This window comes from Aphelocoma coerulescens, chromosome 19, assembly GCF_041296385.1.
Source record: "Aphelocoma coerulescens isolate FSJ_1873_10779 chromosome 19, UR_Acoe_1.0, whole genome shotgun sequence".
Lineage (NCBI taxonomy): Eukaryota > Metazoa > Chordata > Aves > Passeriformes > Corvidae > Aphelocoma > Aphelocoma coerulescens.
The window spans coordinates 3,317,670-3,449,368 of NC_091032.1; the positions used below are offsets into that span (position 1 = coordinate 3,317,670).

General features: G+C 47.5%; 3 protein-coding genes across 5 annotated transcripts in view; all 3 read right to left on the minus strand.

The window, feature by feature from the left end:
• Positions 1-12, minus strand: part of LOC138120587 (fibrinogen-like protein 1-like protein) — a 2,313-nt gene extending 2,301 nt beyond the window's left edge. Inside the window, exon 1 of the mRNA XM_069033374.1 lies at positions 1-12. This exon is cut by the window's left edge and continues 54 nt beyond it. The gene's annotated coding sequence lies outside the window, so the exon portion shown is untranslated.
• Positions 13-2,250: 2,238 nt separating this feature from the next.
• On the minus strand, positions 2,251-7,566 carry SPACA6 (sperm acrosome associated 6). Its single transcript, XM_069033189.1, has 9 exons — positions 7,317-7,566; positions 6,705-6,779; positions 6,314-6,382; positions 6,144-6,167; positions 5,980-6,057; positions 5,405-5,508; positions 3,341-3,494; positions 2,893-3,043; positions 2,251-2,344 (listed from the first exon to the last, which is right to left on the minus strand). The coding sequence occupies exons 1-9, from the start codon at positions 7,564-7,566 to the stop codon at positions 2,251-2,253; spliced, it is 999 nt and encodes a 332-aa protein (XP_068889290.1).
• A 25,768-nt stretch (positions 7,567-33,334) lies between these two features.
• On the minus strand, positions 33,335-113,247 carry CLIP2 (CAP-Gly domain containing linker protein 2). Of its 3 annotated transcripts, XM_069033339.1 has the most exons (17): positions 113,212-113,247; positions 112,935-113,082; positions 97,714-97,934; positions 77,092-77,630; positions 66,712-66,836; positions 62,069-62,282; positions 60,920-61,117; positions 59,077-59,180; positions 57,615-57,675; positions 50,704-51,648; positions 48,161-48,218; positions 46,708-46,791; positions 46,144-46,300; positions 45,488-45,647; positions 44,378-44,563; positions 37,874-37,936; positions 33,335-37,372 (listed from the first exon to the last, which is right to left on the minus strand). In XM_069033339.1, the coding sequence occupies exons 3-17, from the start codon at positions 97,823-97,825 to the stop codon at positions 37,361-37,363; spliced, it is 3,018 nt and encodes a 1,005-aa protein (XP_068889440.1). In that variant the 5' UTR covers positions 97,826-97,934; positions 112,935-113,082; positions 113,212-113,247; the 3' UTR covers positions 33,335-37,360. The 3 variants fall into 3 exon arrangements, with proteins under 3 accessions (XP_068889440.1, XP_068889439.1, XP_068889441.1); XM_069033338.1 differs by lacking the exons at positions 112,935-113,082; positions 113,212-113,247 and adding an exon at positions 112,533-112,878; XM_069033340.1 differs by lacking the exons at positions 112,935-113,082; positions 113,212-113,247 and adding an exon at positions 112,472-112,489.
• Positions 113,248-131,699: the final 18,452 nt, after the last annotated feature.

Consider the following 131,699-nt stretch of genomic DNA (forward strand, 5'->3'; position numbering starts at 1 on the left):
CACACAGAGGGATTTGTAGTGCCCTCTGCACTGGGCGGGCTGAGTGGGTCCTGCCCCCCTTTTCTGCTGGAAGAGGAGATCAGGTTGATTTCCTTTGTGCCTACAGAAAACAGCAGCTGAGGTGGAGGTGCCTGTGGTTCTGGATTGCAAAGAAAATAATCCCCATACCAGCAAGAATCATTGGAATGGTCTCTTCTGTGAATGCTTAGTGACTTGGAAGGAATTTCCTCTGGGAACAGTGTATTTGCTAACTTTGAAGAGTACTGCTCAGTAAACACTTGAATGCCACAGTCACCAGCCAGGTGGAGAGCAAACATGGGTCTGCCCCTGCCTCCTGCCACTACAGCTGGTGCTGCTAGGTCAAGGGGCTCTTGTTTAATCTGCTCCAGTCCAACTCAGCCTGGCTCTGGGTGGGGCAGCAGAGCAGCCCCAAGATCCTCAGGTAGGCAAACTGTTGTGGGACAGTGTTTGAAGCAGCTGATGCGTTCTGGGGCGCATGACACAGGCAGAGAGTCGTGGTGGAGGGATCTGTGTCTGGGAGAAGCAGAAGTCTCGACTCCCCAGTGGGACACAGTCCCAACCTGAAAGGAAGCAGCTGAAGGGCTTGATGAAAGGTTTCTGCAAGGCAGATGAAACAGTTGTGGCCTCTGGGCACTGGGTTTTGGAGAGTGGCCACGCAGGATGAGAGGACAGCAAGTGTCTGGCCAGGAATGAAGTGAAAACAGGTGGATGGAGGGCAGCAACAGTGATCTGAGCATGTACAGAGGGGATCTAAGCATGCATGGAGGAGAAATGGAGGGGACTGAGTGTGCACAGAGGGGGAGTGAGGGATATCATGGTGGAACCCATAGGAACTGAGCACCCACAGAAGGATGGCAGGATCTGAGCATCAGTGAAGGTCAGCAGAGGGAATCTGAGGGCACCTGTTGTGAAAAAGAGGGATGTGAGCTTGCCCAGGGGAGAGAAGTCAGCACCAAAGAGATGCCGAAATGATCAGAGGAGATCTGAGTACTCGAGGAGGGGAACAGATGAGATCTGGGTGCACACAGAGGGAAATGGAGGGCACATGAGTCTATAAGGGGGAGAATGGAGATGATCTGTTTGTGCAAGAACAACAGAGGGGTTCTAAGAGAGCACAACAAGGGGAATGAAGAGGATATGAAAGCAGCTGGATAGGAATGGAGTGCATCTGAGAGTAGCTGGAAGTGAAGAGAATGAGTAAGAGGGGTTCTAGAGAAGCACTCAGAGGGAATTTGGAAACAGGCAAAGGTAGAATAGTTTGGTTGTAAGGCACTCAGAAAGGATGGCAGGGACAGGCAATGCACAAAAGTAGAAGATCTGATACAATATCTGGCATGATAAGTCTGGCTGTGTTCAATGGGAACTTGTGAGGTCACAGATTCCCCATAGTGCAATTTACCAACATGGTCTGGCCCAGTTGAATAAGAACTTACACAATCCAGGTTCACAAATAGTGTAGTTTAGGGAAGGAACAGGAAAGCAGATTCAGGACTTTTGGTGATAAATGCACTAACTATGGAGTGTTATGACAGAAGGGATAGTAACCTAAATATTTTATATATATATATATATATATATATATATATATATATATATATATATATATATATATATATATATATATATTTATTCACTCAGTTACTATTCCCAGGTCTGCTCCAATGCAGTTGGAGGTGTGAAGTTCAACCAGAGACATCCCTTGAGGGGAGAAGGAAAGACACTGTCCATCTGCTGATCCCAAGCAAGCAGAGATGCTTTTCCCTCCTCTTTTTGCCCTGAAATCCCACTTTGATACCATAATTTTTGGTCAGCTTTGCTCCAGACATTGTTCCATTGTTGGCCCTTGCTGGAGTCAGGGGCAAGGTCAGCCAAGGGACTCATCCCTTGTATTTCTCAACCAGTCTCATCGATTCTTGACCAACTTAAGGCAGCTCTGAAGGAAGCCTGGCAAGTTACTACCCTTCTCCCCCACCCTGCACCATCACCATCACTGACAGCTCTGCAGCTCCAACTGTAGCTGGAATGTCCACCCAGGGAAAGGAAATGCTGCCCAGTACCTGGTTTTAATGTCTGCAAGCCCAAGAATCCAGTACTTCTATCACAAGCATAATCCAGGTTTTCAGAACTCTTTATTTCTGTTTTCAGACTATTCCCATTCAAACACCCAGAACAAGAAAAGCAGTTGCAGAAATTTTGGTCCTCTGGGGTGGATCCATATGCTAAAGTCCCCTACACTGAATCCAGGGATTTGGAATCCTCTGAGCTACCCTGATATCCACATCTGTGGGATGTCTGGCGGACACAGAGGCATTGCCAGATGGCCCTGGGAGACAGAAGGAGGAATGAAGAAAGAGGGGGAGCAGGGAGGAGACCCTATATTCCCATTAGGGTGTATGTGGGGGGAACAGGGACACATGGGGCGTTTGGAGGGCTCAAGGGACAACTGGGGGGTCTTCAGAGCAACTAATGGGCATAAGAGTGAAGCTACGGGATCCTGGGGGCAACTGGCGTAACTGGTGCCCTCAAAGGGACAGTGAGGGTTCTAGGGAAAACGGGAAAGTTGGAGGGTTTCAGGGGCAATTAGGGCATCTGAGGGAAATAAAGGCAGCCTGGAGTGCTACTGAGTGCAATAGGGAGATCCTGGAATGGGCCAGAGGACAAAGGGAATCCAAGGAGACATGGAGCGTCCTGTGAATTTAGGAGTCCTGGCAGTCTTTGGCCCACCCTTGGATACCTGGGTCCCCTTGTACTTGCAGGGAATCCCAAGGGACTGAAAATCCAGAGGGGACTGGGAGTCCCGTGCTGGTCTGTGAAGAGCCCTTGAAGCATGGGGATTTTCAGAGTACAGTTCACCAGGTCAGGAGTACTCACACCAGCAGCAGAACGAATGCCATGGAGCTGACAGCCAGAGCCAGCCCCATGGTTGGTATGTGGGGCAGGGGGGTCTCGTCATCGAGCCAGTGCAGCACAGTGCTGAACACAGCCTGGAGTCCTTTCTCTTCCTCCACACTTCCCTCTGACACTGTGGGGACCCAGCCCCTCAGGTCAGGGGGCCCTGCAGCCAGGAACCAGCTGGCCCTGCAGCTCTTGCTCAGCCACAGATCTTGCTGTTCCCAGCGACCCAGGCATCTGGGGGTCCCTGCTCCACCCCACATGCTCCCAGAGGAGTCAGGCACCAGGGAACACATGCTCTAATCCACCTGTCCACCATGAGGCCAGGCGTCCTGGCACCCTGCTCACCCTCTTCCTGTGGACCCAAGTGTCCCAGGTCCCACTCTGCCCCACGCTGCTCCCTGCCCCCAGGGCACTCTGGGCTCACCGTTGAGGTAGAAGAACTTGCGGATAACGGGCGTGGAAAGTTCCCCCACGTGACAGGCAATGGTTCCCAGAGCAGGTTCCTCAATGGTCAGGCTGAAGGGCTTCTCTGGATTCCCCTTCAGCTCCTTGAACAGTGTCATGTCCTGTGTGCGCAGCTGGGGTGTGGGGGGACACATCAGCACCGCCCCGACCAGCAGGCACACGGAACAGCACACGGGCATACAAAGGCACCTGTGTCCTGCACATGCTTGACATGTGTCCTTAATGCTTCTTGTACCCCTGGCTGGTGCAGGTGCACACACCTCCCATCCGACACGGGTGTGCACCCAGGGATGCACAACCAGAATGGACACAAAAGTCACTTCCTGCACATGCAGGAAGAACTTCTTCCCTGTGAGTGTGGTGAGGCCCTGTGCAGCAGAGCATCTCATCCCCTGTTGCTGCCTGCTCTGAGCTTCCCCTCCCAAAGACCCGTGCTCCTGCCCATGTGCTCTGAGCTCCTTTGCTCCAAGCACGGGCAACCCCAAATATAACTCAAACTCTTCAGCAGTGTCTGATTGGCCGCTCACCCCGGGTCCGCCCCAGTCCTCCCCTTTCCCCTCTCTGAATAAAAGAGATGGTCGAGGGAGGACCTGCCCTCTCTTGGCTCAGCTATCTTCCTGTGAACGTGTCTTGTTGTCTGTCTCATTTGAAAGCTTCTAACTGCAGGAAATTGGGCGGGCAGGGAGCTGTATTTCTCCCTCTTTGCTTCTGCTGATGGTATTTGCTCTGCAGCTGATACAGGTACCGATTTTAGAGCTACTAAAGTGCTGGATCGCCTGTGCTGCCTCTCTGGGTTGCTCGAGGCTTTTTAAGGCATTGAGATACAAGCGCTAGCCGGTATAAAGCTGAAAAGATACCTTCCACAATCCCCCACAAGAGCTTATCTGTTTTTTGCTAGCCAGTCAGATAACTCAAACAGGACAATATATCTTGTAATGAGTTATTTTTGCACCATGGGTTTAACACTGGTCTGGCATCTCCCAACTGCCAATAAACATCTTACTGTCGAAGTGAGATGGGGAAGATAAGCTGGATTTCTGACTGACAGTAAGTCACTTTACAACTATAAAAGCCACAGCAAACTTCTGCAAAGTAGAAAGCTTCTATACATTTTCCTGGAAATGTGTGGAGTTTCCCCCATGAATAGGGACACCTGTTTCCCAGTTAATCCCCCAGGGGTTAAGTGAAGGAATCTGTGTACATTATTGTCATTTTAGTGCTAAGTTACACTTGGCTCCTATTCAACACTATTTCTTTTGCTAGCTTTAATATAGATACCTTGATATAGTGCACTGTTCTATGTTATGCTGTAATGTACTAGTAGTTCTTTTAGTTTTATACTGTGTAGTAAGTAATTCTGATTAAGATATTTCATCTGTTATATTTTTCCTGTTCATTTTGTTATTAAATAATTCATTTTTATAAATAGATCTGATTTGCCATCATTAGGACTTGTGGGCCAAAATTATCCCTAAAATTTAAACTATTGCCAGAATCTGAGGCTAAAGAAGAATTTACCTTCATCTGAACCCATCTCTCTGAAAGAGTTTAAATACACAAAGGAATCTTTTCTGACCCTCAGACTCAGCAGCAGGGCTTCTTTAATAAATTTTGTCTGAAGCTTCCACTCTCCCCATGACACCCTGGCACAGGGTGCCCAGAGAAGCTGTGGCTGCCCCTGCATCCCTGGAAGTGTCCAAGGCCAGGTTGGCTGGGGCTTGGAGCAGCCTGGTCTAGTGGAAGGTGTCCCTGCACACCTTCCAGGGAATTGGAATTACATGAGCTTTAAGGTCCTTTTCAACCCAAACCATCCTGTGATGTTATGATTCTGTGCATGCACACATGGATCTGCAAATGCAGATCTGCCTGCTGCTCATGCACCCTTCACCTAAGGGAGCATCCTGTGGGTGCTTACACAGCTGCTACTTCTAGCACAGAAGCTGCTGTGGCAGCAGTCCCTGTACCTGCAACAGTCCCCCTCAGAATGTCTACTCACACCCTTGCAAGCCCACGTGCAACTCACATTTGGGGCAAACATCCAGGTGATGGGCAGGCCAGTGGGGATGGGGAAAGGCACGTTGCAGTGCAGCACGATGGTTTCATCTGTGTAGGTCCACAGGTCCTGCACTGGGAGCATTGACAGGCTCATGAGCTCACATCTGCACATGCACTGACAGAGGTGATGGTGCTCCTGTGCTGGCTGCAGGGACGGGCACGTGAACACTTGGGCAGGTGCACTCAGCATGGGACCATTGGTAAGAAATGCAGGGAGTCCCCAGAGATTTTTGTGGTGAAATTCCGTCTTTTGGATCAACTTTGCTCACTATAATTTCATTATAATACTGAGCACACCTCCATCCTAAAAGCTACCTGCCCGCAATGTATGACCACCCCTTGCTGAGCACGTAGTCTGCATCTTTCTAGCCTAGACCTTCAAAAGTAAAGTGAGACAATTTGGCCTCAATCAGTACAAAAAGTGTGACTGGAGTCACTCAAGTGCCACCGAAACATAAAAAATACTACAAAAATAATCTAAGAATGGGGGAAAGTTGAGGAAGAGTTCCTTACCCTTAACACAACGGTCTCATGGCCCCATACCTGGGCAGTCCAGGGCAAACTGACAGTCCACGAAGCGGCAGGTAGCACACTGGAAGACTCGGGCAGCTGGCTGGAATCCTGAGAAAGAGAGACTTGGTGGTCCCAGGGAACTGGCACATGTACTAAAAGGCAGCGGAGGACAAGACAGAGGGATGGGCACTCACCGCAGGGTGGGATGCAGGCTGGAACTGGTGGGGGAGGAAGCAGTGTTAGACTGGGCATCATTGGGGACCCACATCCTTGTCAATGAGCTGTCAGGATTCAGCCTTTGTCCAGTCTAGATGGGGTCTCTGGGAGTTTCTCTAGGACAGAGATTCCCAGGGTGGTCTCATACCTTTCCCCAGCAGGCTCAGCTTTGTCCAGATAGTGTTGACAGCTTCCTGCAGAGACTTGTTCAGGGGTTCTGGGGTGCCCCAAATGTCCAGGTAAGACAATGTGTCCTCCCCCTGGTCCCCATAAACCTTTCCCAGACCCCACAGCTCCCTTGTACAACTCACTTTGATTCCATATATCCCTCCTGAAGTCAGATATATCCCCAAATATCCCCTCAAATTCCCCAAGAAGCTGTATACCTTGAAACCCATATATCCTCAGGATTCCCCAAATATCCCTTTACAGCCCCCAGACCTTCATATATCCTGTATTTCACCTCCACCCCATCCTCCTTCAAGGCCTCCACATACTATCCCCCTTGCCCCATGTCTCATGTCCCTCACTCTGCTCACTCTTGTCCTTTTGGTCCTCTATAAAATACATAGCATCCATGATGATGTCCCGAAGTTCCTCACGCTGTCCTGACCCTGTAATCAGTACAGGGACATCAGAATCAGTACAGGGTTAGAGTTGGAGTTTCAGGGATGGGAAGGTCCAGTAAGTTCTGCGAATTTCTGCGGGTTCCTGGAGTCCTGATCAAGGTTTAAGGGATACTGGGAAAGGTCAGGTGTCCCTGTGGATTCCTAAGGTCCTAGGTAGGGTCAAGGGGTCGCCAGTGTGTCCTTGGTCACTGTTGGGTGATTCTCAGGGTTCCAGGCAGGTTTGGAATTCCCCAAGGTCTCCGGGGGCCAAATCAGGACTGAGAAGACCTTGGCATGGTTGTGAGTCCCAAGGATGCTTGTCTGGGGTGGGTCCCCAGGGTCCCCAACTTCCTGGGATCCTGCTCAGTGTCAGTGTGAGGGCCTTGGTTGAAACAGGAAACCCCAGAAGGCTCTGGGGTGCTGTTCAGGGTGGGGATCCCCTTTGGGATGGATGTCTCTGGTGGAAAGGAGGGACCACTCAGGACAGAGGTCCTTGGGTAGGATCTCTGTTGGGTTTGGTGTCCCTAGGGTCCCAAGACATACCTACAGTGATGGAGGCAAGCGGTTTAGCAGCCTCAACAAGGGCCTCATGGCATTTTTTATGTCTGGGGTCATTGACAGAGGCCCCAGTAATGTCACGGCAAAGCCGTGCCCGCTGAATGGGGGGCCCAAAGCAGAGCAGGCAGGGGTGCACCTCAGGAAGGCAGGACATCAGGACCCACAGCCACAAGCCATGGTTTCTAGGGTGCCAGGGGACTAACATCAGCATCAGGGCCACCAACCACCACTCCATGACCCCAAACATAGCACCCAAATGCCTGAGTTCCCTGGACAAAGGCAGGGTTCCGAGGTGGAAGCCGGGTGCCTGGGTTGCCAGGGAACCAGGTAAGGTGGGAGGCCACACTCTATCCAGCCACACTGACCTCACACCAGCCAAAGGTGTGGGGCAGAACCCAGCAAGGAATGTGCAAGCCCAGCGTTTGAGCAGGAAGAACTGAGGCAGCCCAAGGCTACAGCAGCACCGCTGCCAAACATGGCTGGGACTGCCTGGGACATGGCATTTGTGTGTGTGTCCCGAGGACACTCTTCTGCCTCTCTTCTATATTGTATTCTTGAGTAGAGGAACTTACTTTGCTATAATTTTCCCTAGATGTGCTGCTTATTACAAGCCTTGTTATATCACTGGAAATTAACATGATGGGTCACTACTGCAGACAGATGCCTTTGACACTGGTTTTCTTTCTCATACTCTATGCAACAAAAAGCTAGAGAAATTAAGCAGAAGAAAAAATCTTGAAAGGTGAAAAAAACAAACAGAGGCAATAGTGGTTAAACACATTAAAGCTAAGAAGATGTGCCACTGAGGAGTTGCAGGAGTCTTCTGTATTCACATGTCTGACAAAGAAACAGCAGAAGGTGGCTGACAAGGTCAGGATGCAGGAAATATATTCCCTTTCCATGTTTTCAGGTTTCCCAATCCTTGAAAGAAGATTTGAGAGTCCTCTATGGTTTATTTCCTCCTCTGGCTCACAAGTCAGCTCTGTATCCCTTCACCCAAACATCGCTTCCATAGAACTTTGAAGCAGGAAGGACTAGGGGTGAACAGAGTGTGGTTTTGGAAGGGGGCAGGTGGGGGGAGGACGAGGGGTGTTGAAGGGAAGAACTTTGTTTTTCTTCCCTCACCATCTTGGGGACATGGGCAGGAGAAATGTCACTGGCTTCTTTATGGGCTGTCAAGCTGACCTAAAACCTGGCTTGGAGGAAATCGTACAAAGGCTTCACCCACGGAGACTCTGCCCTGAACTCCAGAGCAGAAAGGAGTCTACAGCTCAACGACCCTCCAGCTCAGCGAGGTGCTCACAGGGGTCCCTCCTGCACCTCCGGCATCAGCAACAGCACCCTGCTGCTTCACTGGCAAAGGCTGATCCCTATGGATGCTCCAAACCAGGCCTTGGGTCTGCTGTGCCAAAAGCACCAAGTGGCCAATGTCTGAAACCCAGGTGAGAGCGGCAGGTTTGGCAAGCCTCTCACAGGGACTGAGCTCTGTGGGGCCGCTGGCCCTGCCCACGGCCTCTGCCCAGGTGCTGCTTTGGGGATCCCTCGCTTGGTGAGGAAACAAACATACACGTGCCCTTTGGACTTCATCCGCGGCTTGGTGGTTGTTCCTGTGCCCTGCCCGTGGCGACTGACGCTGACAGGTCACCTGCACAGCAAAGCCAGGCTTATTGCCCGCTCCACAACGCAAGAAGAAACTAAGAACGTGAGATGCCACAGAGCAGGCCACTGACACAGCAGACGAAGAACTGGCTTAGCTGTAACTCAAGTCTTAAACTGATTAAAGAAAAACAGTGAGGCCTCTCCTGTCCTGCGAGACTTTCAAGCACTTTCCAGTAACTAAAGGGGCTCCAAAAGGCCTGGAGAGGTACTTTGCACAAGGGCCTAGAATGACAGGACAAGGGGGGATGGCTTCACACTGAGAGACGGCTGGGTTAGATTGGGCATTGGGAAGAAATTCTTCCCCGCAAGGGTCGTGATGCCTTGGCACAGGTTGCCCAAAGAAACGGTGTCTGCCCCATTCCTGAAAGTGTCCAGGGCCAGGCTGGATGGGACTCGGAGCAGCCTGGTCCAGTGGAAGGTGTTCCTGCCTACGGCAAGGGATTGGAAAGAGAGGATCTTTGAGGTCCCTTCCAGCCCAGGCCATTCCATGACTCCGTGACTTCACTGGTCTATGACCCACTGGTTCCCAGGTGTGGAGTGGGGTGCGTTGCCTGACAACGAGAGTTGTGATGAAGAGGGCCATGAGCAGCACAGGCTCCAGTCCTTTGACGGACGAGGAAGGAGGAAGCAGCCTGCTGGCTACTCATCCTTTTTATCGTTGCTTTTGCTCACCCCCTTCATTATCTGTTTTGCTCATCCCTGACAAACCCAACTGGGCAGGAAGGCTTGTGTCCCACCAGGGACAGAGTGCGTGCAGACATGGCAACATCCCTGGACACACTCAGCCTCTCCCAGCTGCTGGATCTTGCCATTGGGATGCCCAACAATGGGGCCGTCCATTTTGCAGCCATGAGAAAACTGCTGCTGGCCATGCTGGGGCACCTGGACGTGCAGTACCTGACCACCCAGGAGCCGTGGCCAGGCCAGCTGAGTGGCCCCTCACTCGCTGATGTAGCAGCCGAAGTGAAAGAAATTAAGAAGGAGATGGAAGTCTATAAGAAAGACATGTCCAAGGTAGAGGCTCCTCCCAGCCCCCTGGGTGCTCCCCCACCAGACAGCCCCTCCCCACTTCCTCAGTCAGCAGTGCTTGGCCCTGCCCTCACTGCACAGGCAGAGGTTGAGCCACTGGCAGTGGCTCTTTGCTGTCTGGGTGGGCTTCAGTGCTCTGGCACTGTGCCGGGCTGGTGCAGGTGGCACTGGGACTCTCCCTGCTGTCCTGGCTGTGCCACGGGCTGCCTGCGGCAGGGTGGGGCTCTTTGGGGTGTTGCTGCCCAGGGCACAACCCCTGACATCCCTGTTTCTTGGACTGTTTCACAGGTTCTTCATGAGGAGATTGGTGGGATAAAGGGAGAACTTTCCCAACTCTCAGAGGATATTAGGAAGATCCAGAAAGCACAGGTCCGTGCAGGCCACTGCGGTGGTGCAGGTCGTGTTCCCCACAGGCACTCCCCAGGGACTCATCTCTCATACCACTTTCTCCTACAGTCCTGCATGGCAGAGGACATGAAGAAGTTCCAGGATGCACGGGACGAGGTGAACTGCGGCTGGGAGCAAGTCGTGGGTCTGAGACAGCAGCCAGTACCCTCGGCTCTGCCGGCTGGAGGCTCAGCACCTCTGGCCCTGCTGGATGCATGGAGAGTGCTGCCTGCAGGGCCCTGGCAGCCCAGCTGAGCTGGGCCCTGCACTGTCACCCCCATGCTGCACATAGGATGGAGGGGGGCAATGCCCTGCAGGTCCCCACGTACCAACCCCAGGGGCTGACCAACACCCCCTTTCCCTCCTAGGCCATGTCTCTCTCCAAGGATTTCCGTGAGGAGATTGGCATCCTAAAGATGACACAGTCCCGCATGGCACAGAAGATCAAGGAGTTGGCTGCCTCGGTGAGCTACAGGGTGATGTCACGTTTGGGCTCTCATGGGGAACTTCAGTGTGGCTCCGTGAGCTCAGGGTTTGGAGTGAGGGGCTGGGGAAAGGTTGGCAGCCCCAGGCTTTCCATGCAGCTGAAGGGCCCCCACACAACGACAACATGAGGTCTATACCCTGACTCTACCATCACTGGCCTTCCCAGATGAAGAAGCTGGAGGAGGACATTAAAAAGCTGAGGGAGGATGCAGCCAAGTGGAAAGAAGAGAGCAGCAAAGAGATCTCTCAGCAAATTGAGTAAGAGGACAAGAGTGGGTTTCATACCCTGTGGGGCTGCAAGGGAGCCCAGGGGGTCTGGGAGCATCCTGGTTTGTGGGCACAGGACAGTGCCCGAGCAGCCCTGCAGGGGCTAAGCCTGCCCCTGCCCCCATCTTGCTGCCCAGGGCTGTGCTGCAGGAGACGAAGCACGAGCTGCAAAAGATGGAAAAGCAGCAGGAGATGAGGAATAGCATGCTGGAGCAGCTGGTGACTGAGACAGCCAACCAGCTGAACGAGCAGGTGAGGTCCTGGGGGAGCACTCCCACCACCCGCTGCCTCGGTGCAGTAGTGCTGGTGGTGTTTCTGGCCATATTGCCTGACTGGCTGGTGCCACCCAGCACTGTTGCTTCCATTCACCCCATCCCTGAGCCGATTCCCTCTGCCCTTCCTGCAGCTGGCTGAGATAGGGGAGATAGTGGGGAGCATGCAGGAGGAACAGGAGAAGGCAAAGGCAGAGTGCTCCAACTGCACTTTTGACATCAGAGTGCTTTTGGGGGAGCTCCTCCAGCGCTGCGAGAAACTGCAGGAGCAGGTGGACTCCTTGGAGTCAAGGCAGATGGCTGTGGGCAAGCTGGAGAAGATGCCGAGGAAGTGGGGCCAGGTAGGCAGTTGGCAGCATGAGGTACTGGGGAAGAGGGTGATGGTGTCCCCCGGCTGGATGTGCTGTGCTTTTCTGTAATGTGGGGGAGACCCAAACTGCCCCAGATTGGCCTGGACCAGTCAGCAGCATGGACAGAAATTAGAGCCTTGATGTCCTGTTGACACTGAGATCCCGTGGCCACTAGATGAGTAACACAGGTCTGTCCTTGGAGAGCAGTCAGATCCCCGTTGGTCAGCACCACGTTTTTTCTCCATGGAGCAGGACACAGAGCTGAGGCAGCCCAAGGATGGCACAGTTGTGCAGATGCAAAGGGACTATGAGAAGCTCAGCTTCATCTCAGGGAGCCTCCAGAAGGACTCTCAACAAAAGCAGAAAGCAATCGAGGTGTGTGCCTGAAAGTCCTGTGGGGTCAGAGCATCCCCCAGGCAGACCCCAGGCAGGGGACCACAAGGAATCTGTCTCCCTGCCAACCCGCTCACAGCCCTGTGCCCGTTCCAAGTGCCTTTCCTTGAGGTTTTTGGGTAGGGGGAGTAGGGTGTGCTTCCTGCTCCTGGGGTGTGCCCCAGGAGGCAGCTCCAACCCTGCTGTGGTGTCATGCATTCCTTTCTGTGCTGAAAGATGCTGTTCCAGTCTCTGGAGAAGCTGCAGAAGGAGAAAGCAGACCAGCAGGACATGTTGGCAGCAATGGACATGGTACAGTTTCGAGGGGCCTCTGTGCCAGCCCAGCGGCTCCTGGGCAGGGTGACAAATGCCCCTTGTCCCTTGGGGGCTGGGTGGCAGAACTGGCCTGGGGGAGAGAGGATTTCCAAACTGCGTGGGGGTCCCTCACCCTTCAGATGGTGGGACCGACCTTGGCCATGTGATGGGGCAAACGGGTCCACAGCACCCTGGAAGGGGCATGATGGCCTGCAGGAAGCACTTCTCCCTCTGCCCCTCACACGCGCCGGCCCTGCCTGTCGTTCCTCAACCCTTTCTGCACCGCTCTCCTGCCTTTCCCCTCTGCTAGAAGGCAGACAAAGCTGCCTTGGGCAGCAAGGTCAATTGCAGCCAGTTTGAAGCGAATATGGAGCGGCTGAATGAGAGGATGCAAGAGCTGCAGAGCCAGATTTCAGGGCAGAAGCAACACTGGAACAAGGTGCAGCAGCAGTTCAGCGATGCAATGGAAGAAAAGGTGAGGGCTACCTGGTCCCCAGTGTGACAAACTGGCACCTTTGGGACTTGTCAGCCTGAGGCAGCATCCCTCTGAGGATCCCCCTCCAGGCTTTTCCCTGGAGACCTCCGTGTCCCATCCTGGGGCAGCTGGCTGATGCTGTGCCCCTGTTCACAGCTGGACCGCCTGGAGCTGAAGGCTTTCTGTAACCAGATGGAGGAGACCTGGAACAGGAATATCGAGGATCTTGAGAACAGGCTGATGCATGACAAAGCTGCTGGGATTAAGAAGTGAGTGTGATGGAGATGCTGATGGCTTTGGGGACAGCAGTGGTCCCATTTCCTCCAACTGTCCCAGCCAGTGCCTGTGAGGTCCCCTGCCATGGGACCAATTTAGCTGCTAAATGAACCATGGGGATGCTGATGAAGCAGCTGCACCTTCTCCTTCCACCAGCAGCAGGTTCCACAAAGGAAAGGAGGCACAAGGAGGGGGTACCTGCAGGATGAAGCCCACCCAAAGCAAAATGGGGGTGGGGGTGCAAAGGCTCCCAGAAGCCAGGGTGGGAGATGGCATCTCATCCCCCAAGGCAAGGGTGTGACACAGCATCCCAGAGCTGGGTCCTGCCCTGCCCTCCTGGCCAGGCACGGGGCAGGGGTGGCACTGGTGCCAGAGAGGGGCTGAAAGCGGTGCAATGGCTGGTTGGGATGGTGACGTGGGTGCCTGTGGCCTTCACCTGGCATCAGCCAGCAGGTTGGGGATGGGGTGAAACAAGCTCAACAGCCCACGGTTCACCCTGCAAACGCCGTGACTCCCTGCAGTGCCGTGCCCGGCGCCTGGCTGCTGCCAGTGAGCTGCTGCCTGTGTGCGGGCCGGGCTGTGGCCCCAGGAGCTCACCCAGCCCTCTTCTCTCGCCCTCCTCAGGCAGCTGCCAGTCCCTTTCACGTGCCTGTCCTGTGACCGCATGCTCACCATGCAGGTTCCTGGCCAGTGAGTAGCACCAGTGCATCAGGGGGTAGCGGGGCTGTGATGGGGGGAGATGGGTGCCAGCAGTGACCCGCTGTGCTGGGCACAGGGGTGACAGTGTCTGCTTGGGAGGGTCTGATGTGTGGAGCCCCCTCTGCAGCCCTGCCCATCAGCAGGGGGTGTGGGGACTCGTCCCAAGGGCTGCAGGCAGTGGGATGTCAGGGGCAACAATCCTGTGGCTTTTGGGCTGCTGCCTCGAGCAGGAACAGGTTGGTTGTCCCCTGTCACCCACATGTGACTCCTGCCCTCCCCAGGAACCCTGAGAGACTGCCATACTTGCAGCCGCTGCCCCCCAGCAAGGAGCCACAGCACAGCCAAAGGTAGGGGCCCTGAGGACACATGCCCAGCTCCCGGGATGCAGGGTAGCCCTGCAGCAGCAAGGAGGGCTCTTCCCTGGGTGTAGGTTGGACTTTGGTCTCCTGCAGCAGGTGGAGAGGAGACGGGAGCGACATGTCCCCACAGGCAGCACCCCCAGTCCCCTCCCTGGCACAGCAGGGTGAAGCCCAGGATGCCACAGGGCTGGGCACTGACTTTCCTCTGCCCCATCCCACAGGAGGCTGGTAGTCCATGGCAGGGTCCCCCATGTACCACACAGCTGCGGGGACCATCAGAGCAGCAGCTCCATGATGCAGCACATCAAGACTTCACCACGTAGAAGTGCACGGCTGCAGCATCTCCTGATACTCCCCAACAAGGTAGGGATGGTGGGGGCACAGAAGGGTGACTGAGGCTTGATGGCATTGCTGACTTATCCAGGGGGAATCTGTGCCTTCAGTCCCCTGGGAGAGCTGGGTTGGGAGGATTACTGGGGGATGCTGATTTGGACCCGCATTGCAGCCTGCTGCTCTCTCCTTCCCAGCCCACAGTGACCCAGCTGCTGGGCAGTAGTGGACACATCTCCAGGGGCCGTGATGACCATCTTCCTGTGGTGATCAGGACACAGGATGAGTCAGGTGTGGCCTGTCAGGGAACAGTGGTCAACGAGGAGAGGGGACTGATACTCTGCTGGGTTCAGGCTGGGGGGCAAGCAGGGCTCTGTGTGCAGAGCTGGGCAGTGTGGCATGGCTATCTGGCATCCTGGGTGGGATGGAAGGGGCAGAAGCAGGATGGAGCAGGAGAACAATGGGTACATGGGGCAACTGAGCTTGGAACTGGAGTAAGGTGGGGGAATGGCCACGGCCAGTGCGGGACAAGAGCTTGTGTGCTTGAGCGGGGGGGCAGCACCTGGTCCCTGGGGGTCTCTGGCCGGGCAGGTGACCCTGCTGCTGCTGCCCCATCCTGGGCTGGCAGAGCCAGGGGCTGCCCCTGCGAAGTGGGGGCTCACCCTTGCCCCTCACCCCAGGCCCTGCTGCCTCACGGGAGCACCGGCCAGGCACGGCCCCCCGACACATCTCCTGGGCGCCGGGGCTTGTCTAGCCACTCCAGCCCTGCCGGACATCAACAGCCCCCACGCAGATGGACAGGACTGTCAGCAGAGAGAAAAGTCTGTGACAGTGACCATCAGAAACATGACATTTTTGTTGTATTAAGTTAATAAACAAAAATTACAGGCAGAGCCTTGTCTCACCAGCCTCTCTCTTCCCCGAGCTCCCTGATGCTCCTCAAGCTCCTTCCCCCTGCTGTGGCTGTGCCACCAGGGTGAGCAGATCGTGCCCTGGGGCCAGGCCTTGAGGCTGGTGCTGGTCCCGTGGCGCCTGAGGGTCAGCTCTGAGGATCTGGGCCCTGCTGTGAAACCAGGAGCAGCTCCGGCTGCGCTCAGACCCCGAGCACTGCAGAGGCCGCGGCCCTGAGGGGCCGGGAAGCCATGGGCAGATGCCGATGGTGCCCGGCTGGCACTGCTGGTCTCGGGTGCGGGCTGCAATCCCTACGGGCAGCGCTGACGCCGACTCAGGAGCCGCTCCGAGCCGTGCCCGAGAGGTGGCCCCGACCCCCAGCCCCCAAGTGCACTTGTCCCTTAATGTCTGCACTGGGAGATTCCAAGCTCATTTGTCAGCTTCTTCCTCCTCTTCCTTTCTCGAGGGGCGGCATTAGGGGCTGGCCCAGTGGGTTTCCTCCTGCGGGGCTGGCAGCCCCTTGCCCACAGCTCCCTCTCAGGTCCCCTCTGCAGAGTTGCTTTCCAGCCGGGCACACCTGGCTTGTCCTGCAGCCTGGGGCTGATCCTACACAGTTCAAGACGGTATAAGCCTTTATTAGCCCGGGATATACGTATTCTTTAGGCCAGAGAGCCCCATAACTGCCCTGGGCCGCCTTTACTTGTTACCTCTCATGGTTCCACTGGCTGGTACATAATGTTCCATTAACTGCCACTTTCACATAATTTGCAACGCTTTCATTATTGCCAAACCACACAGTGAGGGGCATGCCTGTGAAAGTAATAAGATGAACATGTCTTTACAACAGACTGTGTGAATCTGCTTGCAGATAGGGCCAGCAACTTTTAGATAGGGAAGTAACAGAAGAAACTATCAGTTGTAGAAAATGTTACTTATTGACTGGGACTTTAACTCAGCCAAGGCTGTGTTAAATTCCTGAATTTAGAGAAAAAGAACAAAGATTTATTTAGGAATAGTGTTTTGTTATATAAAAGAAAAAAAAAACTGTGTGTGGGGGTGCATAGTAGAGAGGGACATAGAGTAGGCAGTTTGGGAAGTCTATACCTTCCAAGTACCTCAACAAATGAGGAAAGGAAGAGGGTGATGTGTGAGGGAAATTAGGATAAAAAGTGGCCTGCGTCCCCCAACAATTCGAGAGACCCAATGGAAAATGCCCCAGGCCCTCTCCCTTTATTTCAATAAAGTTACAGTACTCCTCAGTCTCCTTTTTGGGCATAAACTTCCGGCGTTGTGAATTTTTCCGCACACCTGCAGTGTCCTTTCTCCCTGCACAGTACAAACATTCCTCTATGCTTGGGTGCCCCGGGACACATCGTGGCTCTGCGGGAATGGGGACATGGGGAAGCGCTGCTCAACGTGTGTTCCACATGTCCCCCTAAGATAAACAGAGTGCCCAATCAAAATTTATAAAGAAATAACATTTATTATGCGACCGAAATATCGGTTTCAAAGGCCACGATCGAGAAAAGCAGCACTGAGCCCGGCGTCGGAGCTGGGTGAACACGCATAGATCTGATCTCTATCGCACCAGACCTCCCAAGTTCACGACTGGTGCTTCGGTTGGTCCCTTCTTATACAGTTTTTGGGTAGAGTCCGAATTAATTCTATTCTTCTCGTATTCATGAAGTTTTCCTGTCCCGGAGTTGGGCTGCACAAAGCCTTTCCTGGGTCTGATGAATCGTCCATCCTGGGTGATGAGTGGGTCATTTCTGCTAATGGATGGGCCATCTCTGGTTCCTGGAACAGTTATTTTTAGTTCCCGGAATGTCCGATTCCTTATCAGATGCGATGTAGATATCAGAGTGTGGTGATCACGTCGTCGTCATGGTGCAAAAGTCTCGGTGATAAGATCCAACCCCACCTAGGTGAAATCCTCACTTATTGTGAGAGAACTACTTTTGGTGTTGTGAAATTTTTCTCTCAGCCAGGACTTTGAAACTCGGTCTCTACATGGTCTGACTACATTCCAGTTTTATACATAATAGCACGAATTACATACTTTATTTATAACACCCTATGTTCTCTCACCTAGGGAGCTGCTCTTGCCTGGGATGGCCGGGCCCACCCGTAGGGTCCTGAGAGGGAGCTGTGGGCAAGGGGCTGCCATCCCCGCGGGAGGAAACCCACTGGGCCAGCCCCTAATGCCGCCCCTCAAGAAAGGAAGAGGAGGAAGAAGCTGACAAATGAGCTTGGAATCTCCCAGTGCAGACATTAAGGGACAAGTGCACTTGGGGGCTGGGGGTCGGGGCCAGCTCTCGGGCACGGCTCGGAGCGGCTCCTGAGTCGGCGTCAGCGCTGCCCGTAGGGATTGCAGCCCGCACCCGAGACCAGCAGTGCCAGCCGGGCACCATCGGCATCTGCCCATGGCTTCCCGGCCCCTCAGGGCCGCGGCCTCTGCAGTGCTCGGGGTCTGAGCGCAGCCGGAGCTGCTCCTGGTTCCACAGCAGGGCCCAGATCCTCAGAGCTGCCCCTCAGGCGCCACGGGACCAGCACCAGCCTCAAGGCCTGGCCCCAGGGCACGATCTGCTCACCCTGGTGGCACAGCCAAAGCAGGGGGAAGGAGCTTGAGGAGCATCAGGGAGCTCGGGGAAGAGAGAGGCTGGTGAGACAAGGCTCTGCCTGTAATTTTTGTTTATTAACTTAATACAACAAAACTGTCATGTTTCTGATGGTCACTGTCACAGACTTTTCTCTCTGCTGACAGTCCTGTCCATCTGCGTGGGGGCTGTTGATGTCCGGCGGGGCTGGAGTGGCTAGACAAGCCCCGGCGCCCAGGAGATGTGTCGGGGGGCCGTGCCTGGCCGGTGCTCCCGTGAGGCAGCAGGGCCTGGGGTGAGGGGCAAGGGTGAGCCCCCACTTCGCAGGGGCAGCCCCTGGCTCTGCCAGCCCAGGATGGGGCAGCAGCAGCAGGGTCACCTGCCCGGCCAGAGACCCCCAGGGACCAGGTGCTGCCCCCCCGCTCAAGCACACAAGCTCTTGTCCCGCACTGGCCTTGGCCATTCCCCCACCTTACTCCAGTTCCAAGCTCAGCTGCCCCATGTGCCCCATGTTCTCCTGCTCCATCCTGCTTCTGCCCCTTCCATCCCACCCAGGATGCCAGATAGCCATGCCACACTGCCCAGCTCTGCACACAGAGCCCTGCTTGCCCCCCAGCCTGAACCCAGCAGAGTATCAGTCCCCTCTCCTCGTTGACCACTGTTCCCTGACAGGCCACACCTGACTCATCCTGTGTCCTGATCACCACAGGAAGATGGTCATCACGGCCCCTGGAGATGTGTCCACTACTGCCCAGCAGCTGGGTCACTGTGGGCTGGGAAGGAGAGAGCAGCAGGCTGCAACGTGGGGCCCAAATCAGCATCCCCCAGTAATCCTCCCAGCCCAGTTCTCCCAGGGGACTGAAGGCACAGATTCCCCCTGGATAAGTCAGCAATGCCATCAAGCCTCAGTCACCCTTCTGTGCCCCCACCATCCCTACCTTGTTGGGGAGTATCAGGAGATGCTGCAGCCGTGCACTTCTACGTGGTGAAGGCTTGATGTGCTGCATCATGGAGCTGCTGCTCTGATGGTCCCCATAGCTCTGTGGCACACGGAGGACACTGCCATGGGCTACCAGCCTCCTGTGGGATGGGGCAGAGGATAGTCAGTGCCCAGCCCTGTGGCATCCTGGGCTTCACCCTGCTGTGCCAGGGAGGGGACTGGGGGTGCTGCCTGTGGGGGCATGTCCCTCCCGTCTCCTCTCCACCTGCTGCAGGAGACCAAAGTCCAACCTACACCCAGGGAAGAGCCCTCCTTGCTGCTGCAGGGCTACCCTGCATCCCGGGAGCTGGGCATGTGTCCTCAGGGCCCCTACCTTTGGCTGTGCTGTGGCTCCTTGCTGGGGGGCAGCGGCTGCAAGTATGGCAGTCTCTCAGGGTTCCTGGGGAGGGCAGGAGTCACATGTGGGTGACAGGGGACAACCAACCTGTTCCTGCTCGAGGCAGCAGCCCAAAAGTCACAGGATTGTTGCCCCTGACATCCCACTGCCTGCAGCCCTTGGGACGAGTCCCCACACCCCCTGCTGATGGGCAGGGCTGCAGAGGGGGCTCCACACATCAGACCCTCCCAAGCAGACACTGTCACCCCTGTGCCCAGCACAGCGGGTCACTGCTGGCACCCATCTCCCCCCATCACAGCCCCGCTACCCCCTGATGCACTGGTGCTACTCACTGGCCAGGAACCTGCATGGTGAGCATGCGGTCACAGGACAGGCACGTGAAAGGGACTGGCAGCTGCCTGAGGAGGGCGAGAGAAGAGGGCTGGGTGAGCTCCTGGGGCCACAGCCCGGCCCGCACACAGGCAGCAGCTCACTGGCAGCAGCCAGGCGCCGGGCACGGCACTGCAGGGAGTCACGGCGTTTGCAGGGTGAACCGTGGGCTGTCGAGCTTGTTTCTCCCCATCCCCAACCTGCTGGCTGATGCCAGGTGAAGGCCACAGGCACCCACGTCACCATCCCAACCAGCCATTGCACCGCTTTCAGCCCCTCTCTGGCACCAGTGCCACCCCTGCCCCGTGCCTGGCCAGGAGGGCAGGGCAGGACCCAGCTCTGGGATGCTGTGTCACACCCTTGCCTTGGGGGATGAGATGCCATCTCCCACCCTGGCTTCTGGGAGCCTTTGCACCCCCACCCCCATTTTGCTTTGGGTGGGCTTCATCCTGCAGGTGCCCCCTCCTTGTGCCTCCTTTCCTGTGTGGAACCTGCTGCTGGTGGAAGGAGAAGGTGCAGCTGCTTCATCAGCATCCCCATGGTTCATTTAGCAGCTAAATTGGTCCCATGGCAGGGGACCACACAGGCACTGGCTGGGACAGTTGGAGGAAATGGGACCACTGCTGTCCCCAAAGCCATCAGCATCTCCATCACACTCACTTCTTAATCCCAGCACCACTGTCACCCATCATCCTCTTCTCAAGATCCTCGATGTTCCTGTTCCAGGAGTCCTCCAGCCGCTTACGGAAAGCCTTCAGCTCCAGGCGGTCCAGCTGTGAACAGGGGCACAGCATCAGCCAGCTGCCCCAGGATGGGACACGGAGGTCTCCAGGGAAGAGCCTGGAGGAGGATCCTCAGAGGGATGCTGCCTCAGGCTGACAAGTCCCAAAGGTGCCAGTTTGTCACACTGGGGACCAGGTAGCCCTCACCTTTTCTTCCATTGCATCGCTGAACTGCTGCTGCACTTTGTTCCAGTGTTGCTTCTGCCCTGAAATCTGGCTCTGCAGCTCTTGCATCCTCTCATTCAGCCGCTCCCTGTTCTCTTCAAACTGGCTGCAATCGACCTTGCTGCCCAAGGCAGCTTTGTCTGCCTTCTAGCAGAGGGGAAAGGCAGGAGAGCGGTGCAGAAAGGGTTGAGGAACGACAGGCAGGGCCGGCGCGTGTGAGGGGCAGAGGGAGAAGTGCTTCCTGCATGCCCCTTCCAGGGTGCTGTGGACCCGTTTGCCCCATCACATGGCCAAGGTCGGTCCCACCATCTGAAGGGTGAGGGACCCCCACGCAGTTTGGAAATCCTCTCTCCCCCAGGCCAGTTCTGCCACCCAGCCCCCAAGGGACAAGGGGCATTTGTCACCCTGCCCAGGAGCCCCTGGGCTGGCACAGAGGCCCCTCGAGACTGTACCATGTCCATCGCTGCCAACATGTCCTGCTGGTCTGCTTTCTCCTTCTGCAGCTTCTCCAGAGACTGGAACATCATCTTTCAGCACAGAAAGGAATGCATGACACCACAGCAGGGTTGGAGCTGCCTCCTGGGGCACACCCCAGGAGCAGGAAGCACACCCTATTCCCCTACCCAAAAACCTCAAGGAAAGGCACTTGGAACGGGCACAGGGCTGTGAGCGGGTTGGCAGGGAGACAGATTCCTTGTGGTCCCCTGCCTGGGGTCTGCCTGGGGGATGCTCTGACCCCACAGGACTTTCAGGCACACACCTCGATTGCTTTCTGCTTTTGTTGAGAGTCCTTCTGGAGGCTCCCTGAGATGAAGCTGAGCTTCTCATAGTCCCTTTGCATCTGCAAAAACTTCGTTTCCATGTGCTGCCTCAGCTCCTGGTCCTGCTCCAGGGATGGAAGAACACGTGGTTCTGACCAAAGGGTCTGCTCCCCAGGACAGCCCTGGGTTACTCAGCCAGTGGCCACGGGATCTCAGTGTCAACAGGACATTTGCATCAAGGCTTTAATTTCTGTCCATGCTGATGACTGGTCCAGGCCAATCTGGGGCAGTTTGGGGCTCCCCCACTTTACAGAAAAGCACAGCACAGCATTAGGATGTGGTGTGGACCTTCAACAGGACCACGTCACCAAGGCAGCGGGTGGTGGGAGTGCTCCCCCAGGACCTCACCTGCTCGTTCAGCTGGTTGGCTGTCTCAGTCACCAGCTGCTCCAGCATGCTATTCCTCATCTCCTGCTGCTTTTCCATCTTTTGCAGCTCGTGCTTCGTCTCCTGCAGCACAGCCCTGGGCAGCAAGATGGGGGCAGGGGCAGGCTTAGCCCCTGCAGAGCTGCTCGGGCACTGTCCTGTGCCCACAAACCAGGATGCTCCCAGACCCCCTGGGCTCCCTTGCAGCCCCACAGGGTATGAAACCCACTCTTGTCCTCTTACTCAATTTGCTGAGAGATCTCCTTGCTGCTCTCTTCTTTCCACTTGGCTGCATCCTCCCTCAGCTTTTTAATGTCCTCCTCCAGCTTCTTCATCTGGGAAGGCCAGTGATGGTAGAGTCAGGGTATAGACCTCATGTTGTCGTTGTGTGGGGGCCCTTCAGCTGCATGGAAAGCCCCAGGGCCCCCCACCCAGTCCGGAGACCCTAACCCCACACCCCTGCTCATGGAGCCACACTGAAGTTCCCCATGAGAGCCCAAAGATGACACCACCCAGCAGCTCACTAAGGCAAGGGCCTCCTTTATCTTCTTTATGTCATCTTCCATGCGGGTCTGCGTTGCCTTTATCCTGTCAATCTCCTCACGTAGTTCCTGGATGACAGCCATGTCCTAGGAGACAGGAGTGGTGGCAGTGATCCTCTGGGGAGGCTCACTGGGGACCTGCAAGGCCTTGACCCCTGCCGTGGTTTGCAGAGCACTTGGGTACAGCGCAGGGCCCTGCAGGCAGCACTCTCCATGCATCCAGCAGGGCCAGGGGTGCTGAGCCTCCAGCCGGCAGAGCCGAGGGTACTGGCTGCTGTCTCACACCCATGACTTATTCCCAGCAGCAGTTCACCTCATCCCGATCCTTCTGGATCATCTTCATATCCTCTGCGATACGACACTGGGCAGCCTTTAACCTTTCAGTCTCCTGGAGCTGCTTGGAAACAGCCATGGCCTAGAAGAAAGGGTTGTCGGAGACAAGTCTCTGGCGAGTGTGTGTGGGGAACATGACCTTCAGAACCACCATGGTCTGCACAGACCTGTGCCTCCTGGGTCTTCTTGATGTCCTCTGACATGCGGGAATTTTCTGCTTTTATACTAGCAAACTCCTTGTGAAGGACCTGCGAAGCAGTCCGAGAAACAGGGATGTCAGGGGTGATGCCCAGGGCAGCAACACCCCAAAGAGCCCCACCCTGCCGCAGGCAGCCCGTGGCACAGCCAGGTCAGCAGGGAGAGTCCCAGTGCCACCTGCACCAGCCCGGCGCAGTGCCAGAGCACTGAAGCCCATCCAGACAGCAAAGAGCCACTGCCAGTGGCTCAACCTCTGCCTGTGCAGTGAGGGCAGGGCCAAGCACTGCTGACTGAGGAAGTGGGGAAGGGCTGTCTGGTGGGGGAGCACCCAGGGGGCTGGGAGGAGCCTCTACCTCAGATACGTGTTTTTTGTTGTTTTCAACCTCCTTCTTCATCTGTTCCATGTGAGTGGCCAAATCAGCGAGTGAGGGGCCACTCAGCTGGCCTGGCCATGGCTCCTGGGTGGTCAGGTACTGCATGTCCAGGTGCCCCAGCATGGCCAGCAGCAGTTTTCGCATGGCTGCAAAGTGAATGGCCCCCTTCTGGGGCATCCCAATGGCAAGATCCAGCAGCTGGGAGAGGCTGAGTGTGTCCAGGGATGTTGCCATGTCTGCACGCACTCTGTCCCTGGTGGGACACAAGCCTTCCTGCCCAGTTGGGTTTGTCAGGGATGAGCAAAACAGATAATGAAGGGGGTGAGCAAAAGCAACGATAAAAAGGATGAGTAGCCAGCAGGCTGCTTCCTCCTTCCTCGTCCGTCAAAGGACTGGAGCCTGTGCTGCTCATGGCCCTCTTCATCACAACTCTCGTTGTCAGGCAACGCACCCCACTCCACACCTGGGAACCAGTGGGTCATAGACCAGTGAAGTCACGGAGTCATGGAATGGCCTGGGCTGGAAGGGACCTCAAAGATCCTCTCTTTCCAATCCCTTGCCGTAGGCAGGAACACCTTCCACTGGACCAGGCTGCTCCGAGTCCCATCCAGCCTGGCCCTGGACACTTTCAGGAATGGGGCAGACACCGTTTCTTTGGGCAACCTGTGCCAAGGCATCACGACCTTTGCGGGGAAGAATTTCTTCCCAATGCCCAATCTAACCCAGCCGTCTCTCAGTGTGAAGCCATTCCCCCTTGTCCTGTCATTCTAGGCCCTTGTGCAAAGTACCTCTCCAGGCCTTTTGGAGCCCCTTTAGTTACTGGAAAGTGCTTGAAAGTCTCACTGTTTTTCTTTAATCAGTTTAAGACTTGAGTTACAGCTAAGCCAGTTCTTCATCTGCTGTGTCAGTGGCCTGCTCTGTGGCATCTCACGTTCTTAGTTTCTTCTTGCGTTGTGGAGTGGGCAATAAGCCTGGCTTTGCTGTGCAGGTGACCTGTCAGCGTCAGTCGCCACGGGCAGGGCACAGGAACAACCACCAAGCCGCGGATGAAGTCCAAAGGGCACGTGTATGTTTGTTTCCTCACCAAGCGAGGGATCCCCAAAGCAGCACCTGGGCAGAGGCCGTGGGCAGGGCCAGCGGCCCCACAGAGCTCAGTCCCTGTGAGAGGCTTGCCAAACCTGCCGCTCTCACCTGGGTTTCAGACATTGGCCACTTGGTGCTTTTGGCACAGCAGACCCAAGGCCTGGTTTGGAGCATCCATAGGGATCAGCCTTTGCCAGTGAAGCAGCAGGGTGCTGTTGCTGATGCCGGAGGTGCAGGAGGGACCCCCGTGAGCACCTCGCTGAGCTGGAGGGTCGTTGAGCTGTAGACTCCTTTCTGCTCTGGAGTGCAGGGCAGAGTCTCCGTGGGTGAAGCCTTTGTACGATTTCCTCCAAGTCAGGTTTTATGTCAGCTTGACAGCCCATAAAGAAGCCAGTGACATTTCTCCTGCCCATGTCCCCAAGATGGTGAGGGAAGAAAAACAAAGTTCTTCCCTTCAACACCCCTCGTCCTCCCCCCACCTGCCCCCTTCCAAAACCACACTCTGTTCACCCCTAGTCCTTCCTGCTTCAAAGTTCTATGGAAGCGATGTTTGGGTGAATGGATACAGAGCTGACTTGTGAGCCAGAGGAGGAAATAAACCATAGAGGACTCTCAAATCTTCTTTCAAGGATTGGGAAACCTGAAAACATGGAAAGGGAATATATTTCCTGCATCCTGACCTTGTCAGCCACCTTCTGCTGTTTCTTTGTCAGACATGTGAATACGGAAGACTCCTGCAACTCCTCAGTGGCACATCTTCTTAGCTTTAATGTGTTTAATCACTATTGCCTCTGTTTGTTTTTTTCACCTTTCAAGATTTTTTCTTCTCCTTAATTTCTCTAGCTTTTTGTTGCATAGAGTATGAGAAAGAAAACCAGTGTCAAAGGCATCTGTCTGCAGTAGTGACCATCAAGTTAATTTCCAGTGATATAACAAGGCTTGTAATAAGCAGCACATCTAGGGAAAATTATAGCAAAGTAAGTTCCTTTCAATGCTGTGTTGTTTATTGTCCAAATACGTTTTGCAAGAGATAGTAGGAAGATGAAATAAGAACAATAAAGAAGAATTAAGAATAATAAGGGAACATTTAATTATGGACACAAAATAAGAACAGTGAAAGAAGACGAGGAAGGTAGAACAAGAAAGAAGAACAAATAATTAGGAACATTAATAAAGAACATGAATGAAGAATGAAGAGCATGAATTAAACTGGCTTCTCTGCCTTCTTCACTTTTTTCATTGGAGGTTCCATTCCAGCTGGAGGCCTTTGCTGTGGACGTTGTCTTCTGTAGGGGGTGAAAGAAGAACATGATGAAGTTAATTCAAAACAGTCCCTCTCCCCACTTGTTGTCCTCCGAAATTTGGTTTGACTGTTTTCTTTCCTCTCCATATGCTCCCGTCAAAGCATCTCTCCTCTGCTGCCATAGCGCTGCTGCCCACAGAAGAACTTGGTACTGTGGAAAAGTTCCTGCTGCCAAGGCAGAAGAGCAGCTAGTGTGTGAGTGCAAAAGCATCCAGCAGGGTCCATCTCTCTCCACTCTCCTGTGCCCCATGAACTTCCAGAGCTATGGATGGATTTTGGACTCCTTGCACTGCTGCCTCAGGACAATGATTTGTTCTTTTCTTGTCCCGCAGTTGTTATTTTCTTGCTTACAGAATCTGGGATTTTTAGATGACCTCTGGGATAGATCAGCTACAGTGACAATGCTCCCTGCCCCGCAAGGACAGGTGGTGGCCAGTGTGGTGGCTTTGCCACTCAGATATTTCCACACAGCTTGTCTTGGTCACTTTTGGGTCAGTGCAATTAATTCCATACTTACAAATTAATAATTGGGATGACATATTTCCCTCTGGGCATAAGCATTGCTCCCTTTGTGTTGGGGTCCTTCACCTCCACCATAAAACTCATGGGGATTCCTGAGCTCCTTTTAAGCCTGGGAACAGGGCTGGGAGGTGATGATGGAGCAGGACCCAAGGGTGTCTCCAGGTCACTGCAAGTTTTTGAGGGTAAAAAAAGGAGGAAGGTAGCAATGTGTGTCTCTTGTTAAAACAAGAGATAAACGTGATTTTTCCATGTTCTTCCAGGAGCAGATTTGATCTTAGCAACACTTGAGGGGCTCATAGTAAGGGCAGGACTGGATCATCATGGCTTTGATCCTGTCCTTTTCTGCAGCATTGGCCTCAGCCAGATTGGGGGTCTGTGTGACAGGGAAGGGTTGGACACACATGTGAAGAACATGTCTGAGCCCACACAGCCAAAGACAACAGCCTCCACACAGCCCTGGAGAGATCAACCTCTTGAGGTTTTGCTTTCATAGATACTGCTTCACAAAAGCAACCGATCCAGAGATTAATAAATGGGTGTTTCATTGACACAGTGTTTTTCTGTACAGGAACATGATCCAGATCCACTGCTCTGGAAGCATTTCCAGCAACATTTACAGAGACATTTACAGACACTTGACCAATGTGTTTGAACCCAAATGGTTTACAAAACACAACAAAACCCCACCAAAACATGTCTAGGAGTAGACCCAAATTCAAATATGGCACTTTTTACAAAGTCATAACAATACCAAAACCACTTAGAACATCTGCAGTCAAACAAAGGAGATTGTGTTGTCCACTGTCCCCAGACCCCAATTTGTGACCAAGTGCAGCAACCAAGGAATGGATCTATAGCTGTCATGGCCAGAAATTCAAAATTCAAGCCTCGCAAGTGTCCTTGTTCCAGAAATGCTTGTTTTGGCTGCTGCAAACCTCCCTGAAATGTCCATAACTTACAGCCAGTCCAATTCCTCTGTACACATTAGTACAACACAAACTGTTAGTTTCCAGTGCAAAACTGATGATACAAAAAATGGGAAACTGGTGCTGAAGTGCTGCTGCTTTTGGTCTTGAAGAGGGGTAATGCTGCAACATTACATTTGGGATAAGGTGGCTCCCCTTCTCTCTTCCCAACCTGGGAACTTCTCTTTTCGGGATAGCATCACAACATACATGCATTTTAAACTTACAGTGAACACCTTAAATTACTAAAAAGACAGTTTTGATCACATTACCACAATTATCCAGATGTAGATCACAGTGTAAGATTTAAAAAGACTAAGTAAAGGATTTTTTTTTTTTTTTAAGTATTTGACAGAGAATATCTCTATACCTTGATGAGCTGGGCCAGAAAAAGAGGGGCAGAAAAGTCAGCAACCTGTTCATAAAAGAATTAAACCACATTCAAGTTCAATGTCCAGCTGGGTAACCCCCAGTGTGTCCCACACCCTGGGGCTGATCCACAGCAAGGCCAGGACTCTTCCTGTCCTTTGGTTGAACCTGAGGAGGTTCCATCTGCTCATTTCTCCAGGCTGCTGGGGTTCCTCTGACTGCAGCCTAATCCTACAATGTTTCAGCTGCTCCCCCCAGCTCTGTGTCCTTGTGTGAGTAGGTGGCAGGTGGTCATCTCAGGGGAAAAGGACACACAGACCCCCTGAGCCCCCCCTTGTTCTTCAGCCCCATTGGAAACAGCTCCAGGCTCAGCTACTCCCTTCCCTGGGATGGAGGTGAAGACTGTCCAGCAGCTCCCCATTCCTGCTCGCCCTCACTGTTCCTGGGGAGGGGCAGGCCTGGAGGCACCGTGCGCTGGTGTGCAGTGGCTTTTGAGAAGGAAATCAGCAATTTTGACAGGGAGTTTGGTTCAGTAGCAAAGAAGTGGGGAGGAAAGAGCCTTGCCAGGGAGGCAGCACAGTCTCAGCCCTGATTTCCATCCTGGGATGCCTGGCTGTGGTGCTTCAGCAAGCCAGGTCCCTGGAACTGGGGCTGCAGCAGGGAGGGGGAACACAGGCATCCCCTGCAGGTCAAATTGCACCTTTAGTGGCTCATGGGTCTCTCAGAACCAGCCAGAGACCTGGATCATGCTCCCCCCATGCCAACTCTCCACCCCAGGACTGGAAAAGGATCCCACCCTCGAGGGAGCAGCAGCTGCCTCTGAAAGCCAGCGGCAGGAATGTAACACTTTCATCAGCTCCTTGCCCCACATTGGTGCTGGGCTGAGCCCCATGGACTTTCTGTGGCAAGAAATTCCTCCCAGAGTTCCAATGAATTATTCTCCTTCCAGCTGCTGGAGTACAGCAAAGCTCACAACAGCAGCTGATGCCATCAACACCTGCTCCACATGGTGCATGGAACACATGGAGCACAAATAAGCCATGTGGTGACCCAGGCACCTGCTAATCTTGCCCTCCTACTTCAGGAGATCCCGAGACCCTGCACTACACAGGGTCAGGGAGTTGCTGAAGAGACAGAGTGTCTTACCCACCTTGAAAAAAGAAAATAAGGGTGTGTTGTGGCAACATGGGATAGGTCACACCATATAAGGAAATACAGTGCCTTAGAGAAGTGTATAAAACCAACTCACTCCTTTGAATAAACGATTCAGATTCCCTGCTGGTCTGAGTCTGTGCCTCAGTCACCGACAAATGGTGTCCCTGTGTGAGGAATTTATTAGACACCTAACTGCGTGTCCATTGGTGAGCCCTGTGGAGCTTGAAGTGCTGCTGAAAGAAGCAGGAAAGCTGGCCAGTGATTGATCCCTGCAAGTTGTAGGGGAGCCATGGGAGATGTAGGGGATGGAGTATCCCAGGAACAGAACATTGCAGAGACATTGGAACGGATTTTAAAGAAACATGGCAGGAAAGCTGAATCTACAGATTTGAACAGACTCTTGTTCTGGGCAAAGAACTGTAATTCAACTTTAGAGAGGACCAATATTTTTGATCCTCGGACAGGGGACGCTTCAGATACGTTGTGGAACCGAGTTGCGCAAGGCGATGCAGCGCTGACGGAGCTTTTGTGTCCGTGGAGGACAGTGTGTAAGGCGCTCATGGTGCACGCGGCACCCAGAGACCGGATAAAGAAAGACGCTTGTGCCACCGCAGCAGCTGTGCCGACCCCTTCTGTGCTGCCGGTGAACCGTAAGTCTGTTGGGGCTGTGGGAGGAGAACCAGAAGGGGCCCCTCATCCCCTGACCCGTTTGACCCTGGAGGGGAACCGGACAGTACCGTAAAGCTTGTGCCGCCCCGCGCCGTGCGGCATCAGCTGGAGATGGGTCGTGGCGAGTGGCTGGAGCTGGGAGGGAGCGTGTCCCTTCTCTGTTTGCCTTCTGTGAGAGTGCAGCAGCAGATGCGGCGTGGGTGAAAGTGAGCACATGACGCCAGGGAGCACACGCTGACAAGTGCATGGCAGGGCCACGCGGCATCGGCGAGCGCATGGTGGTGAGCCATGCCAGTGAGCACATGGCGGTGAGCACATGGTGGTGAGCCATGCCGACGAGCCATGCCGGTGAGCACATGGCGGTGAGCACATGGCGGTGAGCACATGGCAGTAGAGCACATGGCGGCGAGCCATGCCAGCGAGCACATGGCAGCAAGCCATGCTGGTGAGCACATGGTGAGCACATGGCGGTGAGCCATGCCGGTGAGCACATGGTGGTGAGCACATGGCGGTGAGCACATGGCGGCGAGCCATGCCGGTGAGCACATGGCGGTGAGCACATGGCGGTGAGCACATGGCGAAAAGCCATGCCGGTGAGCACATGGTGGTGAGCACATGGCGGTGAGCACATGGCGGCGAGCCATGCTGGTGAGCACATGGCGGTGAGCACATGGCGGTGAGCACATGGCGACAAGCCATGCCGGTGAGCACATGGCAGTGAGCACATGGCGGTGAGCACATGGTGGTGAGCACATGCCGGTGAGCACATGGCGGTGAGCACATGGCGGTGAGCACATGGCGACAAGCCATGCCGGTGAGCACATGGCGGTGAGCACATGGCGGTGAGCACATGGTGGTGAGCACATGCCGGTGAGCACATGGCGGTGAGCACATGGCGGTGAGCACATGGTGGTGAGCACATGGCGGTGAGCACATGGTGGTGAGCACATGGCGGCGAGCCATGCCGGTGAGCACATGGCGGTGAGCACATGGTGGTGAGCACATGGCGGTGAGCCATGCCGGTGAGCACATGGCGGTGAGCACATGGTGGTGAGCACATGGCAGTGAGCACATGGTGAGCACATGGCGGTGAGCACATGGCGGCGAGCACATGGCAGCGAGCCATGCCGGTGAGCCATGCCAGTGAGCACACGGCAGAGCTGCGCTGCGCCGGCGAGCACATGGCAGAGCCGCGCCACGGCCGCTCCCGGCAGCCACCCCCATGCCGCGGACGGGCAAGATCAGCGGTGCTGGAAGCTGGCGGGGCTGCGGCTCTGCTCAGTGCATGGCGGGGGCCGCAAGCGACTCTGTGCATGTGAGAGATGAAGAGACAGACTGGCGAGGCCCGTGCAGCCACGGGACCCGCACGGCCGGCCGGACTCGAGCCGCTACAGCCGGGCTCCCGTCTCCTGCCCCTTCCTCGGGGGTGGGGAGGCTGCAGCATACAGCATTTGCACCAGCTTGTGCAGAAGCAGCTGCAGGCTAAGCATATCCTTCCTGCAGCTGGTCCAACTCTTCTGTTTTCGTTATTTAAAATACTGCCATAATCCTAGACCCTATCTCAAAGACTGCTTTTTTACCACACCACCTTGTGACTCCCTGCATTGTTCTGATCGCTTTTTGGGATAGATAGTAATTATAATTTGTAAGCTATTTTTTTAAGCAGGAATTAACCTTTCAAAACCTTTTAAAACCACTTAGAGAGTTAATGTTATTATAGTTGTAATATCCAAGGCCTGGATTTACATATATTCATGAAATGATGAAGTATTTAAGCAGTTAATGATATTACCTTGCTTATTTTTACTTAGTGCACACTTGTTGTATTAGATGCATTATTTTACTGTTCATAGTAAGAAAACTGCATGTTATGTTACACATTTTCCTGAATTTATTAAGTTGAAAAATGTTTGTGTTACATATTGTTGGAACAGAAAAGGGGGGTGCAGGAATGGAATGTGCCCCCCACAAAAAACTGTAAAGAAGTTTACATGTTCTTAATTTTTCAACCGCATTCAGAATTATATTAATAAAGTTTTTAAGCAATTTTATAAGTATTTTAGAGAAACCCTCTCAGTCAAAGCTTAAGGCTCTGGCCAAGCCCTAGCCCTGGCTGACTGAGGATTATACCATCAGACCCAGGTGTCTCTGCCCTAAGTGTAATCAAGTCACTTTGATTTGCAAACTTGATCTTACAAAAGCTGGGCCCTCTTTCAAAGTAAACTTAAAAGTCTTGCCTAGGAAAGACTTTCTAAGTCCTCACTATGAAACAGGACCTTCCAGCAGCTGCAAACTCTGATGGTAAAAGTTTTAGACAACTTTACATTGTTTCTCAGAGTTCTATCTGTTCAATCACTGTCATAATTCTTATTTGTAGAAAACAGAAGAGGGGGAATTATGGGGAATTATAAGGTGGAATTGGGTTGTGAGCTGTAAAACCTGCCTGCAGAGGCACATGGCAGCACAAAGGAGCACATGGCAGCACAGAGAGGCTTGTCTCCACCAGACCCTGGGGCAGGAAGTGTCACAGGGCAGACCCCTATGGAGAGGAGCCTGCTGGGAGCTGATGGAGAGGTGAAACAGCGAGTGATCATCCCACAGAAGGAAGTGTGTTTTTGATGTGGCAACACGGGATAGGTCATGCCATATAAGGAAATACTGTGCCTTGGAAAAGTGGATAAAACCAGCTCATTCCTTTGAATAAACGATTCCGATTTCCTGCCAGTCTGGGTCCATGATTCAGTCACCAACAAAGGGGATATCAGGGATATCTGCACAGACTATGGGACAAGGCTGCATGGACAGTTTTCATGGTGTTGGCATCAGGCACCTGTAATTTCATTGGGGCCTTGCTCTGGAACAAAACCAGCACCTGCAAACCTCAGCTGCTCTTGGAAAGAATTTAAAATTTTCAGCTAATCTTGGTAGTGGGGAATTTTAAATCCAGGAAAAGGAGGGTCCAGGAAGCAAGGGAAAAATCATTCCAGTTTTTCCCCTCTATCTTACACAGCTGGCAATATTTTCCTATAAGGGATCTACAGCCCCTGGATGCAGGGAAACACAGCAGGAGGAGATGGGTGTTCCCTTGCTATACAGGCAGTGCTGAGCCAGGCCACAGGCAGTCAAAGAAATTCCCAACTGAGATGTTGTACCATGAAAAAAGCACCAAGCCCTGGAGTAAATCCCTCCAGTTCTGCCTCATGGGTGACAGCATAACCCTGTGATGCTCAGAGCATCCATGTGAACTTGTGGTGGGAACACAGGGAGAAGAGGGGCAGGGGCTAGGGGGTGGCAGCTCCTTCTGGACTGATCCACTGTGATCCCCATTTCCCTGTGCTCTGAAGGTCTGTGGTAGATGACCTGGAAGGAATGAGGATGACCCAATCAGAGTCTATGCAAAATGAAGGTGGCACTGCTCAAACAAGTATGGATCAGTACTGAGGTGAAGGGAGGGGGGTCTGGTGCAGCACCCTGCAACACTCCTCACTCACCTCAGGGCATTATGGATATGTCAGCAAGGGACTGGGGAGACAATTAGATGGAGAATAATCATGGAGTAATAGATAGCACAATCACTCTGAGGCCTGGGAGATAGTGTCAGGAGCTGCCCCAGGCAGGAGATGGTGCTGGGCCTGGCTGTCCCCACCTCTGGCATGGGGTGCAGAAGAGCAAATGCCACTGTACTCCAGCTCAGCTCATCCCAGGGCAGCTCTGCAGCCTCCCAGCCACTTGCAGAGCCCAAACACAGATGGCTCAAGGCCACTGCTGGGGCTCAGGGCAGGGGGAGTGGTGCCACAGCCCTGTGCCCCCAGCCCCTTCCAGCTCATGACAGTTTGTGCATGGCAGAACACCCTGAACATGACCCAGCAGCCCCAGGATGCCCAACTTCTCAGCCACAGAGTTTATTGTTTAGTAGGAGCTCACCACACCAGCAAGCCAGGACAGGGGGATGGTACATGAATACAGATGTGGAGGAGTTACACAGACAGATTTATACAGCTTTTGTACAGAGGAAGAAAATGAATCAAATAACAAAATAGACAGTAGCAGTCAAACCTTTTTTTTGGTCTTTTTTTTTTTTATATCATACTAACAAAATCTGATAGCCAAAAAATGACTAAGCTACAAAATTGTAATACATACTGTATGGGTAAAAGGTTATCATCCATTTATACATCTAGTATCATCTTTTTTCTGGTAACTTACAGGAGGCCTATAGGATCTTAGTGTATTAATAACTCCCTACAGATAGTGCTGAGCTGCTAAAGCTGCTGAATAACAGAGTACAGGAATTTTTGTTAAGACTTTTACAGTGTCCTTTGCATCATTTTGTTTAATGAAACCCTCATGCATCTCTACTGCAAGCCAGAGGAGCTGCTGGTGGCTGGGGGGAGGCAGGAGCTGTAAGGCCTTGGCTGGCAGCTTGGCACCTGTCATTTCAAGAGCTGTAACACCAGGGCACTTTGGTACCATCATTCCAAAGGGCACCAGCATGGTGCTGGCCCTTGCTCCAGCTCTCTGGATGCTGCAGGAGGGATAAAGCTGACATTCCCAAGCAAGACTGATTCTTTTCCCTTTGGTCTTGAGAGTTAGAGAAGAAATCACTCAGTACTGAGTAGTCTCCATTCCAAAGGCTTTTTCTTTCACTGGATAAGAGTTCAGCTCTCAGCAGAAAAGCATCACTAACTGTCAGGGTAATGCCACTGGCTGTGGGGGTTGCTCCCACAGCCAGCGTGCCGGTCCTTTCCTCGGAGCCCAGGGCTCCCGCAGCATGTCACCTCCTGCTCCCCACCCTGCACCGGTGCTCTGGGCACGATGCTCAGAACCCAGCTCCAGATGGAAAACCAGCATGGCATTTCCAGGCTGGGAGAAAGGCTGGGGAGAGCACAGCCCTCCCTTACCAGCTCTCAGGGATCGAGATAAGGGCAAGGCTGAAGCCAAAGGGGAAGTGAAGGCACAAACAGGCACCAGCCTGGATCAACAACAGGACAAGGGTGCATCAGTGCTCCTGCTACCATGTGCCCCTGGAAATCTCTCCCAAAGAACCAAGCCAGTAAGACCAAGTATCGTGAAGTACTTTATACACCACCACACAGGCAAAAATAGCACTTAAACTTACAAATAAATAGAGGGGCTGGGGAATCTCCTCCTTGTCATTTCCAAGTGTGTCCCTAGTGTGGTCTCACCACCTCAGAAGGGCAGCCAGAAGCTGGTGCCTGGGGGAAGCCTGTGCTAATTTTGGAGGGAGGAAGTGAGTGAGTCCAACCCCTCCTGGCCACAGGGTTGAGCTGAAGCCCTGATATCCTGTTGGCATTGTGGCTGGTCCTGTTTGGAAGCAGCTGCCAAGGACCTGCACCCCAATGGGTGGGGGGCTTCTACCCTCAGCCCTGCAACACAGTGACCACACAGCCTGCACAGAGAGCCAAGCAGTGCCATCAGCTCCTGGCTGATGCTCAGGGAGCAGCACAGCCATTTACAGCCAGAGAAGACCATCAACACTAACTTTGAACCTGCTCTGACACATCTGCTCCTGTTCTGCATTGTCTCCCAAGCTGAATGGGAAAAGCCACAGTTCTGAGCTGCTCTCAGGGGATGGTCCTTGGGAACAGGCAGGAGCCAGAGACTCTTGCAGCCTGACAACTTTGGATCTGATTAACAGAACTAAATACATGGTCCCCATAACCACTTTGTACAGAGCCAAAGGGAGGTGGAAAACACAGGTATCTTTGCTCTGTAGATGAAGGCAGCTGGTCACAAGTCACTGTAAGACTCAGAAGGGAAAATAAGTTACAAACCAGAATGGGGTCTCTCTCCTGCAGGTACCCAGGAAGCCCTGGGAAGCCCAGAGGATCTGCAGACATGACTTCAGAGATCATCCAGCCAACAGGAGCATTTTGGGAAACATCAACCCTAAATTCTTAAAAACAGCAGTGAGGTATTCACTGTTGAGGGCTGTAACAAAGACTCGCTCTGGGACTTTCCAAAAATCACTTAGAAGATGAATATTCAACCAGGAGGGTTTTGGAGACCGCTCCTACAATCCCTTGGGAAACTCCTAGAGCTAGGCAGAGATGTGGCAATCTTCCTGGTGATTAGATAGAACTGAAGAAACACTTCTACAAGGCAGGATGGAATCCTACGTGAATTATTTTCAGCCAGTTCGATCCCACCCTCTGCCTCCTGCTACCATGTGCCAGATTTCTGCTGTGGTTTCTGACCTGCTTTACCTCCCTGAAGTCCCCTTCCTCTTCCATCCTCCTCTGAAGGACAGGAAATCACCAATCCTGCATCAAATGAGAAGGTTGAATATTCAGCATCATACTCCTCATGGCAAAATTGCAGCCATGAAGCTCAAGTCTTTCCTAGGCTGCTTCTGGCTGCCCATCCTTCGAGAAGCAGGAGTCTGGCAACCCACTAAGAAAAAGTGACACAACTTTGTGGGAAATCAGAGCAAAAAGCAATGGAGCTGATACACCTGCCAGGGGTCTGGCTCAGATCTCCTCTCCCATCTTGTCCTTTCACAGATGCCCCATCATAGCACAAGACCTCATGAAGACTGGAGGAGTTGGGCACTAACTGGAAAAATATTGCTGTGACTGTTCCCTGTGGTACTGAACAGTGAACCTGAGCTGGGCTCTTTCACACCTTTAAGAACATATTGTTCCCTTCCTCTGTCCTAGTATCACTTGGGAGCTGTGGTGCAAAGTTAGAGTAAGCCTTGGGAAGAAGGAACAAGATCCTCTGCTGGTACAGTCACAAGAGCTGTGTGGGCTCCAGTCTTGGATTGCCTCTGCTCCAAATACTCACACTCAGGTCATGCAGAGGATTGCTGAAGCCATCAATGTCAGGCTCACAGCAGCACCTTCACCTCATCCACCCCTAGGTAGCAGGGGATGGGCATCACACTGAAGAGCCAAAGATGGTTCTGAAAAGCACCGGGCAATCTGCAGTTAGCTGTTAAATTAAACAGGCAAGGAGGGAACCATTTGCTCAAGGCATCTGTCCCACACTGACTGCCCCCAGCATGGAGCTCCAAGGCCAGCAGTGCTGAGATCCAGCATCTGTGGAGTCCTGAGTTCAAAACAGACCTGATGAACCCCCCAGGAGCGAGGGGGACCAAGCTGGACAGCTGGCTATGGCACAGGACACCAGCAGGCCTGCTCAGAGATCTCACTGCAAGAAGAAAGGCCAACTACACCCAAGCAAAGTGTGCCTGACCCCAAACTTGGAGCCACCACAGCTTCTTCCCCAAATGGCAGGGGAGAAGAAACAACGTAAATATCCCTCTGAAATGGGATTATTTCCCACAACATGCTATAATACAAGAACTAAGTGCAGCCTCTGCTCTAAAACAGTGATGTCTTCTGCAAAGAGAGGAGGGGAACATGTCCCCACACCTCTCATTATCAGCCCAGCAGGTTTCACTCACTTGTGCCGGTCCTCAGGACACCAGGGTGGGTGGGAGGGAAGGGACAGACCCCATGGGAAGGGTGCAGCCTATGGGCACATGCTTTGAACACAACAGGCAAATCCCTTTGCAGCTCCTGTGGGGTTACTGGGACCTGCTGACACTTCAGCCACAGGTCAGGGCAGCTGTCATCCAGACCACGTCAGCTGGTGGGACAAGGGCAGCTCAAACAATACAAATTCCACAGTCAAAACCAATACAAGTAAGAAACCAAACCCAGAGAGGTCTTTCTGCTCCCTTCTGGAACAATGGCCATCTTGGAAAACTGGACTCTGGGATTGTCCTGATTACATCAGTTAGTACATTATAAACATTGTCCTGCTTTAAAGTGAAAATACTGTGTGTGGTCTTTTGGAGGTCCTAAAGCCAGATGTGGTGTTGTTTTTCCTGACTGTGCAGAGGAACTGATACTGGCATGAAATGATCCTTTTCACCTCTTCTCTATCAGAGCTTCTCCTAGAAGAAAACAGATCTTGTTAGGCAAAATGAGGACAAGCACAGAGGCTTTTTTTGGAAGAGGCATGGAGTGGGATGCCCACTGCTTTGCCCAGTATTGGGTGGATGAAGTCTGCTGTGGGAGGCCAGGACAGCACGTCCCACAAATGCCACCCATATAAAGGGCACAGCAGAAATCTGAGACTGAGCAGGTTTTAGCAGGGGCTGCCAGGAGTAGAGTCACATAGCACTGACCCAGGAGACTATGGGGAAACTCCCTTTGCACTGCACCTCAGTGTGTCCCTCACCACCACCTTCCCCATGGCTTCAAGGAGTGTCTAGTGAGGTTCCCACCACACTTGGGAACTGGAGTTGTGCAAAGCCTCTTGCTTTTGCTGTGGGAATGATACAGTCAAGCTTTGCTGGCAGAACTACCCCCATCCAAGTGCTGTCCCCACCACAGCAGGCAAGAAACCACACAAAGCAGTTAGTGTTCTAAACAACATTCTACTCATAACTTACCTCTTGCTTGTGGGATTTATCCTGCTGGTGAATCCCGTTAGCAGACCCAGAATTTCCAACAGTCTGCAATGGAGAATAGACAACACTTACTGAAGAGGGACACAGATCCTGGTGGTTTTGCTTACAACCACTGAAATCTGGCAAGACTGCCATGTCCTTCCTTAGCTGCCCACTCCACACAAGGAACAGAGGATGCAAAAATCTCACCCCACTTCTGGCAAGAATCTTCCTGCCCTCTGCATCCTGACTCAGTCCCCACATGCCAGATTGCATCCCTCCCAGCTACCAAACATCCCCCAAGCTCCTTATGGTCACAGACCCACTATTCACCCCAACGCTCAAATACCAAAAAACAAACCCTCAGCCAAGGGCAGTGTTAGCTGCAAAGCACAGCACACTGAACATCCAGCACTGAAAAAGACATTTGCCATTCCCCATTTCCCATCTCTGGGGACAAGCCTGGCAACCAGGGGAGGGCTGGTTGTAACCTGCCTTCTCCCAGAGGATGTATTTCTAAATTTGGCCAAACCGGCACAAATTTAGTGGCGCCCAATGTGTGGCTCGAAGGAAAGTGAAAAGCCTGTGCTAATTATATTTTGGTTTGAATTTACTTATTCTGTGCAGGGGTAAAATAGTCACCATGTTGGTTGAGTTCATAATGTGTCTCTGGCTTGATATATTCAGGTATTTCTGGTCCCTAGGCCTATTTGCCTATCCACAACTTGCTCTGATCTTATCCTTGATAAGGAATTTTTGCAGAGCAGGGGTACGAATTTGGATTTCTATTTTGCTGTGCTCGGTGATAATGATTTATAAAAAGTTGACAGAGGTACAGGCAGCTGTTCGAAGTATGTATGATATGTGGTTTCTCTGTCCTAACCCCAGTCCTAGCTCCAGTAGCCTGTTTTGGGAATTTATTAGTAACTGCACTCAGATCGTTAGAGGAGGAGGAGACGTGGTTTCCCTTCCCTTTAAATTTGATAGGTTATCTTTTGAGAATGTTCAGTTTCCCCTGGATGTTAAAGACACCATCCTCTTGGTATTTAATCTGGTAACCTTCCTCTATATGATTCACAGCTTGTCTAGAATAAGAGCTCAGATTTCCAGGGTGACTGATGAGACACCTGACCCAGAGGTGGAACATCCTGAGTGCTGTGGGGAATGGGAGGATATGGGCCAAATCCTGAAGAAATTCTCTGACCCAATGGTTTGCAATTTCCCCCCTGAACAAGTTCAGAAACCAGCTGAGGTGGGGAAATATCTGAAAGAGAAATACAATGACAATTCCAATGCGAACAAGCTCCTTGCAATATGTTGGGCTTTGGCATATGCCTATTGCACACTGCAGCATGTAACGGTAGAGAGGCAGGAAGATCAATCAGCAAAGCCTGCAGCCACCCCAGTCACTCAGACTGCAGATAAACCAGAGAGCAAGCCCAAACCAGATGGAGAGTCTAAGCCACTGACAGTGGCTCCTGTCACGAGGAAAAAGCACACAACCAAAACTGATCGCCCAGTGAAAGATAAGGATGATGCAGGAGAAGGAACCTCAAAAGATGCAGGGGAAGGAACCTAAAAAGATGCAGGGGAAGGAACCTCAACGCCACCAACTGACTCAGGCACAGAAACCATTACTGAGTCCATGTCCGTAAAGGACCTTCACAGCCTAAGAAAGGATTACACCCGACGGTCCGATGAATCCATAATAAGTTGGATGGTCCGTATTTGGGATGCTGCAGGTGATGATGTGATGCTGGACGGTGCTGAAGAGAGGCATTTGGGATCCCTGTCACGTGATCCAGTTATCAACCAAGCGATGATAAGGGGGGCTGACTTTGTCAGTCTCTGGACACAGGTTTTGAATGGCACAAGGGATAGATATCTGTGCGGAGATGATCTCTACATGCAGCAAACCCTGTGGAAGACCATAGAACAAGGGATCCAGTGCCTGAGAGAACTAGGGGTGGGAGAGGTTGTCTTCACAGATGACCCAGGATTGAGGAGCCCAGACCAGGTCAGAGTTAATCCATTCATGTGGTGAAAACTCATACACCTTGGGCCACAAGAATACGCTTCTGCTTTAGCAATAATGAAACCGGACTACGCTGCGAATGAGACCGTGCAGGATATGGCAGTGAAGCTCCGAGCATATGCAGACTGTGCATGGCCCAACACATGCAAGAATCACAGCTGTGCAAACACGTGTGCAGAAAATGGAAGATAAGATGGAGAAGAATCTCTAGGAATTCAAGCAGGAGATTAAGAAGGAGATCAAAGAGGGCCTTCTCCAAATCTTGACAGTACAGATCAGAGATTCTGATACCAAATGCGGATGTTCCCAAGAGAGAAAGTACATTCCACGAAGTGAGCTGTGGGATTTCCTGTGTGACAGTGGGGAAAACATGAGGAAGTGGGGTGGCCAATCTACTTCTGCTCTGGCAGCACGAGTGCATGAATTGAAGGAGCGCAAGTCTCAGAAAGGAAGTTCCACCAAAAAGGAAGTAGCTCCAGTTGCCTGGAGCCAAACTGCTGGAAATGATGGAAAAGACGATGACATGTCCAATTCCCATGAAGGAACCTCTAAGATGCAGGCCCAGGGAAAGAAGGATAACCAGGCATAGAGGGGCCCTGCCTCTAGCCAGGTAGAGGTCAGGGAAAACCATGTTTTTTGGACTGTGTGGATTCGTTGGCCTGGTACATCAGAACCACAAAAATATGATGCCTTGGTTGACACTGGTGCACAGTGTACAATAATCCCATGGCAACATGTGGGGGTAGAATCTGTTTCTATTGCTGGTGTAACAGGTGGATCACAAGATTTGACCCTGGTGGAAGCTGAGGTGAGTGGAAATGACTGGAAATGAGTATGGAGTCCCACATGACGGGTTGCAGAAGCTACTGAAGGAGAAGGTGGATCAAGCCAACTCACTGAACTCAAAGCTGTTCAACTAGCCCTGGACATTGCTGAAAGAGAGAAGTGGCCAAAGCTCTACCTCTACACTGATTCATGGATGGTAGCCAATGCTCTGTGGGGATGGCTGGAAAAGTGGGAAAGAGCTAATTGGCAGTGTAGGGGAAAACCAAACTGGGCTGCTGAAGAGTGGAAAGACATCACTGCCCAAGGAAGAAAGCTGGTTGTGAAAGTCCGCCATGTAGATGCCCATGTCCCCAAGAGTAGGGCTAACGAGGAACACCAAAACAATGAGCAGGTAGATCAAGCTGCAAAGATAGAAGTGTCACAGGTAGACTTGGACTGGAAACATAAAGGAGAGCTGTTCCTAGCTTGATGGGCCCATGATGCCTCAGGCCATCAGGGCAGAGATGCCACCTGTAAGTGGGCACGAGACCGAGGGGTGGATCTGACCATGGACAGTATCTCCCAGGTGATCCATGACTGTGAGACATGCGCTGCGATCAAGCAGGCCAAGCGGGTGAAGCCCCTGTGGTATGGTGGGCGGTGGTCCAAATACAAGTATGGGGAGGCCTGGCAGATTGATTACATCACACTGCCTCAAACCCGCCAAGGCAAGCGCCATGTGCTCACAATGGTAGAAGCCACCACAGGATGGCTGGAGACCTACCCTGTGCCTCACGCTACTGCCCGGAACACCATCCTGGGCCTTGAAAAGCAAGTCCTTTGGAGGCATGGTACCCCTGAGAGAATCGAGTCTGACAATGGGACTCATTTTAAGAACGGCCTTATTAACACCTGGGTTAGAGAACATGGCATTGAGTGGGTGTACCACATCCCTTACCATGCACCAGCTGCAGGCAAAGTGGAACAGTGCAATGGATTGTTGAAAACCACCCTAAAGGCACTGGGTGGGGGAACTTTCAAAAATTGGGAACAGCATCTAGCAAAGGCCACCTGGTTAGTTAACACCCGAGGTTCCACCAATAGAGCTGGTCCAGCCCAATCTGAATCCCTGCATACAACAGATGGAGATAAGGTCCCAGTAGTGCATGTCAGAGGTCTGTTAGGAAAGCCTGTGTGGATAAATTCTGCCTCGAGTACAGACAAACCCATCCGTGGGGTTGTCTTTGCTCAGGGACCTGGTGGCACGTGGTGGGTGATGCAGAAAGATGGAACAACATGTCGTGTACCACAGGGAGATCTGATTGTTGGGTGAAAACCACCTGGAATGTGGAATGCCTGTGTACCACTGCTTGCTGAGTGTCACTGTCTGTACGTAGCTGTATATATGTATATGTATGTATTGATGTGTGTGTGTAGAATTAGAATACATTAGTTTGCGCATTGAGCCAACAATATGGGATAAGGGGTGGAATGTCTTGGGGTGACTTTATGACGTTGTATGCCCTATCACTGCCCCGTGCCCAGAAATTAATTTTGTGCCTTTCTATGCCTTTAAACTGAGCCTGAGAGGGGAGAGAGAAAAGTGTACTTTTTAAAAGGAGTTTGTTTTCATGTTCTGAGGACACAGAGATAAAACCTGTCTGCTTCTGCAGAGCGAGGGTGGGGAAGCAGCCTGCTTGCTTTCCAGCCACCTTTCAGCCAGTTTTTCAGCTCCTTTTCCTCTGGAGAGTTGAACTTTTGTTTTCCTGGGACTTTGTTTTTTTCCCTTTTTCTCTGCTGGACTGTTTCAACATCAGAATACATCGGGAGGAATTTCCACCAAGGCCTTGGCCCTGGACGGGGGCCCACCACCCCTTCCCAGCTCCAAGGAGAGGGAGAGACTATGGAAGGACTCTGAAATTTTCCCAGGTTTTTCTCTCCACAGCGAGAGGTTTTATTATTTAGCATTATTATTCTTTTCCTGTATGTTTGTTAAATAAATAGTTTTTATCTCCTTTCACTTTCTTTTGAGGAAAATTCAATTTTTCCCCCAACCTGGTGGGGGAGGGCTGGTTGTAACCTGCCTTCTGTCAGAGGATATATTTCTAAATTTGGCTAAACCAGCACACCTGGCTTCCCACAGTAATCCTCTGCTTCTTTGCACCTTGGATTGTAGGTGAAGACATAATGCTATTCTGTCATATCTCTATATTTTCTTAAGCATGAATGTATCAAAGTTATCTTAGCTGACCTCATAAGGTCAGTTCCAACTCCCTTCAGGTACGATTAGTAATTTGCTAGAACTGGGGAAGAAATAATTACCACCTGCATAGCTTTTGGAGATGGGAATGCAAAAGGGAAGATTTCCCTTTCTCAAGAGACTATGTATTAAAGCAAATAGAGAATAACTTTCCCCATCCCTCCTGTAGCTGCCAAGAGATGAGGCTGTCATGATGCATTTGCATTTGACACATAGCAATTGCAGCAGAAGTCACTCTGGAGGTACTGACAGGATTATGGTACATCCTGGAGTGCCACAAACATGTCATCCTGACTCCAGCTGTCCTGCCTGGTGCTGCCAGATGCTGCACTGCAGGATAGAGAGACTTGTCTGCAACACACAGATGTTCAATGAGCCAGCAGATTTTTCAGGGTTGCAGTTTTTTACCTTGCACCCTCCTCCTGACCACCTCCCTGCCCGTACCACTGCAATGCAAACAGTGTTTGGTGTATCCAACAGAGACTGTCATGGGAGGAGAAGGCTTGAAACCCCCCAGATTACCTAACACAGCATATCTGCACCTCCATCAGTGAAAAAAAGCTCTCTGCCCATTCTGTGTCTAGTGGCTTGTTCTGTACTACCCTAAGGTGTCTGCTTGTATGCCAGTTGTAACTCATTACTGCAAGAGAAAGACATTTTTCAGCTGAGAATTTAAATGAGCAAGTATAAGAGAAATAATGGTGCATCTGAGCTCCAAAAGCCACGGCCTATTTGCAGACCCAAGAGAAAATACAGCAGCACAAGGACATGAAGCACAAAGCTTGGCACAAGGGGCAGTCACTTTGCAGGAGGAATCAGTCAGGGCTGAGACTCCACAGGTATGAGATGGAGAAGCCAAATGTTAAGAGTCAAGCTACTTCCACCCTTCAGTTTCATAAAGAAGGATGTAAGGCAACAGAAGCAGCTTTTCTTTAGTCAAAATAAACAAAGGAAGATCAGAGGAAGTTGGAGAGAGAAGACAGAAACTGGAGTGGGAACATTCACAGTCCATCAGCAAACTCACATCAGACACCAAGGTGGTAAGAGAGCGCGTAAGAGAAATGGAAAACATTTTCCCAGTCACCTGCAAAGTTTCTGCTTAGGGACTGCACAGATAAACCTCTCAAAGGTTGGAGGGATGTCAGAAAAATCTCAACTTCCATGTTGTGAACACATGCAGCCAGACAATACTGTACACATAAAGAACAGTTACTGACAGTGCAACTTCCCCAAAACCCCACGTCTAGCAACCATTCTCTGGAGCACAAAGGGATCTGTGATTACCAACTAGCAGGGATTTTATAGCATTAGGCTACATCTGATAGAACAAGGCCTTGTCAGGTTGCACCCAAAGAGAGGACCCAGCTGATGGCATCACTCCCTGAACATAGGGCAAGATCCCGGGGGATTGATGAGGGAGGAGCAACCCTGTTTGCTGATGTTCTACCTGTGTTTTCTCAGAGGAGAGTCTCATTGCTTCCATAAGCTTCTCCATCTGGTGTCCCTGCTCCAGCGCGTTGCGCAGCACATCCTCCGTGCTGACGAGCCGGTGCTGCAGCCGGATCACCTCCGACTCCGAAGAGGGGTCGATCAGGGAGTATCGCCGCTGGTCTGTTACTGACTTTTCCTTGTCCTTAAGACAGCAAAGGGAAAACAGGAGCATTTTATATCAAAACCAATAGCTGCAGAAACTCAAGGTAGAAATCCACATAACTGCTAGAACTACGTTGTGATTTCATCAGCAGATGGGGCAGAGCACGGCTTGCATCAAGTGACCAGGAGCAGCTCCAGTTTGTTCCCAGCAGTTAAGATCAATTATTCACATTTCAACCACTGGAGGACGCTGAAGTACACGGGAATTAGAGGACACTGCTTATTCTTGGATCAGAGTGTGTGTAAAACGCGGGGGGGGGGGGGGGGGGGGTAGCTGAACGACCTTCAGTTTCTCCCATAAATTGTAACCCTATTTATCCATGGATCTAAAACCTGTGGGAAAAGAAAAACACTGGAGAAGGACATAGCAGTCTACAACTTCCTCTCGATGGGAAGCAGAGAGGCACATAGCAATCTCTGCTCCCTGTGACAGGGACAGGACCTAGGGAATGGCTGGAGCTGTGTCAGGGGAAGTTTAGGTTGGGTATCAGGAAAAGGTTCTTCCCGCAGAGGGTGCTGGGCACTGCCCAGGCTCCCCAGGGAATGGGCACTGCCTGAGGCTGCCAGAGCTCCAGGAGCGTTTGGACAGCGCTGCCAGGCACAGGGATTGTTGGGTGTCCTGTGCAGGGCCAGGAGTTGGACTTGATGATCCTTGTGGCCCTTCCAGCTCGGGACATTCTGTGATTATATGACATATGGACATCTTTGCTGCTTAATGAGATGCTGCTAAGCCAGGCCACAGCTCAGTCGTTGTCAAGAGACTTCCCATCAGATGTTCAGCAGCACAAAAGAAAACACAAAGACCTGGAGCAAGAGCGAAGGGCTCAGACTCCCCCCCCCTCCTCAGCAGTATAGAGCCCTGCAGCCTCCAGGCCATGCCCAGGAGGGGTTTTAGTGCCCTCACCAGCACAACCAGTTTCTCTCGCAGCCCCTTGATGTCATCTTTGAGCTTCTGTTCCTTCAGCCGCCACTCAGCTTTGTGCACTTCCCGGCTGAGGTCCCGCTCCGGCCCCGGCGAGTGCCGGTTTGCCTCCAGTAACAGCGCTCTCAGCTCGTTCAGGCTCCTGGAAGCAGCAGCAGGAAGAGATGAAGACGTTCCCAGAGCCCACACCCCACTGGAGTCCTGCTATGCTCCCTCCCACCTTTGCTACAGAGCCAAAGAAAGGCCAGTGAGCAAATCTGACCCAACTCCCACCACTCTTTCCTTGTTGCACTTTGCCAGCTCTGAGATGGGGACCTGCACAGGGGCACTGCTTGGGAGCAGGGCAGCAGCCAGCTTGGCTGGCTTGTAGATTACTTCATTCAGCATCTACATGGGTACTGAGCTGTCTTGCTGCTCCTGGCAAGCAGCGAAAGGGCAGTGCATTTTGAGAATTCACAGCCTGTAATTCTAACCAAATTCACACATCAGCGTCTCTAAAGAACGGGAAAGCTGTGGGCTGGATTTCAACAATGCAACTCTACATTTCTTCTGGTGGCTGATTACAGCGCCCAGAAGGAACATGAATATACACAGAGCCCCTCTGTCTCCAGCTCTGTCCTCCAGACCTGCACACCGACCTTTCCTTCTTGAGCAGCTCCTGGCTAATCAGGACCAGTTGCCCTGAGGCATCATGTGTTTTCTTGGTCAAGGCTTCCAGTTCCCCTTCCAACCTCTTCTTTTCTTTGAACACCGAATCAGCCTTCTTTTCTGCTGTTTTGCATTTATTTTCCAAAGCTATGAGAAGCAGAGGATTCAGGGGAAGAAAGGTCACTTAGTCCTTTACTTATATTCCTGCTTTTTGCCTTTTCCCAATTCCTACTCCTAAAAGCACAGACCTAATTAGCTCTTGATCTGGCTGTAGTTAAGGGGAGATCTTTGAAACAACACACCCAGCTCCACTGACTTCTGCCTCATTAGCTTAACGCATAAACAAGCCCAAACCCTCCCTCACAGGACACAAATATCTTCTGCAGTTTGTGTTCAATTCCTGAATAAATTTTTATCAGCAATATCTATTAAAAAAATAGCAGCATCATGTTTTACATCAGCCTATTTCAGCTCTGGGCTCTTGTTCAACACCAGTGCATAGGACAAGCAGGGAAACATTTCATTCCCACCAACACTGGATATGGGAAACTTACCACTTACTTGGGCCCTTAGAGTTTCAGTCTGGGTCACCAGGGATGACACCTCTTTGTCTCTTTTACTCAGCTTGTCTTGGAGGTCTGTGAGGGAATGAAAAGACAAAGATTAGAGGGTTGGAAAATGCTTTGTGCAAATTGGGAAGGTGTCAGGTGCACAGCGTGGGTCAGGGTGCACCAGGCACCACGGTGGTACACTCCTGTTGGCAGAGAAGCAGCTGGAGATACTGCATTTCACCACACTTGGAGGTGGGATACACACTGGGAAGTTGTATCAGACAGGGTTAAGAAAGCAACCACAAAGGAAGAGGGGGAAAAGGGAATAAAACAGTTTAAAAATCCAAAAGCAGCTTTTAGCACATTTCTTTGCGTCACCTCCTACAGCGGAAGACAGAGACGGCTTCAAAATACATGTTTTCTGGAATTGATGTATTTCCATGCTCAGAGCTATAGGTCTGAAGTCTGATGCTTTTGTGGCTCAGATCGGACCTGGTTGTTTTCAGTACATCTTTCTGGGGTTTATTCAGTGTGGAAACAATGTACACACTGACTGAGTGGCCATTCAGAGCAGTGGCTGCTGGATCTAGTTAAGCTCTACCATCACTAGCCAGGAATTACCTGTCAGTCAGCAAACAATTTGGTGTTGGAACATAGAATAGTTTGGTTTGGAAAGGAACTTAAAGATCATCTTGTTCCACCCACCCTGCTTTGGGCAGGGACACCTTCCACTAGACCAGGCTGCTCCAAGCCCTGCCCAGCCTGGCCTTGGACACTTCCAGGGATGGGATATAATATGAATGTGTTCTACATAATCCCATACCTGCAAAGACAGATGAGGCTTATGGACAATGCCTGGCTTGCACTGAGGGCGACAGAAATAGGACAAAACACCTCTGAATTCAGCTCTGCCATTGCTCAGACTCAGTGTTACAGCTCACTCTCTATGAGGGGGCTGAGGGTAATTCAAGCTGAAATACACTTTATACAAAGTTTTCTGAGTGCATAAATTTCACCTTTTGTTAAAAGGATGGTTTTAATTTATAGCAAACTTAATAAAAAGTAACTATCATTATTTGAAGTCAGTCACATTAATATCTACCATTATCACTCCTCTCCTGTGAACAAATAACATTTAATGTCTGAATTTTACCTGCTGTAAAAATCAGTGATGGGATGGAAATGCATCAATTTCCACAGGTCTGTCTGCAACCTGCACCATCTGTTTGGAGAATGTCTAACACAGGTAAAAACATTCATCCCTGCATATGCTCAGCTTGATTAGAGGGAAAAAACAAAGCCAGACAACAAATGTCATCCAGCAAATTTTGACAGATGAAACGACTTCCTAAACCCCTTCCATGCAGCCATCCCTGCAAGAGCAGAAAGTTAGAGGAAGAGAAAGTATACAAGTCACTAGAACAGGGTGTTCCAAGTAAAAATAGGAGCTTCATACCTTCCATAGTCTGCTTCATCTTCATCTTTTCTTCTGAAATATCATTAGTCTCAATCATCTGGAATAAATGTAAAATATGATAAATAATAAACCAATCCTTTACCCTAAGATTCAAAGCAAAGTTAACAACCACAAAGCCCCATCCAAAGCAGAAAGTATCCAATGTCCAAGTTAGGATGTTTTACATCCTTCCCAAGAGGGAAATAAAGGCTTTTTTGAGGAGCCACTTGTCCAGCTGGGTACTACTGAGGCTGACCAGAGTGCCCACACACAGCCCACAGTTGAGCACAACAGCAGGATTCACCCAGGAGGGAACAGAGCTCAGGTTTTTCCCCACAAGTTCTGATTCCAGCTCTGCACATTCAGAATTTGTGCAGAGGGACGGAAGAGCTGCTGTCCCTCGGACCAGGCATCTCTGGTCAATCACAGCAAATATCCAGCTGCAAATGCTCTCCAGCATGCAACTTGAGACCTACCAGTCAACAAGTTCCTCTACTTCTGTAGAAGCTAGCTGTGCCCAAAGTTATAAAAACATTGATAAAATAATAATTTATTAGAAAACTAATGCATTCATAAAAATAATAACAGGCAAATGCCAGGTCCATACAGGGGATTCTGCTTTTTTCCCCACCCTCTTTTCTATATTGCAATGAAAAGCCAGAGACTGCAGAGCTTTCAATGCCAAGCTTTCCGTGCAGAGGCTATAACTGAGCCCTTCATGCCTCTTCCCATCCAGCAGCCTTTGTTGGAACCTCAGCACCAGACCCAGCAATTGCTGTGGCCACCACAGCCAAGAGCCCCAAGGTCATTTCCCTAAAGTCTGGGCTGTGGGAAAAGTCAAACAGAAGCATGAGCACCCCCAGAGGAGAAATATGTTTCCTGACATACTTTTGGTATGGAAAACACTATTTAACTACTCCAGGGAAGCACAGTTGTGGTTCTCACTTGAAGGTCTAGGAAAGACTGTCACAAGACACCTTTGCTTGTTTAAAATACTTGGAGAGTGAATACCACAGTCACTTTAAATTAACTAAGACAATTTAAGATAGAACTTGCCCCATGATATTCGAAAGCTTTCAACCATGCATTTCTTCCCATATTCTCCTGACTTTAACTGACACACAGTTGAAATAATTACTTCAAGACTTCCCTGGTTCTAAACCAGTATCAATATCCCCCAGAGCCCTTCTGTTTATCTAAAGGGCTCTGGAACAAGCCTCCAGTTTCTTCTTTTCCATTCATTCCTGTTTGAATATTGACTATAATGTGTTACATGTTGTAGTAACAACCCCCTTTTCCCAGGGTCCTGGCTGTACTTATTGTTCCCAACTGTCCTTACTAGAGGAAACATGCTAGAACAACCCTTCACAAATTATTAATGCTGGAGATTCCTCCTTGGCCTTTGCCTCTATTGTCCTCAGTGTGCCTGTTTCCAAGGTGTGAAGTTCTGACTTAGACAACGTGGAATTCATGGGCTTGACTTTGCTGCCTGGAGGTGCAACTGGTTTCAGCGGGGCTGTTCATGTTGGGAAATTAAATGCAGGCACTGAATTCATTGGCACCTCTGTCTGGAACAGAAACTACATCACCAGTGAAATTTCAACAGAGTATTCTTAAAATGTACACTTTTTACAGCTTATTTCAATTTTCTGCATCCCCACAGGATGTAAATTGGGTTTTTCCTCATTTCTCATGCAAAATCCAAACACAAATAGGGGCTCAGCCCAGAGCCATGAGTAGCAATCTCCCCTCTCACTACAGTGCAGAACCAACCACAATTCCCTGGGCCATGCACAAAAGTGGGATGATCCATCCTGTGGCAAATAGTCCAAAAAAAAAAAAAGGATTACTTAAGGAGACACAAAGGCCACAATAAATTAATATTACTGCTATTATTTCAGCCTTCCCATGTCTCATATTTAATCAGGCATTTTATTTCCCCAGCCTGGTGCCATTCTGACCCTTGGCAGCTTTTCCCCTATAATCCTCAACATCAGCATTTCCCTGTCCCCCATATGTGCTGTGAAGCCCTTGTCCTACTGTTGGCACACTCCCACCCCATCCCACAGTTCAGCCACTCACTGCACCTCTCAAACCCTGCTCCAAGCACTGAGCAAGGTTAAATCTTTTTCCACCCTATCCTCCTACCACCCCTAAAGAGTCTTGGCCAATAGCACACCAAGACTGCTGCAGCTCCTTGGAGAAACACAACTGTATTGTAGGAATGATGGTTTTTCCAGCTCAGAACACTGCTTGCTCAGGATGAGAGCCCACCCTGGCAAACCACGACAGCCCTACTTTGCTGCCACAGCAGCCTCCAAGCTCAGATGTGGCCCCACTTGCTCTTTTTTCCTAGTTGTCCCACTGTACTGGCTTTCTAGAGTGGAAAGACACCTTCAGCATGGAGATGCAGTGCAGAAAGAGCACTGTCAGTGGAAGGAAAAGACATCCAGATATTTGGGGCCTCAGAAAACTGCACAAGGCAGCAGCTGAGGGCTTACCAACAGTGATAATAAACAAGCCAAATGACCCCAAAGTCATACATTTGCATGCTGAGAAGGATGCAGGGCCTCCATGGACTGCAGCTTGTTCTCTAAGACAAGCACTTTTTCCTGCAGTCTTTGGATCTCCTGTTTGCTGTGGGCTTCTGTTTTCTGTAACGTTTCATAGTCCAACATCTTCTTTTCAGCCAAAGATATCTGCTCTTTCAAGAAAGCTATTGCTTGTGTCTGATCTGTGTATTCACCATGAAGTTTCTCCAGTTCATGCACCCTCAGCTCAGCATCTCGACACTTGTCCTTCACATCTTGGAGTTCAAGAAGGTGCTGACTGCTTTTGGTTTCCATTTGCATTTTCCAGTTGCTGTTGCTTTTTTCCACTTCGTCCAAAGCCTCCTGCAGCTTCAGTTTGAGACTCTCTTTCTCCTTTATATGGACAGCTGTCTCAATGTCGTGCTTTGCTTTCAGGTTCTCCAACTCAAGCTGGTGCTCCAACTTTATACTCTCCACCACTGCCTTCAGCTCCACAATCTCCTTGTGCTGGGTGTCAGGGCCTGAGTTCAGTGTGGCTTTCAGGTCCTCCAGAGACTTCTGGTGGTCAGAAGCTAACGTGTCCAACTTGGACTTCCAGTTGTCCATGAGCCCCATGTTCTCATTAGTGGCTTGCTGAACCTTATGCTTTAGGTCAACAATCTCCTGTGAGTACTTCTCATTGACAGATTTCAGCTTCTCCATCTCCTGCTGGTACTTCTTTAGTGTCTTCTCGTACTTCTCCTTCAGCTGGCTGCTTTCCTTCTGATGCTCCTTGTTGGCAGACAGCAGCTGATCCCGCAGCCGAAGAGCCTCCGACTGCAAGCCCAGGTTGTGTTCAGGGCTCTCTGCCTGGTGGGAGCTCCGGAGGCACTGCCGGAGCTCATCCACCTCGCTGCACCTGAGGCTCAGCTCCTCCTCCAGCTGCAGGATTCTGGACTTCTCGGCCACTGTGGTTAACTGCAACACAACAGAGAACACAAAGTCAGTGCACCTCTCCTCGCTGCATCCTTCCCCTTTAGTAAGCGTGCTCCAGTGGAAGGAAATCCAAAGTACGTTAGTCAAAGTTCAAATAATGAGGTAAAGAACAGCCGGTACCTTCCAACCTGAGCACAGTTTTGCACCAGGGTAAGCAGCACCGACAACTCACAGTTATGTCTGTGCCAATTGCAATTTATTTTTCCTAATACAAATCTCTTGCTTTCCACAGAAAAACTATCTTGGAAATAACCCTTGAAATTCACTAGGGAGCAACAGTGGTTTATGAAAAATAATGTCCTGGAAGGGCATTATGTTTCCAGATCAGGCATCTTGCCAGATGATGCACAGAGGAGATGTGACTGCACATGCAGGAATTTCACAAGCATCAAAACCAGCATTAAGCATATCATGTTTCCTTTATTGCTCAGCAATCCTCAGCCTGCAGACCTCTCTTCTGTAATGGAATTTGTTTACCCTGGTGTAAAAAGGAAAAGGGATTTTTACACGTGAGTACTTGTTAGAGTTTATTAGCAAAGTCAAAATAACAAAGGAGGCTAGAGGATGCAAGACAATAAATCTGGCCATGGTGCACATTGAGCTTAAGGGCTATGGATCCATGTTTTGCAATCTGAATGTAACCTGGCAGGGCTGAACTCCCTGCAAGTCACAGGGAGTTCAGGGTGCTGAAGCTATGGATGGAGAAGAGGATGAAATATTAGAAAAAGGCAACAGAAAGAAGGAAACTGAGCCAAACCCCAAGAGATCAATTCCACTCCATTTCAATCGCCATTTCCCCAGCAGCCATCAGCCCAGGAGGCTGGTGGTCATTATTTTAGATGGGCACAGGGGGCTTCAAATCATCCACACTTTTTGGAGACCCTCACATTCATGTTTTCTACAGCTCTCAAACCCATTGCTGCTCGCTGCAACAAATTTGCTGCTTCCCACACCACACCAGCATGAAAAAGCCCTTTCCACATCTGGCCTGCCTTTAGGATTCCTCTGGGCAACCTGTCCTGCTGCAGGCAGAGCCAAGGATCAGAGTGGGCCCACCTGCATTCACCAGGACCTTCCACTTCAGATGGCAGCTCCCACAACTGGCAGGGGAGACTGAAATGTTGATTGCAATGTTATTTCCTCTTACAGCCTGGGGGGGGCCTCGAAGCAGAATGAATTCTGCAGGGTGTGGATATTGCTGGGATATGCTAATTGAAAAATGAATTGTGACAAGCTCATGTGTCAGATGGTGGCATGGGGCAGAGAAGCAAACTCAATCTGAGAAACAAGTTCCCCACATGAGAAGCAAAGCTAGAAATCACATTATACTACTATTTCTGGGAAAGAGAGCAAATAAAAATAAAAATAAAAAAATCAGGGAAGCTTAAGTTCAAGCCAAAATCAATCAACCCCCCAAAAACCAAAAGAAAGAAACCCAAAGCAAGGCATCATGAGCACCAAGGCAGGGCAAGCACTGTCTGCAGGCAGGGCAAGTGGGGGTCCATTACCCTGGTGTCCTCTAATTCTCTGAGGAGTTTTTCAGCCTGTGCCTTCTCAAACAGCAGGCTCTGCTCGAGCTCCCGTATTCGGGCATGCTCCAACTGCGTCTGAGTCTGGTCACACACAGGGAAAAAAGAACAGTGGAGATGGGAGTAGGGGAAGGGAGGGAAAGAGAGAAAGAGGGAAAGAGAAGGCTGCAACATCATCTCCAGCGTACAAGACAAGGAAAGGCAGTTCACAACAGGAAGAGAATAAAGATCCAAACAAGGAGGAAAAATCCAACCAAACAGGAAACGGTCCCTACGGGATTTTACATGGTACTCGTAGTGGTTCTTCACAAGAAAATTGAATCTGTGATGGGAAAATATCCTTCTGCATTAGAGACCTGCATCAGTGTTTTCCTGCATCAACTGAAGCCACTTCCTAAAAAGCAAAGCTCCCACCAGTACAAGGCCCTTGTACACAAAGAGAACGCAAAGACATCGCAATGATTCTCCACATCTTTCCTCAAGAAGAATCATGAGGTAGAGTGAAAAGAGTTGGAAGTTTCCATCCTCTTTTTGCTCTGGAGACAGTGTGAATCCTACACTAAGTGGGGAAGAAAAAGCAGGTCAGACTGTACATGACATGTTGTAAAACCAAAAATACACGGCAGTGAAGCAGTCAGGGAACTGAGATACCAAACTGTTCTATAAATCAGTGCTTTGGGTTTGAATAGGCCTGACATGAATTTCAAAGTGATTTTTGTACAGTAAGAGTCTACTAATTTTGGCACAAGAAAACAGAACTTTTTTGGTTGGTTGGTTTTGGGATTTTTGGTTGGTTGGCGATTTGTTTTCAAGGGGTTTTTTTTGACAAATAATTCAACTAAGCACAAGAAGTTCACGTAATCTGCCCAAATCCTGGAGCACTGGCTCTGGGCATTCCTTTAGTGCCCTTCACTTTTAAAGCTGAAGTACCACAAAGCTGCACTTGGTGGCAAAGCTCAGCACTCCACAATCACCACTGTAATATCATGTAAAATTCACTATAAATAAAAGAAGAGAGGAAAGTGCATGCACACTCTGGCCTTCACATTTTTTTAGCTTACAAACCCACATTTTCCTTTGAATTAAACTAATCTACCAAATAAAAAACTTAATCTAGCAAAAAGCAAACAAACCTGCTCAGAACCATTTTTTGCCCTTCATTTTCCATATAATTATTTGCTTCCCCCCCCTCTTTCTATTAGAGCCAGTTTTCAGGATTTTCTGCCCTTCCCTACAATAAAGCAAGGCTTGGCTAGTTGTCTACAAATGATAGAAACTGAAGTTTAAAAAAATCCACATTTTATGCTTGCAAAATATCATTGTACATGTACTCATAGATGGTGATGTAACTGCCAGTTATATTCTGATGGCTCTGTATTTTATGTGCCTTACTGGATCCCTGAAGGAGGGGAGGGGGAGGGAAACAGGTGGATTCAAGAGCCCAAATATTATCAAAATCCCAAATTATATAACTTAAGTGCAAAAGTTGGCTGACTGCATCCTAAAAAAAAAAAAAAAAAAAAAAAAGGGGCATTTAATTAATTAAATAAAACTAATTCTGCTCCCTATAAAGTCCAAAGATCCACATCTCAAGATGGAGCTCCAGGCTTGATTTTACTTACAGGAATAAATATTCCTTTGATACCAATTAATTAACTGGTGGCAGCACAGCAGATATTTTCTACCTGAAGATGCTGACCTATTACAAAACTCATCTCTGGACTTCTCAAAGAGATGCTCTCCAGACTCCTGAGGTTAACACAAGTGCTCAGTCAAGCTCTCAGTCCCACCTGATATTCTTGGTCAGTATCTATTAATCCTGCTATTTTCCTACTCTGGAAAAACATATGAAAATAGAGGGGAGAAAAAAAAACCAACAACAAGAAACCAAAAACCATGGAAAAAATTAGATTAACTGTTTTACAGTCCTTAAATCTTAGATTCACATCAAATCCTGTATTATTTTATGTAATTTGGTTTGCTAGTACTAGCCAATATGAGTCAGAGTCTCAAATCCAAAGTTTTCCTGCACTTTGAGGAAGCTCAGATAGGAATTTCAGATTTACTTCTAGCTATTTGTCTTAAATTACTGTTCATTAATTATAAACTGACTTCCCACTGACATTCAAGGCATGCTGCAGGATCCAAGAGATGAGCATGAGAGAGTTCCTTGAAGATAGTATTTCCCACAAACCATGGTCTTCCACCACAAAAAGCCTTTCCTGAAAGCTTTTCCTAAATTTGGTTTTCATCTTTCAGAGCTCTTGAAAGCTTTTCTGCATTTGTTTTTCATCTTCCAAAGCACTACAGCATCAGCTGCCAACCAGGATCAAAAGTGGGTTGAATTAATAACTACATTATTAGCAAGGCTAAATCCACAGTCCCTCTATCAGAGGTCCAAAACCTTGATCTGCATCTTCAGGCCACCAACACATGGATTTCTTTGGTCAAATTGCTTCCAAGGATGCTGCCTGCCATGCTCTACACCCAAGAGCCCTAGATTTGTTCAGAACATACATGCTAGTGGGACAAACATCAGGGCATTTAGCCAAGCCTTCAGCAGAAACCCCAGAGCCATGGACCACACAGCAGAGAACCTGTTCTTACCATTGTCATGATTTCTGTTACTGGCTGTTAAGTCACAGTAAACACTCCCCTCTGAATCCTTGGAAGAGCTGCTGGTGTAAGAAGACTGACAAGACCAGAGGAAAGCAGACAACTGTCACTGGACTTTGTTTTTGGCTAGTTCAGCTCTAGAGAGGGATGCCAAGGGCTGTGCTTGCAGCCACTGGATGACTTCATTGTGATTGTACACAACGAATATCAAGAACAAGCATTTCCCAGGAAACACTGCAACATGAAGGAGCACTTCTCCTCCTGATTTTCAATAAAAGGTTTCAGAGGGTTTTTTTCTCTAAGTTAATTACTTGCTTCTGGAAAGCTTAACCATCTCCACAAAAAAGCAGGAAGGTGAGAATTAACTCCAGTGGGTCAATCATTTAGTCTGAGCATGCAAATTAGGCAGACAGGATGTAAAAACTGGCCACAGCCAAGCCCTCTGCCAGTGCCTGTGCTGGTACTGATGCTGGACTCATGGAGAGCATGCCAGTTCCCTGGATCAGAGGAAATCAAGCTTTCCTAAATTATTTGTTCTTTTGTACAGACAAGCATGGAAGTGAGGACAGGACCATAATGGTCTGCTGAAAGCTTAGCCACATCCCCATTGCAAAACAATTCCTTCCCAGCCCAAAGGAAAATTAAATCTAAGACTGCAAGTCCCAAACTGAGAATGGGAGCCCTTGTCCACAGCAGCTTATGATCTTGCTAAGCATGGTGGCTTTAAAAAAAACAACAAAAAAATCCATATATACTATCTGGCCAACCCTGGTCCCACTGTCATCATTACACAGCCACTTGGAGCTTACAAAAGTACAATTCACTACTCTCAAAGGGAATGATGGATGGATCAACCACCCTTCTCTAAAGCACTAGGGGAAAGCTGTCAGCTCAGGGATGAACAGAAATCTAATTTTGCACCCACACAATAGGCAGAAACTGCACTTGCTGTGCTTCAGCAAAGGTCTGCTATCAGTGCACTGCTAATTTACACCCTGTCAAACATCTCCTTCAGCTTCTGGATGAAGAGGAGAGGTTTATGCCAACAGGATCACAGCCACAGCAACATATCCATTTCCTAGTTTTCCCATTTTCCTGGGCTTTTATTGCTATGAGTGACAGTGAAGCACAGGAGCAGGGCCCTTGAGATTTCTGGCTGAAGAGAAGGAAACCTCCCTTGATTTACATATGGAGAACAGAGCCTTGCTTTCACAGAAAGATCTTCTTTTCCTTTTTTCCCCCTGGAAAAGCCTCCCACTCAAGGGCAAGCTCCCAACATCACTTCCAGTTTGCACCATGTTCACTGCAACAGCATCACTCTGAGGAACAGCCCTTCCCAGTGACAGGGTGTCAATCCTAGTGTCAAACCCACACTCATGGGCAGTAAATTCCACATGAGGATACCTCAGGATACACAGAATTTTGGCTGGAATCAAATAGCATCCAACCAGGAGACTGCGTGCGCCCATTCGCTACTAGGAGCAGGACACTGCAGGGACAGGAATTGAACCATCAATTCATTTCTAGAGTGGAAAAACATATGTTCCAACACATTCAGATACAGATTTTAATATGGCTTGGCAATTCAGAGTGACAGATTAACTCCAGGCAGCTCCAAGTGTGAACAGTCGTTGGGCACCACACCAAAGAACAATCCTCACAGTTTGCACATGGTGTTTGCAGCAGGTCCAAAGCCATCAATAAAGTATTGTTAGAGGGGAGCAAAAGATGGCAGAAGTTACTCAAGTGAGGCCCCACATGTAACTTTGGACCCCACATTTTGGCAAGATCACAAGGAATTACCTCCAGATCCCCTTTTGTAATGGATTCTTCCTCCACACGGAACTGCAAGTCCTCCACTTTCCTGGGGGAGGAAAAGGACACAAAGAACAATCAGGAACACTCATCTCAGCACCCTCTGTCTAAGCAGCCATTGTGCATAAACCTTTTCACTATTAATCAAGTTTGATGGATTACTGCAACACCATCAATGGAGAGATCATTACCAACAAATGGAAAAGCTGCCCAAAAACTACTGGTAAGCTTTTTGTGTTCTAAAACCACCCACCCAATATTAAAAAAAATCATGTCATGGCCTGCAAAATCAAATTCTGAGAGGAGAGGAATACAGACCACCTTTGGATACAAACAGCTCAGCAGAAACTGAGCAGCAAGACCCACGGAGCAGGACAGTTATAAGCAGCTTTCCACACACAAACATGGCCTTTTTGCAAGGTACATCCTCTCTGACCCCAGGATCCTGAGAACAAGTGAACCACAACCAGGTTTCACTGGTTTGTTTAAACCTTATTATCCTGCAGCCGAGCACTGGGCAATTCCTGTCCCAAATGCACAGGGTCCATACAAAATATTCCAAGGGAATTGGATCCTCTGCCTCCTTGGCAGAGAGTGGGCAGTGTTTAGTGTTTCCACAACGTGGAGACTGTGAGCTACCCTGGCAGAAGTGCCTTCCCCACAGATTGTACAGGCCAGTCATGCATAAATGCACATAAATTCACACACATTAACACAGACATGCCGAGGAAACTCTTCTCTTTTGGAAGAGAGAAGCCAGTAACAGTAGACAATAATTCAATTTTCTGCTAGACTCAGCCCTCTTTTCCTCTTTACTGATAAAAAAAAAAGGCTGAGGATGTTTAGTTGGTCGGCAGATGTAAGGACTCTGATTCTGTTAGAGATAAAAATAGCTTTGAGTGTACATAATGAACTCCATAAACAAGTTTCCTTCTCTAAACCTCCTCTAATTAGAGGAGGGAGGTATCTGTTGATATTTAGAGGAAAACTCAGCTGTCTTGGGTTAAAGGGCCTCCTGGAGCTGGGAAAGTCAGCTGCCTACCAGGAGTAGGGGAAGACTTATGCATGAAAAACATTTCATCCTCAGAGGGGCATCAGTCAATTGAAATCAACACTGTTTTCAGTTATTTAATACCTAGAAATGTTTTCCTATTCCCACTGAAGAGCTTAATTATATACATGGAGCAACTGGACTCCAAGAAGGACATGCAGATCTTCACTCTTACCTAGAGAGGAAAAGTATGCACCATGATATGCATGGATGGGGGCCTCTGTGATGTGGGGGGACAGTGAATCACTCTACAGTAAGGTTGTACTCCAGTTTGGCTTCCCTTCCTCACAAAGAACATCCTCAAGATCAGCCCATCACAAATGGAGGGGAAGAAGTCCACACGACTTCACTGTCCACACGTGACTTCACCTCCCTCACACCCATCCACTCCTGCTTTACCTCTTCTCCTCCTCCAGCTGGTTCAACAGCTCAATCTTCTCCTTCTGCATCCCATCCACCAAGGCTCGTGCTCGCTGGAGGTTTCCTTCTGCCTCTGTGACATACTGGAGCAAAAAATAAGCCTGAGACACAAAAGCTAGCCATTTCTGAAGTAGTACAAAGCTGTTTAAGAAAGGGTCAGAACTAGGGAACAGAAAGTTTTGATGATCTGTTTCAGAGGATGCTGTGGTAAGAGCACATTTTCCAAAGAGCACGGGATGTAGAGATTGAGACAAAAACTGCTCAGTCTCCAGCAGCTGTAAGTGATCCATGCTTCAGTACCTCTCTGACCTGAACCTTTTGAAGAATCCAGCTCTGATTAGAGTTAAGAACTTGAAGCCTGAAAAGTTCTGAAAATCTGGTCAGAGGTTATCAGTGCAATTCAGCCCCAGACATGAAGCAAGAGAGACATTTCAGACTTCTGTTAATTGATTTGTTACTGATAATTACTGGAAAACATGATACACAAGAAGAAAGTCAGCTTGCAGTTGATTTCCCAACTTCTCCTGCATTTCTGACAGGCAGGTGTGACCTACCACATAAATGTACAGTGCCATCCCTGTTCCCAGGTAGCTCACTCAGGTTTATAAGCATGAGTAAGGAATTTAGAACAAGAGCATGTTGGAACCCTGGGTTTAGAGAATTTAGATTTCTGGGATATAATAATATATATATGTGTAAAAATATGGAGGTGTGGATTTGTTCTTCTTCTTTTCTCCTTCTTCTTCACAAATCTGGGTGTTTCTGGTATTGGGTCAAAAAACCCGCAGTGCAGATCATGAATAGTTAGTTATTGGATTAAGTAAAAACAAATTACTTTGCATTCCATAATTGGGTAATTTGGACCTTAAAAGGCCTTGGAAGTTAGAACTCACGGCCATTTTCCACCTTGTTAACTTGGAGGCACACTCTGTGCAGCTGTATTAAAGACAAGAAGACATTGAAGAACCACATACTGACAAATAGCACAAACACATCTCTAAGCATTTGAATACATAAAATATCCTCTGTACAAATGCTTGTGCAAAAAACAAACAAGCACACACCAACCTAATATGATCAGCCTGTTTTCCTTCCAGATTTCCTGAGTTCATTAACGTGATAAAAACATCCTCTCTGGTGGGAAAGCAGTGGCATATGAACTGAGCTGGTGTTCTCAGCACCACAAAATCACTGCAATGCAGTCACAGCCACAGCTAGATTCAGTGGCTGAGGGGAACAAATCTGCCTTCCACTTGCATTTCAGCATTGAAATGTATTGATCCACCAGACACAAACTATCTATTGCCTCTTATCTGGCACAGCTGTTTTCCTGCTCTTGGCTCGGGGCAGAGACAGCACATGTGACATTGGGAGAGTGGAGAAAGAGCCTCAGTGTCGGGGTCCCTCCCCTCCTGCCATGGAGCCCTGGGAGAGGGGCCCTGAGGGGACAGACACGGGGTTTTCCTGCCCCTGGTCAGCCTCGTTCCCCACTGGTTGTTTTGTGTTCCCCTGTGCAGGGCAGGGACCCTCGGGTCCCGTGATTGAACAGTTCCTCAGCAGATCCTCAGCCATGAAATCAACATCTCTGGAACATCTATCAAGAATTGGTCCATAGATATTTCTTTCCCACGGGCCTCCTTGTTTGATATATTGTCTTACAGTATCCCCACTGTGACACCTCAGCTTAACTCACCACATAAAAGGCAGAAATTCAGAACCCAAGTTTCACACACAGGGGTAACGTTATGATCTGACACTTTCAGGGGATATCAAATATTCAGACACTTGACAGCTAGTGATAAAAAGCCTTATCACCTCCTACCTGCTCGTGTTGGGCCTTCATGATGGCAATCTCCTTCTCCACCTCACAGATGTGGCTGGTGGCTTTGGCAACCTCTGCCCGCTCTAGGTCACGCTCTGCCAGCAGCTGTTCAATGTGCTGCTGCTTCTCCTTCAGTGCCTCCTGGAGAGCTGTGGTGCCAGAGATTTTCCGGGCATATCGAGAAGAGGTCTCTGTCAGCTGGGAAAAGAGTTAAAAGAGACGGGGTACAGCTGTGTCCTTTCCAGTCTAGAATAGTTGAAGTCCCCTGTTAAATCTGGAATGCTGCTCACCTAAACAGTCATTTATTCAGCTGAACAGAGCTGCAGTTCCAGCTCTAGGCCCTACAGGGGAGGTTAAGTCTGAGAGACATCTGGACAACGCTCACAAGCTCAATTGCTCTTCTGCACTGCAATGAAAGCACCATTTCCCAAAGGACAGAACATGGGGTGGGAACTGGGTCAGGAAAAATTACCATGTATTGTATCATCTGTCTTCTTAAATATAATTCATTGATGACCTGCACTGATGAAATCCCAAAAGGTGAGCTCAGCTGGGCAGACTGATTTCAAGTGGAGACCAGTACGGGGTTGTTCGATCCACTCCCAGGAATGACACAGCACACCCTCTTCCCCAGCCAAGAGGGCTGCAGGTCTTCTGCAGCAACACCACAGCACAGCCAGAGCTTTTAATAATATCACTGCCTGCTCTGCTTTCTGCCTGCTTGAGCAGCTGCCAAAACCCCAGGCATATGACCCACGACACTGTCACCCTCCACAATAAGACAGTCACAGTAGGAGCTTTGCACAGCTGGTCAGTGCAGCAGCATGACCATGTGAGACTGGAAACAGTGTCCTTTTTCTGCAGGGATCCCTTATAAACCTGCTCTTGACAGCAGAACTGAGATTCATCCCACTGAAAATCACACTTCAGGCTCTTCAATGGTCACAGTTGCTTGGTGTCCAGTACAGTCCCCGTGTCCATGAAGGGAGGCTATTTGTGAGGTGGGCAACACTGTCCCACACTCCATTCCCCTCACCTCATCAATGGTGAAGGAGCAGCTGCACTGGAAGAAAACCCCACCCTCCTGCTTTGTGGAGTTGGGTCACAGAAGTGGATTGAGGCTGCAGAGACCGTGCAGGGGCCACTTACCAGCCCACTGCGGCTGGGCCTGCCCCCGACTGATGAGGCCACCGAGCTGACAGAGCTGATGGAGGAGCTGCTGGGGCTGTGGGTCAGGGCTGACACTCCCATGGCCATCCTCTTGCTCTTCTTTGCCTTGGCAGGGCTGGTTGATGGGAATCCGATCCGGATCACCTTGTGGATGGGAGCAAAGAGGCCAAACTTGGGTGGGCACTGAAAATACCTGGAATACAGGAGATGTGAGAAGTGGCAGAGCATCCATCTCACCCAAGCCAAGCAGTACAAAACCCCGGCCCACAGCTCATCTCTGGGTAATTTGCTGTGACATTGTTTCCTGTGTACAAGTAGTTGGATTATTCTCATTTCCTACTTGTAGTACTGGCAATCTCCATGTTTGCATTTGTGGTGCTTTAGCAGGGAGACCTGAGGTTAATTGCCAAGCACTAGTTGCTGTGCACTTTGATAAAATGCCAGGAAAGACACATCTGGTAGCCTGGAGAGCACATATCCCACAACATAAACACAGCCAGAGCACAAGCACTCCTTTACCAACCAACCTTTACAACAAACCAACCTTCTCAAAACTTGTGTGTGCTCTTTACCCTGCTTTGAAGATAGTGATGCAGTGAAGTGTGTCTGCAGGGAGATGTCAAAAGATGGACAAGGCTCTACTCCGTGGGGCTCAGCAATGAGACAAGAGGCCATGGGCAGGAAGTTCAACCCGAACATGAGGAATTACTTCTTCCCTGTACGTGACCAAGCCCTGAAAACACTGCCCAGAGAAGGTGTGGAGTGTCCTTCACTAGGAATATTCCAGAACCTTCTGGACACAATATTTATGCCATGTGCTCTGGGATGACCCTTCCTTGAGCAGGAAGGTTGGACTAGATGACCAGCTGTGGTCCTTTCCAACCTGGCCCACCCTGTGATGCTGTGTCAGATAAAAAGATCTGAATCACACAGTTCTGTATAAATGTTCCACAGGCTAAAAATCTTTCCTACTAAAACAGGAGAAAATGGCAGCTCAAACCTTTGAAGCTAAAAATACCATTACAGCAAACTCCAGCATGTGCCACCTCCTTGGGGTGGCAGAGAAACTATTTCCTATGCAAACAAACTTGGAAAGATGCAAGCATGGAGGAAAAGGGAGGATCAGATAATTACAGTGCAAATTCTCTTCCACAACCGCAGTGAGCCCAATGACTGTGTCTCTCCAGAGCCCTCTTCCAGAATAAAAATGAGCCAAAATCAGTGTCAAACCCTGGAAACTCCTCCACAGGGCCTTGGCTAACCAGCATAAACCAAGGTTCCTTTGCTGCTGGCCAGCTGCCCTGCAGCAAGAAAAACCAGATCACCTCCAGCACTGTATCCCCTTGTTTCAGGGGAGCAGCCAACATAAAAAGGTCCTATAAGAGCTTTCTCACAGGCTTCCCAGCAAGAATAGGACTAAATACTGGGTTATAAAACAATCTGTCCTATTTTAATATTAAAAACCAGGTTCTAATGACTAAATTACACAAATACAGTTCTACTAGCCCAAGTTCTCTCTCTCGCCAGATGTGAGCAGCTGTTTCCCCAACTGCCTTTTATTTTTAAGTGCTGGCAGCCATACAGCTGTGTCACAGGCAGACCCTTGTGTGCTTGGGAGGCCAGGGAACAGCCTGATCTCCAGCCAGATGAGAATAAAACTAATTTTCAAGCATCTGCTCAAACCCATTTTTTTTCTATAACAAACTTTAAACAACCCCTCTACAACCCCAAATCTCTCAGCCTCCTCAGCTTCCTGCCAACAGAGGCCCTTGGGTTTGAGAAACCAGCCATACCACAGGCTGACCTCTTACAAACCTGCCAAAGCCCTGCTCAGCATAGTTTTCCCAAATTCCAGCAGGCACAGGCAGGCCAACAGCCCCTTCCACAGCTCTGCCTGGTGTAAGCACAGATTGGTACTCCTGGCTGCACAACAATCCCAAAGGTTAATTCCCTTAAAAGCCTCTGACAGCTCTTAGCAAGCCCAAACTTGCATCACTATGTCTGCCCATTTTCTTTCAGTCCAGATTGAAAGTGGTTGCAATTAGCTTTTATAGTTCAGAAGCAGAAATTCGGTCCAAAACACTTGGCAGTAAAAAAAAAAATCTACTTGAAAACCAAGAGCTGCTCTCACCAAGTGTGGAGGAGCTCTGAACTCACATTACAGAATGGAAATGGGGAAGAAAAGTGGCAGTGTGATGGCAATGCAACTGCAGGTGGGAAACGGCACAGGAAATGTTGAAATAGATGGAAAAATCTTCAGTGTCCAAGGCTGACATGTCACAAACTATGCAAAAGTAAAAGGTCTGGGCAGTTTAGTGAGCAAGGACTCCCACTGGACCAGAGACAGAGAAGGGAGAACAGTAAAATAAGCAGGTAACATTTAAATTACTATAGATGAGTACATGGAACTTGCTTGGCATTGGGGAATTGACACCAAACCAAACTACACCAGCACCTCTGAAGTCTCCTGTGCAGACAGGAAAGCAGATGCAGCAAACCTCAGTGCAAATCAGCACCATCTGATGTACAGAGGGGCTCCCCACAATGATACCCTGTCCCCTGGGCCACTGCTACTGATCCACAGCCTGCAGGCAGCCTCCACTGAAGAGCCACAGCTGCTGGGAAAGCCCAGCCCTTCAACCTTCCCTTGATGTACATCCACACCTGAACCTGCAGGAAAATCAGTGACCCACCACAAATTTCAGCCAATTCACCACCTACTCAGCTGGAGTTGCCTATGACAGCAAAGGTGGTGACAATGTCCTTTGCTCCGTGCTGCCTCTGCTGCTTCCACCAGCCTCCAGTGTCTTGAGCTCCAGTTTTGGCTCCTCTCTCCTTCTGTAGCTGCAGCAGGCAGTGCTGGGCTTGTTGACCAGGCCAGGGATGCTCACTAGATGGCAACCCATCACCAAAGCACAGACTCCAGAGTCCTGGACAGCCTCTGTCCAGGCAGGACAAGATCAGGGCAGCCTCAAGAATTCCATGCTGCCACAGCAAACAGGGAAGACTGACTGAGGGTTGCCTACATGCACCAAGGGAGTTGGTTTTACTATGTTAGCTTCTCCAAACTACTGCTGTTGAAATGGGCACATGCTACAAGAAAATCAAAAGGCTGGATGAAGGCACAAAAGGACAGACATGGACAATGCTGCAGCCTTTCTCTAAACAGTGTGAAACAAAGGAGAAGCCTTTGCAGACAGGGCACGCACCAGAGCAGCCTCAGCCAAGATGCAGCAGTTTCAGAAGACAGATGACTTCCAAAAGTTGGATTTTTCAAACACAGCAACAGAGGTACAAGAATGAGAGGCAGACAGAACACTACACTCACATCTGCCTTTCACACCTTCCACATGCACAGAGACAATAAATCATTTCTGAGCACCCTGAAGATTAATCTTCCAGATAGTTTGAATTGTCTGATAAAGAAAGCAGGGACTGCAATCACTCCATTATTTATTCTCTACCATCCTGATTATTTTATTTTGAGAACAGGCTGAAACTCAGCCATCTGCTGCCAATCATTTACTGCTTTCTTGCCCTGATACTGAACAAGGCAGCTTTTCTTGTAATTTAAATGAAAGCACACATGGCTGCTGGACAAAACAAGGCTGACCCAACATAAAAAACCTTTATTACAGAACCTGAGATCTAACAAGGCAGGAACTCTCAGCTCCTCAGTGTCAAAGTTATAGGTTGGAGCTGATGATCTCAAAGGTCTTTTCCAACTTAGTTAATTCTGTGAAAGATAAATCTCACCCCTAAAGCCAGACTGCCTTCAGAAGCTCCAGGAAACCAACAGTATTTCCCACTTAAAGAACTTGTGTGGGACAAGGAATCAGCTGCACCTGTATTTGAAACAGGGTCGAAGAGCTGCTGTATAATTCAGATTTGAACACCCCCATGCTCAAGATCCAAGGCCTGGGTCATTCCCTTAACTAAATTCCACATGAACAGAAGGGGCTTCCCGGCAAGCCTGGGAGATGTCCCTGCCTAGTTTTATAGGCACCTGTAACAAGGTCTTTTTTGGAAAAGAGTGAAGGTGCCTATGGAGTCAGAAGTGGTAAGATCAATCAGCAGACACCTGTCGCACTACAGAATTAGTACAAGGACAGAAAACAACCACCAACTGTTCTTTCAGACCTCTGGAAATCTGTTCCCAGAAAGAACAGAATAAAACATTAAGCTGAGGAGAAAAGAAGGTAAAATCTTTGTCTTCTGTAGTTCTGACAAGGTGACTTATAGCACAAGAAGAATGTTTATGACAGGAATGTGTGGTAGAAAGCAGAGCTAATACAGTCAACAGAATTAATTTCTGGCAAAAATTAAATCCCACTGTAAGTTATCTTCTCTCCCTACTTTCTCCTGTTTCCTGAAGCCATTCAGGTTCCTCCTTCACAGAAGTTATCTGATCCTGCTTTAAAATGCCCCAGTGATGAGGTTTGTATTGATCTCCCTGCAAGGTTATCCTAAAGCCTAAAAGACTCAAAATTAGACTCTTCCTCCCAACCCACAATGTCCAACCAAACACAGCCCTAACACTCCTCCCAGCTCTGATGGCATTTGCCCCCCAGCCACCCCAGGAGGTGTGCAGGACCCAGGCTGGGGTTCAGAGCACACAGTACCTTGTACCAGCAACTGCCCCATCATTCTTTCCCAGGGGTTCATCCAGCTCCACACCGCACCACTCTCCTTTGGCAAAATCCGTCTCTCCCACGTAGCGCACGACTCCCGTCTTTGTCCCACCAACCTGTCAGAGAGAAGATGTTGAGGATTAGAGATGGCAGCACTAGCACTGACACAAGGGGACTAAATCTGGGACAAGTATGTAGAGAGGGGGACAAGACACCTGTATTTTCTGTCAGCAGATAGTTCTCACACCAAGTTCTCCCAGCACTGAAGTTGTCTTTCCAATAATTAAAAGTGAATTGATGAACTCCCACTTTTGGGACTGCCTGCCTGGAAGATGTCAGAGTAAATATAATGAAAACATATTTCAAGGTGTCAACTAATTGCACCAAGTTACTTGTGAGGCCACAAAGGAGTTTAAGCCCTGCAGGCACAGCTTGTACCTGCCTTGCCTGAAGAACCATGACCTGCACTGACAGGTTTTCAGCCCTGTGCTCATTCAGCCAGCAGTTCTGGGCAATACTGGGACAGGACAGCAAGGGGACAGCTGAGCCAGGAAAGCATTCATTGCTCCTCAGCTTGCTCCCAGGCAGGGTTTGCTAAGGATGTAAAAACTGTTCAAAATAGAGGTGTTTTGTACAGAAAAAGCCTCCACTTTTATCTACACTTCCTACAGCAATTCCCAGTGCTGGCAAACTGCATGCGAGTGGGGCTCAGCTCACTGCCAGGCATCCTCCAGCACAGGTTTCTTCCCCCACCATGGAGAAATAAGAATAAATCACACCTTTTTCTCCTGAATTTACACTTAAAGTTCTTAAAGTTTCCAGCTTACTGAGGACGCTGAAGGAGGGCAAAAGTCAGGAACCTTTGGAGCTGTATTTTGATCATTGCTCCGAGAGCATGTGGCACTGAGCAGCAGCTGCCTCTGCACCAAACACTCCCACTTAGACACTTGGGCTGAGAAAAGGGAGACAGAAAAGAAGGAGGGTGGTTCTAAAGGTTCATACTACAAGTAAATCAGTATATGATCTAAGCCTTTTATAGCCTATCTCTGCTAACACCTAAATTCAAGGAAGAAAGCTTAAAAATAAGTTTAAAATTAAATTTGCAGCTTCATCCTGAATGACTTGCAGTTATTAATTTTCTTAAATTAAACATTAAAAGGTATCAACAGAGTATTATTTTCCTACAGAAAACAGTGAGAGCTGAATGCAGAAATCTCTGGGTTTGTGTATTCCAGGGTAGGCATGTTAGATTTACCAATTCTAAATCCCTAAAAAACTGCTTATACAAAGGAAAAAAGAGTTTTCCCAGACTAAAAATAACTGCACCTTTATGGACTAAACAGCACAGCTCCAAAGCCTGGGTCCTACCTCAAGTCCTGGGATGCTGCAGCATACAGCTTGGGTTAGTCCTCTGGAATTTCTCTCACTAGGGATTCAAAGCGCTGCTGCTTATGGAAGAAAATCTTTATGTTGTTCTCTTTGTTACAGAATAGAGTAAAATATTTGCCAGCAGGAAAAGGATCATAAGAAAGGTTTCTGGTCCTACATTGTGCCCAGGAATAAAAAGACAATTTGATTTCAGTATTAGGTACTTAGCAAGTTACAGATTTGAACAGTTGCAATGAATTCTTTACCTATCACTCACAGTTAAATGCCAATCCCTACTTTGATTGATTTGAGTTTATACAAATTTAGCCTCTTAATGCAATGATTTAATGCCATTCTAATACATTTCTTTAGCTGCAGGTTGAACTCGATATAAGTGTAATTAATCTTAATGTCATTCACAGGAACTTACCATTCTGGTGTGCCCCCTCCATTTTATTTTTATGGAGTTTTAATTCCAGATGTTGAGTCAGATATTTCCTTTACCAATCCATATGACCCTGACAGAGTCTCATGTAAATCTTAAAAAAATCCAGTGACCTCCCTCCATCACTATGGCAGTGGCATCTACTGCAGGGTCCCACTCCTCCATCCACACAAAGGACCACCCAGTTATGTCCCCATCAGTATTTTTATTTGAGAAAGCTGTTTCCATCCAAGAGAGTAAAAAACTACCCCTACTGACCTGATACACCCCTTATTTATGCCAACACTAAAACTGTGCAGTAAGAATGCAGGTCATGCTCCCACCCAAAAGCCCCATGTCAGAGAAGACCCTAAGCACAGATCAGATCCAACACTTCCCTGAATGGCCACACAATTCCCGCTTTCCAGAGCAGTGTATTCTATTTTCATTTCTGAATGTTAATTATTCTGCCATCCTCTCTGTAAAACACACCCTGCCATACAGCATCACGTTCTCCCCCAAGCCAGGACAGACACATCTGCTCTCCAAGAGCCTGGGCTCCCCACAGCCCAACTGGCAGTGCAGTCAGAAGCCAAGATCAGGCTATCACACTTACATGCCAGTGCTTGAGCCTCTTGTTGAGCTTCCCATCTTTTGGCAGGCATGCAAAAACTCTGATGGATGGAGAGTCCACAAAATTCACCCAACTCAGACATGCAGATTTATTCGGCTAATGCTGCTAAAATAAAAAATGCTTTGAAGAAGCCAGTCAGCAGGCTGTGCCTGTGTATGAAATGGTCTCATCAGAACAGAATGTTTGATTCTATCAGACCCTTCAATAAGTCAGAGGTATCACCTTGGGAGAGGATACAAGGCAGCCAAGGAAGTTAGTAATGGCATGGTATAACTCATGGGGGCTCACAGCCATCCCTTCTGCCCATGCCTGGCTTGGATACCACTATCTATAATCCAGGTATGAACAGCAGCTAAGCATGCATGGCTCCTATGGCATGCAGACCAGAGGATCTCAACCCAGAACATCCCAGACTGACATTGGCATCAGTGCCACTGCAAGTCATGAATTTCTCCATGGGGAATTTGTCTGCATCTCTCAGCCTGGCCCATTGGTCAGTCACAGCCACATCTTCAACACGCCCGGTGTCTGGAGTGAAGCAAGGACAAAGTGGAGAGGGCAACCCCTCTCTGCTAAAGCCTGAGACAGCACAGAATTAGCAAGGCTGCCATCGACCTCAGTGCAGACATGTCACAGCTTTTAGAGCCATTTCACTCAAAAATGAACCAAACTCCCAGAGCTTTTCTGAGAAGCCTTTAATAGTTACCCTACCAAAACTATTGCTGAGATTATGCATGCCCACAAGAATGGGATTTTATCAAATATAAAGTGTTATTGCTTTTACAGTTGTTTTGAGAAAAACAACAACAACAACAACCAATCATAAAGCAGCTAAAAAGAGCTCTTTCTGGAAGTTCCAAAAAATGGAAACAATATTGACACAGTGATACTAGATTTTTTTTTGTTTTGGAGATTATTTTGACCAGTCTCAACACTCCAAGTTTCTCCACTTCAGGTAAAAACACTTATGGTTAAGTTTAAACAAGCTCATGGTAGCCCTTCCTCTTCAGCTGGAGCTGAGCAGTCTCCGAGCCACACACCTTGCAGCTCCTGGAACATGCAGCTCCTGGAACATTCAGCTTCCAGACTGAAGGTCTCTTCCCCCTTTTTCATGCCTTTAATCAAAGGCTATCTTCCTAACTGGTCCTTTCCCCAGTGAAAGATCTCCAGTAGTTTCAAGGGACAGTCTTGGGCTTGACCTTCACAACAAAATGAAGCCAAGGATATTTAGCAGGTCTGTATCTACTGGTGAATCAGAGCAGCAACATGCAGTCATGGAAGGACATCTACACACCTTCTCTGCTAATTGTAGTATCACTGACATCACATGTTACTATGCTTTTCCCATCAATATGACAAAATGGGATCCAGACCAGTATCCCAGGGCTGAAAAGACAATCATGCTAATCGTTCCCGACACTGTCTTCATCAGAGCTAATATATCATTTAAACTATTTACCAAATTAGCAGCAGGCCAGATCTCAATCTGGCTGCTGTGAGTAACACCCCCTCCAGCCTGTGTTTGCTCTTTGCTCCTCATGGCCCTGCTCATCCCACAGCAGTTCCTTGCTCTAAGCAAGAACCTCTTGGGAGCTGCCCTCACTCTAGGGCCTGTGGGCATTGCTCTGCTTGCGATACACTCCAATACTGCTCAGGAAGAAGAGAAAAATAGAATTCTCTGTGCCTTTCAGGCCAACAGGGACTGTCCCTGACCATGTCACGCACGTTCAGGGCTCAGCAATGGCTGAGGCACCTGCTTGAGCATACTCCCATGCAGAAACCCAGAGGTAACACTGTACTTTCTGTTTGACATTCTAATTTACCCATTTAATTGATTTTCAAAGCGTTTCCACAAGACAGGGCTCCTGACCAGAGGGCGGAGGTGGGAACATAAAGTGCCCAGCACACAGACAAGCCTCCTCTGCAGAGCTCCCATGTCCCATGCTGGGTCCCAGCAGAGCCATGGCACTCTCCTGCTGCTCGCCTGTGGGAAGAAGGAGGAAGGGGGTGGGGGAAAAAGAGCACACACAGGACACTTGCTTTACACTCTGAGGACCTTCAACTACTTTCTGTGTGCAGCACATCAGCTTATTCCACTCTGTTACTGGATGATGCCAACAAGAACTTGGAAATCACCTTAACTGAATTGTCCATATTCAAACTGGCCAGCTGACAGGTTCTGTCAGGTCCCAGAGGAAGCTGTAAGCACCCCTTAGCAAGGACATCCCTTCCAGGACAATGCTTGCTAACCTATGGCAACAAGTGTGGCTTGTTCTGGTTTGAGCTGTACCTGCAGGCTCTATCCAGCCTGTAAGCTGGAGCAACCATCCTTTCCCTTGGGGATAAATGGCTGGGTTTATTTCCCCCTCCCCATACTCATCCACACAGTAAAGGATCCTATTTCCACCCAAGCTGAGAGAGGCAGGAGCTGTGTTTTTCCATCACACACAGTTCAGCTCTTCCAAGCATTGAAAACCACTGTACAATAATACTTGATTTACAGAGGGTGCTTTTGGCACAGGCTGTGGGTCCAGCTACTACAGATCACCTGAAATAATGACCTGTAAATGCAAGGGGGTAAATGTGTGTACCTATGGCAGATGTGGTCATCACATACCAGAGCTGTGTCCCAGCTAGGGCTAGTGTCCCACTAGCCAGGGCTAGTGTTCAGCAGCTAGTGAAAGGTGGAGATCTGGCTTGTGGTCTGGTTTATCTGTAAATACAACTTGTGGCATCTGGCCATCAGCAGCTTTATCTGATCGGAAAAATACCATGTCATCTGAGAATGCCAGAACTGGCTTTTAGGGTGAGGGGAGAAACAGACAGCCAGGAATTACAGGCCAGCCCTCCATATGTGAAGCTACAGGGATTTTTTATAGTTTCTTTTCATCCAACCACTTTATCTTTGTGCCTACCCATCCCCACAGCACAAGTCAGCATTGCACAGTGATGAGTCTGACAGCACTGCTGATGCAAGACATTTCTGTGCATTTATCTGTGAGGCACCAGTGAGAAAATAATATCCTAGGGAGGTGGTGTAAGAGGAAAGCCTGGAATTACAGCATCCTCTCTTGGGGCTGTCTCCGATACCAAGTCCGCCCACGTTAGTAACACAGTTTGCTCCACCACAGGCCACTTACAACTCCTATTTAATGACAGATATTGCACCCAGCAGACAAGGGCCAGGCAGTGTCTCAGTCCAAATGAATGGTTAGGAGGGCGTGCACAAAGAGCCTCTAAGGGTTAATGTACTAATGTTAGGTTGCTTTAGGCTATTTATTTCCCTCTGTTTCACTGCAGTCCCAGGTAATCATAGGAACAGGATGGTTTAGGTTAGAAGGGATCTTAAAGTTCATCTTGTTCCATCCCCTGCCACAGGCAGGGGCACCTTTCACTATCCCAGGTTGCTCCAAGCCCCATCCAACCTTGCCCTGAACACTTCCAGGGATGGGGCAGCCACAACTTCTCTGGACAACCTGTGCCAGCCCCTCACCACCCTCACAGGCAAAGAATATTTTCCTAATATAGAATCTAACCCTACTCTGCCAGTTTGAAGCAGTTCACCCTTATCCTGACACTACACACTCCTGTAAAAAGCCCCTTTCCAGCAACAATTTATGGTAGGGAAAGAGCTCCAACGAGGAGTCCTAGGTGTTCTCTTGTCTCTTGAATCCTGCAAACAGCTGGAACACTGCACTTCCCACTGCCTGTCACAAACTTCCATAGGGACAGAGATCCATCATTCCCACACTTTGCCATTCTGCAACACTCTCTAGTCATGACATGGCAATTGCTGGTCTTATGGATGGAGCTCTAAGCAGGCAGTGGAATCCTGCCTTGATAGAACTACAGAATGGAATCCTTCCTTCTTTTCTGCCTGGTTAGCAATAAGGGAATATGCCTGGTGATTGATTGTCTGAAAAAGGCCACACAGGAGCATTGCTGCACCTCTAGGACCCCACAAACTGGGAGAGCTCCAGTAGTTAATCAGGAAAATAAAGAGCAGGAATCCTTCCTTCGTAACACCTTGCATGCCTTTCCAGCAGTGAGGCTTCAGTCTCAGGCACTGAAATAGCTCAGGAACTTGGTGGCAGCAGAGCAGTGAGTTGTCTCTGCCCAAGGAGAAGGGCTTAGGTTCCAATTCTCCTGCCCAGGGAGCTTCTCAGGAAATTATTTCTCACTCAGGTGATTCAATGCTTTCTGCAGCTCCAGGCTGGCCAAGCAGGGCTGTGGCAGAGACATGCCGGGGGGATGCTGAGGAAAGAACTTGATTCGTTTATTCATGAGTGCATTCTGTCATTTGCCAGGAGCTGGGGCTGAACACACTGCAGGCAAAAGCAGTTTGCAGCAGACAGACAAGATGATTAAAACCACACACTGAGGGGGAAGCCCAGGATCCATTTTCAGCAGCCCAGGCAGGCTCCACACAGTCCTGCCCCACGTCAGCTGAGGTGCTGCTTCATCGACTCTCCCTGCAAGTGCTGCTGTTTCAGCATTTGCACTGGCTTTGAAGACCTGCAAGTTCCAGCAAAACCCCAAACCTGGAATCCATCCAAAAGGTATCTGGGGCAATACCCCTCAGCAACTGAACCAGCCACTGGGATATAACCTGGCCCTTAAACTGTCTTATTTATTACTCCACTTCAATGCTGAAGTGCACAATCCCAGTTAGGAGACACAAGCATGGCTGAAGGGCAGAACACCTATTCTAAGAGGAATTCTTTTAGTTTAAGTTATTTTTTATTTAGGCTGACATATAATAAAGCCACCTCATTCCCCCACTTCTTCAGAAAGCAATGGCATCGAAGGGGGAATGAATTCAGCTGCTGAGAAAGCCTCTCCACAAAGAATGCAAAATACATTTTCTTAGGCAAAAAAACAAGCAGAAATTCCTCCCAGGCAGAAAATGCTCCACTGCTCTGTTTCTTTCCATCCCTTCTTTCCCTGCAGGAAGTCAGAAAGCCAGCAATTATCAGCAGAACTCCAGCAATTATCCCACTTCAGGAAGCTCCACTGTCACTAAAGCAAAGGTTAATAATTGTCCCACATTTATTCGCTAGACTTCAAGAGATGAGTTCTACAATATTAGGGTGGATTTTTCATCTCTTTAATGTAATTTTTACATCCTGGGAAAAAGTCTGAGTGCCAAAGGCAAATATTATCTAACTCTTCTAATGGAAAGCTCCTAATGGAAAGCTGAAAGTCCCTTTCTGCAGCTGCTGGAGAGTCAGAAAGGGTCTTGGAACAAAGTAACTGAAAAGCAAAAATGTCTTCAAGCTATAATAGATTTTAATGAAGTTAAAGAAAGGCACTGTCAGGAAATGGCCAGACTGCAGAGAGCCAGGTGTCCATCTGGCCGACCTGGAAAGGTCCCCTGCAACCTTGTGCTCCATCACAAGCAGTCACTGAAAACACATGTCCTCCCTCATCTGAAAAGCCTTTGGTGGATCCCATGCACCCAAAAGCCACTCTCAAATGAAAAGACACTCTTTCAGAAAAGGAAACACTAAGAGTAATAAAGACAACTAAAACTGTACCAATCCATAGAGGATTAACAAAGATTTGCTCAGGGAACTTGAGGCAACTCAGGTTAATTCAGAATTATTGTTTATGTATTCCAACACCCAACATGATTAACTGACATCTCCCATAAGTAAAATAAAAGCCAGCTGCCAAGCCAAGCACATGTAAAAGAACCATAACAGCAGATTATTTCTTCTTGTTATTATCTGTTCTTTTCCTGGATCTCTATGACTGTGTGCAAACAATTCCTGATGTTTCTGTAAGCTGAGCATTCCTGCTAGAACCAGTGAGAGACTAAGCTTATTCCAGGCTTGCTCTTTTGGAGCTATTTATTACACTAACAAGTCATAGCACAAACTTTATCTAATAACATCTGAGGTGGAGAAATTAGCAAGCAAGGGAGGGCAGGCTTTTAAGGATGCACCCTCATTAAAAACAAATAAAAAACACAAACCATCCCCAAAACACAACTCAATAGAAGTTCAGGGGAGAGATGCTCCCTGGTTGTATTCTGTGGCTATGCCAAAATTCACTCTGTGTGGGCCCCACTGACATGAGAAGAGTGTTCAGGGAACAGGTCCTGTCTCAGAGAGGTTATGGTCAGGAGAAGAAAGGGGTAAAAAGTCTGGAGAACATCATTCCATTGTTCACCCGGTTCAGAAAGAACACAGATTTTATATTTTGCAGTTTGCATTCTATGACTGCTGCTTCTAAAATCGTAAGTTCTAACCTGAACACTCCCCCCACTCCCTGTAACAGGCACAGGAGAAAATGGGAGCAAACAAACTGACCAAAAAGAGGACAGATCCGCAGGTTAATTTTTCCCCACGTGTGGCTGCTGTAACACACCAACATGAAGCATCAATGCTCATGCAAACAGAACCGTGCTGCCACCTTTCCCTGCCCACCCTGTCCTGGGACTGCAGGGACAGCAGCAGCTTTGCTGCCAGTAGAGATGGGGAGGGATGAGAGGCCGACTCTGCTGAAATCAGGAAGCAGACAGACCCTTGAGCAAGTGTCAGCTCCTGTGCATGTTTTGGGGAAAATTTGAGAAAACAGAACTCTCTCACCTCTACAAACCTACATATTCACACTAGGTTTACAAAGTATCATCCAGTGAACATAAGCAGAACCAATCTTCGCTTTCCCTCCTCTAAAAATAACCAACTTTACATTGTTGACATTTTATATAAATAAAATAAAAACTATTGGACAACCCAACACCTGTCCCAAAAGGACATTTGGGACTGGCTCTGACAGTCCCTGCACACGCTCCTGATTCACGTTGACTGTGGAGCCAGTTCTACCAAACACCTGTCATTAAACAGATGTCCAGTCTGTCTGCCCTCCCCCACAACCACTGCTGGTACTGGAACCAGGTGCCCCAAAAAGGAAACACTACATGGATAACTTTAAATGGGATTCAGATTACCCAGGATGTGCAAAGACTGATCCCTCTGCAACCTGTCATGGCTGTCAGTCAGAGTCACCTTTACCTTTTAGATCCAGAAATACTACTTGGGATTCAGTCACAACAGATCTGTGCTCAAATGCTTGGCTCTTCCAATATTTGATACCACACTATGTATCACACACACTAACAAAACTAGACTCTCTTACAGAGCTGCAGGAAGGAAATCAGTCTCCCTGTCTTTGATATCAGTCTTTTCCTTCTTCATCTCCTTTGCTAGGACACAAATAATGACAAACTAGGTGGCAAACTTCCAGTAACCCATTCCTAGTGCAAGTGTGGCATTTTGGCTTAAAGTCATCAGGTAGTCTATTCCAAATAATGAAAATAACAACAGAAATCAGATGTGGAGGACTCATCCATCACAACAGTGATGTCTCCCAAAGTCCTGCCATATTTTAAAAATTACTGGAAGCTCCTTTCTGTACAGGAAAGGAGTTTGTGTCACATCTGACATAAGAAAACTGAACCACCAGAAAGAGCAACCAACAGGAGAGATTCTTGCAAGTCCTTTCCAACTATGTACAGCCACATGCAACAACAAGACACTGCTGCAAATTCCTTGAAAGCCAAAATAATACACTCCATTATGGAGTATCACTAAATTAGAACATAAATGGTTTTGCTTCTATTTCCCTCAGGTTTCAGTTGTTCTCTCTCTGACATCTTTCTCCAGTTCAGGACTTGTCCAATACAAGAAGTACTTTGGAATATGTACTCCCGCACCAGTGTGAAAGAGAGACGTGTCCAGAAGACACAACAACCCAAATAACAGTGTAGATGTTTCACGCCTACTCGGCCCAGGCATCTCCCAAGACCATGCTCCATCCCACACCTCACCACCAACCCTGTCCTCCTTTTGTCTCGTCCTGAAACTGACCAGGAAAACACTCGGTGGGGGGACAAATCCTTGTCCTTTGCCCTTCCAGGGGGACCCCACAATCAACTCACCAACACACGATCTCCAAGCCGTAAGTCCTTCTCCCCTTTTTTCACAGACCCACTGTCTGAGAGGTTTGATCCAGACTCGTTGCCCGTCTTCATGGCACTGTTCAGGACGCTCTCCCGCAGCGGGATCACGCGAGTGGACAGAGGTGGCGTGGCCGTCCCCGAGTGCAATGACAAGTTCTGAGCCGTCAGGGAGTCCACGGAGGGGGCGTCACTCCCTGAGCCCTCGGCCACCGGCTGCCGTGTCAGCTTGGATGGTCGCGTAAAAATCCCCTGCAGCGGCTGGCACTCAAAGTATCGCACTCCTCCGACAGAGCCGTCATTCTTACCCACTGGGTCATCCAGAACAACCCCTGCCCACTGGCCTGGAGCAAATTGCGTCTCCCCAAGGTACTGGATCACACCTGGCTTCACTCCATTCACCCAGACACGTTCGCCCACCACAAAGTCTCCCAGGAAATCATCGCCCACCTCGGCAACCTTTGAACTCGACTTCTCGGCGCTGGTGGTGGATGTGGTACCCTGCTTGTGTAAAGGTGAGCCTGTGAATCAAGGAAAAAGAGGTTTTGGTATAAGGAGACATCCTAGAAGGAAGTCAAAGCACCAGGAAAAGGCATTTACAGAAAGGAAACTTCTGGGACAACTTAGATTGCAGGTTTACACCCTGTGAAGATTAAACCTGAGTGAACCCCATTGCTTACACACCTTCCTCAGCGGGAATGCAATCTGCACAGAATCTCCATCTGCTGCTCAGCTTCTGCAGGTCTCACACAGAACATAAAGAAATGAGCCCACATCTTCATCCCTTTTTACAATACCCCAGCCCCCTCACAGACCCAGAGGGGCTGCACTAGTGTGGATAAGCTCAAAAGCACAGGAGTGGTGGTAAGTGGCCAGTGAACTGCTGCTTTGCAGAAAGAAGCCAAAGTCATCCTTTTGCCCAAAAAATAAATCAAAAAATGTATATATATTTTTTTAGACATGTGAGGCACTGATGTTTTAGTATTTGGCAGTATGAGAACCCCACTAAATGTCTCACTAAGGGCACTAACAGCTCCTGTGGGACCACACAGCTGCCTCCACAAATTCCTCATTTTTCCCAGCTGCTGCTGTGCCCTTTGCTAGAGCAAACACAGCAGCAGACACATGGAGTATGTTCAATATAAACAGCATCTCTCTAAACAGGAAGCATCTACAAACCTTCATGCACAGCCTTCCAGGGCCACATGATGTGCATGGAACTCAATATAACTGGCAATAAAGAGTGCCCTTATTCCAGCATCAGCCTTCCAGCAGTGCTTTGCTACCTGGGGAAGGAAAACTGCAGGTGATGCTGGAATTCACTGTTCTGCTCACACTCTCCAGCAAGAGTCTTGATTGGCCAAATTTCCATAATACAAAAGGGGACCCTTAAATACATGACAGGTGCCTGAATGGGAACAGTCAACCCAAGCAAAGAAGACAGCAGTGATGCAACTCTTGCTGACCCCATTGTCAAACCCTCCTATCACAAACTTTGGGCTTTCAGCCTGGGCCCCAGGGCAACAAATGACAAGGACATGTGAACTTCATTAAAACTCCTGAAGGTTAAAGGGGGAGGTTGAGTAAAGCCCGAAAAGAAACCACAACAGAAACTGAGGACATAAGCTGGCAAAATAAGATCCAGCAAGTCACACACCATGGACCTTCAACCATCCTCAGCTCTCAGTAACCCTGAGGTCCCAAGTGTGGCTCTCCCCCACAGCTGGTGTAGGGGATGTGTGCAGGAGACATGATCCCACATATCCTGTGCTCAATGAAAGCTCCCCGGATTCTTCAGCCAAACTTTCAGCTGAAGTTTCTGGGTGCCACCAACCAGAAAAGTCTAAAGCACACCCAAGAAGTGATTTTTATTTGCCACCAGGGTAGGCTGACAGACCACACCCTGAGCAGCTGCAGAGACAAGACAAACTTGAGTGCTTATGTGTAATGAACTGTGAAACTTGTTCAGCCTCAGCCATCACTGTGGCTCAGTCTGCAACGCTGCTACAGCTCTTTTCACAAGTAATGGGCCTGACAGATCAGGCTCAGCTCATAGAAAGCCTGAAAAACACAAAAGCTCTCAAAGCAAAAGCTTTCAAAGCTTTGCTAGAGGTCTAGCAAAGAGGAAGGAAAAAAGCACCAGGGCAATAGCACAAAGAACTTCGTTTCTGCTAAATCATACGAGGGATCGATGTTGACACTTCGGTTCTCATTAGACTCCAGAGGCAACACTTGACAAATATCTATGGCCACCAGTTTGGGGCCCCTGGAAGCAGTACCTCTGCCTGGTTTGAACCTTTTGTTCACTCTCTGAACAAGAAGAGAGCAGAAGTTAAGGTGTGATTGTACAAACTCCTCTCATGAACAGAAGTATCTCCAGCCAGCTCACTGGGCTCAGTGGGCTGGAGCTGGAACAACTCTTGAGAAGATCAGCCAAAGGGGACATGCACAGCATAACACATGGGGAATGTTTGAGAAAATCCCATGATGGGCACAGGAAGGACACTAAATACTGTCCCCAACTGCGTGAATACTGTTCCCAACTGAAAATGCTGGTGGCAGCAGAAACCATGGAGCTCCCAGCAGACAGAGCTCAGCCAGCTCCCAGGGAGAACCTTCTCCTGGCTTCTGGACTCTGCACTGGAAGTTTCCTCAACCTCACATGTTCTTCATTAAGTTTTGGGGGCTTTTGAGCAGATTTCTGGCATTCAAGCTTGTGTCACTCTCAATTTTGTAAGACAGTACACCAAAATGAACTCCATCAGAGGGACAGCATTACATCCAAGAACCAGTTTCACCTTAAAAAAATTAAACCCAAAGACTGTAAGGATGCTTAGAGCTTTCGATCTTTACAAAAGACTTTAAATAAAAAGAAGTGCGAAGGAAACAGGGCTCCATCCATCTGAACTATAAAAACAACCACAGGCAGAAAATAAGGCCACTATTGTCATTTCAATGCTTAATAGCACAAGACAGTAAAGCAGCCAGATTGGGAAGTTATATTTTAAGAAGACTCTAACTTAAATAACCAAAGCTGGCTACAGGGGTTTATCACCAACGCTGTCTGTGAAAGATAGGAGAATAAATTAAGTTAGAAACACAACTGACACCTTGGTTTCATGCTTGGCAGAGCACCCCTAACACATAAAGCTTGTGCCACTGATATGTTTGTGCACACGTATGCACCATGTCCAGGACAGCCAAACTCAACCTACTGTGCAGGGAACTATAAGCACATAAAATCTGGGGGGCCCTGCAACTATACTGAGAAGAGATCCAAACTGTTTTTCTGGTCTTACTGGAGCCTGAGTTTCAGCATAGTTCTTGATTTCGGATGTTAGTTAATGGTCAAGATACAAGTCACGTTAACTCTCACAAGCACCTCTGCAATGTGGCTGGGATAAGCAAATCCTTCAGCAGCAAAGCTCAAGCAAAGAAAGGCAGGAAGGCTGCCCAAGGCTGAACAAACAGTGCAGCAGGATTTAAAACCGAACTTAGACTCACCGTATTTCACTGCAAGAGCAAACATCTTCAAAACTGACTTGGACCATAAAAAAAATAAAGAACAGTTCATTGGATTCTTGGTGCAACATTGTCTTCCCCCAAAAGCCAGAATTTTAGTGGAACTTCACACTCTTGTTCATTTTAGGTGCCTGTCTGATAGGCAGGTATGCTGACCTACAGTAATTACAACATCTCAGGGAAACAATCTCATTCCAGGCTCCTGAGCAGTGCAGGCAGAAGCATCATTATTCTTGAGCATTAGGTGAATTATTCAAAAGTACACTATGTGAGTAAGGAACTGCCTGAAGGTTCACCCTCTTTATTATGGCCACAATGCAGAAACTTATGTTTTACATGGCCTTCATTACTCACATATGAAATAATAACCACAGAGCAGCTAATGGGCTTTTGTGCAGCAGTTTTTCAGAGAAGCCAAGAGTCACCATGATCAAGTTGAACTAATTTCTCTTGGCTTTGGATCTGATGGACCCATTAACTAGACAGTCAGCATCCAGAGTAGTCCAAGTAGACTGAGCTCTGACGCTCCCAGGTAGGTATCTGGTCACCAGCCTTTCAGAAGGCAAATGGTAGCAATGAGTAACTTGACTTCAATCCCATGAGTATCTTAGGATAGCCCAAAAGTGAGATCAGCTGATGGCACTGCTCTCAGAGATCTGACATTGGAATCACCACTCTCCAAGTACCTCTTACAGCTGAAGGGAAACGCACCCAAGAGGATTGCCATGAAAGAACCCTGAGCTTTTTCAGCCTACAGACATCCAAGGAGTTGGTCTATTGGTCTGTGACACTTGGATTTGCTGTTTTGAAGAAGAAAAGTCTTCTTGTTCTAGTCAGACTCCCCAGATGAATGCCAAAAAGTTCCAAAAAACTCACTAAGAAACAAGCTCCAAGAAACAGCAAAACAAGGGTACAGATCTCAGGTATGAAACTGATAAGAGTTACACAAGAGAAACACACCCAATAGAACAAACTGGGTATTTTCTACTCCAACCCTGCCAGTACCTGCTGATGCCAATCAAGAAGTCACAGGAACTCTCTGGATGTCACTACTAGGCATCTAACTTAACAGCTCACCTGGAAGCCAGCAATGAGGAAAGCTCTTCCTGCTTGATCCAAGAGGATCTCCCTGTGCTGCTCTGTCCAGCACAGACCTCACTTGCTAGTCAGGACAGCAGCTCCTGCCTTCCTCCTCTCACTGGGACCAGGCTCCAAGACACAACAAGCAGTGAGCAGGATCTCTTCCACTTGGGCTTTCCAACTTAACAACCCTATTGTGTTCATTAGCTGGCTCATTCTTTTTGGATTAAATGGGCTTCCTGTAGGTCACAGCTTCCAGGGCTGAACAACAACTTTTAAATCAAAGTCACACAGAGCATCCACTAAATGCACATCTTATCCAGCTCCAAATCTCTACTTTTCCTTTGGCCTTCACAAAGCCTACACATTAACCCCCACTATGGCAAACCTGGCGCTTAGGGCTCTTTCTGCAAACTCATCCCCATCAGTTTTAGGGGCCCACACTGACAGGGCACCAGTACTTCAGAAGCCAAATTCCTACCAACCAAGAGCTGAAGAGGTTAAAGGTCTAACTGAAGTTTCAGCCTGTTCACATGGCTCTCGTTACTGTGTCAATGAAAGCCATGTGTCCAAAATCCCTGGAAGCACAAAGGCTTCTGCAAAAAGGGCATGGACTCTTCCAGCTCCTGGAAACTGCTGCAGGAAGGAGTGAAGAGAAGCTTTGTACAGTACAGGAGCAAGAACCCCCCCCTCAAGAAAGCTCTAGAAACTGAAGCGGGAGGAAGAGAGCACTTGCTCTGCAGCATCAGCATCCTTTCTCTGCAGGATCCCTGACAACATGCTCAGCCTTGTGCTATGTTTAAGTCCCATCCACATCCACTGAACCCATCCATCTCCTCACTTCCTCCACATCTTTTGACCTCCCACAGCACTCTCTTAACACCAGGCAACTGAAACAAAGGGGAAAGGAAACTTGTATCTAAAGGGGAGGAGGGAGAGGAAGGGAAGAGCAGTTTAGCATGAGAAGCAGTGCACAATGAGTGTTGCCCATGTATTTCCTACTCCCTTCAGAACCCTTTTGTAGTCCGACTGCTCCCAAGACACATGCCAGGCACCCCAACTGCCAAAGGACTCAGAAATGCAACAGCCTGTTGTGTTGCTATGGAATCAGGAGACAGGCAGTTAATTGATAAAATGGAGACACATTAGATTTAAAAGAAAGAGAAAAGAAAAAAAAAACAAACCCAACCAAGAAAAAAAAACCAACAAAAACAAAACCCAAAAAACCCCACCCAAACAAACAACAACCAAAAAAACCCAACAAAACAAAACAAAAAAAAAAGAAGATAGATTCCGGAGTAGCATCTTGTGTAAGGGAGGGAGAAATAAGCACAAACATGAGATTTACAAAATAGCTTTGCAGTGCCCCTAAAAGAGGTCTTTTTCCTTTTCTATTTTAATTTTCTGAGGTTTTTGCACTCAAATATCATCACATCACAAGACAGCCTGATAGGTAGCACAGAGTTGCCCACCTACTCCTGGCTGTGTTCCCTCTCCATGGTAATCAATAAGCTTCTCATCCACTATCCAGCAACAAAAAGTGCACCAGCCTGGCAGAACTGCCACTGTCACAAGACTGAAGACACTTCCCCCTCACGGTCACTGGCTCATTCTGTAGATGCCACTAACCTGTGGCAGGAGGCAGGCAGGGCAGCAAGTTGTGCAGTCTGTGAGCACCTCAAAGTGCAGCCTTGCAACCAGACTGGTCAAAAAAACTTTTGGTACCAGCTCTGCTCCTCGCAGCTCAGGCAGGGCTTCAGGACAGTCCCAAGACCAAGGACTGTAATGCCCATTTGAAGCCAAGACAGATTTTGTCAGTTGGAAAACCCCACTGCTGGCCACAGGGGTGCCAGGTAAAAGGAATAACATCTGGTTTTACTGCCACAGGGATTATGCAAGAGCCTTGGAGGCATTAGAGCAGCCTGGCTCACTGTTTGTTCAATGCTCTGATGACGAGGTAGGGATGACAGTCAGACACTACCCCTGCTCAGGCTGCAGCTTGTGCTCAGGGCACCAAACATCTGTGGTGGATGATACAACCCCATCCAACAGCCCACCACCCTCTACTGTGAGCTGGAGGACAGCATGGTCTTGTCCTTACAGCCACATAACTGTCAGCTCGTGCTGCAGTGGTTTTTACTCATCTATTTACATTGCAGTTACTATAAACTTCTCTGGGTCTGCAATGCCACTTCATCTCCAAGCATAACACTGCAGAACTTACCTGATGGAGAACAGCACTCATCAGAGCTTCCCCTCAGAGGAGGACAGTCCAGAGCATCTGCTCCATACCGCCTACAGCAGCTAGTCTACTGGGCAAGAGAAAAGAAGGCACAACCTGCTGCACCTCCTGGAGCTGCCACCTGTGCAGGGAGCCAGGGATTCTTCCCTTGGCAGCATCAGCAGCAGCCACACAGGCACAGCCAAGGCGCCTCCCATGGGAGAAGGGCTGGTGCTTGCTGCCTCCACAGCACTCACTGATGGTGAGGCCTCGACACACACAATTTCTAGGTTCCCACACAGGGATTTGAGCTTCTCAAAGCAGCTTGGATTACATAAACATGAGGCTGTTAGCAATCAAGTGAAAGCCAGCCCATTGCCACATCCAAATTCAAATTATCAAGCACAGCAATGAAGCAGCTGTTTTCTGCAAGATTTATCATGGCCCTTTCAAGCTGCAGGATGAGGCAGAAACAGAGAGGGAAGAGGTGCCTGCGAGAAAAAGCAATACTTTGCAGACAATAGCCAACTGCCTGGCAGCACACTGTGGGAGGAAGGAGCCCCAGAGATTTATGGCTGACTTGGAAACAACGACTGAAAGCTCTGCAAGTTCAAAGCTGAAAAGTTTGGGCTGTGATCTGGCACAGAGGCAAGCTCTGCATCTGGCACCCTGAAAATCTATTGCCCCTGCTGCTCACTGGAATAACCCCAATGGTGTGAGTATTAAGATCTGATACAACTTCAGCATCCCTGGCTTTAGCTCCTTTGAAGAGAGGAGACATATCCAGAAATAAAACTGCAGCGAGGAGGAAGACAATAAGAATGAGAATTATGAATGAGAAGCAAAACCGAGTAAGGACCACTGCAAAGATGTCTTGCACTGAATGCAAGGAGATGCCCATTGAGACAAATATTTGCCTCCAGAGAGACAGCTGGGAAGGGCAATGAACCTCAAACAGACATCCCAAACAAAGGCTTTCTTATAAAAGTCTCATTCAAGATGCTGACTGGTACAAAATCTGCTCTGCCACAGGCGAGACGCACATTCTTGGTGCCCGCTAGAGATGGGAGGGATGGAGGAGCTGGGGGGGTTACCAGCTATGCTAGATCAAATCCAGTATAATTCTGAAAAGAAACAAACAGCAAAGCTACATATTTGTGTGAGGATTTAAAGTTTTTTTTCAAGTAAACAACGGTATTCAACGAAATATGCAAAGCAGATTGGTTTTGGCAGCACGGAGCACAAGGGAGGCGAGTGACTAGTAGCAAATGCACAAAGTTTCTTTCACTGAGGGATAATTACCTTGCAGCGTAGGGATGGATCTATTCATCTCAAGATTAGAGTCTTAATTTTTATGTAATTATTATTTTTAAAACCATAAGTATATTCTTTCAACATTCACTTTTCAATACTCTATTTAACTTTTTCAGCCTTAAAACAGGACCTATATATCACACCTCTGGAGAAGCATTTTTTCACAGAAAATAATGAAAAAAAAGTCCCACGATTTTAACAGTATTGCAATTTAACAAAGATTGGAACACCCATATCTTCTTCCCCAGCATGTACCACCCCTCATCTCTAGAAATAACATACAGACACATTTGCAAAACTAGAATTTAATAAGCCCCAGGTTAGTATGTTAAAGTAACCCAGGGTGTATTACAACGTAACACAGGCTCTATTCTTCCTTAAATAAATAATAAAATCACTTCAGCTAGAGAATATTCCACATAGAAGCATCCCTCACTTTATTCACCATAGCTTATTCTGACTAGAAAATACAGCTTTCCATTCAAGCAAGCCCTTAGCTCTAAAGACCCACTAAGTTTTGTCCCACTAGTCCCATAGCCAACCTGGGTTACCTCACACAGACCATGAAAGTAATGAAAGACTTAAGGGCAGAAAGGAGCATTAGAAAGCAGCCCAGGGTAACCTATGAGATAGCCCTGAGAGCAAAAACACCAACTGGGAGGGAAATACTTACAAGGAAGGCTCCTGCCTGGCACGGGGAGCTTCCTTCCAGCAGCCCCAGTGCCGCACAACTCCCCGTGAATGCCCAGCACACACTCGCACACGTCCTTGGCTGCGGAGCTGCAGTCACACCGTATGCTCAGTTCTCTATAAAGCTAGCACAAAGCTGACTTCTTGGAGCCTTTTCTTTTCAAAGAAGCATGGAGAAGCTCGGGAAGGAGCTCAGCCTAAACCCACCATGCCCACAAACCCCAGCACACACACACACACACACACGTGCACAGCTGTCCGCAGTCTCTTCGGCTGTGGGAATCTGTAAGGCACAAGTGTGGTTTGGGGGCTGCTGTGATGGAAGTGAAGACAGCTGCTCTCAGGGAGCTGATCCAATGACAAAAAGAAAGAAAAGGAGGCAGACACAGGTCCTTAATGAGACGTTTATAAACGATTTGCCAGGCAGAACACTAGCACTAGCACGGAGAGAAGAACAGTCTTGGGACACCTTCTGAACTGAAGAAATTTATCTTGAGCACCAAACACTGTAAAGAGCAGCCAAGTAAAGCATAGTGCTTCCTCTACACCAGAAGAAGTAATTGAGCAGCATGATTTTGAATGTCACAGCCTTTTTACATATTGGAATTTTGCTCAGGCATCATTCCCACACAAAACCCACTTGGATGGACTCTGGGACCATTCCTACAGCACCAACTGAGATGAGCAGCCAAGCAGTACATTGCTTAAGCACGTGCACACAGAAAGGCCACTGACTTATTCATTCAGAAATAATAGCATTAGCTCAGTCCCAAACAAATGTAGAATAGAAGGTACCAAAAAAAAGAGCCTGGCTTTGTCCAGATGGCAATTATTACTTTCTGATGAGACTGGAGCCAGTTTAGGGAATCCCAGCAGCTCCCTGTACTGGGAGCAAGATGCAGGAGAAGTTGCTGTGTGTGTATAACTCAGGCTATTTACTCACAGGGCATAACCTGAGCAGCCATGCACATGCAGATTGACTATACCTCTAAAAATCCATGGGAAAGAAAAGTCAAATGACAGGAGACAGTCTAGTTTGATTCCAGCTTGGGCACAGACTGCCTGTGGGCACAGTATTTACTCCAGCTATGCAACAAGCATTATAACCTCTCGTATATCTTCACAGTGCTCAGTGATCTGGTTAGTCCAGTCAGGTCAGATTAGCTTGAGGGCGGCACAGTATTTTCCCTGGTGTGACAGGTGATGAGCTGTGCCACTCATACCTGTGCTCCCACTGCACTTTGAGCACTGCAGAGGCCCCCATGCCCCCAGCTCAGGCTTAAAGCATCCTTTATTTGGTATGTTTGTGCAGCTGGAAGCTGCAAGCTCAGGCAGTGAGTGTTCTGCTGGCACCATGGAGTCTCCCCATGATAAGGGCTAGACATGTAGCAATAGAGAACAGCAGTGAGATCTTCCCCACTCCTCCTCTCTTGACAGATAACCACTTCTCATTTCTACCTGCTGAATCTCAGAAATATTTCTTTGGTACGACCACAAGCTTTTCTCTGACTTTCTAATTTTGCTTTGCTCTGCTTCCCTCTGGCAGGAGTTGGGATAATCTTCACAATTGCTCTTTACAAGAGCTGCCAGCCTGCAGCCACAAAGGCTATTTCCTCATGCCCTGTCTGCAGCTACTCTTGAGGGGAGAAGTAGAAAAATTTAACACCTGACATGTAAGAATGAAGGAGGATGCTTTGTTAGCTCTTTATCTGCATGCTGAGAGGCTGGTTTTCAGTGTAACCAGCTATGCAGTTTGAACCACTGGGATGGTACCAGCAGACAGACAAGCACTAGGCTTTCTACCTTGTATGTAGTTTTTCCCCTTCCTCAGTAGAAACATGACATCAGTACAATTGCACCATCTCCTTGAGTCGTCCACCTGAAAGTGGGAGGCTCCAGGGGCCATCTGCAGCACCCCAGTATCCCAGAGGAACTACAGGAGAGAGAGATAAAGATAACCATCTCATAACTGCCAAGCAAACTTGGGCACAATCCTGGGGCTGCACTGTACTGAACACAGCTTTGATTCATCACTCCATCAGCCATTTATTCCTACAGCCATACATGCATGCACAGAGCAGGCTACACAGCACACAATGGACTGATTGTACCCAGCCCCACGCTACACAGAATGCAGAGTTTGTTGGGCTGGCTTTGTTTTCCCTAATCTAATAAAAAGGATATTTGAGAGCAGATTAAAGTCATCTACTTTATTCCAAATACCTGGCTTAAACAACTAAGTATCCAATTCAAAAGGCAATGAGCTGTACATGAACAGGCATCATTTGCAGAAAAGCCAAGTCACCTATTTGCAGGGGATGCCTAATTTTTTTTTTTTTTTTTGGAAGTAAACATGACCATGATCCAGATCTGATCCTAAAACACAAGAGCTACAATACAAACATTGACCCCCACAGCAACCCAACAGATTTGTTGTTCTCAAACCCAACAGATCTAAGTCTCAGTGACCACCAGAAATGACATCTTACACCATTCCAGGAGTGATGGTAGGCAAAGTGAGCAGCAGTGGTGGTGGGGAAATTGATTATGTGAAGTGAGAGATCACAGATAAAGCTTGGGAGATGAGGAGTTGAGCTGCACCAAAGACTGAGCACAGGGCCCCACTAGGCACCCTGAGCACACACTAGGCTCCCTTTCCCAGCACACCTTACAGGTATAAAAGACTCACATGTGAACTATGCCTCTCTCTCATGACACTGCTTCAGCAGTTTATCAGATGATCAGTTTTAAGCTTTTATCTTCTGAACACCCAGCCAGGGCAGAGTCAGTCACTGAGGATGATACCCCCAAGCCCTTTTTAGGGTTCAGAATTTTTTCAACATCATACCATCCCTACCTGAAATTCTTCTGTTTAAATCTCCATCAAACCCTTCTAATTTCTGGCAAGTTTTTGGGGTTTTTTTCTGAGCAAATACCTCCAAATAAAATATTCTGCAGAAAGCATTTCTGTGAAATAAGTTATACAGCAATACAAAAATGCTCCTGTCATCTTCAGGGACATGAATCCCAAACAACTGTGTAGACTGAAGTGTGAAATAAGACAGGCATGTGCAGGACAGAAACTTGCCCCATAGCTCAATGAGTGCACACCCTCAGCCAAATTCCAAAGGCACTAATGTTTACAGACACGACACTTCAGTCACTGGAAAGGATGAGGGGAAGTGGTATCAGAGAGGGAAGCTGCTGCTCCTGTGCCCGGACTGGGAGGACAAAAGGCCAGAAAAACCTGCTGGCCAAGATAACTTCCACTTTCACCTCTGACTTACAGGATGACATGGGCAAGACCTACTTCTTTGAGTTGTCTTGTGTGTAAGACATGGGTCATACTGACCTTCCTAACAGCCTTCAGGCTTTACACGAGGTGGTGAGGCATTCAGAGTCTTGAACAGAGAGGTTACACGTGTGCATAGGAGGCTTATAATTACAGAAAGTAAGAATGACTTACAGTTCCTGCTTGGTAGGAATTCCTCAAGCAGATTGAGAACACTCCTGTAGCAGAGTTGACTGCTGCATAATGCTGCCCAACAACTGCAGCACTGGCAGCATCACACAAATTAACTCCTGAACCTTGGTGCAGGTTCAGCTTTTAAGGTGTACTCATGGCTAAGTTCATCACTGCCTTCCTCTGAGACCATTTAAAAATCCCCATTCACAAGCATTTCTTTTCTCACAAAGAATTCTGCAAACACAGCCATGGAGTGCTCTGCTGTCCACAATCCAGATGTAGCACATAGGACACACATTCATTGTGCTGGAAAACAGCATTGCCAAACACATTTTGTAGCAGAAAGACCATCAACTGTATTTTGAATAGAGTTGCTGAAGTCACAGACACCTCAATTTTGACAACTCTTTATTATTTTAGAGCAAATGTTGTGATAAACAGTGTTTTCTTACAGACCTTAATCCTGCATAAATACCAGTTTCTCTCTTTTATGGGAACAGGATATTTATTTACTTTCTAGCATCTTCATTAAAAAGTAAATATCCTACTGAACTTAAAATAAATAGAGAATAATATCTGTATTCTAAATGTTTTAAGGCTTTTGTGGAGACCAAGTCACCTACTTGACTGCTTGCAAGGAAGATGCTCACATGCAGGGTCAACGTGTGATGGTTAATTCCAACCTAGAGCAAATATTACATACCAACAGTCTGATGCCACTTTAATCCTGCAGACTCTCATCCCAAATCCATCTATGCCAAAGGGAATCTTTCTTTTAATTTCAATGCATATTGGCTCAGGCCTTTAATGATTAATCTGCTCTTGCTGGATTAGTGCAATTGTTGGAGGCAGAACACGCAGGAGCAGATCCCGCCCTGAAGCTGCATCCCTCCTCTGATGGGCATAACCACAGCCACACTGATGCTACTGCAGACTTACACCAGCCCAGCTGAATAGGATTTGGTTCATTATATTCCAGCCTCCATAAGCTGAACATCTGTGGGAAGCTGATTTTCTTTCCCTGCTGTTCTGTGAAGAGATACAGACAGAGAGGACAGGACGGCGTCTGACCTCCACATGCCTTTGGTGTGTGCTCGCACCCCCTCCACAGTGAACGAGCTGAATATTACAGATTAACTCTATCAAATCCTTCTAAGTGTATCTAATCATTAAGACAATTAAAATCAGACCCACAGTTATCTCTGTATGTCACCTAGAAGCAGATTAAATTAAGATTGATTCAATGCCCTTTTATATTACTTGGAATGCACTGAATTACTTCTTGGGAGAGGAATGCCACCAAAGGTACTTCCCCCCTTCAGGAGGGGAACCAGAAAGGGTGGAGGAACCACCACCTTCAAAAACCCCAGTACAAAAGGTATTTCAGAGTGCAGGATGACAGGCAGAGTGGCTCATGAATGGTGTGTGGGCTGAATACAGGCCCTATGCAAATAGTCAAGTGGCTGGTCCACAACCAAGCCAGCAAACCTTTGGCATAGGATACACCATGAGGATGAGAACAAATATGCAGGGTCTCATGACAGCATCTGTGTCCATGAGCAACTGGATTTGTACAGAGGGACATGACCTCCACACAGGGCACTTCAGTCAACCCACAGCAGCAGTGAGGGGATACACTCAGGCTCCAATGATCGCTCAGCAGAGCTGCTCCCATGGTTGTTGCAGTTCCCACCCCTCAGCTGTACATCAGCCCTGCATCAGCAAAACAGTGACTCTCATTTGCAGTTTTTCCTGCTCAGCCCTTGAAAACAATCTTGTTTTCTTTCAGATACCTGATAACTCCTTGACCAGGTGAGTGCCTGTGCATACCTGGATACTGCAGCTCTGGCTGCTAGTGAAGTGCTAATCTGCTGATACTGTAATAGAGGCATTTGATCCTCAAACATCTCACTGGCAACTCAACCTCCCAACTCCCCAAGGAACTGAAAACACTGTGTATACAGACCCATTAACATAAAGCAAGACCTAATCAAACTTCATCAACACCAGTGACACGTTTCCAGCAGGATCACTAATCCGACCCCAAGAATATCCACTCAGGGTTGCAGCATGGATTTAATTGAGGACAGCACTCAGATGGGAGCTGATAATACTGATCATTCCATGAGGCCTGATGCAAAACAGCAAAACCAAATGTTTGCTAGAAATAATAGCAGCTTCTGGCCCCGTGATGTTGGGTCTTCTCTTTCAATTCACCAGCACACAACACCCCAAGTTAATATTAATCAAGAGGCACAAAGCCTTTGAATAGACAAGAATTAGGTCCCTATGTCTGTGCCAGTCAATCAGCTGCTCCAGACACTAGAATCCTATTTCTTTTGTTTCAGGCAAAACAGTGGTTTACTGTCTTTCATATTTATTTGGAAATTAGAAATAATCGATTGATACAAAACTCAAGAGCCTCAGCAGTTTCTTGCAGCTTTATAAAAAAAGCCTGTGTTAAGACACCACCAAACCATCAATAATTACCTGAGAACAACCTCCCCAAGTTCTCTCATTACTGAGGCATAAATTCCTCATTAAGGACACCATCCTTCCCTCTGTTTTTTACTGCAAAAAATTCTAGAAGCAAAAGAAATTGCTTCTTGCTGCTATGCATCCAGCCAATTTAACTTAAACAACATTCTGAGAAACGTGAGGGGTGAATAACTGATTTCCAACTTAATTTACTGATATGTTGCTGTTAATACTGTGGCAGATAAATAAAAAGGAATGAAGATTTCCCACTAGGAAAGGCAAGAGCAAGGCACCAAATGTACAAGAGAGCTAAGGTGCTGGTGAGATTTAGGGTCCTCCAGCAGAATTGAGGCAGGTACGGATCAAAACAGACTCGGCCATAGAACTGCTGAGTCTCAAACTAAAAGCAGCCCTCAAAACATAATCACATTTCTAGAAAAGAAATTAAGAAGAAAAACTTAACCCCCTCATGCAAACTCAACCCCTGGGCAGAGCAGTAAGTGTCCCCCAGGAGGTACCAGCCTCAGCCCATCAGTACCCAAAACCCAAATACAACTAACTGGGACCTGATACCCAGCTCAGGCTTATCAAACCCTCATTACAGCATCTTGTAGTTTAATTACCCTATGGAGCCTAGTCATTCCATTCTCTGTAACAGCCCTGGGAGCGTTCCAGTCTGCTTCACTCTTGTTTTCAGTAAACAAAAGCAACAAACAGTGTTTGCAGAAGCAGACATTATGCCAGCATTATTAGCTCTGTGCATTTATTCTTCATCTAAAATAATGCACGTACACTTACATGAAAACAGGAAGGCATTCCCAGGCTCCCAGCAATATGCTGTGTAGTTTAGCTGTCAGAGCATAGTTTTTGGCAATAAAACTAAGTAACTGCTGAAAAACAGTTTTGCTATTGTTAGCCATGCCTAAATATGAAATTGATGTGAAGACACTTGCACTTGCCCATTCAGAAAGACAGGACCCATCTGTAAAATCCAAGGTCTGGATTCTGACTGGATGCACATAAGTCTCACAGAAAACTTAATAAGTTTGGGCTTTTTTGCCTCTAGCACTGAAGTCTCAATGTTGCCCAGCTCCATCCACAAATCCAATGTATTTCTTTTTTCCTCCACCTTTTGCTAGAATTTTTGAATTGAACATGAGATTTAAGAACCATAAACAAACACTAGAGCCAGCTGACAGCCAAATGAAGTATGAAAGACAAATTTCTCCTCCAACCACATTACTCGAACACTGCTCTGAGCAGACAAAACCCACTCTGAAATGTGAATGCTTCTCTTCCCAGCAGCTTTCACCTGTTCCACCAGCTGGGAGGGCTCTGTGGGCCCATTCATCACAGCTTCCATTCTCTTTCCATCTTGAAAAAGCAGGCTTTTCCAGGAGGAGGGTGGGAAAGAAACGGAGACATATGAGCTTTGTAACAAGAAATCAGAATATTACATTGAGCCCTTTACCAGTGACCCACACCTTTAGCACAGAAACCTCTCTTGCATGTAGGGTCAAGAGCAGTGACTTTCTTCACTTGAAACATGGGAAATAAGCCAACACATTTGTGGGAAATCCTCTCCTGAGGCAGCTGGAGATGAAATTTCAGTCTGGTTAAGGAAAGTAGTTACTGCAAAGCAGCCGAACTTATTTTTTCCATTGTTAGAGCTTTATGGGAATGAAAGGAGAGGGATAGCCAGCATGGACACCACTCAAGGCTGATTTCTTCCAGGAGTCCAGGTCAGCTGCCAGTTCCCCACTGACTTTTAGTGGAAATGGCAATTTCAGGGTTTTTTTTTAAAAAGCCCCCAACCACAGCAAGCCAATGTACCTGACCCAGACCACCACCACAAAAGCTCTTACACCTAATGGCTCTGGGAAAGCACCAGCTCAGGTAAGGAGACACAACAACTCTCCACTCAAGCAAAGTTCAAAGAGGATGTAGGACATTCCATGAGCAGAATTGACTCTGAATATGTTTTTCAGGAAAAATAACTCTGATACAGCACATAAGACAAGCTGGCTCGGTGTGACTACAGCACATTTGGTCTCTATAGAAACCTACAGCCCTGAATTGTGAAATTCTATAGACATGCACACAAAGCATCTCTCATCTGCATTGACCCTCCTTCTGGTACATAAGATGTGAGTTGTCAAGAGTGGCATGGAAATGTTGAAGAGGTATCTCTGTGCCTGGGAAAGGAAGAAAGAAATGAGAGATAGATAAGAGACACTTGACTTTCTACAGAGGAATATGAGCAGAGCACTGGGGAAAAGAGAAAGGAGAAATCAAAGCAACTCTGTGCATTCCAGAGTAAGAATAAAGGGAAGTACCTCTACTTGCACTTGTGTAGACAAGATTAATAAACTTATGGGAGAGGAAGAAGATCAAAGTGTGAAGCTTTTAAAAATTCATTTGCATCTAATGGTTCTGACATATCTTCCATACAACTGGAGAATGGGCACCTTCTCTGAACACGCAATCTGAAAGATATAATCCCAATTTGGGGTCTTTCTGAGGCAGCCCCAAGCTCCCAGAGCCAAGGAACATCTCAGAGGCAACAGACTGGGCATTGCTGCAGTTTAATCCTGTGCTTTGTTGGATTTATGGTTCTCCTTTGCAGCTATATTTCAAGCTTTTGAGATTTCTATCCTCCCCAAAGGTAGCAAATTCATATAGATCAGTGTTGCAGCTCCATATTTTGTAACCCAAACCACTCTGGTTTTCTTCCATCAGGCTCCAGAAAATAGAGAAGTCTCCTTTGGCTTTTCTGGCAAGAGGCGTGTAAGTGCAGAGGCAAGGAGTAAGGCAGGAGTTCAGGGGCATGTACTGAGTTTTTGTGGAGTCAGGAAAACTTTGTCAGCCTCCCAGGAAGCACTTTCAATGCACAGACACAGGTCATAGAGCTCATGGTTTCTGCAGGGTTTCTCAAACACCTCACAGAGACTCCTCCATGCAACTTTAAGATCTCATATGAAGTCTAGAGGTCCAGATTTGATTAATCCCAGGAAACGTAATGAAATCCAGCTTCCACAGCCATCTACCACGATTCTTTGGCTGCAGGCACCCCCAAAATTCATGTAAGTTTGCCTGCTGTGGTTAGGGTTTCAGTGATGTAGACACTTGGCTCTGGAACAGAATTAAACCACTTGGACAGAAAAAAAAGAGTATTTTCTTTTGTAGTTTTCCCATACCAAAGGCTGCATCCTGTGACTGTGCTGTAGCTAGGCCACACAGCCAACACAGATGCTTCTGTTCTCAGAGAAGGGCACACAGGCAGGCCAGCAGGATTTTGGGATGCACACTTCGTTCACAGATTATCTTTGGAAAGGAGAGGAGCAAGAGGCAGCTGGCCAGACTTTTGGAGAGATTTGCAGGAAGAAGAGCAGGTACAGGCCATGCAGGGACACAGCAGTAGCTCTTGAGCAGGACACTGGGCGAGAAGGTGTCAGAGATAAAACTACAAGCCCAACCACTCTTACTCACCCAGCCCACGTTGTTTAAGTAGCCCCACTGTGCTCTGTTCTCACCTTCTAGGTAGGAATGGCTCAGTGCTGTGATTGCTCCAGCAGCTCCACAATTTCCAAAAGCTTCCTGCACCATCCTGAGAGGCAGAGGAGCAGCAGCACAGCTGTCACACAGTACCAACCCACCATCACAAGACTTCTCCCCTTCTCCATGCCCACTTTTTTCCAGGAAAAAAAACTTTAAACTTCTCAAGCAAAGTAGTCAGACTCTGTTTGGAGCCCACACAGGGTACTTTGCTCCACATCCCTTGGTGACAGATGGCTGGAGCTGAACAAGGCACAAAGGAACTCCAGTGAACAGGCACTGCATTCAGCCCAGAGGTTGCCTTGACCCTGCCATTCACCGACCCTTTCATACCACAGCACATGCACCAACTGTGCCTGCTGAGATGCCACTACAAAGCCTCTGGGGAGAAGAGAGGCCTCAGATCTTTTCCCTCATTTTGGTGTTTTTCATGTGATTAAAATCAACTGAAAGCAGCTCCATGACATACTGCAATTATAAATCCAGACCAAAGCACCTTGAGAGAGTCACAACTGGGAGCTAAATAGGCACATCACTGGAGTTCTGGTTCATTTCTCAATCACAGTTGAGGGGATGGAAAAACAAGGGGGAAATTCAGAAATAGAGGGCCAGAGGAATAACTTTAAAATACACAGCCAAACCCATTAAACTTTTCCTTTGTCAATTTGTGTTTCCCTCTAGCAAACAAATAAAAGGATAATTCAGTATCTTAGATTTGGGTGCAAAATTAAGAAATCAGGCTACTATTAAAACCCACTCACACAAAATTGCAATCCAAACATTTGTTAATCTCCACACATAGGGTCAAGTCCTCAACAAGGGAAGAGCAGTGCCTCTCCAATCCCTGTAGTGCTGTATCACACAGAAGGATCTGGAACTCTGCCCATGACCTCAAGCAGCAACTGGCCCCTCAAACAAGACCTTGCAGATGTGCAAAAAGCCAAGTTAGAGCTGTGACTTTTACAATACTGTTTGTGGAAAGAATTTAGAATGGCAGAGGTTATATGTACACGACTGGTCCCTGAAAGAAGAGAGAGCTCAGCTGAAAGAATCCATGAGCAAAGCACAGCCCCTGATGTGTAATAAGGGAGCAGAGTCAGTGGCTCAGCAGCAAGTAGAATCTGTGTGTGAACATCCTGCACAGAGGGTGGGCCTGAATCACCATCCCAAAGTGCCCAAGCTAAACAAAAACCTCAGAGATGGTTTTTTTTTGTTTAGATTAACTAACTAATGCTTCTGCATTACACTGACAAGAGGCAGCATTGTCTGGTGACACTCATTTTGCAGCACCATTATCCCTGACTAATTTGTCCGAACATGCTAAAGCAAATTTTGACCAATATTATCTCCTTGATTAAAAATGCTGTCTGAGAGGTAAAAGGCTTTCCTGATCCTGATAAATGTTATATATTTTGGGGACTGAAACATATAGCAAAGTAATCAGGCATGTAGGAAGTGGCCTGAATTATAAGGACAAGAGGTTGACAGATCTAAAGAAGCAACCAGTGACCTTCTCAAATGAAAGTGTAATATAGTGAAAGTACAAGTTTTGATAGGATATACATCATCCTGATGTGTTTCTCCAGAAGCAAGAAGAAAGCCTTTTTTAACAAAGTGAAATGAAAAACATGACATGTAAAACTCCCATCTTGAATATTTACTAAATTATATATAATAGAAAACAACCCACCGGCCAATAAGCCAGAAAAATGAAACCTAAGCAAAACACACCCTCAATTGCTTTTGAAGTGTTAATTATACTGATAATGGCAGTCTGCAGAGCTTATGTATACACTGGATATAGATCAACAGCAGCAAGGCATGTGTAGGTATATGAAGGTAAGTCATTATTCAAATCCTAGGGCTTCAAATGTTTCTGTTTAAACAAAGGCACTAATTTGAGGTAATCAGCACAGGCCAAATCACCTTAAGTTCTTACTCCTACATCTTCACAGGCCAATAGCAATGGCTCCAGGGCAGTGTTTAAGGTCATCTGCCTAATTACCAGCCCTTCCCATGCCAATGTCTGTATAGGTACCTCTGTCAGCCCTTAGCATCAGGGGATCCATCTGTCTCCCACGAACTCCACAACTTGCCTGTTTTGTGCATTACTTGGGAGAGGGAGCCCATTTATTCAGCCTGTTAGACTTGTTTTGATCAATCAACCTCCATACAGATGGGGAATTTCACATCCCACGGAACACTGGCTCCACTGGTCCACTGCCTCCAAGCCAGACAATCACCTGGGTCAGCTCATGCCCCTGCATGGAGCTCTTACCTTCTTTTGAGCCAGTGGTGACAGCAGCTGCAGTGGTCCCTGATGCCCGTCCCACTGGGCTGGAGTGCTTCCCAGCTCTGCCTGGGATTTTAAGTCCACTTGGTTTCAGCATGATTCCTGTCTCCTGTATCTCAGGCTCCTACTGCCAGTGTCTCAAGAGCTGTCCTGGTGTTACCGTTCAGGCTTCTCGATGATGCCCCTCTTCTTCCATTGTCACACACCTGGGAGAGAAGAGCACAAAGAAATCAGAGAATGAGTGGGAGGGCATGGAAAGGCTCCCAGAAAGCAGTGCCCAGCTCTGTCCTCACAGCCCTAGAAGAGTCAGAACCTTTCATTTCTTCTCCTATAAAACAAGGGTGATGATTTCCCTCATCTCCCATCTTCATGTTAAATTTTTTTCATCAATCTCGAAGTCCTGGGCCAAAGCTGAAACTTCCCAGAGCCATTAAACAAGAATTTAAATACAGTTTGGGATCTGAGTAAATGAAATGGTTTTGACTGGTTTTAAATTCTAAAGCCTCAGTTCAGCAACAGCCAAGCCCCAGCTGAGCTGTCAGAACCCTGACAAAAGGCATCACCTTTGATGCACAGCCCTGAGTCTCACCAGCCTTCAGGGCAGCCTCTCCAAACTGGCAGGGGAAGGAAGGATGAAGCCAGTGCCTGAGATGGGGCTTTCAGCTCCTTTCCTTAAAGACAAATCCAAAAACTTATCACAGAAAAAAGGGCATTTAACCCTATGGATTTACAAGAAAATTTGAAAAAAAACCAAACCCCAAAGCTTCCTGAAACCTAAGCATAACTCTACCAACTATTCATTAGCAAAGCCACAACCCCTTCCTTATAGCATTCCCTTTCCAGCAGGCACATGGAATAAAACCTCCAAATTCCTTGCAAGGATGTTGCATCAACAAGTACAGTTTTATGACAAGAAAGGAAAAATAAAGGAAATGACTAAGTTGCTTTTAAAAAAAAGCAATAACATTCCTAATGGATAAAGAAAAATAATCATAAAATGAGTCTATCAGCCAAAAGGAAGCTGAGGCTGGGAGCCAGCAGGCTAGAATGTGGAGGAAAAAAGGTGGCAGCAGAGTAAGCCAGGGACAACACCAATCTAACGGCAGAGGGAATTGCAGGGAGAGCAATCCAAGGACCAGCCAGAAAGTGAGGACACCCAGACCTGCTTCCTGGGCAAAGGAAGGAGGCAGCACCCCTGAGAATCAGTGCAGCAAAGATTTACAGATGCTGCAAGGAGGGAATTGCAATAATAGGATGGCAAGTGATTAAGGCATGAGTAAGGACCTCAACACAGGCTGGGTCAGAGCGAGCAGAGGGCTGGCAGGGCTCCAGGAAAAGCTGCAAGCAGACACAGAGGAGGGAAAACCGCAAGGAGAATTCCAAAACTGTATTCCCAGGGCCCCACAAATATCTAAAACACCAAAGAGCAGTAAGAGTCAGTCATCCTACATCAGCTTAAAGAAACAAAGAAAGGATGGATCAGCAGAGACATCCTGGGGAGGGAGCCTGAGCAAAAAACTGAGGGATCAAAGCCTTTTCCCCATGTGCCTACAAAGGTGCTCAGTACCTGGGGTGGATTCAGACACCTGCAGACATTCACCTCACACAGAATTCAGGCCTGGTTATGAGAGGCAGGATGCTCCAATCACATCACCCACAGCAGAAAGAACAGACAAGAGCAAGAATCTCTTCTCAAGGAAGAGAAAACCAGCCTTCCTGCAACAGAGCTGTCAAGGAACAGCTGTCAGAGCTGGACAGGAGGTGGCAGCTCCCAGTTCTGTTTAGCATAAAATAGGGAGACAAGGAACTGAATCTGGAGGTGAGAAACATTGATCAGCCAAGTTCCTTTTACCTGTCAAGCCATCAGATGTGGCATCTCCCACCCACTCCATCTCATACGACACATTTTGGCCAGGGCTGGCTTTGATTTTACAGACCAGTTTGATTTCTAGCACTTCTGCTGGCAGGTGATGTGCTCTACCTAGATATCTCAATCCATCACCTTCAGCCTGAAAGTTTGCCCTCCTCACAACATGCCCTTACTCCTGACTCCTGTGCTTTCAACACAGTAATGCTAAAAACAAATGAACTCCACAGGCTGCTAATCATGCTCCCCTTGGAACAGATAGCTGCTTTTATCCTGAAATACAGCCACCATAACCAGTTCGTGGCCACACTCACCGGGGTCACATACAACAGATTCAAAAACTTCTCAAGTGCCACTGGGAATCATAGCAGATCCCCTGCCTGGCTGTGCCCATTGCATGCCAGCTTATGGGGAGGGCCTGACAGGGGCAAACTCATCCATCTAAAGTGTCAATGTCACAAGCTGCAGGCTGACCAGAGCCAGGACGGCTGCCTCAGCACATCCCTGCACATTCATCATCACACAGGGAAATTAGGATGAACTGGAGTAAATTTTACTGTAAATGCAGTTTGTCAGCAATACACACATAAAAATAAACGTCTGGGACACTTTTAAAGAAGTCTGTGCCTGCTGCTAGGGACAGATACTCCTTCTCTGTCACCAGTTTCTCCCCCACTTCAACACAAATATATGTGATCAGATTTTTAGGAAGCTCTGAACACTGAGCACAGAGCTCTTCCAAATGACTCCATTAGGTCATCTTCACCACCCAGAGCAAGGCTGCCTGAGCCATCCAAGTCACACATTAGCTCCTGACTGAGTGATGCAGCTTTTATGCTGCAGAAATACCCTTGGCCTGGGACACAGGCCAGTGTCTCCACAGGGCACTGCCCTGCTCCATTAGAGATAACAACATGCTCTGAGCTCCTGTACAGAACCCTCAGCTTACCAACGGGCTCTATTAGCAGAGCCCTCCCGAAAAACCTGTTTCCAGCTCTTCTGAAAAATCTGATTCCAGCAGTAAAGGCTGAACACAGGCAAATTGGTGGTGTAAGAAACACATGAGCCATCTCTCTTCCCTGATACTGAAATCAGCTGGAATACTCTTTAAGCTCTACCCAGCAACTCCAGGGGAACTGAAAATTTCTATTCTCTATGTTATTTATCATTCCTGCTCCCCATATTACCTGCACAAGCTGTAAGCTTTGCCTTCCTGCAAAACTTCACGGAAATGTGACTTCCTCCAGACACATTCCATCTGCTCCTCTGGATGCTCCAGTGCCACCAGCTCTGCTTATTTTGTTTTTATTTCTTTTGTGAGATATGACAGACAACAAACATTTTCTAGATCTCTGCTACATTCTTCCTGCAATCTTTCCATACTGGGATGAATGGTTCTGTCTGTTCCCACAATCAAGAAAAGCATCCCAGGAATGCACAATATGAAAGCCTACTTCAAATGACCAAAATATTCTCTTCCCCATCCTTCCATCCAAAAAGGGGACAGCTGAATGTGAGTCACATAGGCTCAGATTCAAAAAGGGGAACTGTTCTCAACTAAGTACAGATGTACAGCCAAAAAATGCCTTTCACCAGGAGCAGTATATCTGGTTATGCCTGGCCAGTATCATGGATAATTGCATCAAAGCAGCACACATTAAAAACAACCAACTGGAGGTGCTTGGAGTAAGTTATTTCATAAATATGGTAGAGAAATAACACAAACCAAGGACTGGAAGAAAAAGTCTTTGGCAATACAGCTTATCCACAGCTTCTCTGCTTCATCCATCCCTCTTGCCCTCAAGAAGGTACACAAGTACTTGCTTGCCACATGGAATAACATCCTCTTCAGGATGGGCAGAAGTAACAAAGCAAACACCCGGACCCAGCACACTCCCCAGAGGAAAGCCCTCGTGGGTATACACAAAATAAAGATCTCTTCACCTCAACATACTGAGTGCAACAACTGCAAGACACAGGAACAGGTTTTCTGACACCAGACTGAGCTGGCCTGAATCCCATCCTCTGCCTGGTGCTTCCTTCTGGCTGGCTCTGGATGTTAAGAAGTGTTTACCTAACCTGACACCCTGGGCAAGGCACAGGGATTTCATTATGAGAGCAGACCCACGTAGAATTCCAACCAGCTGTATCTGAATACTGCTGTAACAGTTGGGTCTAGATTTAGATTTCTAATTTTCTAAATTTGAAAATTCACATGTAAGAAATTAAATTTTAATTTTGCAGTCAGAGATGCACACACCTTTCCAGGGCTGGGGCCCATAGGAAAAAAACGTAAAGAACAGCATTTTATTATCAGATTGAGGGAAATCAACATTATCATGTTGTCCAAAAGGTTAATGATAACAACAATGCAGAGAAGCAGGACAACACTTTTTTTTTTTTTAATTATTTTGACTTATGCAAATAATTACTTCAGAGACAATTATTTGGATAGGAAAAAGTTAGCACAATAAAGTCTCTGGTTTTTTCCTATTCCCATCTTAGACAACTTTTTGAGAATCAATTGCTTGGGCCATTATTTAAACACTATTCCATCTTTTCTTATGTTCATATTACAGATGAGGAGCACCAGGGTTTGGGATGCAGCACATTTGCAAGCAAAATTTCAGCCCTTTTCAGGGCTATCATATGGCTCAATCTGCACAAAGACTCTTGCATTAGCCTCCAAGAGGTTTCTGGGTTTCATCCCCTGACTTCTGTCAGAGCCTCTGGGGCTCTGGACAAGAGCAAACCTACCTTAGAACAGCCCAAAAGCCACCCCTGCTTCCCCTCTGAAAACACCACTACTGAAGGCAGAAACCTTCAGCATCAAGCACTGTAAATGTTCAAAACAGTATGTGAAGCTCAATATCTCCCTGAAAATAAAACAGTAGGGAAGAATTTGATCCCCTGATCACTGGAGGAGCTCTGCACTCACCTCAATAAGCACACAGAATAAAGGCAAAAAGCTTTCAGAGCCAAATCTGGTATTCCTTTATTAGGCCTTATATAAAATCTTTACTGGCCTAAAGATACTGGTTTTTGGGTTGGTTTTTTTTAAGTCAGGTGAAGTTATTTAATTTCTTGTTTCTGAGCATTTGCTTGCATCCACTCCATGTTTCTAAGCTTTTCAGCAACTTCCCCACTCCCAGGAAAATGAGATTTTCAGGCAGCAAAGCCCCAGCTCCTGGAGTTCTTACTCCTGCACATGTTAATGCCAAGTGTCCCATCCCAGGGACAAGGGCAAGTAAAGATTTGGTGCCCCAGGCTCACAACCTCACAGCACTGACCAAACTGCAAAGATGGGCTAGGGATTTCAAGAATAGAATTTTGCCTTGAAATCCAAATCCAAGGGCCAGACTTGAAGCACTTAGTCTTGTGTGAAAGGGACAGGAAATGAATCTGATCAGAGACAGGATCTGATAAGGCCAAACTGCAGCTTTGCTAATAGAGACAGATTATGCTGAGAAGAAAAGGCAATTTTATCTTTTAATTCCTTAAGATGCTCCATCCAATCCAAGGTAATTGTGCCATTGCCTTCTCACTTCTCTGATTAGTTACTCCTTCTGACAAGCCACCAGAAACCCATTTCTGACGCATGTGGCAGATTAGGAGTAAATCTTTGCACTTAATTGAAGTATAGAGGAAATGAGAGACACTCATTTTTAACTAAGATCAGACTCCTCTTCCAAGAAAACCTTTCCTTCTCCCATAGAGGGAATGAAGACAGTACTGCAGGAATGAAAGGAGCATGCTGCTTCAAGTTACATGTAGGGAAAACTAGGGAATCCTGGTACCCTCTGTCAGCCATCAGGTTTTTTTCTCTCTTGCAGTTGGAGAATTCAAATAGGTTTTCAGCCATAAAGCTCTGTTTTTACTACATAGTTTCCCTGACAAGTGTGAAGTGTTGTTAACCTCTAGAGAAGCCCATGTTTAGTCTTCTTGCTCACTCAAGTTTCGTAATAATTAGCACAGAATGCCAAGAGAAAGACTAGAGAACTTTTATTTAAAAGCTCAGGTATTTTTTCAACTAATTCTAACCTCTATGATAGACTAAACATCCTGTGATTTACTTCTAAACCAAGATTTTTTAAAGGAAAAATGTGCAAAACCCTCCTCCTATTGCACTCTAAAAACCACAATGCAAATCCTGAGGCAAAGTGCAGAGAGAAAAAGCCAAAGTACATTCAAGGAAGTCATCACATAATCTGTGGAGTAATTATGGACTGGATGAGCTCGTGCTCCTCACACTGGCAAAATGCCTACTGAGGACTGACACAGTAAATAGCAACAATTCTGTACTAATTGAAGAGCAAAACTATCTCTAATTTGTGAGGAAAATCCTGGGGATGGTCTTGGTTCTGCATGAGTTTCTGCTCCCTAGAGTTCAGCCCTGGTGCCAGGGAACAGTGTCCCTGCAGAGATTTATAGGAGCATGACCCCAAAGCTTCAGGCTCACACGGGTAGGGAACAGAATGTACACAGAGGTTTCACAACTGCTGTCCTGCAGATCAGTACAGACTTGATTCATGGCCACTCTATTCCATTAGAGATTTCTCTACAATTCACGAGGCTTTGATGAAATCCAAGAAATCTATTCACAGAAAATCTTATTTGTCAAAAACAGCATCTGGAAGAGAAATATGAGGAGAGTAAGCAGAGTCCAGGAAACACAATGATACATGACATATATATTCCATTATAATGGCTTGGTATTGTTCTACTGGAGAAGCAATTTCTTTAATTAAATATGAGCTATACAACAACCCAGTCATGCTACACATGCTGTGCAGGGCTGCAGAAGGATCTCAATTTTTGGAATTTCCTAGCTTTTAACTGCTGATTTAGCACAGCACTGAAGTTCACCCTGGCACTTAATCTGTTACTAATTGGAGCTCAGATTAATACATATATTTTAATTTGTGAACTTCTATAATCAGTCCTGAACTTTGATTATGAAACAAAACCAGGACCTGCGTCCCTTCTGCCCTGATTTTTCCCCCCTTTTTACAAGCTAGGCTCTGCAGACCAGTCTGTCTGATGGCACTGCATTTGTAGCACTTTAAACTTGCAGATGATTTAGTTAAAAGCAAAGAAAATAAGAGTAGGATGCAACAAGTTTCTGGTGCACCTTGGAACACACTGGGCTTGCCCCTGAAGCCCTCAGCGTGCTCCACTAATGCTGTCCAGTGCCTACACACACTCAAGTGCACTAGGAAAAGGTACCATGTTAATGCAACTCCTTTTGTGATGGAGACCTGGTCATCCCAGCAGGAACCAGGCAGAAGCCTTGCCCTGGGCCACTGCCACTGCAGGTGTAACATCTACTACAGAATCTCCTCAGAACAACCCCAGGGCAGTGTCACACCAAGGGAAACCTGACCCTGCCTCTCTACAAGCTGCCAAAACCTCAGGCAGGGATGCAGGATAGGAATACCCAACCCTGCCCCTGCTGCAGCCCCTTTCCATTAGTTATGAAACCACTGTATAAGAGATTTCATTCCCAGCAACTTCAGCCTCCACTGCCCAAGAAACTCCCCACCAGTTGCCAGTCCAGATTTACCCAAGCCAACCTTCTGCCCACGTACCTCCTGTGCCCTTTGCAAAACTCTGACACCCTCCCATTGTGTCCAACTCCCATGAGACAGCTTTGCCCTTTGTCTGGCTTCCCTGTGCCATTCTGAGCAAGAAATGCTCTCCTTTGAGAAGTCCTGAGATATGAGACTCACCAGTTCCCGGGTCATCTCTTCCCGGGTGACCTTCTCCAAACCTCCTCACTTGAATTCAGTCTGGTCTAGACACAGGCAACCTGAAATGCCTGCATGCTGTATCCCAGGCAATGTCCACCAGGCCAGGGACAAACTTCATGCCAAATACTACGAGCTAACATCATCTCAATCCTTCAAACAAAGCAACTGTTCACAAAAGTTTAAAGAATAACTAACCTATCTTCACACTCTGGGTGTTAAGATACAACAGGAGGGAAGCTAAAAAGTAAATACAGACTATGGTAGAACCAGTTGGGTTGGAAGGGACCTTTAAAGATATCTAATCTAACCTCTAATCACCCCATAGCTAAGATAACAGCACTGACAGCCAGGACTCCTGCTTCTTTCTTCCACAGTGGTCACTAAACATCCTTGCTACATACAGGGGGATGGTAACAGTACCAATCTGTGAACTGAGTGGGGGCAGACCAGGAGGTGACACCACTGGAACCTCTTAAAAGATCTGAGATTGCCAAACCAAAGACACTCAGGAGGAGCCAACCCACTCTCCCTCTGGGACACCAAGAGCAAACCCCATCCCCTCTACCCACACAAGCATCCTGCTTCCCATTGCTGCACTGATGGCAACAGAGCAATGCTGGACACATTGGTTCCCTGAAGCACCCTCCTCCTCCTCCTCCCTGCTGATTCACCAGCCCAAACTCAGCCTCCCACTTAAGCAGATGACCTCTGGGTTATGTGCATTAATTGCTGCTTTCTCCTGAGCCTCTCTACAAACACTGCCAGCCCTCACTCACACTGACATATCCACACAGCTCTCACCACAACCAGACAAGGAGAACAGTAATTTGGAGAGTTTGCTTTCAGTCAGTATGTGTTAATCATGGAGTTTCTTAATTTATCACCTGTAACCTCACTCATCTCACACACTCCTCACACAACAGGAGTTTGGATAGCTCATGGACCTTAAAGTACAAGAAGGAACATGCCTTATTCAAATTACACCCCTATCATATTCAAATTACATCCCTATCAATGACCAAAATCATCATTTTCCAAGTACAATGTTGACAGATAAGTTCCAATTTGATATGTTATCTCGTCCTGCCACACAGATCCTTTTTCCCCACAACTCACACCCTGCCTTGCAAAAGCCAATGTTTACTTTGGATTGCACCACATGGAGAGAGACAAGATCCCAGCTGAAAGCCTCTGGGCACTAAGCCACACCAGCACCAGAGGATGGCTCCCTAGTATCTAATACATGGGGAGGTTGGGGATTGCAGTTTCTAGGGATTGAGAAGATAAAACCCCACCCTGTGCAGTCAGATTGCACAGCAGGTGTGGAGACTGAACATGCCCACTCCAGCAGGACCTGTTGGGCTGACAGCATCAGGAGAGGCTGCCACATCTGGGCCAGGCTGGCAATCCCAGCCTCCTCCCACAGCAGTGAGACCCTGCAGGAGCTGGACTCCTCCACAGCCTGGTTTCAACCACATCTCTATCCAAACACTGCCACGCCACTGGGAAGCACACACAGCAGTCCATGATGTGTAGATGCTGGCAGCCAAAAGGAAAGGGTCTGGATAGACAGATCAGTGCTAAAAATAGGATTTAATGGTTCGTATCTCTGGAGATAAGAGTGATGAACTCAGCCTGCAAGCAGGTAGGCAGGACAGATGGATCAGCCCACCACACTCCTGGAGTACCACAGCACTATGTATTCCAGCTGGAGCTTTAGAGTCACCACGTGTCCCTGGCTGCTCCTTCACTTCTCACAGAAACAGGCTGTTTCTATACCCCTAATGCAGGCAAAGCCACAATCATGATTTTATACAGAGATCAAGATATAATCTCATCTAGCTAAGCAAGTAGAGCACCCTTACAAAAAGCAGCCTCCTACATCACAGTGCAGAGCAGTGGCACAACATCTCTAACACAAACTCATCATGTTTCAGCCAAAAAGGAAGAGCAAAAACTGAGTTGTCACTTTTAACAATGGCAATCAAAGTTGCTGGTACCCTAAGGCAAAGTGTATCACAGCACTCCATAAACCTGAATCATATGATCACCAAAAAGTACCATTTGACTTAGACATTTCCATGTAAGTGTGCTGGAAGTGCTCCTACACCTTCTTGGCACCTAGCCAATGTGCTTTGGGGAGATTCAGAGATAAAGAGGGGAACAGTGTTTGCAGATGCTTCTGAGACATCAAGATTAGGCTTGCAGGAGGCACTGATATTGCCAGTACTGTTTACTAGAAATATACATAAATATATGTACACATATAAACAAAGTTTTCCTATGGATGAGACTCAGCAAGTTCAAAAAGCTACTACGTAGACCCCAGTAAGAGCCCACATAAACAGACACATAAAACATGAACAGTGAAAGGCAAAACATCCGCTTCCTCTGTCTCACCAGCATATTCCACACAAGCCTGCCTTTTTGTGCCATATTGTCCATCATTAAATCTCCATTAGGGATGGCTGGTGGATGGGCCATCAGCTAAACATGCCACACTTACCAGGCAGGAAACAAAAGTCCAGCGGGAAGAAAAAAAAAAAAAAAAAAGAAAAGGGCACTTATCCAAGGTTGCAGACTGACCTGCTCCAATTTGCATAGTAAGGATTTCAGTTATAAAACAAATAGCTAAGTGCTAAATATAGCCAAGGAGGAGGCTTTACTCACCAGGGCCAGCTTCATGCTGACAGGAGCCACTGAGGTAGCACAGTACACGATATACGACAGCCAAACATGAGGCTAAAAAGCCCATTAAACACAAGTGGAGAGGCCTCTTTTTCTAGGGAGGTTTGTTCTGCAGCCAGGACAGTCCCTGCCTCCAGGGGAGGCACTTGCAGGTCATGAATGGGAGTGTTTGCAAAGGATGGGAAAGTTTGTTTCAACAGGCAGCTGCTTTTTGTGCCTGTCAGGCTACGGAAAAGTTTCCAGTACTAATTACAGGACACTAAAGTTGTCAGAGCATGATGCAACAGATAAATAGGGGGGGAACATGCCAAAGGAAGAAAAAGAACAGATCAGCCAGAGAAATCCTTTGTCAGTGACTATGCCAGAAGCTGGTGCCTCAGGCTGGACGCCTTCCCTGCCCCACCAGAGGATGTGCATCAAAAGAAGTTCATGCTGCAAAAGAAATTGTGTTGGTTTTTGTCAGTGAAACACATTTGTCCTTTGTACAGAAACAGGCAGATAGACAAAGTGACAGTGACAACAACAAAACAAAGGGGAAGACATGCACTACAGAAAGGGTTCACACTGAGCCAGACTGCCCAGAGAGGCTGTGCAAATTCCTTCAGTGCTACATTATTCTTTGAAAAATACAAATCTTCAAACTTCTGTCTTGAATGACAGGTGAAGACAGATCCAACCTGGAACAGACAGATGGATCAGATGATTTCTTGAAGTTTCTGTGACGTCTTTCCCGTGTAACCAATACCTACGTGGTCTTTACCACACTATGCAAGTTATTCAGTAAAATAAAATAGAATTAATTTCGACCAACAGCTCTGGCACAGGCAATACAATTTAATTTGCATTACCTTTTTAAAGGAAGCACGTGTGAAAGCACAGGAAAGGTATTTATAAGGACCAAAAAGGGATTTAAACGTTTCAAGATCCACATACCAAACATCCCCAGAGCATTTCATTCACAAACCTCAAAGGAGGTCAGAATTAAAACACCCATTAAACACCAACAGATAGAAAGAAAAAATTTTTCTCAAGACTACTGAAAAAACAGTGGCAGAGATGGCACCACTATCACCCTGAATATCCAACCCATCAAAACACTTGGAAGTCCTTCTGAAGTGTTTCTTTTATAGACACAGAGTATAAATATTTTCAAAAATAATTATTTGGCTTTCCCATGCACAAACGGAGTTATCAAGGGAGTCAACAGCAGAGTTTAGAGCATAAACTCTCAAAATAAGCCAAAGCTTAGATTCCCTTTGTGCTTCAGCAGACTATGATGAGGAGATGGAGATTCCACGACTGGCTCAGAACCTGCAACGTGGAATTTTGCCACATTCCTCTGCAACTATGCAGGTGAGTAAACATTAGCTCAATAAAAATACATCACTGAAAGGAAGGTTTTACTTCATTTCAGTGCCAGTTCAAGTCAGCATCATATATGAATCCATCTTTCTGAAGTAAAAAAAAAAAAAAAAAAAAAAAAAAAAAAAAAAAAAGCTTGGCTTTATTTCTTCACACATCTTTCTTTGCTTATTCTGCATCTGAACCAATCATGGCTGTTTTATAGAGACAGTTTCACTTATTTAGAATGAGATAATAAAAACTGTACCACTGTGTGGGAATGATTTCCAAAAAGTCTGATGCAGAAACATTGTGAGTTTGTTGCAGGTTTTATTTAAATGGGGTTTCAACAGCTCTTTTTTCTGGAATAGCAGAAAGTATCAGTCACATGCAATGAAATAATTTTTCCACAACAAGAGCTACTGCACAATCATATAAGAACAAGAAATTAAATCCAGCTACAAGGGAAGTGAATTTGCTTTGTCCTGTTTAGCATCAACACAACAGAGCACACAGGCTGCTCTCAGCAGAGCAGGGAAAGGCTCCAAGAGCACGGGGGTGCTGCAGAAAGAGACTTTGTACAATGATGCACTGAGATTTCTGTGTGTCTCCACCAGTGTCAGCCACGGAGACAAGACCTTCCACACAGGATAAGAAGGACCCACATGGAGAAGACAAGAATAGAGCAGGACACAAGAAAGACCAAGCCCAATTCCTTACCCTAACTTGGGCTTCTGGAGTGAGTGTGGACAGTTCATCTTTATTCAGCAACTTAATGTGGTTGTTTTAGAAAACTGACCAGTAAAACAAAGCCCAAGTTTTGCTGGAGTCTGACATCACCAGTACTATCAGCCAAGGTGCTGTCCCTGGCTAACAAGGCCTGAAATTCTACCATAAATACCACAAGAACAGTGATAAAAGAACAGCCAGAGATTGACTGGGGCATTTCACTCAGCAACAGAGGAAAAAAGAATGCTCTCAACCCATGTCAGCAACTTCCTTGGTCATTTTTGTGCTCAGAGCCCTTGGGAGATGGAGAGGAAAAGAGTCAGATTTAAAGTATTTATAAAAGGCATCCATGAAAAAATAGATCTCTCTATAGATAAGTGCACACCAGAGTCTAACATAGTCTAGCAACAAGTCACATTCAGGTCTAGTTACCCACACCTGGGCTTTCCCAGAGCTTTAAAAGTATCTAAACCTTGCCATGCATTGTGTACTCTCTGCAAAGTGGTACCAACACCACGTACCTGGGGTACAGAACTTGCTTTATATTCTGTTTCCTGTCCCCACCAGAATTATGACACATTCTCAAAAAAAAAAAAAAAATTAATTTCCCCGAGTTTCACAGACAGAGGCAGCATTTTGATAAATAAAGCCAACAACTTCAATCAGGAAGTAGAATCCATGCCTTGACCCATTTTAACCACCAAGCAACACAAGGGAAGAATTGGCCTGGATGTCCTTACAGAGCCACACCCCTTGGTAAAAAACTCCCCTCTGGGTTCTTCATCACTTCTTCTGCCAAACCAAAAAGCACAACTGGGGAGAAAGAGGAAACACAGCAGGAACTGCTCCTTGCTAGAGTAGATTATTGGCAGTCTCCAAGGCTAGAGGAGCACACACCAGCCCTTGGCCTCAGTAGATAATCCCATCCATACTGATCCTACGAGCATCTCCTGAAACACGAGGTTTCCCTTAATTGAAGGCAGCCCCACACAAGTGTTCCCGAGATGACAGATAGGCTCCAGCACAGCTTCTCCCTGCTGTGCTGCAGTGGCTGGTGCTAATGTTGTCACTTGTGCCATGTCTCAGAGCTGAGCCTTTGAAGTCCTGTACTCCCAGGGATTTCTGGCAGGCAGTGACAACTTTCATGAGAACACAGCTGTTTGATGCAGACTCCCTCCTTCCTAATCCCTGGAAGGCTCTAACAGCAGGCAGGTAATATCTTAAAATGCTGTATCTCAGACCCAACTTTAGGATCAGGAGCTGCACTACACTCAAAAGCATCACCATCCCAGCAATGACAGACCTGTGCTGATTAATGGGGCTCTCTTGGAGCACTGATGGGGAGAGGAATGCTGTTAGCAGGCAGCTGGGCAGAGGCTAAGGCCAACAAGCCTGGCCAGGCACCCCAAATTTATCTCTGTCCACACGCAGACCAATTCTTGAGTTGCAAGTTACCCTCAAGGAAACACTTCTAGCCAGCAGTAATGGATGGACTGGTAAAACTTGACATCCATTCCAGCAGGATGAATTTCTGAGACAAGGCTTGTAGGCCTGTGAGACTGATGCTCAACAGAGCAGCAAATAACACTCGGTGCTGACACAGTGCTTTGTCTACCAGCACTTCCAAAACGCCACTGCAGCCTGCCTGGATACTGTGGAGATAACAACTCATGCCTTTGCCTCCATCCCTGGATGCTGCCCCAAACACCCTTTGCTGTTTTGTGTCAGGAGATGCAAGGAGCAGAGTCCTCTTCCATCTGCCTGGCTGCTCATAACCTGAGCACTGTGCCCACGGCAGCAGCTCAACCTGGGCCTTCTGCAGAAGCACATCTCCTTGCAACACACAAAAAAACCGCACATCAGATCCTGCAGGATGCAGTTAATGTCGATATCTGGATCGTTAAACAAGAAAAACTGAGCGAGGAGACTGAGCCCAGCAAGTAGTCAAGCTTCCCAAAGACAAAAGACAATTTTCCTCCCATTCCCAACCCAAAACTCGCTCGGCACCGAGCCACGCATGCTGACACCCACTCCCACCTCCACCTCCACCGCATCAGGCCGCTGCCTCCCTGCCGCTCCAGCCGCGCGTTTGCCGCGATCCAGGAGTGGCGGGATCGCCCACCCCGCACCCTGCCTGGGGCTGTCGGTGGCTGCGCGCCCCCGGCAGCCCCGCACCCCCCGCACCCCCTCCCGCCGCCGCCGGGTGCCGGTGCTGCCCAGCCGAGGGACTGAGCCGGGATGCCGGCCCGCCGAGGATGCTCGGTGCCTTTCCCAGCCCAAGGACAATGCGCGCGGCGGCCAAGCCTCCCATCGGTACCGAGCGGCGCATCCCCGCTGCCCGGGCTCCTCCCGCACCTTCTCCATTTACCCCTCCTTTGTTGTGGTGCGGGCTGGTCGGGCGCTGCCGTCCCTCCCGCCGTCCCCCTTACCCTTGGGCTGCCCGGCGGAGCGGGGCAGGGGGCTCGGTGCGGCCGCAGGATGCGGTCCCGGCCGGCAGCCGCCCTGCCACTCCCTGCGCGGCCGAGCCGAGAGCCGGGAGGAGGGAGCGGGGAGCCGGGAGGAGGGATCTGGGCGGCGGCTCGGAGCGGCGGGGGCGGAGGAGGATGCAGGGCCGGCACCGCCGCTCCCTCCGTCCCTCCCGGCTCACGGCCGGGCCCACACGAACAAAGGGGTCGGTTCGGAGTCGCCCCGCGCCGAAATCCTTCTGGTTGCCGGGCCCTGGCGCCGCCCGAAACCGCGTGGGAGGGTGGAAAGGCAGCGCGGAGGCTCCTCCTAGCTGCCCGCAGCCCCGAGCGCTCCTGCCTTAAAACCCAAAATAATCCTAAAATCACCTTTTACTCGCTGCAGCCGCCGCCTCCCTCCCCGTGGCACTGGGAAGGGGCTCTGCGAAGGAGGAGCTCTCCAGGCACACCTGAATTTAGGTGGTAGCGATTTTGATTGATACAAGAAGGGAAGAGCACGAAGAGCTGGTGGAGCTTCCTGGAAAAAAAGGAGAGACCCCTAATTAGCCAGGATTTAACGGGAAATGCAGCAAAGAGAACACACCTCCAGCCTTGGTAACTCGTTCGTTCAAAGCCAGGATGGCCGGGCTGAGGTGGTGATCATCACCTGGCTCTCACCACCTCCTGCTGTTCCCTTTCCAGAGCCGTGCCTAGGCTGACATTGCACGGAGATACAACGGAGCAGGGCCGCAGAATCATTTAGGCTGGAAAAGCCCTTTAAGCTCATCGAGTCCAACCATTCCCCCAGCACTTACAAGGCCACCACTAATCCATGTCCCCCGCTGCCAATTCTACACACCTGTTAAATCCCTCCAGGGATGGCGACTCCACCACGGTCCTAGGCAGCCTGTGCCAGGGCTTCACAGCCCTTGTGATGAGGAAATTTTCCGCAATATGCAATCCAAATCTCTCCTGGTGCTACTAGAGGCCGTTTACTCTTGTCCTGTCCCTTGTTCCCTGGGAGCAGAGCCTCACCTCCACCTGACTGCACCCTCCTGTCAGGGAGCTGTGGGGAGTGAAAAGGTCCCCCCAAGTCTCCTCCAGGAAAGGGAGCACCCCCAGCTCCCTCAGCCACTCCTCATCAGACTTGTGGGCCAGACCCTTTTCAGCTCTGCTGCCTTTCTCTGAACATATTCTACCACCTGTCTAGTGTCTGTGCCCTGAAACTGCATCCCTAATTTAGACAGGAGTGGAAGTGCTTTGCACAAGGGCCATAACTCTGCTCAGTGTACTTTTCTACCTGTACAGACACCCCACATGACCCAAGGGACAGCCCAGGAGATTTTGCACATCAGATTTTATGGTGGAAGGTCCCAGGATACAAAGAAACAGAGGAGGCTCCCACCCAGCAGCAATCCCAAGATTTGTTGCTGTGATGCTGCTCTGTTTTGCCTGTGGGGCCCAAAAAAGCAGAGGGGAGATAGAAGTGAAGGAGGTGCAGGCACCAAAGCAGAGAAGAATGGAGCTGTGGTCAACCAAGCATCATCCAGAACATGAGATCTGACAGTCCTGGCCTTAGCAAGATGATCCAGTCCCAGGAGGCAGCTGTAGGCATCCTCATTTCCCATCTTGCAGAGGGGAAGCCAAAATAAGGAGAAGTGAAATGGCTGGTCCAAGCCAAAAATAGAACCTGAAGCACCTGACTTCAATGCCTCTGCTTCAACTGCTAGTTCACTGTATTTCCCTGACATTTCCCTACATCCAAGCTCAAGTCATTGCTTTGCAGTTCTGGATAACAAGAATTTTTGTCTCCTCTCTAATCTGTAGTTGCCTAGGGAGACAGCATGTCACCATGAAAAGAGCTAGATGAGAAGGTGCCTATTGAATCAGGCTTGGACTCCAACAGGACTTCTCACTTCTCCATCCAGCTCCACTCCTGATTTGCCAGCTCAGTCAGTCCCTATCCTTAGGTCTAAGTCTCTTTCCCTATCCAAATGGTTGTGGAGCAATGATGGTGACCTCCCTTTGTGAGACTTAAGAAGTGTTACATGCAGACATGCATTTGGTAAGGAGGAATGTAAATTTAAAGCAGTTCTGGAAAAAAATCCTCTTTAATATTTTCAGGTGCTTTAGGGTAGGATTTCAAATCAGGAATTGCTTAGAAGTTAAGCCTCATTTTTGACCAATTGTACAATTTTATGCTTAATCTTATATACACTAATTTGTTCTTAGTACAGGTAACTTCCACATAAATGTTTAAATTACAGCCCCGTGTCTACATGATGACAAAGAAGGTCAAGCAGGTCTGGGGTTATATTTTGGCTGCCAATGGTCTGTGGTACACACAGCAGCTCCAGGAGGAGAATCAAGCCCACTGGCTTCAATATGATGAAGATAGAAAAAAGTTCGCAGCTCTTATAGTCATTTCTTTGAATCATTTTGACAAATCTGCCTCTCTGACTAAACTTTCTCAGGGGAATTTCCAGGGAGAGCAAGAAAGACAATCCAGGGACAGAGCTCAGGCAGTGATGTGGCTGAAGCACCCGTAGACTTGAATCTGTGTTTTTCTATCAGTGCTCTCCCACAAAGCTGTCCCTCAGCTTTTGTTGTACCTGCTTGTCACAAAGCTTAAAGATGACTACAAATGTTGAAATGCCATCATCCTACAGCTGCTACTATTTCCCAACTTACTTATTCACAGGGGCTCGTGTGCAGGCAACCCCACACTGATGTCCCAGACATCGGAGAGCACAGGAGACACTTAAGTTTCAGCCTATGAAGACGTGAGGACTTGTTAATTTTACACAGGTGAGCAGAGTAATGACTTTAATGAAACCATTATGTGTACAGAGCTGGTATGTGATCTCTAACATCTCTGGGATGTCACATTTGCCTGGTAATACTCTCTACTACCCTCTTGTTTCCTGTGATGTGATATATATCTTGTTTTGAAAAGCGGCTTCTCACAGACAGTCAGAACCGTCTCCACTTGACTGATCATTATTGTGATGAGTATTTGCATTAGCTGTTGGGATCTCTAAAAAACTTCACTGTTTTCTTTTAAATTATTCTGACAAACTGAAGCATTACACAGACAATGTAATGTAAAAACCAAGGGAATACTCATGCTTGCATCTAGGGAAACAAAAAGAGCAAACATGTTGTGTTTTGCTGTTATCTATATTGTTTAAATAAAGACAACCAAAATGTTCAAGTACCTTTCCATTTTATTCACCAGCAGCAGGAGATAAAGCACCTCTCCACAAAGAGCTGATGAGATGCTCAGCTTGTCACATACCAGTAAGTTACCCACCCTAATGCCCCAATCCTGCACTTGTTCCCCAAAGGCAGCAATCTTTTCAAGGTCACGGTTCACATATAGGCCACGTGAAGGGGTGATCACCATCAAGACCCCAGATGCCAACAAGGGCTTCAGAGTTGAATCCCTTAATTCCTTTCCCTACCACATGCCCAGAAATCCCTGCCTATGTGCTGTGGGAACTGAGTGGTGGCAGAAACAGCATTTGAAAATATTGTGCAACTTCATTACTGTCAACTTTCAGTTATGTGATTTCCAAGGCCTCAAAGGTGCAGCTGCAATGACAGCATAAGCTCCTACTAACTGTTCATTCAGGCTGATACTATAAATAGCCTGCTGCATTTGGGGGCAGAACATGAAATTCCAGCATTGGTGAGAGGAACAAGATTAAACCAGTGATCTAAAGAAAAGCTGGTTTTTTCCTTTGATTACAGAGCTGCTGAAAGACCTTCTTATCTTGAGGATCAGTGGCTGCTTTAGGCCTTACTCATTCTAGGCCGAGACTAAAGTTCAGAAACTTCTTGTAAACAGTCTTGTCATGGTTGGACACTGGCCAAATGCCAGGCGCCCACAAAAGCAGTTTGCTCACCCTCTCTTGCTACAGTTGGGCAGGGAAGAGGGGAAAAAAAGAATTAACCAAAGGCTCATGAGGTAAGGACGGGGAGAAAACACTCTAAGGGCAAAACAGGTTAAAATTTAAAGGTATAAAGTAACTTTATTATTAACAGAGTCGGAGGAGAATAATGAGAAGTAAAATAAGCCTTTAAAACACCTTCCCCCTCCTCCTCCCCCCCAGCCCCTCCCTCTTACCACCGAGGTGCCTGGAGACAGGGCATGGGGATTTTGGTCAGTTCGTCACTCGAGATCTTCTGTTCACTCAGGGAGAAGAGTTTTTCCTCTGCTGTGCCGTGGGGTCCCTCCCACAGGAGACAGCTGTCCGTGAACTTCTCCAGCGTGGCTCCAATCTCACGAGCAGCAATCCTGCCAATATTGCTGCAATGTGGTCCCTCCCACGGGCAGTCTTTCCGAGACTGCTGCGGTGTGGGTCACTTGTCCACGGGGTGCAGTCTTTTAAGGATAGGCTGCTCTAGTTTGGAAGCAATGGCCCTCTCTCTCCATTCAGGTCTCCCACTGGATCACAGCTTTCTCCGGCATCCACCCGCTCCAGCATCAGTACTTCTCTCACGGGCTGCGAGTGGATCTCTGCATCCCCTGTGGACCTCATGGGCTGCAGGGGGACAGTCTACTTTACCACAGTCCTCACCACAGCCTGCAGAGGAATCTCAGCTCCAGCACTTGGAGCACCTCCTTCCCCTTGACCTTGGTGCTGCCATGTTGTTTTCCCTCACACGTTCTCACTTCCTCCTCTTCTCTGACTAGAAGAAAAACTGCTGCTCCTGGGTACTATTGCCAACAATTCCACCAATTCAAAGATTCTTACAGCATCCCGCAGCGCCGAGTGGTTGATTTCGTCTGGGTTCCGTGTGGGAGAATCTCTCGGCACGTTTTCGCTGCTGGCCAGGCAGCCCCGCTGCCCCTGCGCGGGCACTGGCGGCGGCCGCAGCGCTGGGGCTGTTTAACGCCTCTCCTCGTGCGGGCGCCGGGAAGGAGAAGCCGCCACCGCCAGCCCTGGCCTTGTGCCCGCAGCGTGGCTGGCCAGGGGCGACCAGGCAGGCCAGGCTTGCTGTGGGCCGCACCGAGATGGCAGCGGCCGCAGCGCCTCGCTCTGCGCTGGGAAGGCCCCGGCGGCGGCGCCTCGCCACCCCTGGAATAAACTGCACTTGTGCTGTTTTGGTTTTCTTCTCAAATGTGTCATCACAGAGGCGTTACCAGCCTCTCTAATGGGGCCAGCAGCATGTCCATCTTCAGAGCCATCAGAGATTGGCTCTGTTGGACATGGTGGAAGCTTCTAGCAGCTTCTCACAGAAGCCACTTCTGTGGCACTCCCCCACTACCAAAAAACCAGGCCATGCCAAATCAACACAAGTCTTTAAATTAAAACTAAGACCTTGCATGGTTGCAATGATTCAGCCAAGTGGTGACATGTTTCCAGGCATTTGTTATCTGACCCAGAGCCACCACAAAGCCTCTAATATCCAGCAGATTCTGTTGTATCTAGATAGGTGAGAGAAACCTCTCATCTTCAGCCATTTATATCCAAGCCAACTGTCTAGACTTTCTATATGAGTGCAGAGGAACAGGCACTGGGGTGGAATTCCCCTCATCGTACTGCACACACCTAAACTGGATTAATTGCTCTCTAACGATGCTCCCTTCCATCCATGAATTGAAGAGATATTTGAGAACTAGCCAAATGAGATGTTTAAAGTTAAGTGATGAGAATCCCACTCATGTCCCTTCCAGAGATGCTCAGCAGCTGATGGTGCTTATTTGGGTACACATAGCTCAGACGTGTGTGTTGGGTACGCTCTTGTCTGAAGGCCTCACTTTGTTCTGTTTCACTGAAAGAAATGAGACTGTTGGCCAGAATTCAACACAGGCAAGATCTGGCTCCACGACCCTTTAGGGAAGCACATGTGGCTTGTGCAGTGTACTGGAAAGTGCTTTGTGAAAGGTTTTCTACCAGCTGACTTCTGTGAGTTCCTGTATACTTCTTAACATAAAAGGAAGTGTGGGTGGAAATATGTTGAAGGATCATGGCAGTTCTCATTAATTATGAAGATCAAGAGGAGCTCTTACTGGTTTTTTAGTGTATTTCCTATACTGAAATTAGTGAAACTGTTACTTAAGCTTCAACCATCAGTATAATTTAATCATTAGCACAGTCTGGTTCCTGTTCTACATTTTAAAAGTAAACTACCTTGCTGCAGTAGCAATGATTCCAAGGAATGTGGGACAGCACTCAACACAAATACAAAACAATAAGATGGATCACGCTGCATGATTGAAGAAATAGTGTCATTTTCATCACAAAGGCTGTTTCCTGCCCACGAGCCCAAAGGCCAGTGGATGTTTAGGGAAATTCAGCATCCATTAGGTGGAGGCCTTCTGAAATTCTGTCCTCTGATACCATGTTTGTCCAAATGACCTATGCAAGTTCACACTGGCAGTGGAGAACTTGGAATAGCTCTTTTATTAAGTCAGGAGATTGTCACCAGTCTTTCATCTGAAGATGAAGCTCCTCTTTACAGATGAAGTAAATGAGTCATAGAGAGAAGAAATAACAATACCTGTGATCATCCAGCTGAAACAGAAATATGTTGGTTGACATCTGCATTTCAGAGTCAAACATCTACAACTAAGCATGACTGAAAAAAAGTAATACAGGAGGATCAGAGCATGGAGAGACTGAAGAGAGATTTGACAGTAAGGAGCATAACATCTTATTCATGGGTGGTAGGGAACAAAACACAGCAAAAAAACAGAAGTTAAGTATTGAATAAACCATTCCAGCACAGTACCACCAGTACTTATTTTCCCTGTTATTGCCCTAAACCTTATTGCTTGTCTGAATCAAGACAAAAGATCAGACTGTCCTTTACTTAGTTCATTTTCAGAGATCAGGGCAACTGCCAGTTGCACTTATCCAGGCTGGCACAGAGACAAAAGAGACTTGTAAGCCTCCTGACCTCAAAGGTGAGCAAAACCACCTGTTTTGTAGACTTGGAATCAAATTTGAGAGGGATAAATTTATTGTCCAAAGGCCCCTCTAACACACAGAAGCCATGGAACCAGACCCTGAGCATTATCATGTTCTTCATTCAGTTCATGCACTTCTCTTTATACACATTCAATCCAGAGAAGAAAGTCAGCCTTAGAGCTCCCAGCATGGTGTCCTACACTCTGTTGATGAGGTGAAGCATAGCCTGTTTTATAAAGCCTCTGGTAAGTCTCTGTATAGTTCCATGTGTCCTCCAAAAAACAGGGAGACAAAGATCCCCCATAATGGGGCAACTCTGCATTCTTCCAGATGTCAAAGCATCATGGGCATGCCTGCAAACCCTCCAAGTTCAGTCTCTGTGCACTGCAAATCAAAATTCCTTCTGGATCAATAATTTTCATTGGATGTCAAAAAATTATTCCCCTCTATCTACCTCTTCTTGTTGTCACCAGAGGTGTCAAGATTTATGTGTTCTCTGACCTGGTCAAACAAGCTCTGTAACAAATTGGAGCCAGCCTGTACTTCGTGAGAAAAAAGAAAAAAGCTGTTTATTTCCCTGTTGTTTGGGCCTTGCCACAAAGACTGTTTCAGACCCAAAGACTGTATCACTACCAGATGTTTTCTAGCAGAGCTACAGAATGTACTGTGAAAGGCAGGAGAATCCTGTTTCCTTTTCATGAACTGGAACATGTTAGAAGATCAAAGCTGAGGGACAGGAGCCAAGATAAAAAAGTTTCCTATCTCTGTCCAGGACTTCAAAAAATATTTCAGTACCTACAACCAAAGCTGTGTTTAATGAGTAAGGGGAGGGAAACAAGGCTTCAATTTTGGCACTTAAGAAAAAAGCTAAGCTTTTAAAATGTCTTCAGCAGGCAATGCCTGGACGTGGTTTGGACTGCTGGTGTGGCTGTGGGTGCTGACCACTGAAACATCCAGCTCAGTTTCTCTACCTTTAATTCTCCAGAAAAGCAAAACTATCCTTAAAAAGGCTCTGACACTATAATTTAACATAGGGAATGCTTTTCCAGAAGATCCCAAGGCACACAAGAAACAATCTTTGTAACAACTTGCAGATGAGAAAATTGGAGCATAAAGGCCCACAGTCCCACACAGGATCACCTACAGTCCACTGATTTCCAGTCACTAAAGCAGCCAATGAGCCAGTTGGTCCCAAATAGGTTGGTGTGATGCAAGTCCCACATTAATGAGCTCTGCCAGAGCTGTATGTGAGGTATGGAATAGTAGCAATTTTCCTGTGTAAAGCAGAAGGAGTCTGGAAAAGGTAGGAAGCTATTAACAGTACAACTAACTGCCCTCTGCTTCCTGCCAAAAAATGTATGCTTGTAATTAAGGAGAGGTTTCAACCAAAGACCATGTCTGACCTAATTTAAATACCACAGTAATGGGCAGAGCATAAATACACAGCCCAAACCCTCAGCACATCATGTTTCTGTACTGATGGAATAGGCTGTTACCCTGTCACCAGGAGACGACTGGAGAACCATCCACTGATCCCTGCTGTCAATTCTCAGTAAGATGATAAAAGGTTTAGAGAAAAGGTTTATAAAAAGGAGGTTATTTCTTTATGCAGAAATATTATGTCCTGTGATAGGAGAGTAACAAGATGCCCCAAATAACCTCACTCACCAACTGGATATTGCTGCAGTGATTGCCAGGAGCAAAGGGCAGCCTCAGCTCCTGAAAATTTCATCCTCTGCTATAACAGATACAGAAAGGCTGAGAAAGCTTGATCCTTTGCCAGGTGTTCATTTTCATTTTAAAATGTTTATTGCAGAAAATCCTTTATAACATGGATTTTGGCTGTCAAATGCCGTGATATAACCCAGATCCAGGAACTTGCACTCACTCCTTCAGTTTCCTGTCAATTTAGTTGTATTAATTGCACTACATAAATTGTATTATATGTTCCAGTAAGACAGAATCACTGTGAGAATGCTGCCAGTGTGGCTTTCTATAGAGCACTGTACAGGGACACATGAGAACTGGCTTCTAATCCAGTTTCTGGTTTTATTGCTGGTGTAAAATGGAAACTCCCTCCATCTCAACAACTCCTTTCACAACAGCAAAAGAGAAACAATGATACTGACCTGATCTGTAAAGTGCTTTGAACTCATCAGAATGAATGTGGAAGACACTCATTAAAATAGCTAATGCTGCCTTCTTCCCTGTTCCAGTCCTAAATACTGACAGACAAACTCAATATAATATACAACAAATAAGTGAAAAAAAACCCAAATATAAAGTTAACAAGTGGGAAAATACAATTAAGGTAAATTATTCAATGGAATTCAATGCCAGAGTATATTAAAGGTAATTATAAGATAGTTATCTTGCAGCAGTAGCTATATTAATTCTAATTAGAATTTAAAAGTTTGAGACAACTCAACTCTTGAAGAAAAGTAAGCTTCTCTGAACAGATTCTATGATTGTTTGATATCACGCTTAAGGTTTGTTTCTCTTTTCTTTGAGCCTGTAACAGTAACAGTGAGCTTCTCAAAGGGGCATCTGTTCAGGTCTGTTCCAGTCAGTAATTCACCTGTACCTTTCATTTCACATCCTTTGCAATACTTCTAAGAATGTTTGTGGTAACAGAACAGAAATAGCAGGTTACTATCTGAGATGTTTATTGAAGAAAGGAAATAAGAAATTAATAGAGCCCTTTTTTTTGTATGCAAAACACTCACAAATATGAATTAAGCCATGTCATGCCCATTTAGCATGCTAAGAAAAGAGATGAAGATACTTACAAACTGGGCTTAAAATGTCATGGAAACAGCTGTCCTCCCAACAGGCTGAAATTCATTTATTTGTTGTATCCAGACAAGTTTGGCAGAGAAACCCACTGCATTCACACCTATGTATCACATCAAAATCGGTGATTTTTAAGCAGACGATAAATACCAATCCAAAATCCAAACAAATGATTGTACCTTGTTGGGATTTTTTTGTTTGCAGGGGTAGATTTAAGAGATTATTAATACTTTGTGACATCAAGGTCATCAAACAAAGCCATATTGCACTTCCAGAGAAAATTGCCTTGCAAATGACATACTGCAGTGACTTTCAGGTCCCAATAGTCAAGGAGTTGAAGTCTAACAATTTCCCCACTTAGAATTCCCAGCTCATGCAGATCCTCCTTCACAGGGCTGATGTGATTGAAGCCCTGATTTTGTTTCCATGGAACATAAAGAGGATATTAGAATTAACCCCTGTAAACAGCACTTCAAACTTGGAAGGCAGTTTCACTCTCCCTATCCCCATATTGCAAAAAAACCCATATTTAAAGACCAGTTTGTGTCCCTGGTAGATCTAGAAGTACATAAGCAAGGCAATCTGGGCTGCAGATGAAAAGAAAGTAGAACCTTGTTAGATTCATTCCATCATTACTGCCTTGGGACTGTGCTGTTTTGAGAGGTGTCAAGTGTATGAAAAATCTTGTAAGCCTATATCCCAGAAGCAGACAGAATGGGGAAGTACTTTTCCTGTACCAGTGTGGGCTTGCAGGAGGTGGGTGTCATTCCCAACACAAAACAAGACCTGTCCCACAACAGTTCTGCCATTTGTTTTCACAGAAACTGTGCCTGGAGACTGCCAAAGCTAAGGCCTCAGCAAGGATGTGCTGCCACCCAGCTCTCCTGGAGGTCTGTGATCTCTGCAGCAGCAGTTTGCAGTCACTTCCCAGCTCCACAACCTACATCCCACATCTGGCTGTGGGCTTGTCTCAGTGAGAGAGATTATTTTGTCACCCACTGCCATGAAACTTCATCCAAGCACCCAGTGCTAGGAAACACATTGTGCTCCCAGCCTGCTGATTTCAATAGGGAATCACAGCCCAAATTTAGCAAAAGTCGTAAGTGCAGGTTTAACTCCACATACAGGAGCAATCTCCGGGAAATTAATTAGATTAATCACACCATGAAAGTCAGCTCCACACCAAGTGTGCACTGCTGTGCTGTGGCTTGCAGGTGCACAGTTCCCTAATCAGGATCAAGCCTTTCCCTGTGTTATATTTTTTGAGGTACAGTGGGATGTCATTAAGAGACAACATAAGCTTGTAGTTCCTAAATCCTTCATTTCTTCAAGAAAGATCCACTTTGCTGCAGCATAGGATTTTTGAATTATACTCCTCCTTTCTACCCAGTTTTCCAGCTGCATAAAGAAGTCAAATGCCTCGCTTACACTGACTGATGTATTGGGGAAATAAAGTCTGCTTCTGGCAGCTATCTTTTCAATCATTCATTTCCATAAAATTCCAGTTCTAATAAACCAGTTTATAACCTACAATCTTGACAAGGTGAGGTGTATCAGGTTCCTCTGTACACCCTTCACTTGACATGCATGTGTGTGCACACAACATGCTATAGCACTGTATCCTGAGGTTATTTTCTATAAGTAATAATATTTCCATTCTGAAATGAGCTTTACTAAGCTCAGTTGTGATTACTACAATGCACTGAAACAAGGGAAGTTCATAAGGGGCATTTTGCTGTATTCTGGTTGTATTAGGTCAAACCATCCACTCACAGTTAAATTTCTGGCTGATAATCTGTACAATCAATCCCATTTTTAAAACTGCTATAGATCCATTTTACAAAAAAGATTGTGTGTGCAGCTCTGCACTTCTCTATTCCATTCCAACAAGTTTCCTACAGTGAAGGAACTCAGTGCAGGTGGCATCTGTGTTCAGCTGTATCACCCATCGACAGGAGATGAACCCCTGGAAGACAGAGAAAGCAAGAGCTCAGTCCCAGCTCACATTCACCCTAACGACAGTATGTATTTTTTGTGACTTTTCAGCATCTTTATCACCCTATGTCATGGCATTTTAGGAGGTTTTAAAAGATGAATTCACTGATCAGACAAAAAGGGATGTCTCCAAAGAACAGTGTAGTCACAGAGGACATAGAGCACACAGTTTATACAGCTCTGCTGCTTGGGAAGCACCTAGCCTGATTAAGAATCCTCCTCTAGTGCAGCAATAAACCAAGTTTTACATTAATAACAACTGAAATACTGAGCAAATGTCTTGAACAAGTTTGTTTGTTTAATTTAACAGAGAAGTGGATGAAATAACCAAACAATCACCAAATAACCATTCTACAGGTGGGGGGAAATGCATTTCATGTTTAGGGAATAAAAGCAATATTTTTCAACATCTAAGACCTTTTTCTGAGCTATTGGTCAACTTGTATTTAACCAAACCTATACCATGTCATACACAAATACCCTGCATGTCCAAACATGTAAATACATGCATAGAGACATGCTTATTAATATGCATAAACCCTGCACAAATGTAATTGTGTATGTCATTAAAGGAGGAAGTCAAATGTGCACAATATAGGCAATAAAGGCCACATTGTAATGCCAAACCTCTCTCCTCTTGGGCAAGGCATTTCAAGCTTTCCTGGTTTAGTTTTGCCACATGTATATTGGCAGCATCTTTTTTCCAGCAAATGTGCAGCCTGGATGAAAGAGGTTTTTAGCCATTCAGGTAAAGATTCTATCAAAATGTCACTGGCAAGCATTCCATGCAGAACTGGAAAGCTAAATCCCAGAAGAGACTTGAAAGCAATTATGAAAATATATCTACCACATTGAGCTGTTCTTAGCTGATATGAGTACTGAATTCAGGGACTGTCTTAGGAGAACTATTGAGGAGGATCCAGAAATGGTGTGGGAATCAGTCTCTAATCTCAGCTCTGGTACCAGTGTAACAGTGAAAAGAAATACCTGCATGGAAAGCTTTGTTTGGCAGCCTGGAAATTTCCAGGGCAAATGATGTTTAGGGGATAATAGTTCCTAAAACCCAGAAAAAAAACCCCATAGTAAATACTTCTGGTATTTACTCATATGTGTAAGAAAGTAGTATTTGACATCCCTTCACTTCATCCATTAAGTCTTCAAAGTAGGAGCACAGTAACCAACAGGGTAAATGTAATTGTTTAATATTATTGTTTGCATATCCTGTCTATTAAATCTGAATAAAGTGCCAAGACAAGAGGAGCTGCAAGAAAAATTAAGCTAATGCAAAAGAATCTTGATAAACTCTTGAAATGGACAGAAAAATCAAGGTGTGATTCAGCTGTGACAAGGGATTGTATAACTCTACATTCATCTGGACAAATAATAAAATAATAAGAAAAAAAAAGGTGGGGAAAAGACTGAAAACCAAGCATTAGCCATGTTCTGAGAAAAAGATAATAAAAAATTTCAGTTCAAACGGAAATGTTTTAATTCCTCAGTTACAAACTGCTTGAAATAAGGTATTTCAAAGTCAGCTGTTCCTTAGTATTGGCTCCAGAAAGCATAGCTCACACTGTAAACAGTCACTGGACTAAACCCTCAAGCCCTTTCCTCTATCCTCTGTTCTCCTTGCCAGTGAGGGCAGAGGCATCAGCAACCACAGCAATAAAAAGCACTGGCAGTGGATTCCTCCCTTCATGGCTCCAGGAGAACAGCTCATATTTTATTCAGGAAAAGCAAGGCCTCTGGAGGTCTAAGCAAAAAAAACAGGAAGTATTTCTTGGGGACAGTTGGTCACAGGCTGGCAAGTGTCCAGGACATCAAGAAGGAGGGGCAGGGGTGCAGGATGGAAGCATGAAAGCTGCTTTCCTTCCAGTCTTCCTGCCATGGTAGGAAGGAGCATCACAAAGGGCAAACTGCACCCGGAATGTCTGCATGGGGATCCAGAGCAGGAAGGAACAAACTCAGGTGGTGTCCTGCAGTGGGGATCCTGCAGGGAGTCACTGCCTTAGAGGGGGAATCCAAGATGTGCAGTCAGGATGGAGGCATTACAGGATGGGATCCCTCCAAGGTTTAGTTGGGAGAGCTTAATATTTACCCCAGCCACTTGCATAAGCTCTTGCTTTGAGTTCTCTGGGTAATTCCTCTCCCCGCTTTGCCACACTCCTCTCATGTCCCAAAATTACATCACTCTAAAGATTGTTTTGCAAGTGCCTTCAGAACAGGACCACACCTGAGCCCAGAATAAGCACTTTCATAGGAAAAGAGATCTCGTCCCAGATAGCCAGACAGCCCTCTTTCCATTGTGCCCCCAATAACAGACCTCCCTTAATATCAGTAGAGAAAACAATCCTCTGCAGTGCTTTGATTTCCTGAGAAGACAACATGAAGGTGCAGATGTCATTGGTCATCTCTAGTTGTGTGCAGAGGAACAACCATCAGTCCCTCACAGCTCAAACCAAACACCCAGCACGGGCTGTGCCTCCCCTCAGGAGCCTTTCCATCAGCACTGACTGGCTCTGAACTTTAATTATTTTGCACAGGACACTGAAATATGAACTTTCTGAGAAGCTTGAACTCCTCCTCATGAATTCTGGAATCTTCAGGGAAAGAAAGACTCTACCTGTTACTCTCTGACAGACTTCCTAAAATAGGACACATGCAGACGAGTTATCTCTTGAAAATTACAGAAGAAATGTAGCATTTTACATTAACATTCCTCCTTCATTGCTTTAGTCACTGCCTAATGGATATTAGCCCTCAGAATACCTCCCCTGTAAGGCTGAGCAAATGAGAAACAAGTCATAGCAGAGCAGTCAGAATGAAAGCAAGGGGAAAAACCAACACAATAAAAACCCCCACACATGAGGAGAAGCAGAAAAATGCACCCTGGGATGCAGCAGCCAACATTCATTTAATAATGTCAACATTTGAGACGCATGGCTTTCCTGGGTAGCAGCAAAATATATGGATTAATAATGACATGTGGTGTGATCAGATAAAAAGTAAATTTATATTTAAAGTGCTCTTTATGGTACGGGGGTAAGAGGAGGAAGAAATAATTCTCTATCAGTGCAAGCATCACCTAAGCTTAGTTACAGATAGAAATTTTAAAAACAACAAAAAGCCCTAAGAAACCACCCTTAAATTAAATCAACAATCCATATGTACAAAATGTTTTCATACTTCTCCAAGCCAATTGCAACAGAATCTTTTTACCCTGTGACTTGCAGCATCAAAGCTCTGCAAACAACCAAGGACACAATCAGTGAGTCTTCTATGCAACCCAAACACTCTGAGGTGCTGTGAGAAGGAGACTGATACAAGGATTTCCCTTCCTGCTACAGTTAAAGCTGCTTTGAGGAAGTACAGGTTAAAAAATACAAAAGAAAGATATATAAGCTAATGTTTAATTGATCAGGTTAACTCTATTACCATTAAAGGAAGATTTACTGATACTAGATAGGCAATCTGTCTCATTGGGTTCTTACACAGTGGTTAAATGCAACAGTGAAGTGAAAAATTACTCTGCTGCTTCAATGGAGCTCTCCCAATATTAAAATTTAGTGCCCTTTCCTGTTGTGTTTATGTTTTAGAGCAAACCACCACCTTACAGTAGGTCAGCAGAAAGAGCAACCAGGCTGCAGGGAAATCAGGCATTTTCAGGAAAGTGACTAAACATCAGGAGTTTATCCAACCTGTGTTCAAACCTGCAGATGAGTCCCACTTACTCTATAAGGCACGCTCTGACAGGATTTGTTCACTTGGAAGTGGCACAGCCCAAGTGACTAATGCAAGAAACTTTTTCTCCTCTCCCCTATTTTTCAGACTTCTGTGGTAACTGGAAACAATAAACAACAAATGTCCTAAATTGAAAGATATAGTGAACCTAATTAAGGTTTAATTTAGGGAAGCAGCCTTAAATTTAGGGAGTTAACCCAGGTGGAGGAGAAACTGGATTGCAGGGCCAATAAACAAAGGCTTACCTGCACAGGAATGTCCTGTCACAGCTCCTTTGAAAGAGGCTGCCTGGAGCCCTGGGGCCAACTCTACCTGTGCAGTGCCAGCTCATGCAGCACCTGGGTTTTGCTGGACTTCAACCCCATAAACCAGAATACATCTTCACCCAGTAACACAGGACTGTGTCCTTTCATGTCAGACTAAGGAAGGGTTCACAAGCAATTTTCTCCTCTGACAATCAACTGCATGTTTTGGTATTTGGTTCTAGACTTACTAGACCAAGTCATCATTTCAATTGCAAATTGATATGCAGCCACTAAAACGAACCTTAAGAGTACAAGTCCTGGTTTTCATTCCTGATCTAAGCAAAATCACATCAAACATTTGGAGTAAAAAAATCACCTATGCACCCAGAGATCCGAAGAGAATAACTCCTTTTTTATTTTTGTCAGATTTTTCTCACGTCTTCTATCATGAGCACTCTAAAGGAAACCAGACTTGACCCTGACCATAACCTTTTGCTAAATTCCTCCTTTAGGAACTTGATGGCTTGGAATACAGCAGCTCTTCCTTCTGATATTTCTAAATCTGTGCTCTGCAGACTTGAATGAATCCAAGAGTTCCACAGCCTAGTAAGTCCTGGACTGTCAATAAACAACAACACTATGGCATTTCCATCTGTGACATGTACAAAATGAATGCAGATGAATGTTAAGATTTATTCTGTTGCATTCAGCCAAACAAAGTCGCTGATCAAGTTCTGCCCAGCATTTAAGAGACTAGATACAGCTGAAATGGGTTGCATAATGTCATGCAGTACCAATTAGGGGCAATCAATGAAGAATGTTCCCAGACTGCTGATGCAAGGAATGAGCACAAGAAAGTACAAATGCTGGATGCACTCTGGCAGTATTGTGCTGTATCGTGGCTGCATGGTGTCTGACCAAAAGTCAAGCAATACTGTAACATTAAAAAGTACAATCCACTTTATATCAAATTTGTTGCAAATTTCTTTTGACGGTTCTGATAAACATAAATCAAGCCAGTCCACATTTTCATTTTTATGGGAAACATAGACCAAGTGTTACATCTGAAAACACAAAGAGAGTGGCACACTGGTAAAAGAATGGATGAACCCAGATTGTCTACCTCCATTTCAAACTCTTGGATTGTACCATTCATCAGAGCCCCCGAATCACTCCTGTGGTTCTGCACCAGCTTGGGGCTGAGTCTTTAAGCAGAAAGCTTACAGAGCCATTAGGTTCTTTCTTCGTCATCAAGATCCTTTCCCCTACACAAGGGAGTCCCAGCAAGCACTTGTTCTGCAGGATGCTCTTTGCAACATCTATGTTTGGCAGTAAGTCATGCACAGAATCACTTTCTCAGCATCCTCAGTGAAAAGCCAGAGGCTGTGTCCTCCCTGAAAGCAAACAGAACCCTGCTACAGTCACTAATGGTGACATAAGACCCTGACACGGAGGAGAAAAGGTGGTTGTCCTGGGTTGCAGTGTATTCTATTACCATCCTCATGAGCTGTGGAAATCAGGTGGGGCAGTGTTTCCTTGCCTCCTCCCCCCAGACTCTCTTTCTGTTAATGGCCCATCATTGTCCTGCCCATGACTCAGAGATAACTCCCTCCGGACTATCTTCTGTTAATGAGCCTAATCAACACTTGGCCTCATGACCCATTACCCCATTGTGAGATGCTCCATCCAGAGGGAGGAACCAAGCATCCCATCGTGGATATAATCTGGGACTCTGAACACCAGAGACACCCTTTCCACTGGATTCCCAGAGGACAGGAGCTACACAGCCACCACTGGACTTTCTGAGGAAGAGCAGACCCCTTCTACCACAGGACCACCACTTCAGAGGACTGCAGCCACCATTCTACCAGACTGCTACCACCACCCTGCCTAACAGAGACTCAGGTTGTATCTTGACTTTGTCAGTGTTTTCTTTTACTTTCTTTTCCTTTTCTTTAATTTCCATTAAATTGTTATTCTGACTTGGTGCCTCCCACTGGTTTGTTTTCAAACTAGCACAGTGGTGCTCCATACCAGTCCCAGTTGCAGGTGCAAACAGACAAGTGCACCCAGGGAGGCTGCACAAGAAGAAAAGCATGGCAAGCACAAAGGATCATTCCCCTCTCCTACACTTTCAGCTTCATCAACCACGTTAGGAGCCAACAGCTGCATTTTGGCATCTAGGGAAAATGTACGTGTAGAGAATTTACCTGGTTTTGCAGACAAAACAGGAATTCTAAGAGAAAGTCAATGCTCTTGGATGTCCCTGGTGACCTGTGTGACTTTAACCCAGGCGTCCATACTCCCTCTACTGACTAAAGCTGTAACCACGCAGCTGGACATTCGTTGCTCTCTATTATGTGCTTAAAGAAGAAAGGAAATTTCAGTCACATTTTCAGTCTTAAGCATCCAAAGGGCAGGAGAGTAGGACTGGCTAGTCACTGCTGCTGCATCCTTTTCTTGTAACCTAGTGTAAAGCTCTGACAAATGCCTCAACACATGTAGAAAAATAATGATAAAGTTTCTCTGGCTTAAAATGGCACTTAAAACCCATTCTTTTAAGTATTTTCAGATGCTTATAGAAAAGAATTTTAAATACATGCAACTTTAGAGTCTCCCAGTAGCAATCAGCTGAATTTGATCTTTCCAGCTGCTCTGTCACCACAACCTGTGCCTTGCCTCACTTTCACTGTGAATTTCTTAACTGCAGATATTGGTGGCATGCTGCTTAAAATTTTGTGTGGTAGCATTAAAAAAAAGATTTAAAGTTACTTAATGAAAATGTAAAAAGATGAGATGCTGCAAATAAAAGTGCTCAGGTAAGTGTGGGTAGGTGTCATGCTGTATTTACCCAGAGTGTTCTGGTGAGCTGCTGTTGCTGTGCAGCTCTTGGAGATGCTCACAAGAGTAAGGATGAGGCAGTGGATGGAGACATACACAGGGATATGGCTGTGTGCTGGTGAAGAGGAAATGTGGGACCTCAGCCATTACACTTAGCAAGAAATTTTAAAGGGTACCTTTAAAATTAGCTATAAAATTAGCTCAGCACAGCTGTATCCCCAAGGCCACTCTATGGATAAACACATGAAGAATGGACAGGGCTTGTGATGCTACAAAACAAGGACAAGTTAATACCTGCATACTTACAGCATCATTCCGTTTTGCTCTAGAGCTCAAGCACAGCAGCTCTGCAGGAATCAGGGCCCCTGTCAGTCTGGGTGCAGACGTGTCAGGCCGAGGAAACCTCCTGACACGGTGATGCCCTATTTCATGAAGCACCAGCCCAGCCTCCCTTCCAACAGCCCCACCATTACTTTCACTCCCACTATTTGTTCTAGCTCTGCTCTCTGCCTTAAGCCTCACTGAGCACAAGATAAAATGGTTGGTAGCATGAGAATTCATTCCACTGTCTCCAGCCTAGCTGTGTGAAAGGGAGAGAGCACAGAGAGGGAATAGCCTGC

Excerpts from the sequence above, each read along its gene's own strand:
- SPACA6 (XM_069033189.1), bottom strand. The coding sequence starts at position 7,566 with ATGGAGTGGTGGTTGGTGGCCCTGATGCTGATGTTAGTCCCCTGGCAC. Across the intron at positions 6,168-6,313 it reads GCTGAGCCTGCTGGGGAAAG|TTCCAGCCTGCATCCCACCC; the intron begins GTATGAGACCAC and ends CTCCCCCACCAG. Across the intron at positions 6,058-6,143 it reads AGCCTGCATCCCACCCTGCG|GATTCCAGCCAGCTGCCCGA; the intron begins GTGAGTGCCCAT and ends TCTCTTTCTCAG.
- CLIP2 (XM_069033339.1), bottom strand. The coding sequence starts at position 97,825 with ATGCTGAAACCAAGTGGACTTAAAATCCCAGGCAGAGCTGGGAAGCAC. Across the intron at positions 77,631-97,713 it reads CACCACTGGCTCAAAAGAAG|GCTCACCTTTACACAAGCAG; the intron begins GTAAGAGCTCCA and ends CTTGATTCACAG. Across the intron at positions 51,649-57,614 it reads TTACAAAAGGGGATCTGGAG|TTAACCACAGTGGCCGAGAA; the intron begins GTAATTCCTTGT and ends GTTGTGTTGCAG.